The sequence below is a fragment of the Medicago truncatula genome, chromosome 8, assembly GCF_003473485.1.
Source record: "Medicago truncatula cultivar Jemalong A17 chromosome 8, MtrunA17r5.0-ANR, whole genome shotgun sequence".
Lineage (NCBI taxonomy): Eukaryota > Viridiplantae > Streptophyta > Magnoliopsida > Fabales > Fabaceae > Medicago > Medicago truncatula.
In genome coordinates this window covers 32,458,420-32,568,700 of record NC_053049.1, presented here as the reverse complement: position 1 = coordinate 32,568,700, position 110,281 = coordinate 32,458,420, and the positions used below count along the sequence as shown (strand labels likewise).

At 33.5% G+C, this 110,281-nt stretch overlaps 11 protein-coding genes across 16 annotated transcripts; 1 reads left to right on the top strand and 10 right to left on the bottom strand.

The window, feature by feature from the left end:
* Positions 1 to 4,604: 4,604 nt before the first annotated feature.
* On the top strand, positions 4,605 to 10,188 carry LOC25501546 (phosphatidylinositol/phosphatidylcholine transfer protein SFH13). Of its 2 annotated transcripts, none has more exons than XM_024772727.2 (14): positions 4,605 to 4,783; positions 4,880 to 5,150; positions 5,241 to 5,340; positions 6,523 to 6,789; positions 6,869 to 6,946; positions 7,028 to 7,132; positions 7,317 to 7,366; positions 7,452 to 7,551; positions 7,653 to 7,745; positions 7,985 to 8,101; positions 8,215 to 8,362; positions 8,949 to 9,325; positions 9,410 to 9,484; positions 9,786 to 10,188. In XM_024772727.2, the coding sequence occupies exons 1-14, from the start codon at positions 4,777 to 4,779 to the stop codon at positions 9,804 to 9,806; spliced, it is 1,809 nt and encodes a 602-aa protein (XP_024628495.1). In that variant the 5' UTR covers positions 4,605 to 4,776; the 3' UTR covers positions 9,807 to 10,188. The 2 variants fall into 2 exon arrangements, with proteins under 2 accessions (XP_024628495.1, XP_013446269.1); XM_013590815.3 differs by having other exon boundaries at positions 8,215 to 8,368.
* Positions 10,189 to 11,522: 1,334 nt separating this feature from the next.
* LOC25501545 (SUPPRESSOR OF ABI3-5) lies at positions 11,523 to 19,679 on the bottom strand. Its single transcript, XM_013590799.3, has 16 exons — positions 19,526 to 19,679; positions 19,098 to 19,200; positions 18,852 to 18,892; positions 17,816 to 18,644; positions 17,665 to 17,736; positions 17,485 to 17,577; positions 17,328 to 17,407; positions 17,067 to 17,205; positions 16,779 to 16,866; positions 16,616 to 16,707; positions 16,437 to 16,505; positions 15,815 to 15,994; positions 14,433 to 14,604; positions 12,930 to 13,862; positions 12,277 to 12,455; positions 11,523 to 11,942 (listed from the first exon to the last, which is right to left on the bottom strand). Exons 2-16 carry the CDS (start codon positions 19,143 to 19,145, stop codon positions 11,766 to 11,768), a joined length of 3,192 nt encoding a protein of 1,063 aa, XP_013446253.1. The 5' UTR covers positions 19,146 to 19,200; positions 19,526 to 19,679; the 3' UTR covers positions 11,523 to 11,765.
* An 8,619-nt stretch (positions 19,680 to 28,298) lies between these two features.
* Positions 28,299 to 33,210, bottom strand: LOC25501542 (F-box/FBD/LRR-repeat protein At5g56420). The gene is made up of 5 exons (XM_013590794.3): positions 32,690 to 33,210; positions 31,458 to 31,887; positions 31,221 to 31,370; positions 30,802 to 31,093; positions 28,299 to 28,793 (listed from the first exon to the last, which is right to left on the bottom strand). The coding sequence occupies exons 1-4, from the start codon at positions 33,139 to 33,141 to the stop codon at positions 30,803 to 30,805; spliced, it is 1,323 nt and encodes a 440-aa protein (XP_013446248.1). The 5' UTR covers positions 33,142 to 33,210; the 3' UTR covers positions 28,299 to 28,793; position 30,802.
* A 1,354-nt stretch (positions 33,211 to 34,564) lies between these two features.
* Positions 34,565 to 37,252, bottom strand: LOC25501541 (WPP domain-interacting protein 1). The gene is made up of 2 exons (XM_013590793.3): positions 36,836 to 37,252; positions 34,565 to 35,567 (listed from the first exon to the last, which is right to left on the bottom strand). Exons 1-2 carry the CDS (start codon positions 37,176 to 37,178, stop codon positions 34,861 to 34,863), a joined length of 1,050 nt encoding a protein of 349 aa, XP_013446247.1. The 5' UTR covers positions 37,179 to 37,252; the 3' UTR covers positions 34,565 to 34,860.
* Positions 37,253 to 39,021: 1,769 nt separating this feature from the next.
* LOC25501540 (dual specificity protein kinase YAK1 homolog) lies at positions 39,022 to 51,923 on the bottom strand. Its single transcript, XM_013590792.3, has 18 exons — positions 51,271 to 51,923; positions 49,348 to 49,547; positions 49,030 to 49,183; positions 48,814 to 48,923; positions 48,556 to 48,625; positions 48,380 to 48,462; positions 48,177 to 48,258; positions 48,037 to 48,077; positions 47,332 to 47,454; positions 46,453 to 46,600; positions 46,200 to 46,314; positions 45,977 to 46,059; positions 45,790 to 45,864; positions 45,206 to 45,280; positions 42,073 to 42,872; positions 41,395 to 41,502; positions 40,643 to 40,932; positions 39,022 to 39,746 (listed from the first exon to the last, which is right to left on the bottom strand). The coding sequence occupies exons 1-18, from the start codon at positions 51,481 to 51,483 to the stop codon at positions 39,652 to 39,654; spliced, it is 2,865 nt and encodes a 954-aa protein (XP_013446246.1). The 5' UTR covers positions 51,484 to 51,923; the 3' UTR covers positions 39,022 to 39,651.
* A 3,914-nt stretch (positions 51,924 to 55,837) lies between these two features.
* On the bottom strand, positions 55,838 to 69,917 carry LOC25501537 (leucine-rich repeat receptor protein kinase HPCA1). Its single transcript, XM_013590789.3, has 20 exons — positions 69,560 to 69,917; positions 68,963 to 69,086; positions 68,760 to 68,831; positions 67,252 to 67,326; positions 67,087 to 67,158; positions 66,648 to 66,809; positions 66,167 to 66,241; positions 65,820 to 65,891; positions 65,619 to 65,690; positions 65,464 to 65,532; positions 64,882 to 64,956; positions 64,750 to 64,788; positions 59,953 to 59,985; positions 59,733 to 59,867; positions 59,146 to 59,621; positions 58,710 to 58,862; positions 58,492 to 58,631; positions 57,768 to 57,987; positions 57,178 to 57,413; positions 55,838 to 56,650 (listed from the first exon to the last, which is right to left on the bottom strand). The coding sequence occupies exons 1-20, from the start codon at positions 69,642 to 69,644 to the stop codon at positions 56,132 to 56,134; spliced, it is 2,904 nt and encodes a 967-aa protein (XP_013446243.2). The 5' UTR covers positions 69,645 to 69,917; the 3' UTR covers positions 55,838 to 56,131.
* Positions 69,918 to 71,945: 2,028 nt separating this feature from the next.
* On the bottom strand, positions 71,946 to 80,131 carry LOC25501536 (leucine-rich repeat receptor protein kinase HPCA1). Its single transcript, XM_013590788.3, has 19 exons — positions 79,747 to 80,131; positions 79,428 to 79,551; positions 79,228 to 79,299; positions 78,614 to 78,688; positions 78,448 to 78,519; positions 77,871 to 78,032; positions 77,302 to 77,376; positions 77,128 to 77,199; positions 76,927 to 76,998; positions 76,772 to 76,840; positions 76,323 to 76,397; positions 76,158 to 76,229; positions 75,926 to 76,060; positions 75,153 to 75,625; positions 74,798 to 74,950; positions 74,577 to 74,716; positions 73,954 to 74,173; positions 73,280 to 73,515; positions 71,946 to 72,688 (listed from the first exon to the last, which is right to left on the bottom strand). Exons 1-19 carry the CDS (start codon positions 79,829 to 79,831, stop codon positions 72,170 to 72,172), a joined length of 2,901 nt encoding a protein of 966 aa, XP_013446242.1. The 5' UTR covers positions 79,832 to 80,131; the 3' UTR covers positions 71,946 to 72,169.
* Positions 80,132 to 85,259: 5,128 nt separating this feature from the next.
* LOC25501534 (UPF0664 stress-induced protein C29B12.11c) lies at positions 85,260 to 87,929 on the bottom strand. Of its 2 annotated transcripts, none has more exons than XM_013590785.3 (5): positions 87,693 to 87,929; positions 86,665 to 86,776; positions 85,997 to 86,068; positions 85,662 to 85,873; positions 85,260 to 85,545 (listed from the first exon to the last, which is right to left on the bottom strand). In XM_013590785.3, exons 1-5 carry the CDS (start codon positions 87,806 to 87,808, stop codon positions 85,437 to 85,439), a joined length of 621 nt encoding a protein of 206 aa, XP_013446239.1. In that variant the 5' UTR covers positions 87,809 to 87,929; the 3' UTR covers positions 85,260 to 85,436. The 2 variants fall into 2 exon arrangements, with proteins under 2 accessions (XP_013446239.1, XP_013446240.1); XM_013590786.3 differs by having other exon boundaries at positions 86,665 to 86,773.
* Positions 87,930 to 90,273: 2,344 nt separating this feature from the next.
* On the bottom strand, positions 90,274 to 94,489 carry LOC25501532 (protein WEAK CHLOROPLAST MOVEMENT UNDER BLUE LIGHT 1). Of its 2 annotated transcripts, none has more exons than XM_024772533.2 (4): positions 94,293 to 94,489; positions 92,612 to 92,870; positions 91,240 to 92,323; positions 90,274 to 91,075 (listed from the first exon to the last, which is right to left on the bottom strand). In XM_024772533.2, exons 2-4 carry the CDS (start codon positions 92,783 to 92,785, stop codon positions 90,426 to 90,428), a joined length of 1,908 nt encoding a protein of 635 aa, XP_024628301.1. In that variant the 5' UTR covers positions 92,786 to 92,870; positions 94,293 to 94,489; the 3' UTR covers positions 90,274 to 90,425. The 2 variants fall into 2 exon arrangements, with proteins under 2 accessions (XP_024628301.1, XP_013446237.1); XM_013590783.3 differs by lacking the exon at positions 94,293 to 94,489 and adding an exon at positions 93,093 to 93,280.
* A 461-nt stretch (positions 94,490 to 94,950) lies between these two features.
* Positions 94,951 to 101,197, bottom strand: LOC25501531 (plastidal glycolate/glycerate translocator 1, chloroplastic). 2 transcript variants are annotated; one of them, XM_013590782.3, is made up of 8 exons: positions 100,804 to 101,197; positions 99,108 to 99,423; positions 98,267 to 98,528; positions 97,769 to 97,884; positions 96,941 to 97,050; positions 96,118 to 96,295; positions 95,871 to 96,000; positions 94,951 to 95,300 (listed from the first exon to the last, which is right to left on the bottom strand). In XM_013590782.3, the coding sequence occupies exons 1-8, from the start codon at positions 101,077 to 101,079 to the stop codon at positions 95,150 to 95,152; spliced, it is 1,539 nt and encodes a 512-aa protein (XP_013446236.1). In that variant the 5' UTR covers positions 101,080 to 101,197; the 3' UTR covers positions 94,951 to 95,149. The 2 variants fall into 2 exon arrangements, with proteins under 2 accessions (XP_013446236.1, XP_013446235.1); XM_013590781.3 differs by lacking the exon at positions 100,804 to 101,197 and adding an exon at positions 99,787 to 100,042.
* A 607-nt stretch (positions 101,198 to 101,804) lies between these two features.
* Positions 101,805 to 108,654, bottom strand: LOC25501530 (bZIP transcription factor 16). Of its 2 annotated transcripts, none has more exons than XM_013590779.3 (13): positions 108,398 to 108,654; positions 107,403 to 107,522; positions 107,256 to 107,315; positions 107,095 to 107,169; positions 105,681 to 105,770; positions 105,511 to 105,570; positions 105,211 to 105,380; positions 104,863 to 104,917; positions 103,523 to 103,565; positions 103,133 to 103,416; positions 102,975 to 103,052; positions 102,763 to 102,888; positions 101,805 to 102,492 (listed from the first exon to the last, which is right to left on the bottom strand). In XM_013590779.3, the coding sequence occupies exons 2-13, from the start codon at positions 107,472 to 107,474 to the stop codon at positions 102,412 to 102,414; spliced, it is 1,194 nt and encodes a 397-aa protein (XP_013446233.1). In that variant the 5' UTR covers positions 107,475 to 107,522; positions 108,398 to 108,654; the 3' UTR covers positions 101,805 to 102,411. The 2 variants fall into 2 exon arrangements, with proteins under 2 accessions (XP_013446233.1, XP_013446234.1); XM_013590780.3 differs by having other exon boundaries at positions 103,211 to 103,416; positions 108,398 to 108,653.
* Between the last annotated feature and the right edge of the window lie 1,627 nt (positions 108,655 to 110,281).

Below are 110,281 nucleotides of genomic sequence, written 5' to 3'. Positions count from 1 at the left end.
CAACACAATTGCTGAAACAGAATGGACCTCCGACACTGGAGCCTCCAATCATATGACAGGTACATCGAGTATGTTGAGTAACATTCGAAAATATTCAGGTACAGATTATGTGCTCATTGGTGATGGTTCTCCTCTACCAATTCATGGTACTGGAGATTCCTTCATTAAGCAAAATAATTTTACACTACCCCTTCATAATGTCTTACTTGTTCCTAACTTAAAAAAGAATTTGCTTACTGTAAGCCAATTAACCGATCAATATCCTGTTAATTGTGAGTTTTCTAATTCTGATTTTTGTGTAAAGGAACGAGAAACGGGGGAAACAATGATTAGAGGGAGACGCAAGGGTGATCTATATGTCCTCTCCTCTATGCCTGAATCATATTTTTCATATCGCTTCAAATCTGGGTCGGCAGACATATGGCATCAGCGTCTAGGACATCCTCAAACTTTAGCTTTACAACTTCTAAAAAATAAAGGGTTAATTGATGTAGTTGGAACTTTGAAATCTAAACATCTTTGTGATAGTTGTCAATTGGGAAAACTTAGTAAATTACCTTTCTCTTCTTCTGAGCATTCAAGTTCTACTATCTTTGAAAAAATACATTGTGATTTATGGGGCCCTGCTCCTATTTTATCTATTGCTAAATTCAAATATTATGCTTGTTTGGTTGATGATTTCTCTAAGTACACATGGATTATTCCCCTACAACATAAATCTGATTTTGTTAATGCTTACTTATCATTTGAACAATATGTTAAAAAACAATTTAACAAAGCAATTAAGATATTTCACTCTGACGGAGGAGGTGAATTCATCAACTCCAAACTTTCAACTCATTTTCGTGTAACAGGTACTATCCATCAGGTATCATGCCCATATACCCCAAAACAAACAGGTATGGTTGAAAGGCGACATAGAATAATTCGCGAACTAGGTATGACCATGTTGTTTCATAGCGGTGTTCCTTTATTTCTATGGTTCGAAGCTTTTACTACTGCTGTTCATCTTATTAATAGACTTCCATCCTCTCCTCTTAATTTTGAAACTCCTTATTTTGCCTTACACGGGACACACCCAAACTATTCTTCACTGCGAGTCTTTGGCTCTAAATGCTTTCCTTACACATGGGACACACGGCGTCACAAATTTGATCCAAAAACTATTCTTTGTGTCTTTGTTGGATATAGTGATACACATAAAGGATATAAATGTTTTCATCCTCCTAGCAAGAAATTTATCATCTCACGACATGTTGTTTTTGATGAATTATTTTTTCCATATAAGGGTAATCACCATAACACAATTCCCTCCACTGTACCACATGTAGTTAGTATATTTGACTCATGGCTTCCTCATACTAACTTTGACTCTTCTGCAGATTTGATAGAAACAACTCCTTCTTCACCATGCTTAAGTCCGTTACCAACGAATTCAGTGCATTCTTCTTCCGTACAGCTTCCTACTACGCATGTAAATCAATTGGAACAATCCTCACAACCTGAACCGGAAAACCTTGAAAACTCTCCACATCAGTTACAAATCGAACAAGAGTTTGAGCCTGAGCCCGAACCCTTTATCCAGACCCAACCACCACAAGATTTACATACACATTCAATGGCTACTCGCTCACAACATGGAATTGTAAAGCCTAATCCTAAGTATGCATTAATCACCATACCTAGTGCCGACATCCCACGTAATCTGCATAATATTCGTTCAGCTTTAGCTCATCCCGGATGGAAGGCTGCCATGGGTGAAGAACTTGAGGCCCTACATAAGAATCAAACATGGAAACTTGTTCCTCGCACCTCTAACCTGCATGTTATTGGCTCTAAATGGGTGTTCAAATCAAAGCTTAAACCCGATGGATCTCTAGACCGCCTCAAAGCCCGCCTTGTAGCAAAAGGATATCATCAAATTGATGGAGTGGACTATACCGAAACCTTTTCTCCTGTAATAAAGCCAGGAACAATCCGATTAATCATCACAATAGCTCTTGTTCATAAATGGACCATTCGACAACTCGACGTTAAAAATGCCTTCCTACATGGTGTACTTTCTGAAAATATATACATGGAACAACCACCTGGCATGGTTGATCTTCAATACCCTAACCATGTTTGCAAACTCCAAAAGGCTCTTTATGGTCTTAAACAAGCGCCTCGGGCCTGGTTTGATCGCTTTAGTTCTTTTCTTATTAAATATGGTTTTTTTTGTAGCAAGGCTGATCCATCTTTATTTATTTTGCACTCCGCTGTAGGATCTTTAATTCTTCTCCTTTATGTAGATGATATACTTCTCACAGGTTCCACGTCTTCTCTAGTTTCAGATTTCATTCAACTCTTGCAATCTGAATTTGCCATGAAAGATTTGGGACCTCTTCATCACTTCCTTGGAATCGAGATACTCTCGACAACTGATGGCCTCCATCTATCTCAGACTCACTATGCCCTTACTATCCTTGAGCGAGCTAACATGGTTGATTGTAAGCCAATGAGCACACCACTTGAAGCCAAGATCAAGATCACGTCAGCTGACACTCCCCTTGATGATCCAAGTTACTTTCGTGGGCTGGTTGGAGCTTTACAATACCTCACTCTTACTCGTCCTGATCTCTCATATTGTGTTAACTATGTATCCCAATTCATGAATTCTCCTACAGTTATACATTTAAAAATGGTTCGGCGTATCTTACGATATGTCAAAGGAACTATAAATGCAGGTCTTCATTTCACTTCCAATGCTACGCTTGATCTCTTTGCCTTTTCTGATGCAGATTGGGCAGGTTGTCCTACCACTCGGCGCTCTACCACCGGCTTTTGTACTTTTCTTGGAGGAAATATCATTTCATGGTGTGCAAAGAAACAACACACAGTCTCTCGCTCCAGCACTGAAGCTGAATATAGGGCCATGGCGAACACTGCAGCTGAACTCACATGGCTGACATTCCTCTTAAAAGACCTTCATATTTCCCTTGCTTCCCCTCCAATACTTTATTGTGACAATATAAGTGCTCTTCACATGACCATCAATCCAGTTTTTCATGCTCGCAGCAAACACATTGAATTGGATTACCATTTTGTTCGCGAACGCGTTGCATTAGGCCTTCTTGTCACTCATTACGTTCCCACCAATGACCAAGTTGCTGACCTCTTCACTAAACCAATGTCGAAGACTGCTCTCCTGCATTTTCAGCGCAAACTCTGCCTTCAGCCCCGGCCTCGTTTGAGGGAGGGTATTAGCAGCATGCATTTGTCCTTGGACAATAATAATGATATATGTTGGACAGAAAAGGAAACACAAGACTGTAGCAAAAAGAAATCTCATATTAATGGCACAATACTTGGAGAGCCGTTGGAGGATTAAAGAGCTGTAATTGCAGCTCACATCAGTCAACTAACCAGAATGTTTAGCTCCACAAATAAAGGAAACTTCTCTATGTTTTAGGAATTATCATATGTGATTGTGCAGAACCGTTGCACACTGCTTTTATATAAATTCCCATGACCAACTCCTGTAATAGTAGTGTTCACAATTCTAATAAAATATAGTGTCCATTCCTTTCTCATTTTTTCTTCTGTTATGTCATGAGGCTTTTGTTCTTTTGTTTGGATTTTAAGGCTTTGGCTGATAGTGAGGCAGATCTATGCGTGTTAGCAGATTTTATTAGGTTGACTGCTTAAATAAAAAAATAACTCACGATACCAGATGCGGTTCTAGAAACAACGATAATTCTCACTATAATTGGAAACTACGACAGTTTAGAACGACAAAATTGAACAATCAAAATGGGAAGAAGAATGAAAAAGAAACAAGAATTGATCAATAAGGAAGAATAATGAAGAAGAAATTTGAATGAAGGATATGTTTTTGTTCTCACGTTCGGGGTTTTGGAATGAAAGAAATTTTATGAATGTAAGTGATGAATTTAAGGACATTCAGATTAAAGAAATTTGATGTAAAATTTTATTTGTTATAAGTCATGTAGTGTAAATTAATTAAGATTGAACACCTTAAAATAATTAAATAAAAATTAAAAGTATTAAAAGTTACTGAATGATTAAGATTAACTCTTTTATTTTTAAAAAAAATTGATTCATTTATTTGACATTTAATATTGTCTATGTATATTATATTTTGATTGGTAGATATCATGAGATGGTATCAAGATAGGGTAACGTAGATCTCACCATGTATTTAATATTTCACAACATTCTATAAAAGTATATTTGTAAAAATGTTTAAAAAATTACAACAATTAATAATAACATTAATTTTTGTGTTTTTTGGTTTTTTTTTTTCTATAATAAGATCCGTTAAAAAAAATAGCTAATAATTAAGTGAGAAATTATAGGGCTAACAAAGTGGGGTAAATAGAGGGAATTTAAGTAACTAGATAGATACATACACCCGTGGTTAAGGGGTGTCACCATTTCTACATGATACATAGATCTTGACCGTACTTGTAGAGTAAGACAGACATCACGTGCTATTACACATCTTCAATATGTCTGTCTCCACCATGCCAATGCCACATGCTTATTGTTAGGAGAACAAGTTATTTATATATATATAATAGATAGAAATATGCCAAACCATTATTCTCTCTCTCTCTCTCTCTTCTTTTTCCCTTCTCTCCACTCTCCACTACAGTATCTCAGTGAGATCCACACAACACAACATCTTTGTTCTCTTGTTGCTACAAAATTCATTGAACTCACATTACATTGCCGACATTTTCATTTTACAACATCATTTCATTAATCATTACTATGTCAGGTATAAATATATATATATACTCTTCAAATCAAATTAGTTATTATTATTATTATTAATTATTCTTATTCTTATTGTTGAAATATGAAATGAAAAAAGGGGTGGAAGAAGGTGTTGTTATTGTTGAAGAAGAGAACTCAGAAGATGAGAGATTAAGAAGGTCAAGAATAAGAAGGCTGAAAAAGAAAGCAATAAATGCTTCATGTAGATTCACTCATTCTCTCAAGAAAACAAGAGGGAAGAGTAAAATTGATTATAGGTTTCCAATTGAAGATGTTAGAGATGAACAGGAGGAATCAGCTGTGTTTCAACTTCGTCATTCTTTGCTTCATATGCCTCCTAATCATGATCATTATCACACACTCTTGAGGTATTTTCTTTACATTTTTCAATTCAATTCAATTAATTTACTATTTTGTTTCATTCAAGGAACATTTTGGTTTATTATTATTATTATTAGGTTTTTGAAAGCAAGGGATTTTAACATTGAGAAGACCATTCAGATGTGGGAAGATATGGTTCTTTGGAGGAAACAATTTGGAACTGATACCATCCTTAAGGTAAGGTTTCTCTTTCTATTTTCTTAAACTGTTTAATTCTACTTTTAGTCCTCTTAATTTCACCATTTTCCAAAATTGGTCCCATTTTTGGTCCTCCATCAAATATTTGGGCTACGATAGGGTGTATGTGACATGTTTTAAATGCAATTTTTAAGAAGAAAAAAAAAATTACAATTTTGATTAATGTTGGTATTTCTCCATCATCAGATAATATGTCAAGTCATTAAAAACATATTTGATTTATTTATTGACAAAATATCAATGTTATTGTGTTGATTGTTAATTTGGACCACTTCTCTCATTAACTCTCCCAAATTAGTCAACAAATCAACCTTATATTCATTTTCTAAGCATGAATTAAGAAAGTTAATTATAATATAATTTTTTTTAATAAATGCTGTTTTATTTTTCAAATTTATCCTCCATAAAATAGAATTAATTTATCTTTCTCAAAATTTGAACTCAAGTCTTGTTAGAAGGAACAAGAAAAATTTTAAGAGTGACTTTTATTCAGGGAAAGTGTTGGTACATTAGTACTGTTTTGTTTTTTTGCTTCTAGTACGGATTATGGTTGGATATTTATTGATTATAGTACTAGTTAGTTAGACTCTAGACATTTAGTGCAAGATTTAACGACCTCATAAATGTTACACAATTATTCAATGAATTAACGACCTATTAAATGTTCTACAATCAATCACTGGTAGTAGGATTGCACAGTAGCAGCAACCTGATCTAAAAAAACTAAGATAAATGTCTAGCGTCTACTATGGTCTTAATTTTATTAAATTTAAATCCCTACAATGTTTAGCACATTCTTAGAAAAGTATGGATACTGTTGGAGCATTAAATTAGAGTAATTGGATCTTCTCAATTTTCATCATTAACAGGTTGCATTGGAAAGTGTTCTCTAAATGTACAAAAGACTGAAAGAGGATCCAAATCAGTAACGAAACATGCTGTAATAAAAATAAAAAATTAGAAATAAATTGACTAGCAATGAAAAGTAGTGTTGTCTGTTTTCTTCAAAAGAAGTTTTGCAGTTAAAGGGAATATATACAAGTTTAACTCATTCAATAATCATACAATGATGTGTGATGATTGAATGTGTATTTTAGAATCAGCAGTGTTCTATGCTAGGATGAACTTTAGTTGACTAAATGTGTATAATGATATTTGAAGGATTTTGAATTTGAAGAGCTGGAAGAAGTATTGCAATATTACCCTCAAGGTTATCATGGAGTTGATAAGGAAGGCCGACCAGTTTACATCGAGAGGCTTGGAAAAGCTTACCCTAGCCGCTTGATGCGCATAACCACAATGGATCGATATTTAAAATACCATGTCCAGGAGTTCGAGAGAGCTCTACAGGAGAAATTTCCAGCATGCTCCATTGCATCAAAGCGATGGATTTCTTCAACCACGACAATATTAGATGTACATGGCTTGGTATGTAGGATATTCATTTACTAAACTTGTGTGACTAATCAATAAAAATGCTGTATTGATAATGTCATGTATAATACAGGGAATGAAGAACTTCTCGCCTACTGCTGCGAATCTCTTGGCTGCTATCACAAAAATAGATAACAGTTACTACCCCGAGGTTTTTACATTGTCCCTTCCCAAAATAACGTCAATTAGTCTTCTTACTATGTAAACTAACTCCGTCAACATGTATTTGCAGACATTACATCAAATGTATATCGTCAATGCTGGTCCTGGCTTTAGGAAGATGCTCTGGCCTGCTGCTCAGAAGTTTCTTGACGCCAAAACTATCGCAAAGATACAGGTGAAGAATATATATTATAACATTTTGCTGGCAGGATTTCAACTTCCTCTGTAACAAAATATAGGCAAAAAAGTATATGTATCTGGTCCAAATTTAAACCCGATACATGTTATTTGTTTGCTTATATTTACTGAGACTTTGCCTGAAGTCCTACTGATAATGCATTACTTTCATGAACTTTCAGGTTCTTGAACCAAAGTCTTTATTTAAATTACATGATATCATCGACTCTAGGTATGTATCTCTGCCTTCATCATACTACATTATATTTCTATTCAGATGGTTGCTTACTTTGTAGTTTGTAAATGCATCTATACAGTCAATTGCCGGATTTTTTGGGTGGCTCGTGTAAATGTCCTGGAGAAGGTGGATGTCTTAGGTCAAGTAAGGGTCCATGGAATGATCCTAATATAATGAAGGTAATAATGCTCTAGTATCTTTTAGAAATATCTACAACTTAGAATTTGTTACCATGTTGAACTAGAGTATTGTGACACTAATTTGGGTATTCTGATTTTAGTTTGTTCATAATGTGGAGGCAACATTTGTAAGACAAATCCTCAAAGTTTCCGATGAACAGAAAATTGACCATTTTCATACACACCTACAAAAGGTAAGTTCAACTCTTTTTGACAATAAATGGTTTGAATTTTAGAAGTGATTGATTTAGATGATATAATTTACTAATTTTGGACTTGAGACTTAAACGGAAATTCAAAAAAGTGACCATGATGTTTACGTCTTGAGACTTAAAGGACTAATATAGGATCGAACTTTAAGCACCAGAAGCGTGATTTTTCCTATATGCAAATATACAATAATGCTTTTTGACATCCTCTTCTCGTCTTGCAGGGACGAAGCAGCGATATGTCAACAGCAGAATCTTGGTTAGAAATTAATGATTCTTGCCCATCCATTAGACAAAGGAAACTTAGTAATCCTCGTTTAGCCTCAGTTGATCATGAAGAAGTGAGTTTTGGAACCTTTGAACCATTTTAGAAGCCTTGTTATTACATACTGCTTTTGTATCATGTTTGTGTCTTGAACCTTCAACCATTCAAAATACTGTTTTATCTGTGCAGGCTAGGGTCTCAAATAGCAACCATAGCTGTAAAGATAATGCTTCTGGCACTGAAAAAACGCTCAAAAGAGATCAATTTCAATTTACTCAGGAACAGCCATTGCAAAATGATGATACGGGGAACATAACTTGTACAGAGAATTCCAAAGGTACAGGTGTGTTTTACAGGGGGGTATTTTTAAGTTTTTCATGAATCTTAATTTGGGAAGTCCTAGATTGTCTTGTTTAGTTTAAATGTTCTTACAAAAATATTACTTTGAAATAACATCCCCAAAAATATTTGTCAACTGAGTTTCTTAGCATAACATTCCCACGAGTGGTTGAAAATCCAAGATTGCTATAAAGATGGAAACCTTCTGTATACGTGGTGAACATTTTCTTTTAAAAAGTTACACATCGTATGAACCGTGATTAAATGGATGTTGGCATTTTATAGGTGAAATTATTGTCCCCTAGTGTGAAGTTATTGATACAATTTTGTGTCCATTTTGCTTATGCTATTTGGAACCAAGTTTTACATATCCCTTATTTTGTAACATTTTATTGGCATTTTATTGGAATCCATGTTTGTTGGCACATACATTTCACTAATCTTTAGTAACATTTGAAAGTGGGAATTGAAACTCAACATATGTATTGTTCCTGTTGGGTGTGATTAGTATCACAGTATCACTAGCAAGTATTTCAGTATTTTCCTTACCTTCCATGTTGAACAAATTCTCATATATTTTACAGGCACTTCGATCAGAAATTGGTTCGGCTTTGTTAAGGAAAAAGTGAAGACAACCAATTTCTTATATGCGTCAAGTGTGCTGATATATCTTTTGGAACGACTAGATATATTCTTCCACAGTTTAGGATTAGAATTTTGGAGAACACAGAACAATATTGTGGTGGAACATAACATCAATAACCTTATAGAAGATATCAAAACACCTTCTGAAGAGGATCATATTCTTCCATCTATACAAGAACGTCTTCGGAAACTAGAAAAAGCATTTGTGGAACTTAGCCATAGACCTGCTGAAATACCTATGGAAAAGGAGAAAATGCTCATGAGCTCTTTGGATAGGATTAAATCTGTCGAGTTCGACCTTGAAAATACCAAGAGGGTTATTCTCTATACTTTCTTCAGTCATTTACAACTACTTGTTGTTTTGATGATATGATACTTAATTTTTTGTAATATGATGCAGGTGGTACATGATACAGTGATGAAACAAGTTGAGATTGCTGAGCTACTGGAGAATTTGAAGGCATCAAAACATCAAGTAAGTTTCTTATTGAGTAATAATATTTTATATTTATATGTTGTGCATTTAATCTTTATGAAAACTTGCTTATACTTAAGACTGCTGAATATAAGTACTATTTATTAAAAACATTACTGAAGTACATTTAGTCTTCTTCATGTCATAGAAAATGTGTATTCTCAAAAACACCAACCTATGTTAATTTAGGGGAATTTTAGTAATGACTTCATGGTAAAAGTAGTTAAATTTATTTATATTTACGGCTACTATATATCTATTTTAAAATTTTAATGCTGACTTCATAAGAATTATCTTGCAGCAAAGAAGACTGTTCTGTTGAGGATGAGTAGTTGTTATCACCACAGAAGACAACACTAAATGCAAACTCATTTATTGGACCCACAAAAGGCTGAGGCAAGGAATGACACAGTTCAATTATTATGAGTTGCTGTCCATAGAAAAACATAGAGATGGGACAGTCTTGTTTGTTTTATGATGCACAGTTTAGTGTTTTTTTTTTTCTCCCCTTCAAATCTCTTGACTCATTTACATAGAGAAACATAGGTACGAGATGGTCCTCTATTTAGATTTGGACAGTGTGGAGAGGAAGAATCTGTCAGTTTAATACAACAAACACTAAATTACAAAGGCTGGGCTTTGTAAAGAGACACAATAACCACATTATGACAAAATCAAGGAAGTTAGTTTTTTTTTTTACTCTAGCTAGTCCTCCCACCCCAAAGAAAATAAAAATATTTATGTTTCAAAAAATTCAAATTCGAGTTTTTCAAAATTATTATAATTTTCTATATTAAAGTTTTTGAACTGAGATTTTTGGAACAACAAATATGATCTGAAAAACTCAGATGAGTTTTCCAAAAAAATAAATTTGAAAAACTGTAATTTGAATTATGCTAAAAATATACAGTTATCAAAATAGATAAAAATGTAGCAAAGCAAAAAGATATCACTTTACATTTATCTAGTATTGAATGTCAAAATTTCACTTTTGTTGATTCAATTCAAAAAATATTAACTAAAATAGACCTGCTGTTATGTAATTTATCAAAGAGGTGTTAGCAACAAATGTAACATTCTCTTTAATTTGTTAAAGTCCACATGGTTTCCACAATCATATGTGGTTTCCATGTAAAACCGATCAAATAGTGTGTATTAAAGATTATGTTGTTAGTCTTATTTTTGTTAAATAAAGTTAATTTAGATATACATTTATAAAATATTTGAATTTTTAGTGTAAATTACCTATCTATTAGTTTGGTGGTGAGGACAACCTAGTGTTTGTTTGGTTATGCGGTGTTGTGAATTGATTGAGTGCATAAATTCTATAAAATTGATTCTGACCAAAAGTGAATAGAATGTAAAGTGATTTATGATCGGATATATTTATGTAAAAGTGAGTTAAACTATAAATTTTTGTAAAAATTAATTCTAGAATCGAAAGCTACAAATTCTAGCTTCAAATAAAATCAATTTTACTTGATCACAACCAAACACGACAGAATCAGTTCTACACTTCAGAATCAATTTTGACATCTCTAAAAATAAAAAATGAGACCAATTTATCGGTACTTGTTGAAAAGGCGGTTTTTTTGGGGTTTACATGAGAAGAAAAAGACAGAAGAGTAGGGTTTACATGAGATGAAAAAGACAAATAAGAGTACAAGGACACACCAAGGTGAAAAAAAGCGATTTGATTGAGAAAAAAACTTAAGAAAAAAGAGAAAAGGTGTGGTTACGTTAAGTAGCAACGTTTTATTAAAAAAAGTAACCGATGAAAAAGAATTAAATTCAGAAAAAAAGATATCAGAATTTTAGAATAATAATTTTATTAAAAAATTAGGAAAGTACAGCATGATAATTTGCAGGTTACATAAACTTTTGTATAAATTCTACAAGCAGAACCTCCAGATTATGATAATGTGTTCATAATATTTATGCTTGATAAAACTGATTTTGACTTATGTCACACTAGAGAATAGATTCAAGGGAAGGATATTAAAAAAATGAAAAAGAAATGTCTACAAGACCACTCATATTAACTCATTGCAAAACATGAATTAAATGGCAATCCGGTATGCCTTCAGTGTTCAAGCAAGGAAATGATCATGAGAAATTCGAGCATAAATAAAAATGTTCACTAAATTTCAAAAATGAAATTTGAAATTCAAGTCATGGCAAGCTAGTGTTTACATTTATAAATAAATATGTCAGAAGACACCTAAATCTATATATTCAAAAGCTAAAACCCTAGAATATGTGCTCAAACCTCGATTGAGTCCTACATTTCCCGAAACCTGGCAAGTGCTTTTTTATGAATAAGCATCTTGTAGCTATCGCCTGCCTGCACCTCAAGGCTAGGGTCCAACTTTTTCTGCTGACTTCCAAGTCCTGCTCTATTTTCCATGGCTTGTGTCTGGACAGGCTCTATCATTCCACTTCCATCCTTTCCTAGCCCCTGTGCATCAATTTATCCATAATACAAGAAACAAGAATAATGTGGAAATGTTAGAATCATTCAGGAGATACGTTGAAAGAACACCAAATGTCCGAGGTTATCCCATCCAAATTCTAAGGGTGCTTGTTTGAATAAAAAAGGAAATTCTAGTTCTAGGATTAAATCACCACTCTAGCACATCCCTCAAAAATAGAAAATTTTAAAGCTGAGCTGATTGCAAGTGTAAACAAAGGACTATATCAAGCTCTCCACTAAACAATAACACCTTCAATAAAAATAACTAATCGTAATAATAAATATAAAAACTTGTAGTACAGAGGGAATGAATTGATACCAAGCCTTCCTGCCAGCCCATGTTGCGAAGCATCCGATTACCAACATTCTTTTCATCAATCGCTTTGTCTGCTGTAATAACCTCAAAAGTATCGAGGTTGACATCACCAACCGCGTGTCCTCCACCAACCCCGGGAGGGAATGGCATTGTATCACTCCTCCTTGATGCAAAATCGCGAGCTTCAAGGACACAATTGGTAGAAACAAATGTTTTCTCAAAAGTCAATCTACATATCTGAGGTGAAAATTTACCAGCAAACCAATAGCTAACCTACTATTTGGATATTTAGAACTTCCATTCAACATGTAAAATTAGGGCATCAGCGAAAATAAATTACTTCTGTCATACTTTTTGAAAGTACATAAACCTACAACTATAGGAAAAGAGACAGGGAGATCGAACATCAATGACACACAGAAAATTGTTTGGTTTCCCAATCACGGAGATTTCTTCAATTTCTCATAAAATTAAATCTTAATCAACACCTTAAGCAAAAAAAAAAAGCTTTATCTATACTCCAAGCCTTTTCATCAGGCACCAAACAATTTTTTTAGTATGAATAACTATAACTGTATTTCATGTACACCCTCAGCAATTCTTCATAATACTTGAACTCAAAAGCAGTGAAACCTACACAAATTAAGCAATCTTACTTGAATCCCCAATTTCGAGGTCAGCCAAATCATTGCCAACTGAAGATGACGAGCCATACAAATTTCTTCTCTCAGCTGCCCGATCCCTATAGGTTGTTTGGGGCTGTTCCTTATGAGTTGAAGCAGAAATAGGCATTTCTGAAAACCTTCTTCGTCCACTTCCAACAGACGCAGATGGTGTATATGAACCCAGGGAAGAGACATCTGTTTTAAAGGGAGTAGAAAATGTTTGTGTATCAACATTTGCAGAAGATGAAGCGGACATAGATGGTGTGGCAGACGTAGAACCAGAATAAGAAGTATCTGATTTAACAACACCTCTTCCTGATCCCCTAATAACCCCCATCAGAGTGCCCCCAAGGCTATTACTGAAGGGTCGTGGCTGTGCCTGGGAGTCAGTAGCGACAACCTGTGCAGTTGTGTGACCTCCCGGTTTAGACGCATTAATTTCCCTTGCTACTGTCTCAGTTTTTAACTTGTTCTTTGCAGAATGTGCAGAAGAATATGACCTATCGTCAGCAGAACCAGATAACTGATTGTCCTCCAGTGCCACATGAGTACCTTGTCCCTCATGACTCCTCTGCTTCCACATTGACAGCACATTGTTCATTTTTTTCTTGTTTGCTAGAATACTGCTTTTTGAAGCAAGCTTTATCTCCTTTGATCTTTCTTTCTCTTTCTTCTCTGCAGCTAAAGCAGCAGCTGCAGCAGCCTGGACGGCATCTGCTAGTGAAGCTGGCTTCTCGTTTGAAGTAACAATAGTAGCTGGTGCAGAAATCACCACTTTTTTAGTGCTAGAACCATCAGATGCCTTAGAAGGTTCAGACTCGTTATTAGATGTTTTATTCTGATTTTGATCGGTGCATGGGATGTACTGCTGAGTATGGTGGTCATATGAATACCAAATCCCATTATTACCATCATAGTAAAGACCTACATGTCACAAAAAAGCAGAAAATTAAAAAATAACAATAAAAGAAGATTAAAATAACACTTTCACAAGTATATCAGTGTTCCAAGCATAAAAAAAAAATAGGCTCAATCAAGACACGCAACCTAAAATATGCAAAATTTTCCAGAGAATAGTACTAGCATGAATAGTGAGTGTATGCAGACACATACAGCACATGCAGAGTTCTGCAAAATTCTGCAGCTTCATGCCTTCTAACAGAGCCCAATTACATGAGAAAATAAAAAAGAAAAGCGGTGAATGCAGAAAAAGAAAAGAAAAAAAAAAACAGCATGAAAATTACTGGCACTCCTAGACCATAACTATAAGTGAAGAACCAACATGCATGTTTTGGGTACTCTATACACTTGCTTTTGAGCTTTGGCTCATTTAAAAAAGTCCAAATAAAATAACAAAAGTCTTGAGAAACTAAAAGTACATGGAATTACTTTGGAAGTACATGATAGTTGATACATATCCTAAAAGTGCTTTAGGAATATTTTAACAAGTTCCTAAATATAAGCTTTTTGGATAAACTCGACATAGAAACATACCAGTATTCCCATCATAATAAAACCCAGAAGTAGCATCATAGTAATAGCCAGATGCTTCGTCCCAAACAAAGCCTGATTGTGGTGCACCAACATCAGTACCAGGCTGCTCAGGACCATTAGATTGTTTGTCATCTGGATTGTATTCTTTGGGAGCCCATCCGACAGAATCATACTGAAGATTAGAGAAAAGCACAAGACACGTATCAAATGTATGGCAACTTAACGTTATATCAGAACTACAATAAGTACACCACCTCAATAAGAAATACATAATAGTGTGGCATATATAATAGATCAGAAACAACTCTAGTCAGAAATTTCCATCTACAAATGGAATCAATTGCGGAAAAACAACATGGAGAAACTCCCAGGATATGAGAAAAGTAAATAACCTAGAGGCTGTATGTCAAATTAGAAAGTCAGTTAAGAATTGTTTATGTTAAATATACTTCCATTAACTGCGATTGATAAAGCGAAAGGAAAAAAAAGGTAAAAACTATGCTAAGATTTCATAAACTATTTTTCAAACTAGTTTAATACCATGTTGTTTCACATATCTTTTTAATCCTCCCTCAAACGGAATAGCAAGAAAGGATAACATAAAACGTCTAATATTTCTTTTAAGTCTTTACAATGCCTTCCTCTGGTAAAACATCTAGGTAGAGTCTCAACTATTTTCCACCAGATTGCTCTAGTTATTAGAATTTTTGTTCATCAACCAAGTCAGGAAATTAGCACAAAATAACTGATCTACAAGAGTCACAAGGGACAACATGGCTAACTTGCATAATAACTGATCTACAAGAATCACAAGGGACAACAAGACTAACTTGCATGAAATGATTTCAAATGGACAGTATTTTACTGCAAGTTTGCAACGATACATATAATGTCTTTAACATTACAAAAAACAAATTCATCATACATACGTGTTAAGAATATTATTAAATAATTTTATCTTATTTTAAAGTATCTTTGGAGTATGTCATAGGATTAGATTTTATATTATTATTATTAGGGAAATGCTGACAAGTGCCCTGGTGCACTTGTTACAAAGTCCAAAAGGGAAATTTTATCTTGGGAATGGTGCATTCAACCACTTGAAACTTTAAAAATTGATTGTTTCTACATTAAATTCATCATTTATTTCCTTTTGACTTCTTAACAAGTACCCTCAGGGAACTTGTTAGCATGACCCTTATTATTATTGCTATGATTTGTTGATTTAGGATTGAGTTTGTGTATCCCTATAAATAGGGATTTGGTTTTTTGTATCAAGTTACTATCAAAATATTATCAACAATGTTCAAGCTTTTATGAGTTCTCTCATCTTTTTATCTAAAATCCCACAATTTCAACAATATGAAAAAAGAATAGAACACCTGTTGGGAAAATGTTGCAGCCTCAATAGCTGCAGCTGCAAGACTGCTTGATTGTGAAGTTCCTGACGCCCCTGATCCAGGCCCCAGTATGCTTTTTGCATATGCTACTCTTAGAATCTGCCCATTCTTCTCAAGGGCCGTTCCATTTGTTAAGTCAAGAGCTTTGGTAGCATCCTCTACCTAAAAATTAGTATATTAGCATGTTAATACCGATGAAAAAACCTTGGACAAAAAAGTGAAACAGACAGCGTCACTCCCAAAGGACTTCGTCTGGCAACAGCAAGGAGCAAACATAAATAGAAAGCTATTGGTAATTAGTTCAAATATAAATTTCAAAGCATTATCTAAACAGCAAAATTGCCAGAATTCATTCAAATATAGGTCATGTTAAATTTTCCATCTAATACATCAATAATATCCACCAAAACTGAAAGTAAGAATTCACACTCCAAACACTTTTACAATTACAAATACACTAGATAATTGTAGAAACAAGATATCACCAAATGATTTAACACATGCCCTTCCTTTAACTACACAATGACATGAAGCGGGAAAAACACACATGTCATGAACATCAAAAGAAAAAACTAAAGGATCATTAGGCATAAGGTGTACCTACCGAATAAAAATGTACAAATGCAAATCCTCTTGAGACGTGAGTGAACTTGTCTCTCACAAGACGTAGATCCTGTAATTGATAATACCGGCATTTGTAAGCACATAGCTAGCAATACAAACGAGAACAACCCCCACTCCGAGTAAAAGGATAAATTAGTTTGCACAGATATTTAATTAAACCTTGATTGGAGCATGCTTGGAAAACTCATAGCGGAGCATTTCTTCATCGGCATTTTCATCCAATCCACGGACAACCAATACATGAGTTGGACCTGATTACATGCAAACTTATTAATTGCAGAACATAAACAAACAATCTGTCAGATAAAGCAGTTATACTAACCCGCCTCTAAACCTTTCTTTCCTAAAGATGTTGAATTTGATAATGAAATATCTGCTGCAGGAGCATCATCAGTGCGTGGTTCATTACACTGCACCGATGAGAAAACAAAAATGGAACCATTCTTATCAATACGCATGTACATGGATACACTTACAACTCAATTAAAAAATGGGTTACTACCCCCAACTAATTTAGACATGCTAATTAATCCAAAGCAATAGGCATGAAGACTGACTGATTCAACAATCGCAACAGAAATGCAAAATTGATGCAAGAAATAATATGGACCTGGTAGCAGGAAGTCCGCCGTGCAAAATTAATGTAGCTACAAATAATGCACATCCAATCAGATGGTATTGTAATGCTCTTATGACCGTGACCTGGTTTCATAGCTCCATCTGAACCTGCACCTCCAGTTGGCTTACTACTGCAACAAAATACAGCAGAGTTGTAATCTATAAAGTACACTTGAAAGAACAGGACTTAAAAGCATCAAAATATAACACCAAAAAATATTTAGTAAACAAACCCTAAAAATAAAAATTATACCTATATTCAAAGAAAAGTTTTCTGCCATCAACAACAAGACCATCACCTCCGAGTTTGTCCATCATTCCTTGTGCAGCTCCCTAATCCCATAATAACAATCTTAGTATCATTCTTGAAACCAAAATGTAAAATATTGGAAAATCAAAAGGATTAATACCACGGAAGGAAAATCAATAAATGCAAATCCACGAGAGATGCCAGAACTTCTCTCTTTTATAACACGAACATGTCGAAGGGGACCCCATTCCGCCTACACGAATATAAATGATTATGTCAGAAGCACTGTCTAAATATAAAGAAGTAAATTAGAGGCTAAAACAAATTAAGTAGCACATACAAGGATTTGGTATAGATCTTCTTCAGTCGTCTTCTGTGAAAGACCTTTCACAACAACAGTTGCAGATGGAGCCTAGAAAAATAGCTTTCTCAAATTATTCAGAAGTGTTAAGATAATCACCGGAAAAGGAATAACGCCATTCAACACATACCACGGAATAATGCTCCCTCTGACGTTTATCATCATGGTCCCTGCGTCTTTCACTTCTATCATATCGATTGTCAGCATAGTTGTCTTCACGATAACTTCTACTACGGCTTCGACCTCGAGGAGACCTAGATTTTGGATGATCGTCATATCCACGAGATTGCGAACGGGAACGAGAGTGAGAATGGGAACGGGAGTGAGACCGAGATCGAGAATGGGATCGTGAACGCGATCGCGAACGCTCATGTTTCCTATGTGGACTTGGATCTTTTTCCCGACTAAAACATCTCTTGTCTCGTTCTCGATCATGTGATTCACGTCGCCTCGAATTACTATCTCTTCTGCCATCTCTTTCATAATCAGAATCATAACTATGCCGACCATGATCGTAATCCCTCTCGTGGCTATCCTCCCTCCGATGATGGGAAACACGGGACTTGTGGCCATAATCATCATATGCATAATCATCACGGTCATGCCCTGCAAACCTGGCAGGTTTGTCATAGCCTCGATCACCATAGTTTTCAATGTTGGTATAACCATCTCGAAACTTATCATACTCCGGGTACATGTCAATCTCCCGATCCCTAAAACCATCCATTTGGTTGTATGGTTCATGATAAGGTCTCTGTAAACGTCTAGATTCCCTTTCAAGTTGATAATCTTCATCATAACCCCTCCGTTTGGATTGACTCCATTGGCCAACAGCAGGTCCTGGTGGCAAATAGGCCTCCCTGTTCAGAGCATCGCGATGGAAATTATTTCTCTGGTATACAGCATCCCTTGGATATCTTTCATCTACAAACCGTCTTTCATCATAAGCGCCACCGACTCTGCCAAAAAAAGGGGTAAAGTGGGAGGAAGGAAAAAAAACAATTGCCAATGCACATCAAAATGAATATCCTACCCACATAATTCGAAAACAAACATCGTGCAAAAAGAAAGGTGCATCTTAATTGTCCAACCATATATTTTTACCCATGTGCTATTACCATAGGAATGTAGATGATAAGTAAGCAGCAAGGAACAGTTGTACTCACCGAAAATTTGGCTCATGGACCGCACCATAACCCTCAAGAGCCTGTGGATTCAAGAGAATAAGTTATGTCAGCAACAAATAATGAATGATGAGACGAGGTATAGGCAAATGGAGTCCTTATCCTGACTGCCCCCACGGCTAGCTAGCTTTCTTTCATTCATAATTTCTCTAAGGATGAGCCCTAATAGTTTGTTTCCCCCGCATCACATAGGTGAATTTTATTTACTAAAGAGGAAACCACAATTACGCTGTTATTATCCCAGCCTTGATGCAGTGCATAGCGACCAGGATCCATTTCTTCGCCCCGCAATAGCCCCCGGAAGCAAAATTGGTCTCAAAACTTTTCTCCCCTGTAATATATGCACAAACAGATAGAATTATCTACCATGATTCAATAACCAATAACTCCCATGAGTTTTGAACCTTGTTAGCCTCCCAATTCGAATGTAATCCTCAAATACAATCAAAATCCTCCCTTTACGCATAACCAATCCATCATCTCTAGAACTAATTTCGCAGATTAATGTAAAATTCATGAATTAATTCATTCATCTATGAAAAACCTAAATGATCTTAACCAGATAATTATGATCCTAATAAGCGAATAAAAATTTCAATTGGCATGTGAAAATCCGGTGAATTGAAAAGGAGATATACAAGAGTTAGGGTTTTTACCGATGATTGTGGAGATTGTGCTGTGTCTGAAATCGCGATTGAAGATCTAGGGTTTTGGTCTCTGGCAGAGAAAAAAGACGAAGAGCGCGTGTCGTGCGTGAAACTCAGCTTGAACGATAATAAGGATGAATGCAATGTTGCAAATTTAATTAGAAAAACTCTATTTTGATGACAAAAAGAAATATATTTAATCCTCTAAAAATAAAAAAGATAGAATGTTTCCAAAAAAAAAAAAAGAATATTCAGTTAATTTACTCTTTAAAAAAAATCTAGTTAATTTATAGACAACTCACACACAAGTAAATGTACTTGGGTTCGAACCCCGATCATGGCATTCGGGCTAACAATTTCGGCATTTTTGCAAGTTGAGCTATGACTTCTGAATAGTTAATTTATATTTTATTATTTTAAGAAGTTAAACTAATATGATTGAATTACAAAATCGAAATTGGGATCTTGATGAATTTATTTATTTTTTCTAATAATGGATTTTCATCGACTGTTTAAATTGATAGTTCAACTTATTTGAGTTAAAGATGAAGAATTGAAAATCATGAGTTAAAATCTGATAAAAAAAATAATCTAATAATTAATTGCTAATGTTTTGAAACATTGATCGAATTCACACAAGGATGATCTTACAAGAATGTATAATAAAAGGAAAAGAAAATTTCATCACAACTACTTTAAAATAAAAATAAAAAAGTAGAATGAGTTCGATGTGCAAAAAAGTTACATATTTATTGGTGTCATGTGCAATACGATTAGAGAATATATAGTTAACTGAGTTGAGTTGATTGATTAATTAATGAATATAATAAATACACGTGTAACAATTAATTTTACTTTTTAAAACTTTGTATATGGTCTAGTGATCGACTAATTTGAGGGGTCCAGTCTCACCGTCCACTTGTGGGGGGTCTATTTGAAGTTAGAACAAAGTTTTGTATAAACCAATTCACTGAAATTGGGACCCAAGGACTAAAAACTTGAGACCTTGAATGGAGCACTCTCTAAGGCCTCAAGCCAACATTGTAACAATTTGTTAACCATTTACTAATTAAAAAACTAGGAAAATTCTATGGTGAAGTCTTTCAATTGACTTTTTCAGTGAAGTTATCCTCCTACATCCAATAATAATGTGCCACATGTCATGTGTGCTGATTGTTGCATGATATGTACTGTGTACCTGCTCAATATGTTCCACCGTAGACTAATTTTTTTGAACCATCAGATTAAACACTTCACTAGTGTTATTTTGTTGTCTTTCACACTATATTTATTCCCTTTCTCCTTTTTGACCTTTTCTTCCTTCTATTTCAAAAAATATTTAAATGAAACTTTTTATAAAAGCCACATTGGATAATCCTTTTTATAAAAAATATTTCATTATTAAAAATAAGGCAAAATTATATTAGAGGTCGTTTATCTTATTTATTTGTAACACTTTGGTCCTTTATCTATTTTTTTTCTATTTAAGTCCTTTATCTCTCATAAAAGCACATATAAATCTTTTTTTCTCATTTTTTAAAAAAAATACATAATTTTATTTTTTAAAATATATTTTTATTAAAAATAAAAAAATTTAAAAATAAGATGAACATGTTCATCATCTTCATTCGGATCTTCATCATTTCCTTGAATCAAAAATATTTCTAAACAGGTATATGTCCAAATATCATAAATTTTTGTTATGTTCACCTCAAATCTTTTTCTAAACACAAAAATCAAAACTAAACTTCTAAATAATTAAATTAGGAAGAACTTCCTTTCCAGAAAAAAAAAAAAAAAAAAGGAACAACAACTTCAATAAATTGATAGTTGAGGTTTTGCAAACTACTTTCAATTTAATTCAAAGTTTCAATTGTCTCTTTATTCTTTGCATTTACGCTGCCATTGATTGCTCATTCACGTTTCTAATTTCAATTATTTTTTCTATTTCATTTACGCTGGCTATTGCATCATTTAGAACCTTGAGAACTTTAGTTTTATGATTATTTAATTCCAATTATCGTTAGTCTCCATTGCTGTGTCAATTGAATTCCAATCATATGAACCGCGGATTGGTTCGCGGTTCTTTTTTGAATTCTTCAAAATTCGTGTTGAATTCGCTCGCAGAAGGTAAGGTACCGGTCCATGAAAAATGTCCCGATTTCCCCCTTTTCCAGTTTCGAATTTCAAAATCATGAGTCCAGAAAGATGTGGAAGAAACAATTTCAGGTTGCATGAAAGATTTATGGAACAGACGAAAGGTTAGAGAGAGCTTTCTCTTTTTCTTCTTCTTTCTCGATAAAAAACAATAGGAGAATGAGTTTAGTGTATTATAATTATTACTCCCTCCGTCCCAAATTGTACGTCATTTTAGAAAAAATATTTGTCCCAAATTGTATGTCGCTTTACAATACCAATGAAAAATTAATGTTACTTTTCCTATTATATCCTTAACTATTTATTACTCTCTCTTCTTTCAATTCCTTCATTTATCTTTCCTATATCATTTATTGAGGACAATTTTGTAAAACAACTCATAATATCTCTTTCTCACACAATATTAATTACATTTCTTAATATGTGTGAAATGCCCAAAACGTCATACAATTTGGGACGGAGGGAGTAATTAATTATTGTACTGCCCAATGAGTCCTTATAGTGACCATCCTGAATGCTAGTTGATTAATCTATTTTGATTCCTTCAAAAACAATTACTCTCTTTGATAAAAACGATGCACGAGTAATGAAGTAAACAATAATGAAAAAGCAGTTAAGAAATACTTAGAGCATGTTTGGCCCTCCTGATTTTCTACTTATATTCCAATTTTAAGGAGAAGTAGGGCCAAACACAATTTTAGGAAAGTTCTTTTTAAAAAAAAATACCTTATTTGTAAAGAAGAAAACCACATAGAAACAACTTTCAAAATAAGTTGTAGAAATGAACTTTAAACCAACTTATACGGCACCTTTGATAATTTGTTCACCATTCGATTTCCACCTGGGACATATTTTCTTTTCTTTTATTATTTATTGTGTATCTCATTTCAAATATTGTTGGTACCCACCCAGCTCAAAGCATTACATATTTTTTATTTTTTTTTACAAGTAGCATTACATATTTTAGTTTTAATTTTTTTTTACATTAATTAAAAATGCTATCGAAATATGCATATCCAGTATCCAGGTTTTTATTTTCTAATAATTTCAGTAGCCACGCTTCTATGTAATGTTGGAGTAATTTTTTTTAGGAAAATATTACAGTAATATATGCATGTTAGGTTATCTAATTTTTTCACCAGATATTATCAAAATGGTTAAATATGTTACAAGGTAATTATTATTTAATAAAACTATACTTTATAATATTATTTTAATATAACACACACTATGATATGTCTTTATGCGAAATAAAATATTATAATAGATTATTATTGAATTCTCTTCAAATAATTACTCTTGTAAAATATTTTGTATGTGTTTAGTAAAATTATTTATGAAATTTTATTTATCAAATATACAAAATTCATATAATTTCCTTATCTATCAATTATGATCAAGACTTTCAATAAAAATTGTATAAAAAAAAGTTTGTCTAATATTTTCAGTTTTTTATTATTATAAAATTTATGCTTTACTATAATTTTTTTAAAACAACTATGAATTGTAAATGTCCATCTTGAGACTATTTTTGAGAGGTCTCTAGTAAAGAACCCTAAAAAGTTTTACTAATTAAGTTGGAAAAATAACATATGCCAAACGACTTTAACTTTAACTTAAAAGTTTTAATTCTCAACTTTATTATCAAAGTAGCTTTTAGACCTCAAAAAAGTAGGGCCAAACATGAGTTTGTACCTTCAAACGCATGTTGGTTTTTTTAGTGATGTTTGGATACAATCAAAAGCAATTTTGAAAAAGTAATTTTACGGTCAAAACGTGGGTTAACATGAAGCCGCAAATTGTAGCTTCTGCTGCAACTAAAAGCAATTTTGGAGTTTGTTTTTTTGTTAAGAAATATATTTTTCATAAATACCCATGATTCAACTCAAACTCCATTTTTTTCCTTTTCCTCGGGCTTCAACGTTAATTATATGGAACACTTTTTCTTTATTTTTTCAGATTTGGTGAAAAACAAAAATGGGGAGGAAGAATAAGGAAATACCCAACCTCCACGGAAGCTTCAATAGAGAATAGAATGAAAAATTCAAAAATTTGGAAAACTAAAAACAGAAAAAGGAAGAAAGGATGATGCCATCTATAAAATTGAACATCTTGAGAGAGGCGACATGAATGAAACGGGTAGTGTTACTGACATTGAAATGGGTAGTCCTAGTATTACAAAGACATTAATTACCCATCACTATATTTATTATTTATTAATTAAGAGAATTCTTATTTGTTTTTTGAAGATCATTTTTTGAAAATGATTTTAATTAATAAGAAAATAATAATAAGATGAACCAATAAATAAGTACCATTAATAATGATTAATGAAGCAATAAAAATCCAAATATGATAACTTGAAATAATTATATAAAATGAAATATTTAATTTTAAACACAATTAAAAGGGTAATTTGGTCACTACATATTTAAAATCAATATCAATTTTGATTTAAAATATCCAAACATCGTCAACTCAGAATCACTTTTACATTAGTGTATCCAAACATTCAAATTCACTTTTAACCAAAATCAATTCTCTTAAACTCAATTATATCAAAATCAATTCTCACCGCCGCTATACCAAACACACACGTAGTAATTATATAAGGCTCAAATTTTGAATAAGAGGAATGTTATGGACACTCTCTTTCTAACACTCTCTCTAACACTTACTCTCTTATTGAGTGAAATTCATGTGAGTGTCACATGTTGGAAATGGATCCCACATAAAGTGGTGAGATCCACATGAGTTTCACCCAATAAGATGGTGAGTATTAGAGAGAATGCTAGAAAAATAGTGTTCCTAGCATTTCTCTTTGAATGAATGTAAGGATATTAATATTTTTACACATGTAGTATTTCAATTAAATAATTTATTTTATTCAAAACAAACCGAATAATAATATATTAGAGCGTACCGCGAACCTAATTAACGTACCAACTATGTATACCCCCTATCGAACCCAATTCTTCGAGAGTGGCGTACCGCGTACCCGAATCCGTAATAAGGCGAATTACAAACCAGGTGACTATGATTCCAAATTCCAATCCCTATTAATTTTTATTGTTGCTGCGTACCCCATTGAATTGGTTTCTGCACTTAATGCTTCAATTCCCTTATTTCCTTATTACTGCACTTATGTATTCCATTAAATTTGATTTCCTACTGCTGTGCCACTTTTTTCGTTATGTTGATTATTTAACTGGGCCGTATCAATTCATTCGCAAATATTTTTTATTTAAGGAAGATGGTGAAGATTCAAATAAAAAAGATGAAGATTTAAAGGAAGAATATAAAGATGATGAACATGCTCATCTTATTTCTGAAAAATTTCATTCTTTTCGAAAAAATCCACATAATTGTTTACTTTAAAAGTATAATATTTTTTATTAGTAAATGAAATTAATACAAATAAAAGTATGAGACAAAGTAAGAGCCTCGATTAAGCATGCAGTTCTGACAGGTTCAATGGATTCATGCTATATGAAATATTTTTGCATTAATTGATTCTTTATGGCATATTAAACACTTTTAATGCTAGTTATGAGTATGTTTTCAATTCACACCGTTAGTCCGAATAACATTTTTCATATTCAACAATCCGAATAATTATATTTGATACCGTTAATCCTTTGAGTCCGTTTTATTCGTCGGAATAATGTCATTCCATAATTCACTTTATAAAACAATAGACAATTAATTTAAATTTAAACAATTGTACGATCAAATTTTTAAGAATACATATATATTAATTGATCCCATTAGTGCTTGATTAAATTAACTAGTTAATTTCTTAAAGCAACCCATCATAAAATTAATGATTTTTTTTTTTGACAAATCATAAAACTAATGATAATTATATAGTAATTTATTACTTTTTAAAATTTGCACAACGGTGAAGTTGAATTATAATGCTAAAATTTTGTGATTGTATTTGATGTTGTGTTGGTTAAGCTGGATTTTATGATTGTGGAGGTCGTGGGTTCGATTCCTTTGTTTGGCCATGATTATTTTCTTTTGCAACTTCCTTACCTTCAGTCAATTATTTTATGAAGTCAAAGTTTCTGCATTCGGATACTTCGATCTATTCTTACATTTTTTGTACCGTTTTTGCAATTGCAGTGGCCTTGCAATCACGGTCACATCTAGGGTGGATCTAAAAAGAAAAAATATTTAAAATAAATTAAAAAAAAATCGTAAAGCATTAAATACACTCACTGATATTAAAAATAAATAAACTAGAGTTGTAAAAAGTGTTATAATTAATATCTATAAATTAAAAAATTGTGACATTTTCTTATAAATAGTACTTAAAAGTTGTTTAGTTAGCGCATGGGATTTGTATTTTCAAAACTGAAATTTGCGAGAAATATTGGATTTTCTTTATGCAAGGTAGCACTGAACAGATAATTTTGGATCTTAGATTCTTAACATTATTATTTTTTAATTCGTTAATAACTTATTACATGAACTATAATTAATTATTTCAAAACAAAAATAAGTAACAAACTACATTTTCATATGTTTGCCTGCATTTCTTCTTTGCAGTAATTAAACTAGTGGGTTCAACCATGTTTTAGTTTTTCTACAAATGCATTTCATTTTCGAAGTTAAATTAGTGGAGAGAAAAGAAAGAAAATAGAGACCGATCTTTTTCCCACTCTTGTTAATGTTTTGTATAGTTTGAGTTTAAAAGTTTCCCTCAACTTATGTTATCGATTGCTTAATATTTTCTGCTTCAATGTATATTTTATGTTCAAAGTTTTTTCACGCTTAGAATGTCATTGTAATTTTCAATATGTTATGCAGTTCTCTAGTTGTTGTGTTCCATTTCAAAATTGTCTCATTCAGACTACGTTAGCTTTTTATTAGTGGTAGATACTTGAATTTTTTAACCATTTGATTCAAACTTTGATCCTTAACCGATGCGTAAGGAAAAATAGTCGCTGGAAGTTGTCAACCCTTATTTTATCCATTAAATCTTGTGTTAATTTTAAAGTAAACACTTGTACATTTTTTTTGTTAACCTTACATCACACTTGAACACATATTTTAGTAATGGAAATAGAAAATGTTATCACAAAATAAACGAGGTCTAATAAGCCTTTTATATTAAAACCAATTATTTTGGATAAACCAAATGTGTGTCATACACACACAACTATAAAGAATAATTTCTTTGCGGTAATTGAGATCCATTTAGAATTGATCCCATACACATCGGTCAAGGATTGAATCCTCAAACATCTACCATTTGTGTGTAGGTAAAAATCATAGGTATCAGAAGCTTGGCAGAATTTGAAACTTTAGGCTCCGTTTAGTGTCCCACCATTTTGCTAACATAACGCATGGAATAGCTCATAAATTAAACTTCATAACTCTTTCTTTTCAAATTCAATGTTTTTTAAAATTTTATTGAAAAAAGCTTCTTAAAAAAATATATATATATATATTGACAAAATTCAATATCTGGTCCTTTAAAAACTCAATTAAAATTATTTCCAGGATTGAGATGCTGCAAAGCTCCTCAGGCTAGTTTCACACCTCATATCTATATCTCGCATAAACTGATTTATCCTAAGAACCTTAAAAATTAATATTAAATCCAACATTAAGTGCCTGTTTGGATTCCCATTAGAAAACAGAAGATGTGCGTTTTGGGTAGTCAAACGCAGTTTGACGAAAAACTGTCATGTTTGACTTTCATCCATATGAATTGCTTCTTCCATACCCAAACTCACGGTTGACCAGAAGCTATGATTTGGAGCTTCTGCGTTTGCCAAAATCGATTCTCAATTTCAATTTTGTTTTTCAAACCATCTTCCCTTATTACCCTTTATTTATAACTGTCCTCCCTGGCAAAAAACAACAGAGTTGTTGTTCAAGAGGAAGAAGAGAACAAGCTGAGACGAGGGAAGGAATTAGAAATTGATTGTTTTCCTATCAGAAATTTCTAATCTTTTAGGGAAGAAATTGATTGCTTCCGTTGGCATCTCAATTCGATTTTCGGGGCGAGTAACACCGAGTTGCTATCTTCTTTTTTACAGTATAATTGTTTTATTACTTTTTTTTACAATATATAAGCTTATCCTTTTTTTTTTTTACAAGATATAAGCTTATTCTATATTATATTAAAAATAACTCTTGCAGAAAAAGAAAAACTAAATAATTCTTCTAAATCCATGTTATTCTTAAAAGAACTTGTGAACCACTAATATTTTTTTTTTTTACTAATTTTATGCAATTATACTAAATTTAATTATTCAGCATAAGTCTAATGGGTTAAAAAAAAAACATGTTTAAATAATGATCTAAAATGAGAATAGGCCTCTCTAATTTTAACTACAATTAAAAATCCTCTTAAAAAAACTACAATTAAAAGGATAATTTGGTCATTACACATCTAAAATCAATTTTGAAACAAACTATCCAAACAACATCAGCCCATAAGAATTGCTTTTGTGTCAGCTTATCCAAACATAAATCAATTCACTTTAACTCACTTTTAACTAAAATCAATTTTCACAAAATCAATTTTATCAAAATCAATTTTCGTCACCGCCGAACCACACTAAGATTCATGTCCGGAACTGGAATCACTACCATGAACAAGGCTATGTAAAGGAACTCAAATTCTTGTAATTAAAAGAGCAGCATATTCCCTATTTGACCTCAAAATCTTAAGGACAATAGTTTGGTACTCTTAAAAATCCAAAAGATATGAAATATAAACCACAAATAAATTGCAACACTGAACTAATTTATCTCAATGACCCCAGTTGATATTGGGTAATGGGTAGTGACATTATTGATTTGTAGTTACTCTAAGCAAGTTACTTCAAAGGCCATACTTAAAGGTGATAAATCAGGTTTTTCAATGACTTTTTTCTAGAAATAACCAATAACAATATTTAAGAGCATCACCAGGACAGCTAGCAGTATTGGACACAATTATGACCTTTTGTATACCATGTCTTGATATTAGCCAACCAAAAAGCATACTAACTGAATTGCAAAATGCATATTTATCCGTTTGCTCCCAATGTCTCTTGTTAATAAAGCCCACCAAAGATGACGCTGACAGCTTAAGAAATCACAACACTCCAAATGCGCCCTGTCAAACATTCGACAGAAAATGTGATTCAAAACCCATAAAGTTTACTACAACCAAATAATTGGTTAACATCCAAATTATCTCAAAGTATCAATGTTGACATCATAGTTTTTTGCCATTGACAACTGCACCACTTAAGGAAAATATGGTTACTCAAAATATCTCTGTTGGTGTCGATGACAAAAATTTATAATATAATTTCTAAATTCATTTAAAGAAACAATGAAATGCGGTTGAACATATGCAAATGCCACATAAGGTGGGCTGTTTTCTTCAATATTTGTAAAACATGATAACATTTTCACTTATTTTGGGTTTTCTAGAAGATCTATCAATTTCATCAACACAAAGACCATAACCATAACCATATTAGTGCATCATTGACAAAGGTGATGCAAATCCATCAAAGTGCACCTTCCTTTATTAAACAACAAAACCGAGGCCTTAACCCCGTATCTATGTCAGTCTAACACAAACAACTTTCAAATGAAACACAGCTTGCGTAAATTTTATACTCAAATTTTCCATGAATTTGTAAACACCAAAATTGATTGCTAATTTTTAACACAAAAAGTCAAACAGATGCATAATATAGGTGACATTATACTCTAATCAATCAAAAAACTTAAATAGCGGTATACATTTAAGAAGTACAATATTATTTTTTTTTTTTTTTTAAAAGGAGTACAACACTAGTCCCAATCAGGCACTATAGTGAGAAACTAACTAAATCAACTGAAAATTGGATACTTTGGGGTTATGGAATTATAGTTAAAAATGTAGTAACCACTAGTGACACATGTAAAAACAAGGTACGTCTAATTTTGTTTGTAAATTGCAAAGTCAGGATAGGAAAGTATGAAGCTTGATGGCTTGAAGTTTGAGAGAAATTCTCACAAGGAATGATGTTGAACAGATGATGAAATGAGTACAAGGCTCTATTATTTCTTTAGCTTATTAGACACTAGCCAACTAGCTCACTATCAATCATCTAATCTAACTAACTACCCAATGGAAAAGTTTTTTTTCCTTTTTTGCAAAGGCAAGACAGCATTTCATTATATAAAATAAAAAGATCGTAGGCACAAGAAGTGCATTATGGAAAGAACAATGCAACCAAGTTCTCAACAAAAAAGAGTATACCCACACAAGCTCCCAATAAAACCCAATAAACAAGAAAACCAATGCCCACACTTTGCTACATAAATTGAAGGACGTGAAATAAAGAAGCTTTCCAATTCCACAGTACACTAAGCATCCCCTCTAAAAGCAACAACTGCAAGAGCCTATAAAATTGGTGCCAAATAAAATTGATATCCAAGATAGCATGCCACTAGATGGCAAACTTGATTAGAAATTCAGCACAATTTCATTATCCACCACCCTCTCATGTACACTTGTTCAACACCATGCCTCGCACCAATGCACTCCAATACCTACCAATGCAAAACCAGCACTGCTCTTCCCCTTGACAGCCAAAAAAAGAAAAACACTCACTATGCAACTGGACACTGCGTCTAAAGAGCTTCCAAAAAAATACAAGTTCAATATCATGTTGTGTACCACTAGACAGCAACAACCTCTGCAGCTCCGATATCTCAGACGATCAAAAGACACCGGGCTGATATCAAAGCCAAGGCCAAAATCACTCTTGTGCTCCACATCTCTAAGGGTCAACTTTAAAACATATTTGAATAAAACAAACTACTACTACGACAACAAAGATCGCAATCATTTAGAAAAGGATGGCATAAAGCCAAAATCACCTTTCTACACCAACAGGTGCCCCTTAACAACTCCATGCCAACAGACCCTCCCATTACTAAAACCGACCCCCGCCAAACTCCACACTCCCACTAAAACCAACAAACAAAGCCAGCAAGAGGCCGTTCCAAAATAAGGAAACTAACTTATTATCCTAAAACACATCTAATTGTGCAGATTAACCCAGTCTTGATGATCATTAATTTATAAAGAAAAATAAAAAAGAGAATGCGAGAGTTTGCACCTTAATTTGGAGACAGAGCTGGGTCAAATTTAAGTTCACATGTAACAGAGCCCTTTGGTATGTCAGTTAATCTTTTGAGAGAACAATACTTGTTTGTTTTGTCCATTGAAATATCAACAAAAATAAGCATTGTCTTCAATACAAGTCCGTTCCGCAAAATATAGTCAGCAAATGCCAGCTCATCTTCCAATCCTTGATATCCTTCTATGTGAATATAAGTCAGGTGGGATTTGAGACATTCAAAAACTGTTGTTGACTCTGGCTCCCATGTTCTCAATGGTCGTGGTTCCTCCTAAAATCAACAAGGGACACCGTGCCTTGACTCAAAAATATATTTTTATGTACAGATAGATTCATACATGCATGTATATATAGACATACCAAAGATTGATTAAATTAAACTTGAGAAGTCAACGAACCTTGCTGCTCTTAATTATGAGAACTCGAAGCACGTGGCATTTTTCAAGAGCGTCGACCAGAAGATTCGAGTTGAAGCAGGGAAGAATGAACTTTAGATGAAATAAATTGCGAAATTCTGGATAATTTAGAACAGGGGCATGAAGTGGCAACTGCATGTACACGATAACAAGTGATGGCGCAGTATTAGTACCAACTACATATATAAAAACATACAAACGATAAAAACAAAACTTCACCTTTGATGTCAAATGACGCGAAAGTATATTTATTTCACTGTTTTTGTTATCTTGGAAGAGGCTGTTGAGAATAGGGTCGACAAATTCACTTTCACGTGAGGAAAAGACATCGAGAAATGCTTCCACCATACTATGAAAGTTGCCAACGATGCCCATGTCATGGGGATATATACCAAACTTAAAGTGAGTCCAAGTGAAATTGTGATTGGTGGATTTCAAGCTCTTGGAGCTGAAAGAAGGTGGAATGGGAACTTCGTTCAAAGATATGTCTTCAAGGAAAAAGTTAATATCTAGAGTTTCCAGCACCGGGCAGGCAGAGAGAAAAGCAACTACCGAATCCACAGTCTCTACACCAAGTTTCAGTCTCTTCAGTAATGGAAAATGAAGCGGAGAATGTTGATCTTTGATATGGATTTCTACACCATGCAGACTGCAGTACCAACAAAAGACAGGTTATATATAACATTATTTATTTGTTTCAATGATGGAAATAGAAAGAGAACAAGAGATGAAATTATGGAAGTGAGCATCGATATAATAATATGTAAAATCAATACCAAATATCATTTTTCCACCATTAAAACAAGAGTATTTTGACAGTTTCATAGGAATAAAAACAAATTTGAAACAAATGTGAGGCTAACTCTACCTTATTTATAGGTTTCTGAATGAAAATAGGGAAAACAAAATCTAAAAATGAGGAAACTACCAAATTAGGGCTTTGTCTAGCATGCACGAGCAAGCAAAATGGTCTTCCACCATGCACACATGTATTTTTCCTTATTTGATCAAAAAGTCAAATCATATTTCGGTCAATGCAATGGTGGAAAGGAAACTAGCTTGTACATGATAGAAGTCTTGTCTTACTTGTGCACTATAGAATTAGTCCCAAATTAGTCATTGACTTTGCGGCGTACTCTCTAAAATCCAATGAAGCACGGATACTGGACACGGACACGCCAACGCAGCTAATAATTTGAAAACATCACATAATTCAGTGTAATTACAAGTGTCCGTGTCGGATACGCCCGATCCGAGCAGTGTCTGTGCTTCATAGCTAATATCTAACATGTCATGAGTATTTCAAAAAGGTTTGTCCCTATATTTAACTACTTCCTAATAATTTGGCCCCTAAGTTTATACAGTTACTATCAATTTAGTCCTAGTCCTAGCATACACCATCTGAAGGAATATGAATAAAAAAAATAGAGATATTGAAATTGGGTTAGTACCGGAGGGAAACGAGGTTGTTGCAGTTGATGAAGAGGGAAGGAGGGAGTTTAACAAAATCATCGGCGTTTAGAACGGTGAGAGAGAGTTCTTGAAGGTGGGGACCAGTGGCGGCACGGAACCACAGCTCAAACATTTTGGGATCCGGGTAATCACAGTTGAGACGGAACTTCCGAATGTTGCGGGATCTACGGAGGGTGAGTACAGCATTGACGAAGGATGCAAATTTTTTGAAACTGTCGTCGTAAAAGTGAGGATCGTAGTCGTAGTCGTCGAAGTCGAAGACCTGGAGATGCTCCCAGAGGTGTCGCCACCTGTGAGAGACGAGAGTCATGGTTGCGACGGAGGTTCGAGTTGGGAGGAAGGATAGTATATGGCATAGAATGGAGTCCGGTAAACTACTCAGTCTGTCCTCTTCTTCTGCTTTCCGCCGTTTCAAGCTTGACTCCGCCATCGTCGATTCGGTGTAACTGACGAGATAGCACTCTTACCTATTATTTTCCATTGTATCGAATGTACATTTATGACATTAAACATTAATATTTACCTGCATTTTATTGTTTTTGTTTTTTTTATTTAAGTTTAATTTTATAGATAAATATTTCATGATATTATAAAGTAATTAATCAATTTTGTTTCAAATTAAAAATAAATATTTCACACGTGAACCTTAGTTTTTATAGCAATAACTTAATATTAAATATCAACATAAATATTTTTTAACATGATTTGATAAAAAAAAACATGATCATAACACATAATTTCTGACTAAAAAGATCAATTTTTAATAAAAAAAACTTAAAAACTAATTTGTTATAAACATTTAACTTAAATTATTGCGGATGATATTTGACATGTATTAAACAAGGTCTTGTTAACTAATGCATTTTAAGCATTGATTAAGGAATTATTAAAAAGAAATTTTGTTTTAAAAATATAAGATGTTACTTTTGATCAAATAATGATTTATGAAAATTTATTTGTTTTAGATGATTAATCAATGTCTTATGGAACTCTTTAGCATTCTTCGTTAAACAGTACATAAGAATAAATTAAATCAAATGAATGGACTCAAGTGGTTAATAAACTACATCAAAGGACGAACCTTTTAGGAAGAATGAGTTTGATTACTAGGTGGAACATTTCATTTCTTTGTCAGACTTTGCTTATATGATGAACTCCAAATTACTGCGTTCCTTTTCTCTAAGAGCAAGAGAGTTAACATGCAAAACGAAACAATACACCAATACTATATTTCTCGTTTATTTCTCTCTTCGAAACCAAACAAATTCACAAAAATGTTAGCATAAAATAATTTGTTGTTACGACGATTAATCAATATAATAACATACAAAATGTCTATTCATTAATTGATGTGACAATATTTTATTAAATGCATATGTAAAATAATTGTACACCTACGAAACATATTAATTGAACTTTTTTCTTTTTTAGAAACTTTGCATCGAAAATAATAATTTTCATACAAAAAAAATTGATTACAACATTTGAGACATTGAACACATGTCAACGTTTCATTTTTATACCAAAAAAGAAAGTTTAATTGATATAAAATTTAGAGGTTACACTTAGATCGACGGCAAAAATTAAACCAACAACCTTACGGCCAACCTTCATTGACACATTGTTTCGATCTCTAGAGTAAAATAAATCATATTATATTTTTTATGGTGCCTAAAGATCAATTGCCCTCAAGTTGTATATTTTCTAAAATGAGTTATTTTTTAATGGAGTTATACAACCAATGTATAAAAATACACCAATAAAAGTTAAAAACATAACTGTACCAAAAAAAAAAAAAAAGTTAAAAACATAATCAGCAAAATAACATAATTAGCATTAGTTGATCTGTACTAATTCATTAATGCTGGGTGTCAAATTTAAAATAATACCACACCTCATCTAATAATAGTAACTATGAAAACAAAAAGCAAGCCATCTACAAATTTCACTATATAGCTGTATTTATTGAGTCAACACTACAATGAATGAGTTATAGCAGTTCAAAAAATGGTATGAAACAATATAGCACATGGACGCTCTCTCCCAGCACACAAAAAGAAATGTCTTTGTGCGATGACAGTGAAACTTTACATCAAGCATGAGTGAATAAACTTCTGAGAATGCACAAAGGGAGCACAACTTTGCAGATTTACGTGGGCACAAACTCCCTGGAATTGGGCTCTAAATTAGACAAAATAAGCCAAAGGACCAAGATTAACAGCATGAACTGTAAGACAAAGCAGTATGTCAGGTTGCATAATCTCCTCTGAATCATAAAAGTCTCCTCAGCTCCTAAAACTTCACCACGGTATTTTCCTGATTCATCTGTTCTGTTCTTCATTATTGAATCCTCACTACCTGCCACTTCAAGCTTATTTGTATTTTGCACTTTATTGCCAGACATTGTTTCCTGTTTCTCTGTAAAAGTTGATGCAACCTTCAAGCTCTTCATCATATTTTTGATGGTAAGGTATTTGACCTCGGCTTCAACCTTTTGCAGAAAAAGGCTCTCAAGCTCAGACTCCAGCTCTTTACATTTTTCACCTATTGTGCTAGTAGATTCTTCCTTAGTATAAAGGTCGGATTCAAGTATCAGAATCCTGCCATCCCTTTGTTCAAGATCGCACTTCAATCGGTATAACTTATTTTCCAAAATGTCTATTTTTTCTGTCAGGCTTGCTATTTGAAGCTCCCTGGAACTTGATGAATTTTGTTCATCAGAATGGCCGGATGAGCATGAATCATGAAATTCTAGATCAACAGCACTTGGTCCAGCAGCTTCACTTCTACATTTGATTGAGCCATTATCATCATGTGAGGAACTTTCATTCCCAATCTCCTTGAATTTTTCAATTTCTGCAAGAGACGCATATTGGTTATGAAGAGTTCACAGAATGCAATGACACACACCACACTTCCAATAAAGACACTATTGCAGAGGCCAAAAACTTCTTTTAACTTTCATTTCATGAGTGTGTGAATCAATGACTCTCAACATTAAAAAAAAATCAAGCTTACAGGAAACGAAAACTCATCATAAAAACCATCTTAAGCTCATTTTGGTAAGCTATTTTAGTAGATAGTAGCATTTTCTTTGGATGAAATCCACTACTATCCTTCTAACAAAAGCAATCAAGTTCCGAGCCGACTGAGTAACAAGGACACATCCTCTCTCCAAAAAGACCTAATTTTTAAGAAAGAATCAAATCAGGAACCTCTCACTAAAGCATTCCAATATGCTATCAAACAGGATTTTTTTAGAAGGCATCCAAATTACAAACAGGGTTAAACAGCTAGATATTAACTTAAATCAATAATCAACTTCCATCACATTGTGTGTACTCTGGAAGCGTCATAATTTAAATTGTATATCAGTTACATAAGTTGAATCAATAATCAATATTCAATCAAAGTCAGCTATTAATTTACAGTGGCAAAAAACTATTGTTTACCTTTCTTTTCATAAGTGTGAGAATCAGTGACTTTCAACATTAATTAAAATCAAGTTTACATAAAAAATACAAACATAAAAACCATCTTTAACTCACTTTTTAGAGAAAAAAAAAGAACATTCTTTTTAGATGAAATTCACTAATATCATTCTAACAGAAGCAATCCTGTTCAAAACTGACAGAGTAACACAAACATGAATCTCTCTCAAAAGACCTAATTTTTCACAAAAAATCAAACCAAGAACCTCTCACTAAAGAGCATTCCAATATGCTATAACACTATTGTGCATCTAAACAAGGTTATGCATCTAAAGTGTCATAATTTAAATTGTATATCAATTATAACAAGGGTTTCATATAAAGATTCAAAATTGCAACCTGGGTCGCGACACAACAGTTCTTTATGTTGCCGAAACTGTGAAACCACAACGCGACCGCAGCAATATCAAGAATCACGACGCAGCTGTAACAGTTAACGCTACCACCATTTAAAACCCTAATTCAATTAACATAAGCTAAGCTACAAAATAACATTTAATTAACCAATTGCATAACATCTCCACATTATTATATCAATTATTAAAAGCCAAAGTTAAGAAAAGCAAAATGAAGAAAATGAAGAAACTTTGAACCAAAAAAAGAAAGAAAGAAAAAGAAAGAAAATGAAGAAACCTTGTTCAAGTGCATCCCGAGAAAGCTTAAGGTTATGAATAGACTTCAATAAAGGATCATCAACATCGAGCTTCAATTCTGAGTCACGTGCATCACTAAGTAAATCTTGATCACTATCTTGATCGTTTTTCTGACAATCATCTTTATTCAAAACCCTAGCATTTGGATTACAACTACCACTGATTCTCATTCCACACCCTACAGAATCCTCGCTACCAGAACCACCACCTTGTTTTGACACAGCGTCTTTTCTTCGTGAGGACTCGCCGGCGATGGAAGCAACGTCGTCATTCTCGGTGGCGTTTTGTTGACGGTTGCTGTGTTTGGATTCAGCGGAATCCATGACGAGAACGAAACGAGAATTGAAAAGCGGTTTTGTTAGTTATGTTGTTGAAAGTGGAAAGTGTGAGTTATTTAGAAGATAATATATAATCACTTTTTTTATAGTTTATTAATGGATTATGGAACACGTTGAAGCCTAGGATAAAGCGTGTATTGGCGCAATTTGGCGGTTTAATAAAATATAATCAGTAATTACTTTTTAAAATTAACTTAATTCTTCAACTAATTTCTCTAATATAATTTTTATTAAAAAATATTTTTTCATCTAATAAAAATGGTTTTTTATTAGGATGCATTATTGATTTATCGCTATTAAAAGAATTTTTTATATGCATTTAATCATACAAAAAATAATATTTTATTATCATAAAAACTTGACTATGTTTTTCTCATTATTAATTTGAGTAAGGTAGTTTTTTTTTTTTTTTTTTTTTTTAAATTTTAAAAATAGAAAATATTATTTATCTCACTTGAATCGGACTTTTAACTGCTTTAATATTTCAGCTCAACCAAATGAACTACTCATCTCCCAACTAAGATAAGTTGTGGCTTGTGTTTTGAACATTGATATTTGTAAATAAACATTGAACTTCAGTAAATCTATTGGTTCATCCAAGCTTATGCAAAATTTGATTCCTACATGTATTACTTAATGCACATTAATTTATTTATTTTTGGTTACAAGAGTGAAGAAACAGAAAAAAGAAACGAAAACAGGAAAGAAAAGAAAAGACATAAACTAAGCTCTCAGGTACAAAGTTTCGAAAACGTCATTCTTCAAGAAAGGGCGAAGATCATCGGGAGGCAGAGTTTGAATCAAAAGACCATCATCTGAGCTGGCTCCTAGTTTTGCAAAATAATCGGCGCACTGATTACCCTCACGGAGAGTGCACATTAATTGAAATAACCTAAGTTCATTTTGGTAAATAAAAAAGAAGATAAAGGATCAAAATAAGCTTTCAGTAAAAGATAAATGATCAAAATCATATTTTAACTTAATTTTTATATCTTATAAAAAAACATAATTTTTATATTATTATACATGTAAAGTTCTGTTAGATCTCCAATGACAATTCTTGTGAACTTAATTTATTTATTTTTGACAAGTCGTGAACTTAACTTAGTTGATAAGAACAATGCATAATATATACAAGGTTTGAGGTTCTAACCCCGACCACCACCGAAAGGAAGAAAAAAAAAAATGACACCAATGATGTATCGGCCACAAATTTGATTCTTTGAGCTGATTATGCAATCAATTCTCAATTTAGAATTGCCAAACTTGAAATCTCTCACTCCTCCTTGAACCTTCGATCTTGTTGTAAAAAATCTTATCAAAAAAGTCACCATGTATTGAAGATTTCACTAGACTAATCACTAATCAGATTGGGTTTATTTGGCCACATTATCAAAACCAAATCCAACCCTTGACTAAACAATAGAACTAATAATATTGAAATTTAGTTAAAATCATGTTTTAGTTAGCAAAATTTAGATTGACACAAAATACATGTAAAAATAACATAAAATGGTATGCAGTGTTCAAAAGAAAATTCATAGAACTAATATCATACATTAAAATCATCTACCACAAGTGTACCCCAAAAAAAAATCTTATCACAGAAGTTGTCTTTTTACTCAGTAATATCACGATAATACTACGAATGATACCACACTTCGAATGTAAAGCATGATTTTAAATTAATCAAAATATAAAATAAATCAAAAATCAAATATATATAAAAAATAAAGAGCTAAATATATGTATCAAAGGGGGGATCAAACTCTCTCCAGCGAAAAATTCTCAACTCCACGCACCCACAGTATGGTACCAGAACACAAACTAAAAGAAACCCCATTTTTCTTGACATGGTGACATTCACTTAGTTCAACATAAAAATGGTTCCAACTTAAATCAACATAAGCTTCAAATTATGGCCATGCCGCTGGAGATAGTATTCACACCCCATCACACACCCTATAGGCATATTTATGTTCAAGGCAGCTAGCTATCTAGCATACCAAATAAATCAAATATATAATAGTTCAGATGTGAAGGGCAACCACATATAGGTAGAAGAGATCATTTTAGAAACCTCCAAGGGCTCTAATAATACAATAAAAGGTAAAGAAAATGGCATTGAATATTAGAAAATTATGCACGTGACCAACTCCTAAGATTTCTTACGACATCTCAGCCCATATAGTGCCTTTGAATTACTTGATACCAGTACCTTAATAAATGATCAATGACATGCAAACTATAAATTATTTTCAAGCGCAAGCACAACAAATGATCAAAGATATAGAAGGGTTTGTAAGGAACCATTGCTTCCGGCTATTTTTTCACCTTTTCTCCATACAACTCCCTTCCGTTCTCCGCTCATACAAAGCACCCTTGTCATGAACCGAAACAATAAAAATAAAATAAAAAATAAAAAAAGCTATGATGGTTCACCCAATCAGGACTAGTGCTAATCTATCCTTGCATAGTCTTTTCTTGAACGAGATGTGGGTGGCATGTTTGAAATAGGAGGAATACTTGCCATGGGAGGATTCATTCTTCTCCCTGCAAAATATACCCACCCAAGTTAGATTGATAGGGTACATCATATATTATTATTTTACAAGCATATCATAAATTTTTACATCATTTAAACAGACAATATGATACACACAAGGAGAGTATCAAGTGAGAACTCTTGATTATTGTCAGAAATGATAATATTTCTTTACAATGTTAGATTAAACTTAACACTCCATATTACATCATTAATTACAAGTCTTTGCGTGATCTTTAAATAAAGGGAAATGTTAACTTGTGCCCTTAAGGCACATGTTAAGAATTCCACTAATAGTAATTGTGTATTGGAAATTGTGTTAATTTATTACTCAAGTTGTTTAATACTAACTTTTTTCCATTAAATTCTTATTATTAATGGAATGAAATAAATGCTTAACATGTGCCCTAAGAGCACAAGTTAACATGACCCTTAAATAAAATATGCGAGAATACTATGTAGTTTGTAATCAGTGATGTAATATAAACCGTCAATTTTAATCTCTAATGATAATTGTAATTAAATGTTCTCACTCTTCACCTAATCAATGGTCCTCACCAAATACGCTCCATATATATAGGTGCGTGTGTGTGTGTAGTGTGTACACACACACACAATCGGGGTACAGGCGAAGGGGAGCCTTCACACAACCGTTAGAGTTGCTTCCATGTTGGCTGAAGATCATGGGATCAAGTTGTGATATCAAACTCTTAAATCCATAATAGATCCAACCCTTCCAAGGACCCTGCTGAAGAAACAACTCTAAATAACCAGGTTGCCCAACTAGCCAGGGTCCAGGTATCAGGAAAAAAAATTAGGGGTGCTGGAGTGATAAAACCAAATAACAGATTTAAGAAAAAGGAAAACAGTGGATGCATGGAACCATGTGGCAAGTAATACATACCCCATGTCATATTGCCAGTGAATGAGGCATTCCTGGGAGAACGTGGGCCCACATTGCTGAAATTAGAAGGAGCCTGAATCTTAATTTGATTCCAGTCACTACCCTGAGGAGGTCTGCCATGTGTAAATCTTTGAACAGATTGGTGTCCAAAACGGCTTGGAGAATTTTGTGAAATATGAGGCGTGAGATGAAAAGGCTTTGACATAGAGGGTATGTATGCTGCTGGGAGATCATGTGTCGGGGGGCTACCCATCTCTACATTAGATAATGTTTGACCGGGTCCATTTAGTCTGTAGCACACAGTAAAAAACAGAATAAAGGATCAATTGAAGTAAAATAAGGATGATCAAGATTTGACGAAAGAACAAATATAAAGGAAAGGAAATATTGCATGAAATTTTATCCTCTCTAAGTTCATTAAAAAAAAGTTCGTAGATTGTAAAAATATTCATGTCCTCGTGATTCTATTAAGTCTGATTAAAATAAGGAAATACGTTCACAAGTTTTGGTATGCTGATAAAGGGAATCTCAATTTCCTTTTTCCCTATTTCTGAAAACTAATAATGTATTAAAGAGTCCAATTCACAGGAAAATCATCAGCATATTTAACAAATAAACCCAAGCTGCAACCAAGGGACGCACAAATCTGTATATCGGAAATCACAAGAACCAAGGATAAAGGAAAGCTCGGAAATCACAAGAATCAAGGATAAATGAAAGCTAAATGTAAAAGAGTGGAAACAAGGTCGAACCTTCCAAATCCAGACCACGGTTCAGTGGAACCAAGATTCACACTTCTGCCAAATTCAGTTGTCAAAGAGCTTTCATTTGAACCACCTTCTTGCAGAAGTAGTTCATCACTGGAATGAAATCAAAATCATTGTAAAGAAAACTAATATCAACATATGTTAATAATTAACTTCACAAAAATTTCAAAGGCAAAACAATGAGAACTAGAAGATTCATTTTGAGTCTGTTTTACAACTATCATGGACCAAAATAAGTTGAACACTTGAATTCCGCCACACATGGATTTTAGTCTCGTTCTAGGGAAACTATTTCTTATCAATTCTGCCTATTTCACTGTTGTTTCCATCTATGAAGCACGGACACATATAATGACACCGGACACTGGACACGGATAATAATTTGAGAAAATGACATAATTCAGTATAATCGTAGGTGCCGAGTCGGATACCGACGTGTGTCCGACACTGGGACACACCTAATCCGATGAGTGTCCGTGCTTCATAGGACTTTCCATTTTAACCTCTTCTTTCATTCATTCTGCTCGTACTTTGGTTTTATTGGAGCTTCTATCTCGTTCAAGCAATCTTATACTAATCACCTCCTCATTCCTTATTTCAATTAAAAATAACATCACCAGTATAATCAATTACAAAAGCACTGTTTGGGAGTCAATTGTGTACCTATAATTAGGATCCCAATCTCCAGGATCAGGCAATGAAAAACCTGTCTCCACATTGTCACGGACCAATTCCATCGATTGTGAGTTCATATTAGAACCAGGCATAACCATGGATGGAATGTTCTGATTAGCAGATACCCCTCCACTTCCACGCTGCTTCCAATTTCCAGGATTAATATTTGATTGTGAATATGATGGTGAACTTCCAGGAGCATGTGATGTCCCCTCAGCTTGGCTAAAGCTATCAGGATATTGACCATGCCAATGTGAAGAAAATGCTGTTTCTTGAGTTTGAGGACTTCCAGAATGTCCCCAATTTTTCATTCTATTAAACTGGCTGACTGCAGCAGTCTTGCCCAAAGGTGATCCATGAGAAGCTCCTCTTGCAGGAGATGTAGGCCCAAAATGTCCTGGCGAACCAACTGAAATCTGACTATATGAACTTGGTGGAGTAAATTGAGATGGGCTGGCACCAAGAGGCAAGGGAGCGAAATTTCCACCAGATGGACTTACACCCAGCCCATTCCCAGGTTGGTACTTAAATCTTCTCCGAGCATCAGGACTATTTCCAAGCATTGACATACCACCCTGACTGTGCATGTTCATCCCAGATGGAGCGATAGGTGAATAGTAAGCAAACATGTTACTGCTCTCTCCATAACTTCCATAGCTGCTTCCAAGCCCAATACCATCATTATAGCTCCCATGGCTTCCTACACTGCCATAGCTATTAGCAGGTGGATGTTGCGCCAGCTGAAAATGAGGACTGCTATAGAGGGAAGCTCTGTTTTTGCCTGCAACCTGCAGGAATAAAATATAGTCAACTAGGAAAAACTGGGTATCATTATTTCAAAACTGAATCATATATGATAGGAAATCAGAAGTAGCAACGCAAATTAAAGGAAGACAGATCAACTCATTAACCAAAGAAGTTTGTAAAACTCTGAAATGAAAAAATTACAGAGGAATTAGTATTCCTACAATCCTACTGCCACGAGCTAAGCTCCTTCAGAGAAACAAAATGCTTCTGCCTATAACCAACTCACTAATCTCCAAGACACCCGATATTATTCTATCCTCCACCCTATATAACAAACTCAACTTTCTCTCTCGTAACTAACTCTTATCCTTCTCTAGTTTCCCTCTTTGGGTGACTTTAGGCTCCAACTCCCATTTATTTCTATTCTTTCTTTTTGAAAGTTAAGATCAGAATGAAAGGTAGTTCACTGGGCCTGTATTTTGATCTAAGTGAGCCTTGGACAATCAGGTCTACAAGTACATATGAGGTACCTACCAATATACACATATTCTGAATTATGTAGCAGCAAGATAGAAAATTACAGAGAGCTTTCCTTGGAATGGGAGGATAGTTAAGTATCAATTACCAAAATCGTCATTCAGCAAAATGATATTGTATAATAAAAAATATTGAGGTTATTAAAGGCATAATTCTATGTGTCGAATGATTCATTGTCAGGCAAATATCTATAGTGATATGCAATGAAATATAGTTGGCAGATATTCAGTATAATGTTTCTTAAAGTTAAAGATGAAATGAGTTTGTTAGACGTCTCTCTATTTTCTAATCAGATCTCAGGGTGAAATTTCAGCTAAGGAATCTAACATCCTTCCTGAGACAAGTCACTCTCAAGTAATACTAACACGAGACTAACAAGGTTGCCTTGTGATAAGTATTGTTGAAATTTGGGGCCTAACTCATCCTTACAAAACCAGTTCATAAGGTGAGGAGTGTCTCCACCCTTATCAAGAGTCTTATCTATCTGATGTGGGACTTGAGTTTTTCCCAATACACCCCCGTCACGCCCAACACTCTTTTTGGGCTCGGCGTGTGGATAGGTAGGTGGCCTTCAATTCGACAAGCTCAGATACCATGTTGAAATTTGGGGCCTAACCCATCCTTACAAAACCTTAGAGCCTCTAGTAGTGTTGGTGTTAAACAACTGCACATTTGGTTCTAAATTACCCTAGCCAACAGTATATTTTTGGAAGCATTTGGTAATTATTGAGCATATCCTCAAAACATGCGGAGCTTTGAGTGATAAGGGAAACCCCTTTACTAAGACAAAAGGTGGGCAAAAAACAACCCATCCCCTACAAGCACGTGCCAGCAGTCCATACCTTTCTGGGAATCAAACTTGTGATTGGCTTTGATAACAGATTACCTATACCTAAAGCTAATACTGAATATTTAGGGCACGACTTTTTCAGGTTAAGGAAGCAATGTAGTTTGATCTAAAGTTCATTAGATTTTGGATTGTCTTCATCACAACTCTAATTATATTTAATGGTTCATGGCTAAGTGTATCTACGAAGCTGCTCCTGTTTTATGGCATTAACTGTGTACTTAGTGGTGAGAGCATAAAATTTATAAACCAAAAATAGATTCTCTAGGCCATCAAAAGGTTAAATCACTATAGCTTTTACCCAACAGGACTTTGTTACTCTTCACTCCTTTTAAATCCGATTTAGGTTAGGCTTTGTGCCTGTTAGGACAGAACCAGAAAAGATAGGATATAACCCAAATAATGTGAACTTAAGGAAGAAGACCGATAAATTGCTTAAGTCCGAAACAACAATCAGTACAATACATCAAAATACAATGGATGGAGCTTAACTCCTTGGAATAAGTAAATGGAAATACTAACGAAAACAAAATAGAGAAGATCTCCTAACCAACCCTGAGACCAAGAGAAATACCCCTCAGCTCAACCTAACACCACCAATCACACCAGCGAATTCTTGCCTGTCTCATTTTGTTATTTTCCTTCCTCATTTTTTCTCCCATTACCTGCATCTCCTCTCCAATCTTAGTTCGCCACCGGTACATTCTGCAACAACTTCCACAATTTTGTTCTCTCATTCAACAACAGCCTCAATTGTTTTCATCAAGACAACATTGTCATTGGACCTTCCTTCTCCATTACCCCTCACATTCCCTTTTCTGTCTCATCTCTTATACACTTGCAATATGGGCCTAGCAGTGCCCAACTTGTGTACAAAGGTTATTTTATTTATGAAATCTCTCAAATATGCTTTCTTGTCTTCTGTAAGCTAAAAAGTAATCCCTATACTTGAGATAAAGGCAGTAAAAGTTACAGTCGTCGAAGACTCACATTTGGTGATAGGCCAGCAGCAAACCAGTGTCCTCCACCTGGATGATTATCAACCTTGACGTTTTGAACTACCGGCTAAAAAGTCAGAAAAATTAGATGAACATTAGTTCATGAAGAGAATAGAATCCATTGATTGATCAAATAACTAAATGAATGGGCAGAAAAACAGCATCCAAATAAAATAGACTGATTAAATTATGGGAATATAAAAAATAGAAAATAAAAACAAGAAGAGAACAAAAGAAGCAGGTGCTGATGGATTCGGTATTTACAAATATAATATATACAGAGATGCAATTGTCCTAATTATCATATTTACACAATAAATCAAACCTAAACATTCCCACCGATCCTAGACTACACATATACATGTTTCTTACACAACAGAGATACAGAAAATTATTCAAAAGCAGATTGGCAGGAACAATAACAAATCATATACATCTGAAACATGCAACCTAAATACTACTTTTGCAAGAGCAGTGAAGCATTTCCCATAACAATTCAAAGGACATGAAGAACTGAATAAATAGTTTAAGTAACTTAAAAAAAGTCAATATGTTTTAGAATTGAGATTTACTTACAATGTGAGGGGTCTCAGGGGAAGGTCTGTAAGGGTGAGTAAAAGGTTCCCCGGTTATAAAAGGGTGTTTTGAAGCCTGCAGGAAACAAATAACAATTGGGCACTTATACCTTAAACTTTGCATGAACACAAGCCAAAATTTAATTTGAAAGATGGGTCAATGCAGACAAGAAGGCAAAGCCAACTACCTGGAAGGGTGACCAGCGTTTTGCAGGGTCAAATTCAACAAGCCCTCTCAAAAAGTCAATAAGAGCCAATCGTATTTGACTTTCTACAACACAAGTTCAATTCAAACAGCATTTATCAGTGGCACTTGAATTGAATATGGAAACCAAACATGCAGTCATGCAAACAAAACATAATAGCAAAACCATGTTGAGTAAAAATTTCCCGCCTTCTCAGGAAGCTGACCTTTGGCAATATCTTCCTTTGGTAGGTTTTTCCTGTAGGGGTAGTTTGTCACAATTGCTTCAAGATTCATATGTTTAAAATACTCTTTTCCAATTGACGGCTTCTTCAAATCTCTCTGAACAGGAACCAGAAATATGATACTATTTATGTAATATTTAAAAAGAAACCAAAAGGACAAAAATAATATGAAGAGATGCAACAATGTTCATATTGGAGGAAGATCCTAGAGCAACATCAGTAACATAAAACTTACAGCTTCATATTCTTCTGCTGTCAATGCTTGATAAACACGTCCATTTTTGGAACCCTCGCTGATTTCTATGTTTTGGAGATTCCCTATACACTTAAAGAATTTACTAGTGTTTTTGGCGTCCCGCAGTACATAATCAGGTGGCTGTCCTCTACAATATATTCACAACATATTTAGCGTCATTCAAAATAGTAAAAGATATACAAAGCAAACTAATTTGCAGATGAGAACTAGATCAAATATTTTTGTTTCCTATTCAAAATCTAATAACTATCCATGATTACAAGGAAAGAACTGCTTCACAATTTACATAAATCACTTTATTGAGGAAAAGATAATTTGACTCAACAATATGATATCTGACAAGCGTTATTTTAGTCAGCTTAAAAAGAAAGAACAGGACTCAATTTTATACTTCATTTAATTGTCCTCGACTAATGAAACTATCTTCTTCCCATCGCTATAGATGTTGAGGCTATAAATGCTTAACAACAGCAAATGATCCATTAATGGCCTGTTATCGGGACCACCTAAATCAAGCTTTAATGTTCACTCACTATTGGGGTGGAGGGCGGGTTGAGAGCCCCACGTTCTAAGATGCGGCCATCTCACACCTTACAAGTCAATTTTGTGGGGTTCAGTTAGTCCTAACCCAAAACCTAAGACAGGGAGTGTAACCCTCGGTTTGCAAGAAAAACTTCGTTAAATAAAAATGAAGCTTGAACTTATGCTTCATTTGAGCATTTTTCCTCTGGCTGACATATAAAGTATAATTTAGATAGGCAGCGGTAAAATATCTTCAAAGTGATGTCATACTTTTGGTATATAAAATGGATAGTCACATGATAAAATAACGGTTCTCCTTGAGAGATATTAGCTTACCCAATTATTTCAATCATCCTTTTCAAAAGATCAAATTCTGAAGCCCCGGGGAATAATGGTAATCCAAGAAACAATTCTGCCACTATGCACCCAAACGACCACATGTCAATAGCTGTTGTGTATCTAATAATGGGTTAAGGGCCAGTAGAAGAAAAGAGTGCACGAAAATAACCTGAAAAACAGTTACAAAAAAAAGAGATAACGCGTCTTCCAAAGAATATATATAAAAAATGCTATGTGTGCCATCAATTTAGACAAGGACGTGCTGCTACGTAAATCTAGCATCTTTATGCATGCTAGAGTTATTTCTTTATATCATACTAATTCATTCCCCACATAGCATCTCTACATATTAGGGCTCTGGCAAGTCAACTAATTCATTCGCCACCCCCGAAAAAAAGGAAGGAAAACAGAGCACGGATGATGGATAGTACTACTAGCTCTAATTGAACAAAAACTGTTCTTTAATGATGTTGTATAACTAAGTCATAGAAATAAAATAGCAAGCAAAGATTAAATGTCGAAGCTTTTATTGTCATTATTAGACGATGAGAAAACTGTGACAACTGCATGCAGCTTGTAACGTGGAAAGATGATGAGGCGGCGAGAAAATAAAGCAATGAAAAGGAACAAGAAAAATAAAAATAAAAAGCCTGCAAACAGAGGTATCAGGCTATCAGCTACTAATTTCATGGGTTAGGATACTGATATCCAAGAAGAACCTCAGGAGATCTATAGTATCGACTCTGCACAAAAAACAGGTAAGATGTGTAATGTAAGTACCAGATAATTATAATTACAACAGGAATGATCATAAAAGCCCGCTGTAGACAGAGATTGTATACCTGAATATATGAATAAACAGTACGGTTTTCCATGCATGCCGATCCAAAGTCAATAATCTTAATTTCTGCTGACTTCACGGAACTGTGCACAAAATAAGGTTACATAAAATCTCAAGATGAAATAGCTGCAGCGTACATGGAAAGTTAACGAAAATAGCTGCAGCATACAGTTCTTTTTGAGCACCTTTATGTAAGAAACCAACCTCGTACATAAAAGAATGTTTTCTGGCTTCAGATCACAATGAATAATGCCAGCATCTTTTAATAGAGCCAGTCCACATAAAATCTTAAAACATAAATTTAAGAAAACATATTATGGTAAGATATCAAAACCAACAAAAAGGACTAAACAGAAAGGCCACACAAAGAATTGACATACCTGCTTAGAGAACAACTGAACAATACCAAGAGACAATCCCCTAAAATGATTCATTTTGATAAGCTCATACCTGTATACTATTTAATGTCAATACCAAAATATGCAAGAGGGAGGCAAACAACAAATCTAGGATAGCACCATTGTATAGTTCGTTCAAGAATTTTAGTTATGTTGAACTTGAACATCATCCAAGTTTTGATACATTCTCAATGATGAAAGCCAGACAAATATCAAACGGCAAAGAAGTTGGCAACTTACAGGTTTGTGTCCAGAAGTTCAAAGCATATGCACAAATGCCGTTGATATACAAAATAATCATATATACGAACAATGTGATGCTTATCCTCAGGATCGTACTTCTTATTTAACTGCAGGAAAAAAAGTAAAAAAAAAAGTGCCTTAGAAGCTTCTCATGGATGTTGCTTCCAAGAAAATGACTAGCATCTTAAAATAAAAATAACAACAACTGGTTACCGTTGTTAAAATAGTTACTTCAACCAGTGCCTGTTGATAGTATGCAGGTTGATTTTTAATGATCTTCACAGCAACAAAACTGTTGGTATCTGAATTCCAGCATTTGGCCACTTGTCCAAATGTCCCATGGCCAAGGAGATCTTTGACAATATATCTGCAGCATATCATAATGCAAATTATATGAAGACGTAGTGATTTTGCCAGATGGTTAGTGTGACACATTTGGTATCCCCAGAAAATTAACAAGTATTGCTTTTGGTATTCATAAAGGAACATATATAATTATTGTATTGAAGGAACAAAATATGTATGACAAACCTTCTACTTTTCTCTAAATGGATCAAGACCAAATTCACTGTCAGAATAAGATCCGAGTTTGCATTATCAAAGCCATCATTAAGCACTCCAGTAGATGGGCTGGTCAAAAATCTTTTGGGATTTAGATCATCAGAATATTTAAACTTTGGATTGCATATTTGGTATGTTTCAACTATTCCCTTGGTCAATCTTGCCACCAACTGCAAATTCACAATTGAGCATCAGTTGAAACTTTTAGGTACTCTAAGCTCCAAACAGTCACATCAATGAGAACATTAAAACTTGCAATCCTATATCAAAATTCTGCTGGTTACATGTAATTACAAACAAAAATTTGAAAGCAGTGATCTCTCTCTCTCTCTCTCTCTGTGTGTGTGTATGCATCCATATTAGCATTGACCCTACTTCCTACAAAAACTATAATAAGTATATCTTCTAACTGAACCCCAGTTTGAACATGCTTTAGTTACCAACAAAGCTTTAAAGCAAACCACATCATCAGTACACCAACACACAAAGAAAGTAGATCCTGCAAATGACTTCCCAAGTGTATGCATCTCATCTACCATATCAATGCACCAACCAAGGTGATACCCCCAATTCGATCAAATACTAGAGACATGCCATCAGCTGCCATCATATGCGCCGCGTGGTTTGCCTAAAAGTCAGACTTGCGTGCCTTCTTTTGGTATCATGTGAGGCATGTCCTTCCTATGTTCACCGCAATGGCATTCCCGACTTGCTCATCTGCATCGCCTACGCGGCCGTTTCCCAAAGTTAAGGTTGACTCTCCTAACAAAGCTTCTTTGATCTCACTATCACTGGATTAGTACTACATGTCTGACAATGAAACTACCAAGTCTTCGAGGAAAAACCAGCTCAGGTTCAACCATTTCCACAACATTCAATACTTAGATCAATCAGATTGCCTTAAACTCTGATCCCATAGTGAAGTCGCATGCAAATAAGGATGTACCAACCCTTGATAACTGAGTTGGAGCACCTGCAGGACCTCATTGTTTCTCTCAATAAACCTTCATACACTTGCTTTCTAGCCACAACTAGTAATAACTTCAATTTCCTATGCTTGAACGGTCCTAGTATAATATCTGAGGTATCATGGGTTATTGACTCAGGTACAACTACTAACAACAATATGAACTTTCATTCCCCGTGTCTTTTTGTCATATTACCCCACCTTAAGTAAACGTCACTTAACCAACGGTACCTTACATGATGATTCAGATACCTCCAATGCAAGGAACGGTCAGATTAAACCACAAATTGGCCATTAGCATCTAACCCAACCCAACTAGATAAGACAACGACGTCAGATAAACCGGAACATCACGAAAGAGAAACCAAATAGTTAATTAAGGAGTTTATTGATAACCACATCTAATGCTCCTTCAAGACATTAATTGAAAAATGCATTGACTAAGGGCATACCGACAAAGCGTTTTATGGATCTTACTATCAACCTATGAATGATAGATATCCATAGATAGGAGTTTTGACACATTATTCGGATTATTAATTACCATAGATAAAGGTTTTTACTTTAAAATTTTAGGCCATCCAACATTGAAAATATTGGTCCGACTAACTCCTGGGTAGAATTTTTTTTTTTTTTTTTTACGGGACATCACTTATCACCCGACAACCACACCAAAAAAAAAAAATTATCTCCAATAAAACTATATTCACCCACACAAAAAAAAAAAAAAAAAAAAAAAACAACTTTCTCACTTAAAAAAAAACCACCTTTCAAGTCAAAAACTGTCAAAGCAACAATCTTGTCACAATACACACAACCATTTCCAAAAACACAAACTAATTCAAAACCACACACCAATGCAAGTAACAATTAACAACAATAGCAAACATAAATAACCAAAATCACAAAAAGAAATATAAACTTACAGGTTTTCTCACAAAAGCACGCAACTTTAAGGACTTTCCAGCAGCATTAACTCGTTGTTCATCGCCCCGCGGCACAAATGGAGCAAAAGCAAGCTCCCTAGGACGCCATCCTGAATCAGAGGAAGACGCCGTTTCGACAACAGTATCTCTAGACTGAGACTGCTCTACTTCACTACTACAACTACTACCAACAGGTCTAACCACCTCATCCATCACCCGAAAACAGACACAACCCACACCCTAATTTTCAATTTCAACTCACAAAATTTTCCCTTTTCCCAATTTCTTCAATTCCAATTCCACTCTCATCACTCATAACATCATAAATTAAACAAAAAAAGGGAGTAAATTTAGTGAGAAAAAAAAAAGTAACCCTCAAAATCCCCAATTTTTTTGACAATACTACTATACGAATTTGAGGAATTTACCAACGGATTTCAATCCCATCGTAAAATTGAACCTTCAGAATCATTGTACGGTCAGGAATAACCTGAGATCCTGATGATTGAAGATTGAAATTGTTGATGATGGTGAAATTTGATTTTCTTTCCTCTGAGAATGAATCGGAGAAAGGAAAACGGAAGGAAAAGAAAAATGGGTGGAAAGCGATTGGGATATTTGGTTTTGTTATATATATTTTATATAAAATATAAAATAATATGAAATGTGAAATGATAAAATGTTTATTTTACTATACTATATGGTTATTTGATTTATTCAAAAATATAAGTATATGGTTTTTTGATTTGAAAGAAGAGAGAGTGTGGCAAATTGAAATGGGGATGGGCAATGCACGAGCACAACACACCGTCTGGGTTAAGAGTATATGGTCGTCTAAGGTGACATGGGATTGTGATTTCACAATGTTGGTGAGTATTTATAGCACAAAATTTAGGACTTTTATTTCATACGTATTTGGTTCAATATTTCAACCAAATACATTTCAGTAAATACATGTATTTCTTTTCATTGATGAACTATTTTTTGCATGTAGTCAAAAAACAATGTATTTATTTTCATTAAATATAGGACACATTTTTCATTAAAAAAAAATGCATGTATTTTTTTTTCTTTTAGATTCTTTATTAGAAAAGGTGTGTGAATTTAATTGGTTATATGTGGTCAAATCTCATTTTATTTTGCTATGTTTCTTTTGAAACTTTCATGACAATCTTTATGCACCTTCCTGATATATTAAATATTTTATATTTATGTAAATATTTATAAATATGATTAATATTTTTTTTATAAGCAATATAGATGATCTATATAATATACACACACATTCAATCTAATCGTTAAAATTTTATAAAAATATGCATTGGAAAAAATGATATTGAGTGTTTTGACATTAATATAACATTATATTGATATAATTTAATTTTTAGTATATACATTTGATTTTATATATAAGATAAAATTGAGTCAACTACCACATATGATCTTATATATAAAATAAAATTGAGTCAACTAAAATGAATGTGTATCAAAATTTGGATCAAATACATTAACTTTTATTGATTCAACTTTCTTTTATATATAGGAACAGAGAAAGAGAAACTATTTATATACACCAAACAAAATATGCATTTAAAAACATTTCTTCAATATCTTTTGTTGTTATTTTTTTTAGGGGAATAACCTTTAATTATCAAGAATAACCTTTAATTAATTATTATTAACTTTATTTTCTCAGAATAAACAATAGTTTTATACCTCAAAATGTTGATTTCACATTGGTTTTTATTGAATGCTAATTAGTAATATTAATTTATTCGTTTTGTAATTATATGCAAGTTGATTTAAAATTCATTCAACAAGAAAAAGTTTATATTAAAAACATATGAAGAATAATTTGTAAAGTGAATGACTAAATTGGTAGTATTTCCTTTTTATTGATTCTTTTTATTGATGGGTTAAATTGATGTTAGCTTTTTAAAAGATAAAAGTGTTAATATTAGTCAGCACTTGACTAAATTAATATTATTTATATTTATTAGGCTAAGATATAGAGTGAGATAAAGATAAGTTGTGACATAGTAATGTTTCTATCGAATAAACTATTTATTAGGCTAGATTTTTACAATGGTGATTCAAAATTAGTATATATTATAAAAATATTTATTTATGTTAAAATAGATTAAAGTGCAGTGCATGTTTAATTATTAAGGGAATGAATTGTAATTTAACAAATTATAAAGAATGGGAGTATAAATTTTACTTTTCAAGGGAGGAGTGTGTATATTTTAACATAAGAGCTTAGAGGAGTGTAATTCAAATTTCTTTTAAGGGAGGGGAGGGTAATTTACTCTTATATTTATTTACGGGAAATACCATTGATTATCTTAGTAGAACTCCTTAAAGAATTTTAAAGATAATTTTTATGAAAATTTGAATATTCAATTCATTAAAAGCTGAAGTATTTGATTCAAGTAATAATATTTTAGATGAGATGGAACATGTCTCTTCTAGCTTAACGAAGGTCATGGGTTCAAATCCAGCCTTAGGCATGCAGCAGCATTAAAACTCTTAGGGAGAGCCTGCCGTCCATTTGGGTTCCACAATGCTCGAGGGATTAGTCTCTTTAGTTGCGTGCGGGGGATATTCGATTGACACCCAAAAAAGAGATACTCGTTAACAACAAAATTTTATCTATAACAATATATAAAGCGAATGCATGATTTTTTGAGTTGAATTTTTCATTATAATTATACTCGTGAACAAATTTGTTTGTAAGAATGATATATTAGTTGGTAAAAGATTCTCTGAAAAAACATCATTTTTTTTGTTGGTTACATTAAAAAATATGGAAAATGCTAGATATTAAGAATGATTTTATAAGAAAGATTCAAGAATGACATGACACAATAATCACCCTTAGATTTTAGTCTCATTTATTAACCTTTCATAAAAAAAAAATACATAACATCCACCACCCCATGATTTCCGGCCAGCTGAGATTTTATTGGCTAACATTAATAAAATTTAAGGGTGATTATTCTGCCATTTGAAATTTTTTTGATAAAATCTTCCTTGGTATATAGCATTGCTCAAAAAACATACATGGTGTCAATTTCGACCAAAAAACAAGAAAGGAAACACATATACATCCTGTTGTTCCGGTCTTAGAACCGGTTTAAGTGCAGAGAAACCGGATTATTAGTTCCAAGAACAGTGACCTTATCATTCATTCTGCTACTCTCGATCGATTTTACTCTGTAGCAATGATTCTTGTTCCACACAAACCCAAAAGGAAGAAGAAGAGAACTGAAAAGAAGACAGACTCAGCAATTTACCAGATTCCATTATCCATGACATTCTCTCATTCTTGAACACTAAAGAAGCTTTTCAAACTTGCATACTCTCAACAAGATGGAACTATCTCACAAAGCATCTTCCAACCCTTAGATTAACTTCCAAACCCTTCAACTCCATCCACACTTTCACCGAATCACTCTCTCGAATCCTGTCTCTTCGCGATGATTCCACTCCACTCCACACTCTCGAGTTTCTTGACAAAGAGGTTTTCGTGGAACCCCGAATACTGAATAGTATCGTAGAATACGCTGTCAAATTCACCAACTTCCATCTTGCTTATTTTCATCTCAAACTTTAACTTCTCTTGACCTTTCTATTCACGTTCGTATTGTAGTATTTAACAAAGTATACTTCCCCAACTCTCTTAATTTGCCTGCTTTAACCACCTTGGCTGTAAGGTTCTTCCACTTTCGCGCTGGCGATGATGGTTGAATACTTTGGTCATTGAAAGTTTTAGACTTGTGGAGGATGTAGAAACTCTTTGTATATCAAGTGACACACTTGTCAATTTGACTATATATGGGTATGGATTTGATACCAATGCTAGTTTGATTGGCAACATATCTGCTCATTTGCTTTCCAACTTTTCTTTTATTGGATCTCTCAACCAAAAACCATGCCATATCCATCTTTGTTCTGTTAAACATGTTTACATGGATGCAGACATCGGATTCATTAATCGCCCCTTGGAAGACGAATCTGCAGTCCTACTCAACTGGCTACTACAGTTTTCTAATATCAAATCATTGACTGTCTCTTCTGATACTCTTCAGGTTTTGCTCTTCACTTTCTTTCTTTTTATTTTTGTCAAAAATAAAATGTATCACTGTCCTCATCCTTCATTGCATTTCATATATAGGTTCTCTCTTTCTTCCTGATTTATTCAAGGTTAAACTCTCTTCCTTGTGTTGTAACTTGGAGTCACTACAAGTTGAAATGAAACCGCTTTTACCTAAACTACACATGAAACCAGCACCAAGAGCTCACAAGAATAGAGGCTTTGTTATTAGGTGGACCATCTTTATAAGTGATTTTCTATGAACCATATCTGTTTAGTAAATTATTATTTTCATTATTATTATTGGTATCATCTTTGTTATTCTATTCTCTACTCTCTTTGAATTTGTAGAAGTCGCCCCATACCCTTTCCTTTTGAGATCTAGATTCCCTATAAAACCATCATATAAAGATGAACTTATAGATTTCAAGCTCCACAATACACATTAAAAATAAAATTGAAATATGCAAGTTTTGCGAATAGTTCGATTGAATTCAGATGACACGGATACACGCCTTTAACAAGAACGAATAAGGAAATCTACTACTGGAGCTCTCTTACTATACAATGTTGCTATGAGAGAGACAGATTTACTACATTTCCTCCTAAACAATCCATACATGAAAACTATAGGTCACAAAGAATATACAGCATTGTACGTCTTCATTTGAGAATGACAAGACAAAAACTAAATGGCATGTCTAACAAAAGAATGACAAGACAAAAACTAAATGGCATGTCTAACAAAAAATGTATAGCATCTATCTATTTGGGTTCCACTTCAGATGAAAATGTGTACCCTCCACTGTAATCAAAAGCATCACTCTCAATACCATCATCCTTCTTTGTAAAAAGAGTATCAATGTAAGGATGTCTTGCTGCAGCACCTTTAGAAACTTCAAAATTAGCGGCAGATGAAGAAGCTGAAGTAGAATTTGTAATCATCCCATCGTTATGTAATATGGTTTCTAAGGCTTTCACAACTTCACTCATTGTTGGTCGGTCTGAAGCCAATCCCTCAACGCATTGCATTGCCAACTCTAAGAACCTTCCAAATCCTATCAGGTTGGCTGTGTTTCTCACCACTGGATCCATTAGTTCCCTTAAACCATAATACTCTTCATCTTTGTTGTTCATTAAGGTTCGAACTTCGCGAACGACGTACTTACCCTTTTCAATTGGCTGTTTGGATGTTATCAGTTCAAGCATAACTACCCCGAAACTGTATACGTCACTCTTTTCGGTTAGTTGTTGAGTCATGAAATATTCAGGATCTAGATAGCCCTGCAGATGTTGAGCATTTTAGTTATAAAGTTGTTTTTTCCAAAAGGAAAAGTAGAAAGCAAATTAAAGACACAATTGTGGAGATTTCGCAGCTAATAGTTCCACATAAGATATTAGCAAGTAACATTTTTCTAGTGTTTTGAAATATGCCAATGAAATCAACTAACAGTATCAGCTTCAGAAAAAGACAACAATCTATTTATTTATTGATTGAAGAGCACTATGTATAAGAGGATTCTCTCTTGTCACCGAATCACACAATTGCTGCATTAACGCCATCTTGATCATCTGATCAAATAAAAATCAAGCAATCTATGCTCTGACTTTGACCATGAGTTCAGAATTCAAATTCGGAGTGTGGGCTGTCCAATCTTTGATTTGACAGTCCAGATAGGTAACTACATGATAACGTGAACGCAGAGAATCAAAATTCATAGATCAGAATTTAAGTTTGTAGCAAAGTCGAACAATTAAAATCAAAATATAATTTGGTTATTGTTATTCTATTGTTAGTATTTGTTACTCACCAATGTCCCTTTGACCTGAGTTGAGACATGGCCTTTCTCACTGTCTGATACAAGCTTAGACAGACCAAAATCTGCAACCTTTGCATTCAAATTGTCATCCAGCAAGATATTGGTTGACTTCACATCTCTATGTATTATGGGAGGGTTGGCCAGTTCATGTAAGTATGCAAGTCCTCTTGCTGAGCTAAGAGCAATACGAAGTCTCCTCTTCCAATCAAGTTGTATACCAGATTTTCCTGCAACTCACATTCATTGATGGAAAGGATTCTATTAGGTTCTTAAGCAGTATTGTGGATCTTTTTTTCTTTTGTTCTATAATATAAACAAAACGTAATTTTATTTCAACTGTATTAAACATTTATACTGTCACAAGAGTTGTCAAATTTTAGTTCTTGAAATAACAAAACTGAAAAAGTAAGCTGCAAAGAAACATGTGTACAATACACTTAAGTCTTTTAATAATTTTCTGTATGAAATGAATTTTACCAAACAGTGTAGTCAACAAAAGTTCATCTGTGAATTTTATTTATTTTTTTCTTCAGAGAATAAGCTTAACTTTCAGCTTGAGTGTTCCTTCACTATGAACTTACCTGACAAACTCTCCCTTAGTGTTCCATTGGGGATAAATTCATAAACTAACATCTGTTCTCCTTTTTCAAAGCAGAATCCAACAAGGCTAACAAGATTCTTGTGATGAACTCTTGAAAGCAGCTCAATTTCATTCTTGAACTCTAGGCCTCCTTGCATTGATCCTTCCTGAGCTCTTTTGATTGCAACTATTTTTCTATCAGGGAACACCCCTCTGTACACCTAGAGCCAATAGTAGACAGTTACAAAACTCATGGTTAGCAAATTGAGATTCAAATAGTGAATCATAAGATATTATTTTTTTTGAATCTGGAATTGAATCTTATTATGAATCGTTAGAATACAAGTGACACAACAAAATTATTAGTTGATATATCATATATGAATCTCAAAATAATTCAAGATTCAAGTTATATATCAAATGATAAAAGAAAAATGGCCTGTAAAAAAAAGTGATTGGTTATACAAAATTGACAAAAAAGGTAGTGTTTACACTAAGTTTAGATAGTGATTCTTTTGAAAGAATCAAGATTCGTCATAGTAAATCAGAATTATAGTTGAGATTATTCATGTCCAAATAGATAGACACTAGATATTCGTATCGACTGGATTGGATTCAATTTGGTATCAATTTGAGATACTTCTCCATGTATCCATGAACCGGAAGATACTGATAACCATGACAAAAAGATCTTCCTGAACTAGATGTTAACACAAATGAAATACCTTGCCATAGCCACCAAAGCCCAGTTCATTTCTTCCTGAGAAATTGTTGGTGCACTTTTTTAGTTCATCATAAGAGAACCATCTTGCTCCCTTCAATTGTGGTGCACCTCCACTATCCTTTCCACTTGATGCCCAGGATGCTGGAAGAAAAATGTGTCGTATAAACAAAGTTGATAAAAGTTAACAAGAAAATCAAAGTGCGAATGTTGTTTCATTACCAAATGGTCTACTTATTCCAATGGCTCTCTCTGCACGCTTCTTTTGCCGGATTGCATATACCATTAACCCTACGAGGCACAAAATCAAAGTTGTGCTTCCAGCTGTTATCCCAATAATAGTACCTATGCTAAGAGAAGCTCCTTTGTAGGAATCTGAAATAATTTAAATTTACATTTTGTTATATATATAAATATCACTTTACCAGCTGCATAGAAGTTGCAATTGTAATTGTATTAGTATTAATACACACACATAATTAGTTACAATTTACACCTTGTGTGTTCAGTTATTATACAACAACAGCGATCAATAAATCACAATATAGCATTAGGCATACATCAATGTTGTGTATCGACTGTTAAGTACATCTTTCATAAAGCTAAATATATAACATCAAAGCACATCAATAATGTTTGTATTGTATTTTTAAGTTACCTGGAAAAGCATAAGGAGATGCAATGAAGTAGTAGGGTCCAAATTCATGTGGAGGCTTGTATGTTTGATTACTCAATGAAAATCCAAATCTTTGAACTTCTGACCTATTAAAATATTGTCCTGTTGGTGGAAAGAGTGCTAGTTGCATTTGAAGATAATCATCACCATTGAAAAAAGGGTTTTGTAAAGAAACTGAACCAGGTGTTAAACCCAATTTCTCCCATAAGCTCTTTTCAAGTGAATGGAAAATAGTTATATTAGACAATTCTCTAAACAAAGGTCCTCTAACGTACAACATTCCTTGATATGGATAGGCACATGCACAACTTTGTGGACTGAGCTTTTGATCCAGGGGACATGATAATATTCCTCCACAATTAGCCAAGCTAATGGAATAGGGCTGTTTAAGCTGTTGCCGAAGGTTGCAGTAATTTGCATTTGAGAGACCAGTACTGCACACTGGATTTCCAATGAGACTGAAAGGCATGAATAGATAGAAATCACTACATCAGTAAAAGAGAAGTAAAAAATAATGGAAGTCAAATGGAGCCAAAGTATGCCTGATTAGAACGCAAAAAAGGTCTCACATCAATGTATTTTTGTAATGTTCCCCGATTATGACTGTTGAAATCCTATTCTCTTGTAAATCCACAAGCTTCAACCGGGGATAAATGCTGTCATCCATGTTTAGTGTTTTGTTCAGTGCATTGCTTCTTAGTTTCCTGAATTTAAAAGATGAAAATTATGGTTACTGCTTCCAATGTTTGTAGTTTATACTTATCTTTTACATTGAAGTTTGTGACTTACACTTGCTGTATTTGAGGACTGCTGAATAGTTTTTGTTAGCTTTTGTAATGGCAGCAGAAGCAATAAGCTCAAAAACAGAAAACAGAAATTAGAGAAGAAAAAAAAATGGAAGAGAAAGGGACAATAACAATGTTTACTATGCTGCAAATTTGATACATACCATCCATACATCCTTCTTACATACTTATAGCCAAATACTAAGTAATGACTCAGCCTATGCTTAGCTGATGTCATATATATGACATAAACCTACTTAACTTGTGCAGATAATCTTACTTGTGCAGCATAGTTTTACTAACAAAACAAGTTAAAATAATTACACACATAAGCAATAAAGTAACATAAACAATAAAGTATTCAGAAAAGTTTTATAGGTCAATTAGTCAACACTCCTCCTTAAAACTTTTTTGAAATACTCCTAGCTTGCTTCTTAGCTCCATGAACTTGGCACTAGGAAGTGCTTTTGTTAAAATGTCTGCCAATTGTTCTTCAGAACTGCAGTGCTGCAGTTTTACATCTCCATTTTGTTCAGCTTCTCTTATAGCATGAAATTTGACATTGATATGCTTTGTTCTTCCATGTTGAATTGGATTTTTGGCAATTGCTATAGCTGATTTGTTGTCACACCATAGCACAATTGGTTCCTCTTGTACATGATTCAGATCACTCAATACCTTTTTGATCCAAATAGCTTGATTTGATGCAGCTGCAGCAGCAATATACTCAGCTTCAGCTGAGGATTGAGCAACCACATCTTGTTTTTTGGAATTCCATGAAAATACACCACTACCAAGTGAAAAAACATAACCACTTGTGCTTTTAGAATCATCAATAGATCCAGCCCAATCACTATCAACAAAGCCTTCAATCTTACCATCACCTTTGTTGTACCAAATACCAAAATCAGTAGTACCTCTTATGTACCTCAACACTCTTTTGCCCACACCTAAGTGTGTTACACTTGGTGAATGCATGAACCTAGAAAGCAAACTAGCAGAGAACATCAAATCTGGTCTAGTTGCAGTCAAGTAAAGAAGACAACCAATCAAACTCCTATATTGAGTAACATCTGCCTTAGCATCTCCATCAGATTTTGAGAGTTTTTCATTTACAGCAAGAGGTGTTGAAACAGATTTACAACTCTCCAATTTGAATTTTTTCAGCACATCATTAGCATATTTCTTTTGTGAAAGAAATATTCCATCATCAAGCTGATGCAATTCCATTCCCAAAAAATACTTCATCAATCCCAGGTCCGTCATTTCAAAGACCTCCAACATGCTCTTCTTAAACTTGTTAATCTCATCAATGTCATTACCGGTAATCAACAAGTCATCAACATAAAGAGAAACTATAATCCTCTTCCCATTGCCACATTCTTTAACATAAAGTGTAGGCTCATTTTGACTCCTCCTGAAATCATTTTGCAGAAAATGTGAGTCAATTCTACTGTACCAGGCTCTAGGCGCCTGTTTCAGCCCATACAAGGCTTTATGAAGCCTATACACACTGTCTTCATAACCTGCAACAATAAAACCAGCAGGTTGTTCAACATAAATTTCCTCCTCCAGGATTCCATTTAAGAATGCCGATTTGACATCCAAATGAAAGATCTTCCATCCACATTGTGCTGATAGAGCAACAATCAACCGAATTGTTTCATGCCTAGCAACCGGTGCAAATGTATCACCATAATCAATTCCAGCCATTTGAGAATATCCTTTCACAACAAGCCTTGCTTTGTGTTTGTGAATGGAGCCATCAGGATTTAACTTGGTTCTGTAAACCCATTTAACTCCTATCACATTTTTATCTTTAGGTCTTTGAGTGAGTTCCCATGTACCATTTTTATTAATGGCCAGCAGCTCCTCCTTCATTGCATCTTTCCATTCTGTTATCAATGAAGCTTCTTCAAAACTAGAAGGTTCATTCTCAACAAAATTGCAATTTTCATAAACTTCAGACAGAGATTTGCTCTTTAGAATTGGGGAATCAGATTCAGCTATCTGATTTTCATCTTCATTTGTTGTGTGCTCTTGTTTGTCATGAGCACTTTCAGCAGATTTTGTACTTCTTTGAACCTCATCATTTTCCCAATCCCAATATGCATTTTCATCAACATCAATGTCTCTGCTGATCACAATTTGTTTTGTCTTCAAGTTGTACACTCTATAACCTTTGGAGCTTGCTGCATAACCCAAAAAAATCCCCATTTCAGCTTTATCATCCAATTTGGATCTTTTTGCTGCTACAACATGAACATAACATATTGATCCAAAGACCTTCAAATGTTTGGCTGAAGGCTTCACACCTATCCATGCCTCAATTGGTGTTTTCCCTTGAACAGCCCTTGTTGGCAGCCTATTCAAGAGATACACTGCTGTATAAACAGCTTCAGCCCAAAAGCTTTTTGGTAATTGCTTTTCAGCAATCAAACATCTTGCCATCTCCATAACTGTTCTGTTTTTCCTCTCAGAAACTCCATTTTGCTGAGGTGTGTAGCTCACTGTCAGCTGATGTACAATGCCCATATCTTCACAAAACAAATTAAATTCATTGGAAGTATACTCCTTTCCGTTGTCAGATCTCAAAGCTTTGATTTTGCAGCCACTTTGAGATTCCACCATAGCTCTAAACTTTTTGAAGACATTAAAAGTTTGAGCTTTACTTGTCAGAAAATACACCCATGTCATCCTAGTCAGATCATCAATAAACAATAGAAAGTACTTGTTGTGGCTAAGAGAGGGCACACTCATAGGACCACACAAGTCGGTATGAACAAGCTCCAATTTTTCCTTTGCTCGTGTAACATTTGTTGACTGAAAGGACTTTCTATGCATTTTTCCAAGTTGACAAGCATCACATAAATCATTAATACAATTAATTTCTGGCATGTCTCTCACCATATCATGAGATTGCAGATATTTTAATGCATTAAAATTAAAATGACCATATCTTTTGTGCCATAGTGCAGAATCATCATGTTTGGAAACAAGTGCTGTTTGATTCACTTGATTCAAACTTAATGGAAAACTATTTCCACACATTTCAACCTTCACAACTTCAGAATCAGTTGAATCCATTATGACACAAACATTATTTTTAAAGGAAATTGAATATCCTTTCTTCAATAACTGAGCAACACTTAGCAAATTTTGACTCAGATCTGGAATCAACAAAACATCATGGATATATTTTGGACCTTTGCTAGTGTGAACAGAAACAATACCTTTTCCTTTGGCCTGCACATATTTTCCATTTCCAATCTTCACTTTGGTTTGTACAGCTTTGTCCAAAGAGGTGAAGAGACTTGGTTCATTTGCCATGTGGATTGTGCACCCACTATCAACATACCATACATCTTTAGAAGAAGAGCTACTTGTATGAGTGGCCATAAACAAGTGATCTTCATGGGCTTGTTCATCAGTGAAGTTAACCTGATGTGCATGTTGTGGTTGAGATTGGTTTTGTTTTAATCGACAAAACTTCTCTCTATGACCCCATCGATTACAGTGATTGCATTTAATTTGGGGCTTTCCCTTATAAAAGCAATCTTTTGTCAAGTGATTTGTTCTTTTACAAGTTAGACAAGGAGGGAACTTGTCCTTTGCTGCAGATTCACTTGAACTACCATCATCTTTGTTCTTTCCTTTTTGATCACCACCATGTTTGTAGTTCTTTTTCTTCTGTCCAACTCCAAACTGCTTGTGTTTGGCCTGAAAAGCACCATCAGAAACATCATCCATTCTCATAGAGAATCTTTGTTCATGAGCTGTCAATTTGCTGACCATCTCAGAAACAGTTAGTTTCTTGAGATCACATGACTCTTCAATAGCAGCAACTTTGGCTTCAAATTTGTCGGGTAAGCTGATCAGCATCTTTTCCACTACTTTGCTGTCATCTACAACCTCACCATGAAGTCTCATTTGATTCACCAAGTGAGATAGTTTTGAGGTGTATTCTTTGACAGATTCATGTTCCTTCATTTTCAGCATTTCAAACTCCCTTTTAAGAGTCAATAACTTTATGGATCTTACCCTTTCATCACCAGCATACCTTTCGTCCAGCTCATCCCATATTTGCTTGGCTGTTTCGAGATGCATGATTCCCGTAAACACATCATCTGCCAAGGCTGAATGCAGAACTGAAACCGCTTTCTCCTTCTTCAATTTTTCCTCCTCATGGTGTTTCATTTGAGCTACTGTGGGATTAGCTTGCAGTGGTGGAACCTGCTTGTCTTCATCTACATAATCCCATAAGCCAAAAGACTTCAAACATGATTTCATTTTGACAACCCATATGTGATAACTTTCCCCAGAAAATTGAGGAACAGTAATTACAGCATTACTACCAGAAGCCATTTGATTTCTAACAAGTTTTCTGGGTGTGTGTTTTTCTTTTTCTCACAGCCTCTAAGAACACTGCTCTGATACCACTGTTAGCTTTTGTAATGGCAGCAGAAGCAATAAGCTCAAAAACAGAAAACAGAAATTAGAGAAGAAAAAAAAATGGAAGAGAAAGGGACAATAACAATGTTTACTATGCTGCAAATTTGATACATACCATCCATACATCCTTCTTACATACTTATAGCCAAATACTAAGTAATGACTCAGCCTATGCTTAGCTGATGTCATATATATGACATAAACCTACTTAACTTGTGCAGATAATCTTACTTGTGCAGCATAGTTTTACTAACAAAACAAGTTAAAATAATTACACACATAAGCAATAAAGTAACATAAACAATAAAGTATTCAGAAAAGTTTTATAGGTCAATTAGTCAACAGTTTTGATGGAAGAGGACCTTCAAGTGCTCCAAACTCCATAACACTAAGCATAGATCATGGAGAAAAAAGGATTCCTTGTTAGATTTGATAACTTGACAAGGGAGAAACTTTTTTGTTCTTCTTGTAAATTACTTACAGAGTGGTGAGTGATGATAAAGTTGAAAACCAAATTGGAGCTTTTGATGGATCAAAGGAATTGTTACTAAGATCCCTACATAACACTATCTATTGATTAGCATTATATCAATGATAACATCATATCATATCATATTAAAGGAACAATTGTGTTATTTGCACAACAAAAATTGGACAACTTTTGCGACAACAATATAAGTGGTTAACACAGTTCACTAAGCATTAGGTTCAATGATTAATGGATATAACATGTGTTAAAACTTATTAACCATTTACATAACTTCATTAACCAAAAATATGGACTTAATTAACCTCAATTTTGAGGTGTTCAAATCTACATGTAGTTGAACATCTAAAATTATAGTTAACCCCTTCCTAATTCATGGTTAATGAAGCAATCGTGGTGGTTAATGAGTTTGACACATGATACATCTATTAACTATCTACTAAATGTAATTAACCACCAATTGAAATGTGCTAACCACTCAAATGTTGTCGTGAATATTGTCGAAATTTGGTCATATGAAAATCATTTCTCTTATAGGAAAGAAAGTAGAAATGCCAACTCATGCCAATTACTTACACATAATTGAGGTTATCCATTGATGTTAAGTCTGGCAAAGGACCTGACAAACTGTTGTGTGCTAAATTCCTGGAATGAAGTAACACTGTATAATTATCCATTGATGTTATTATAAAATCCTTTTATATATCCGCGTCTCAAATCTAAGTACTCACAATTCGGTGATGTTGCTAAGGTTACTGAGATTTGAAGGGACCTCTCCTGTCAAGAAATTTCTGTCGAACCGACTGTCATAAATTTGAAACAATTAACAAAAAGGTAATCAAAGAAGAATATTCAGTATAGTGAAAATAAATGGAAGAAGGAATTAAATGAATGTAAAGAACATTTGAAACATAAGGAAAGAATTGACTTACAGAACCTCAACTGTTTGAACTAGTCCTATTGTAGAAGGTATACTTCCACTTAAATCATTTCCATCAAATAATCTGTCAGTAAGAACATCACAAAAATTGAGAGTTGGGACCATAAGCTTATAAAAACCTAAAATGGCCCTATTTGGTTAAACAGATTAACTAAGTGCATATAGCATAAGCGTTTATCTTATAAGTTCTTATGTATAAGTTAAATTGCTTTCATATATGCTATAAGCTGTTTTCATAAGCTATACTGAAGAGCGTATTAAAGTAAGCTGACTCACAAGTGCTTGTGCTAGTCGAAAAAATAAAACAAGTTAATCCAAACATCACAAATGTCAACTTACATGTGTATGAGTACCATGTGAGAGCTGAAAAGTTTCGGAGGAATGGTACCAGAAAGCTTGTTTTTATTGAAATGGCTGCATAAAATAGTAATTGAAAAACTGTTGATTTAATACTCGTTATAACATTAGAAACTACTAATAGAGGAAAAGAGGAAAGGGAGCATTGTTCTCTCAAATAGGCCTATTTCAACTAATAAAAATAAGATAATACAAATCTAATATTTCCCAAACAAGTCTAACATTTTCAGAAATTTTGAAATGTCAGGACATTGTTTAAAATGAAATGCAATCTTCCTTGCTTGTCTTCCATGTTTTTTTATCACAATTGTTTATTACACATGTCTTTTATCCCTTTCTTGACAATTTAATTCGAACACAAATTTTAGAAAATGATAAACTGCAATGTTTTTAGACAATAAGGAGCCATAAAAAGTACTCACAAAAGTCAACAAAGAAACACCAAAAAAAGCAACAAACTTACAAGTGCTTAGCCTTTAAAAGGAGGTCTAAGCCAGGGGTAATGGAGGTTGAAACTGGGAGTGGTCCTGTAAGCTGATTGTCTGCCAAGTCCAACCAATAAAGTTTGGAGAGTTTCCCCAATGAAGGAGGTATTTTTCCAGTGAAGTTGTTTGAATTTAAAGCCCTAAATAATTCAATAAGACGTGTATAGTATTAAATTACTAATCACTTATTTGTTATGCAAGTAAAAATGAACGAATGTTTAAAAAACCGAATTGGAGATCGAATCAGTGAAACCGCCGGATCATTGTTCAATCAGTTCAACCGGTTCAATCCCGATTCAACCATCCTACAATATAACAGGATCAAACCAATCGGCGAATTGGCCAACTTATTGAACCGGCTAGTTCATCCAATTTTTAAAACATCGGTAACAATGCTTCTTCTAAAAAAATTCATACAAGAAAGATAGCTCTGAAAGATCCCCCAATCTATCTGGAATATTGCCACTGAAGCTGCAACCAGCCAAAATCCTGAAACAGTGAAGTTTAAATCCGTATGAAAATTACTAAAAGTTTCACTTGAAATGGATTGGGAAATTAACAGGTATTGTGAACCTAACTTACAGAATATTTAGCTTGCTTAAGTCTCCCAATTGTGGAGAGATAGGACCCATTAAACCTTTATTAAAGGACAAGTCCCTGCAGTTAAATGAATTGACACAAGTTAATATGCAAATACATTGTATGGAAGTTTTTTATTCCTTCTTTTTTATGACTAAAGATAAGTTAGTATTATGGAAACAATTTTCTTTAAAAGTATTGTAATTGTGATTATGGCTTGTTAAATTCTTATACAATAAACAATCAATTTAGTCTATAAAGTATCACTCTCTTTCCAATTTAGTCGTTTTTTCAGTATAGAGTAAAATAGCACATGGCGTGAAAAAGCCGCTCCAAACCAGAATACAACTTTAAGGAATAACAAAACACGCTACCATTAATCCAAAACAAATTGCACATGAGCGGCTAAACTATATTGGAAACCACTACATGGCTCCCCCTCTATTTAAAACAAAATCTGCTAAGCCAATGCATCCCCCCTGCTACTAAAAACCAGAAAAACGAAAAAGACTCCTACATTCTGCAGCAAACAATTCCAAAGAAACACCTTCTAGATACTGTCAAAAGCAACAAACCACGAAGCCAACACAAGTTCCAAAGCAACAGCCATCAAATGTTCATCGAAAGGCAAACTTTAAACAGTTATTCCATCCCATCCTGCTAAATAATCAAGACCAAGATAGTTGTTTGATGAGATCTACAACTTCTCACACATTGATATTTTTCCGTTAAAAATTTTATGGTTATGTTGCAACCAAATACACCTAGCCTCGTTAGCCAAATTAAATGTGACCCCTCCCGACCCTTCTTTCCTTGCAAACCAAATTGACCAATAACAAATTATCTACTATCTCATAACTCCAATTATCTGGTTTCCAATTCAGAGAATTGAGAATTAGCTCCCAATCTTGAGTTTTCGCGCAATTTACAAATAAATGACTTGCTGATTCTATGCCTTCAAAGCAAAATACACAGCTTTGTTGATGAATATCCCGAATGACTACTCTTCTCCGTAATTTGCCCCGGGTTGGGAGCCTTTCTTGCAATAATTTCCATCCAAAGCAATTTTTGACGACATGGAGGTAACCCATAGTTGCCTAACTGCAGAAATAAATTCTGCATCTGCTGCTGCAGAATTCTGCAGGCTGTGCAACAATTCACAACAGCTCCTGACCAAAAATTCCGTGCATTTGTCCAGCAGCCAGTCCTTAAAGTATATGGAATTTGTCGTTTTAGTTCCTAAAGTATATGAAGTTTCTTACTTTAGTCCATGCTATTATGATGTTAGAGACTAACATATGACGAATTTTCATATATTTCTACATCGACGAATTTCATATACTTAAGAAACTACTTATCATTTTTATATACTTGGATCTAAATTGGACAGAAAATAATAATACTTTAGATACTACATTGATGATTTATTTAATGATTATATCAGTCATATGGTGAAACCTTAATGCTAGCCTTTGGTTTCATTTTAATAATACACATAAAACAATACTTACAAGGATCTTAATTCTGTGAGTCCACCAATATCTCCACTTAATTCACCCTTCAGGCCCATGGTTGACAATCTCCTATATTTTTTATGTAAATGACAAAGTAGAATTTTTTAAATTAGTAGGTTGGAAAAGTGTGAGTAAAAGGGTGATAAAATTAATATACCAAAGTTAACAAGGAATAATAATGTTCAATTTATATATATTACAATGAAGTAACCCTTGATTTATTGCAGATTACTCCTTCCCAAGGTGCTCCACAAGGGTCATCTGATTTGTCCCAGCTGGGTGGTGTATCTTGCCATGCATCTTTTAGAGACATAAGTACGGTAACTGCAACAGTATATAAACATTATAAAAAATGCATTAACCGGTAGTAACTTACGTCATATTTGGATAAACAACTTAATGAAGTGCTTATCATACAAGTTTTTATGTGCAATAAGTTATTTCTATAACAAAGAATAGAATAAAGTCAATCTGTTTTCTATAAACTATAAGTTGTTTTCATAAGTTACTTTGAACATTCTCACTAGTGTTTAGGCCAGTAGATAAGTTCAATAGACAAATCCAAACATGTCCTTGCTATGATATTGTGTTTTGGCATGAAACTAACATTCTCACTTATTTATTTATGTACAATTATTGTATTACATAACAAAATCAACATTTAACAAAACTATTTTACTACTTTAGTACTCTTGATGAGCACACACATGGACTAATGGAAATAAAGTAGATGGAATAAGCCATTTACAACATAACCGACACTTTTGATCAATAAAAAGGATGTTATGAAACATTACCATCTTGAGGATCAGTAATTGAAAAGATGAGATGAATTTGAGCCCATAAGAATAACAAAAAGAGAAACACACTTTGTATTTTCATGTTAGAAATAGTTCTCAATCAACTTCTTGACAATTTGCTGATTATATGGCACTCAGACAAAAATACTTGCCTCAAGCAAAGAAAGGATATTATGCATTGCATGTAACATGTAACATGCTAGCTACCAACTAGCAAGAAACAAAGTCAAGTGTAGAAAGTCTAGGATGAAGAGGAAGTAGTGAAGGACAAAAATGCAATGAGGTTTCATAAAGACAAAACAAAGGAAGACACTTGTGGTTCCTGCTCAATTTTTGTTGATTATTTTTCCTGTCTTAATTAGAAGCTAATCCAATTCAATACTGTTGCATATGCCACGTATCAATATATTCACAATCATAGACTCATAGTCTTCTTCTGACTTTCAAACTCTTTAACTTAGCCACAAACGAATTGCTATGTTACCCTTTCTTCACTTCATAGCTTGCAAGTCGCTTTTAACTGTCTTGTCATCATTAATTAATTTTGCTTGCTTAGTGACCAATAGAAAAGAAATCTTGCAACTTGTTCATCGTTCCTTTCCATTGATGTTGCTAAGTCATGTGTAAATTATACCCAATAATAAATGATAGGGTAGCATTTATATACCTATTGCATGCACATTTAATAGAGAAATGATAGGTGTACATGGGATCCATGCATGTGTAAAATTTTTTAAGTTTTTTTTTTTTAAAGAAGCTAACCTCTCTTCTCTCCTTTTCAAACCCCAACCGTCATTCCTTTCTTTTTCTTGTCTAATGAAGATGAGTGATTTATGGTCAATTTTGACCCAAAATCACTCATCCGAATTGTTTTTCCTTCTTTTCTAATTGAATATGTGATTTCCACATATTTTTCTTTCGTTTGTTTTTGTGATTTCGTCGTCTCTGCACGACTCTGTTTGTTGGCATAAGTACCTTGACTTTTTATGTGTGTTTATTCATTTATATTGTATCGATGCACTCTATCAATTCAAATGAATATTGTTATATTTTTGCCAAAAAAGGGATTCTCTCCATTTCCTTTAGTTTTTAGTTAAATAAATGTTGTATGTACACATTTTTAAAATCGAAAACATTAATTGAATATTTATACATCAAAACTTTGATAATGGAACAAATGGAGGGGATAAAAAAGGGACCTTGACTCCTTCCAGATGGCTTAAATTAAGGCGCTAATCTTGTTTGTATCTCATCTTCCAATGCAAGTAGTGAAGCCTCAAATGAATTTAATGCATCTTTGGACCTCAATTTAACTTAAGGATTAAATATATTCATATTTAAACAATAACTTATAATTCAAATTGCATAATTATAGCCCATATTCATGTTGTGCGTGCGTGCATGAAAAAATTGAATAGGGAAGATAGGTCTGAAAATAAATTCATTCATTACACAGAAACCAAATTTTAGAAGTAACGATAAAACATTGATGTTGCATGAATTGTTTCAGCATGTTTTTTTTTTCTTTTCTTCTTACTTTTTTTTAATTGAAATCTTTTTGTTGCTTTTATGGTTGAAGAGAATTCGGCTTTGACATTTAAGAGTTAATAGCAAGGAAACATTTTGAGTAATGATAGTGACTTCATTGTATTGTTTATTGAGTAATGCCATATCTCGCAAAAGCTTTCTTCTCCCAAAGATTCACAAATCAGAATTTAACTTATCAAATCTCATCCTTGGCCGGAAATCAAGGCATGTTACTGGCTGTAATTTATGAATGGCTTTCAAATACTTGGCTGAACGTGTGTCGTGATTTTATCAGGATTTTTCTCTCGCGATGTAAACCATTTTCCTTGCCATTTTTCTATTTCTTTTCCTCCAAATTTTATGGTATTTTTATAATTTTGTTTAATAAAACAAGAGAGCCTACCAAGTTTGATATATTCCTTGTTCACTAGATCCTCAACTAGGAGCCTGGAAGTATAGTTCCGGACAAAAACACTAATTTTTCTGTCTTGTGTGGTTTTGTTAGAAACCTAAGATGGAAAAAGAAGCTCACATAACTTGTAAGACTTAGTTAGACGTTGTCCGGTTCCCTTTGCGTTGTAGCTATTTTTGTTTTTTTAAAGCCATTGTTATTTTGTTACTCCTTTGGTTATGACTTGCACATACATAACATTAGTATGTCAGACAGATTTTAAGGTGAATCATCCTGCAGACAGCATATGCTGGAGTCAAAAGTCAATACGTCGGTCTGAAATGGTAACATCAAGATTGAATGGTGTAAATTTCAAGATTGATAATTCACATTAAAAAGAAAATTTAAATACGCAAGTTTTGTGAACCGTCCTATCATATTCAGACTGCCTGGATCGCATGCCTATAACCAGAATGAATGAATTACTATACACTGGAGCTGTGAGATAAACAAACTTGCTACATTTCCTCCTAAACAATACATACAAGAAAACTATTGGCCACAGAAAGAATAGTCGCCATTATATTTTGTATACAGCAACAAAATGATGAAAAGAGACTAGTAAATGTTTTAATATATGAGAATGAAAAAAAAAAAAAAATGACATGTCTAACAAAAATTTATATCATCTATTTGGGTTCCACTTTTGTTGAAAGTGTGTACCCTCCACTGTAATCAAAAGCATCACTCTCAATAACATTATCCTTCTTAGTAAAAGTATTATCAATATAAGGATGTCTCATTGCAGCACCCTTAGAAGCATTAAAGTCAGTGGCAGATGATGAAGCTGAAGTGGAATTTGTATTAATTCCATCATTTTGTAATATGGTTTCTAACGCTTTCACAACTTCACTCATTGTTGGTCGGTCTGAAGCCAATTCCTCAACACATTGCATTGCCAACTCTAAGAACCTTCCAAATCCTATCAGGTTGGCTGTGTTTCTCACCACTGGATCCATTAGTTCCCTTAAACCATAATACTCTTCATCGTTGTCGTTCATTAAGGTTCGAACTTCGCGAACGACGTACTTACCCTTTTCGATTGGCTGTTTGGATGTTATCAGTTCAAGCATAACTACCCCGAAACTGTATACGTCACTCTTTTCGGTTAGTTGTTGAGTCATGTAATATTCAGGATCTAGATAGCCCTGTAGAATGTAGATGTTAAGCATTTTAGTTATAAAGTTGTTTTTTCCAAAAGGAAAAGTACAAAGCAAATGAAAGAAACCATTATGGAGATTTTGCACATAATTCCACATGTGATACATGAAGTATCATTTTTCTTGTAGTGTGAAATATGTTAATGAAAATCACTATGAAGCATAGAAAAAGACAACAATTTATTTATTTATTGAGGTGAGCTATATATAAGAAGATTCTCTCTTGTCATAGAATCACACATTTGATGCCGTAATGCCATCAATATCATCGGATAAAAATAAGACAACCTACGTTCTGACTTTGATTAATGGAGTTCATGATAAAAGTCGGAACGCCGACCATCAAAGCTTGATTCAAAGGTCTAGATCGCTAACTATGTGATCACATAATGCAAAGAATTCAAATCCATCGATTAGAATTTAAAGTTTGTAGCGAAGTCGAAAAAATAAATTTCAAATAAATTTTTTGAATAGTGTTATTCTATTTAACTAGTTATTTGATTGTATTAGTTATTCGGCTTTAAACAAAAATAAGATAGAACGTCTCATCAACATAAAATATGGTGTAATGTTACTCACCATTGTCCCCTTAACTTGAGTTGAAACATGACCTTTCTCACTGTCTGATACAAGCTTAGAGAGGCCAAAATCTGCAACCTTTGCTGTCAAACTTTCGTCCAGCAAGATATTGGTTGACTTCACATCTCTATGTATTATGGGAGGGTTGGCCAGTTCATGTAAGTATGCAAGTCCTCTAGCTGAGCCAAGAGCAATACGGAGTCTCCTTTTCCAATCAAGTTGATATCCAGATTTCCCTGCAACTCGCATTGATTGATGCAGAAGATTTTGTTAATTTCTTAGCAGTATTGTGGAACTTCTTCTCTTGTTCTATAATAGGAAAATGATTTTGTAGACAACTTTCGCAACAACTTTTTAAGTGGTTAATGAAACTAAGTTGATGGTTAGTGAGTTTTGACACCTGATGTATCTATTAATAATCTACTCAACCTTTATAATCATCTACATTAACCACTTAGATTGTTGTCGCAAAAGTTGTTAAAATAACACAATTGAAAAAATAAGCTGCAAACAAACATGTGTACAGTACAACTAAATCTAATAATTTTTCTCTATGCAATGATTCTCTACTAAATAGTTCAATCACCAAAAGTTCATTTTTGAATTTAAAATTGGTTTTCCTTCAGAGAATAAGCTTAGCTTTCAGCTTGACTGTTCCGTCACTATGTACTGACCTGACAAACCCTCTCTAAGTGTTCCATTCGAGATAAATTCATAAACCAACATCTGTTCTCCTTGTTCAAAGCAGAATCCAACAAGGCCAACAAGATTCTTGTGGTGAACTCTTGAAAGCAATTCAATTTCATTCTTGAACTCTAGGCCTCCTTGCATCGATCCTTGCTGAGCTCTTTTGATTGCAACTATTTTTCCATCAGGGAACACCCCTTTGTACACCTAGAGAGAATTATGAAACTCATGGTTATCAAATCGATATTACAAACAGTGAATCGTAAGATCCATTGCCAATAAAAAAGCCAATGACATAACAAAATTATAAGCTGATATATATTATATTAACCTTAAAATAATTAAAGATTCAAGTCATATATCAAATGACAAAAGAAAAATGGTTGGCTACCCTAAATTTAGGTAGTGATTCATTTGATTGAGCCAAGCTTCATCATAGTGAGTCAGGATTCAAGAGAGATTCATGTCCAAATAGATATACACTTGAGATTTGTATCGATTGAATTCAATTAAGTATTGAATTGAGATACGACTCACATGTATCATAAGATACTGATAACCATGATGAAAACATCTTCCTGAACTAGAGGCATGTTAACACAGAAAATACCTTGCCATAGCCACCGAAACCTAGTTCATTGCTTCCAGAGAAATTGTTGGTGCACTTTTTGAGTTCATCATAGGAAAACCATCTCGCTCCTTTCAATTGTGGTGCACCTCCACTGTCCTTTCCACTTGGTGCCCAGGATGCTGGGAAAAATAGATGTTTGTGACAACAAGAAAATCAAAATAAGAACTTCATTTTGGAATAAAAATGAGAACTTTAATTACCAAATGGTCTACTTATTCCAATGGCTCTCTCTGCGCGCTTCTTTTGCAGGATAGCATATACAGCTAACCCTATGAGGCAAAGGACCACAAATGTGCTCACAGCTGCTATCCCAATAATAACACCTCTGCTAAGAGAAGATCCTCCGTGGGAATCTGAAACACATAATATGAAAATATCACTGTTACCAGTTGCATAGAAGTTGCAATGATAATTGTACTAGTATTGAGAACCCGTGCATTTTTTACTAGACATTGATGCATAGAAGTTAAATATCAATGTTGTATATCAACTGTTAAGTACTTTTATAAAGCTAAATATAACATCAATAAAGTTTGCATAGTATTTTTATCTTACCTGGAAAAGCATAAGGAAATGCAATGAAGTAATAGGGTCCAAATTCGTGTGGAGGCTTATATGTTTGATTACTCAATGAAAATCCAATTCTTTGAACTTCTGTCCTGTTAAAATATTGTCCTGTTGGTGGAAAGAGTGCTAGTTGCATTTGAAGATAATCGTCACCGTTGAAAAAAGGGTTTTGTAAAGAAACTGAGCCAGGTGTTAAACCTAACTTCACCCATAAACTCATTTCAAGCGAATGGAAAATAGTTATATTCGACAATTCTCTGAACAAAGGTCCTCTGAAGTAGAACATTCCTTGATATGGATAGGCACATTCACAGCTTTGTGGACTGAGTTTTTTATCAGGGGGGCATGATATTCCTCCACAATTTGCCAAGCTAGTTGAATAGGGTTGTTTAGGCTGTTGCTGAAGGTTGCAGTAATTTGTATTTGAGAGACCAGTGCTGCACACTGGATTTCCTATGAGACTGAAAAGCATGAATAGGTAGAAATCATTACATCAGATAAAATGATAAACTTTGCGTTAGATAATAAAAAAATAGATAAAACTATCAAAGGTTTCATACTTGATTTGAAAAACTCAACTACTTTTTCAAAAGTTTTTTATATCTAATTTTTATATGTAAAAGATAAACTTCTTTTTTAATTAATCTATTTTTACTTTACTGGTTGGCTTGACTTCTTCTTTTATGGAGAAAAATAATAAGAAATGAGTCAGGTCAAACGGAACCGGAATATATCAGATTAGAAAACAATAAATGTCTCACATCAATGTATTTTTGTATTCTGAACTGAGTGTTACTGTTGAAATCTGGTTGTCTTGTAAATCCACAAGCTGCAATTGGGGACAAATGCTGTCACCCATGTCTAGTGTATTGTTCAATGCATTGTGTCTTAGTTTCCTGAGAAGAATGAAAGTTATGGTAAATCATTCAATTTTTTGTAGTATACTCTAACCTCAAGCTCTACTTATGTTCAACAAAGAAGTTTACGACTTACACTTGCTGTATTTGAGGACTGCTGAAGAGTTTTGATGGGAGAGGACCTTCAAGAGATCCAAACTCCATAATACTAAGCATAGTATAGGTTTGGAGGGAAAAAAATCCTTGTTAGATTTCATAACTTGATAAGGGGAAAAAATGTTCCTCTAATTAATAGACTTACAGAGTGGTGAGTGATGGTAGAGTTGTGAACCAAATTGGAGCTTCTGATGGATCAAAATAATTGTTGCTAAGATCCCTACATAACATTATCAATTGATTGCCATTATGTGATTGATAGCATCGTATTAAAGGAGATATTCTGTTATTTGAACAACAAGAATTGGACAACTTTTGCGACAACGATCGAAGTGGTAAATGCAGTTCAATAGGTGGTTACCTCTCGTGTAATTGAACGCCTAAAAATTACAGTTAATTATGTCCAAATTCATGGTTAATGAATTTTGACACCTGGTATATCCACTAATCATCTATTGAACGTAACTAATCACCTATTTAAAATGTGTTAACCACATAAAAAGTTGTCGCAAAAATTGTCTAAACTTAGTTGTACAAATATCATTTCTATTAAAGGAAAGAAAGTAGAAACTCCAATGTATTCCAATTACTTACACATAATTGAGGGAAGTCATTTTAGTTAAGTCTGGCAAAGAACCTGACAAATTGTTGTGTGCTAAATTCCTGGAAGAAAACAGTATTGCATAAATATCCATTGATGTTATTATGAAATTCTTTTATATGTGTATATATCAAATCTAAGTACTCACAATTCGTTGATGTTACCAAGCTTGTTGAGATTTGAAGGGACCTCCCCTGTCAAGAAATTTCTGTCGAGCCGACTGTCATAAATTCAAAGAAAAATAAAGAAAAAGGTAATCAAAGAACAACATTAGTATCATGGACATAAATGGAAGAAGGAATTAAGTGAATGAAAAAACATTGAAAATATTAAGGAAGGAATTACTTACAGAACCTCAACTGTCTGAACGAGTCCTATTGTAGAAGGTATACTTCCGCTTAAATCATTCCTATCAAATAATCTGTCAAGAAGAAAGCAACAGTTTTCAAAACACCACAAAAATTGAGAGTTGAGACTATAAGCTTATACAAGCCTATAAGTAAATGCCAAAATGTCAACTTACATGTGTATGAGTACCATATCAGAGCTGAAAAGTTGTGGAGGAATGGAACCAGAAAGCTGATTCTTATTGAAATGGCTGCATCAAATAGCAACAAAAAAATTAGTAAAAAAAATAGCGATAAAAATGTACTGATATGGATTATAATACTCAATATAGCATTAGCAACCAATAATACTAATAGAGGAAAAGATGAAAGGGAGGACTATTCTCTACACTACGACGTGTTTACTTTTCATTTTTTCTGTTTTCATTTTTCATTTCAACTAATAAACATAAGAGAATCTAGATTCAATATTTCCATTGTCATTTTCTTCTGTAATATTTGAAAACAAATTTTGAAAATGTCATGACGTTGTTTTCATTGTTTCTAGAAATGTTTTTCCCTGTCCTAGCTTGTCATCCATCTGTCACAATTATTTATTAGGCGGATCTTCCATCTCTATGTTCACAATTTAAATAAACAAAAATTTTAGAAAATGAAAACTGATATGTTTTTTAGAAAATAAAGAAACCCTAAAAAGTACTCACAAAAATCGACAAAGAAACACTAAAAAATGCAAGAAACTTACAAGTGCTTAGCCTTTAAAAGGAGGTCTAAGCCAGGGGTTGTGGAGGTTGAAACTGGGAGAGGTCCAGTAAGCTGATTGTCTGCCAAGTCCAACCAATAAAGTTTGGAGAGTTTTCCCAATGAAGGAGGTATTTTTCCAGTGAAGTTGTTTGAGTTTAAAGCCCTGGATAATTCATGTGTATAATATTAAATTGCTACTCAGTTACTTGTTATGCAAGTAAAATGAATGTTTTAAACCAATAGGCAAAACCTCAAGATCATGGTTCAATCGGTTGAACCGGTTCGATCTTGATTCAACCACCCTACAATATAACAGGATTAGACCAATCTACGAATTGGCTAGTTCCTGGTCAGTTCAGTCCAATTTTTAAAACATCAGTAAAAATGACTGAATGTTTTAAAAGCTGAATTGGAGATCGAATCAGTGAAACTGCCGGATCATGGTTCAATCCCGATTCAACCATCCTACAATATAACAGGATCAAACCAATTGGCGAATTGGCCAACTTATTGAACCGGCTAGTTCGTCCATTTTTTAAAACATCCGTAAAAATGCTTCTGCTAAGATAATTTCTTACAAGAAAGATAGCTCTGAAAGGTCCCCCAATTTATCTGGAATATTACCACTGAAGCTGCAACCAGCCAAAATCCTGAAACAATGAAGTTTAAAGGCTTATGCAAATTACTAAAAGTTTCACTTGAAATGACAATGGGAAATTAACTGGTTTTGTGAATCTCACTTACAGAATATTTAGCTTGCTTAAGTCTCCCAATTCTGGAGAGATAGGACCCATTAAATCTTTGTTAAAGGACAAGTCCCTGCAGTTACATGAATTTGACACAAGTTAACATGCAAATACATACTATGGAAGATTTTTGTTCCTATTATTTTATGACTAAAGATAAGTCAACATTCCATAAAAAGAAAAAAAAAAAAACTAAGTCAATATTTTGGAGACTCTTTTCTTTAGAAATATTGTAAATGTGGCTTGTTAAATGGTTGTACAATAAACAAACAAGATAGTCCTTAATGTACCACTCTCTTTCTAATTTAATCTTTGAAGTATATAAAAATAATAAGTAGTTGATTAAATATATGTAATTGGTCATTTTAGTCTTCAATATATATGAAATATGTCACTTTAGTCCTCCTATTATGATGTTAGGGATTAACATGACATATTTTCATATACTTTAAAGACTAAAATGATGAATTTTATTTACTTTAGTGATTACTTATTATTTGTATATGCTTTAGAAATAAATTGATAGTTTATTCTATAATATTTACTAACATGGTGCAACCATAATGCTAGTCTTTGGTTTCATTTAAATAAGAACCAGAAAACAATACTTACAAGGATCTTAATTCTGTGAGTCCACCAATATCTCCACTTAATTTACCCTTCAGGCCCATGGTTGATAGTCCCCTATATTTTTCATGCACATGACAAAATATTTTTCTTAAATTAGTAGTTGGAAAAGTGAATAAAAAGATGATGAAATTAATATACCAAAGTTCAAAAGGATCAATAATGTTGAATTGAATATTTATTACAATGAAGTAACCCTAGATTTGTTGCAGGTCACTCCTTCCCATGGTGCTCCACAAGGGTCATCTGATTTATCCCAGCTAGGTGGTGTATTTTCCCATATATCTTTTAGAGATCTAAGGGCAGCAACTGCAACAGTGTATAATCATCACAACAAATGTATTAGACAATAGAAAATTAGATCATGTTTGGATAAACAACTTAATGAAGCGCTTATTCTTGATGAGCACACACATGGACTAATGGAAATAAAGTAGATGGAATAAGCCATTTACAACATAACCGACACTTTTGATCAATAAAAAGGATGTTATGAAACATTACCATCTTGAGGATCAGTAATAGAAAAGATGAGATGAATTTGAGCCCATAAGAATAACAAAAAGAGAAACACACTTTGTATTTCCATGTTAGAAATAGTTCTCAATCAACTTCTTGACAATTTGCTGATTATATGGCACTCAGGCAAAAATACTTGTCTCAAGCAAAGAAAGGATATTATGCATTGCATGTAACATGATAACTAGCAAGAAGCAAAGTGAAGTGTAGAAAGTTTAGGATGAAGAGGAAGTAATGAAGGAAAAAAATAGAATGAAGTCTGATAAAGAGAAATACAAAGAAAAAGCTTGACTTGGTTGTTTCCTACTCCATATTTATTGATTTTTCTTATCTTAGAAGCTAATCCAATTCAATATAATGTCGCATGCCACTTACTATATATAACACAATCATAACCTTTTTCTGACTTTTTCAAACACTAACTTAGTCACAAACGAATTGCTATGTTGTCCTTTTATTCACTTCTCAGCAAGTTGCTCTTAAGTGTTCTGTCATCATTAATTTTACTTTGTTAGTGACCAATAGAAAAATATCTTGTCTTGCAACTTAGGCAAGGCATCATTTCATTGATGTTATTATTATCACAAGCCATTGACAGCAGTTGGGTAGGTGTGACATGGTCCCACCTTACTAAATCCGCATGTTATCTATTTCCATGAGTTGTGGACAAAGTTTATACACATACTTTCTGTTCTTGCTGGTGCCTAATACTAATAGTAATAACATTAGTTACGGACACTAAAAGAAAACATTGTTAATTGGATGGAATAATTTTTAAAAGGTTGTATATACATGCATTTTTCAAAAAAAATATTACTACATATAAGACACTTTAGCATTTTGCATAATTTTATAATACTATATATAATAAGAAGAAGAACAAACAAAATTGTTCAGATCAAATACAATCATTTAATGTTATAAGTTTGAGAAGTCTATAGCTGTGTTACTGGAAAACAAATTTTGAACAACGGATATAAAAATACATTATTTATAACTATTGACGTGACTATATGCGAGAGAAATAACTAATTAAAAAATAAAATAGTATTTATACAGTATAAATATACGTTGTTGGATAATAAAAAGTAAAATATGGGTATAAAAGTAAAATAAGCAACTAGTATCTTAAATGTTTTTACTTTTTCTTGTAGTTAGGAGAGAAAAAACTCCAAATATTTTCATGACTAGAACAAAACGGTAAAAATGATATATTTCTAGGAACCAAAGAAAAACATATTTACAAGGGGCAAAGAATAAAAAGAAGGAAAATACCCTACCTAGTAGACTTTTAACCATTACATACACAAACATGTCATCACTAACTAGGTAGGGCATTTCTTGCGTGGATACATACATCAAATCATTTTCTCCTTTGCTCTTATAAAATTTTATCTCGTGGATACTTATTTTCTTTTGGTTCCTTTTTTTGTGAATTTTTTGATAGGTCATTGATAACAAATATTAGGATATTATAGTCAATGATGGAGTCAATCATAAAGGCTTGATAGACCATCTGAGAGTCTGGTAAAGTTAGACAACCAAAAACGCTATCATCGTCAGAGAAGTTTAACTAAGGGATGTTAGACAATTTTCAATGGACAAGCTTAGCTTCGTAAGCTATAGTATTTGATAGGTACTCTTATTAGGGAGAAAACAATGAAGGAGAATGAGAGTTTTAATAAGAAGCAACCCTTCCTAAAAAAAAAAAAAATCTTTCTCTGCGGCTCTCACACTATTTTAATGTTAAAATCTGATAATAAAAAATTATTGATATATTCCTTTCGATTTTGTTTAAAGAGAAAAATGGATCAATAAAAATGTTATTGATTTGATCTATATTATGAACTAAATAAATCAACTTTTGTTGACCTATTTATCTTTTATAAAAAATATAAGAGGGACTCTTAGAGAGTTAATTAGAGTTATTAGTGAAATATATTTAGTAGAAATGTTTGAGTTACTATATTCGAGGGGTAGTGTTTATTAAATACTGTCACTAAAAAATTATAAATGATTAATGTATACATGTATAATCCATTGAAGTACACAAAAATAAGATTCTCCAATTAGAAGCTCGACTCCAATGAGAGAAGCATGACATGTTAAACAATGGTTGCACATAAGTACCTCCATTTATGAGAATAGTGGAAGATGCTTACTGAGTTTGAGTAGCTCAATTGACCACCAATTCTTTCTGTGGGGTCTAAATAACAGGTTAAATGTTTTTAATCCTCTAAAAAATTTCTTTTATTTTTGGTCTCTTTAAATATTGAAATTTTTGTTTTAGTCTTTATTTTTTTTTTACAGAAGTTCGTGTTTCATGTTTCGAACAAATTTTGTGTATGCCAAATAATTAATAAAACCTTAAAATATCACTAGTTTAATAATTAAATATTCAATCTTAAGTTTAACAATTTAATATCTAATTTCAAGTTATAGATAAATTAATAGAGAATAAAAATTAAATAGTTAAATTATCACACTAATGACATTTTATGATTTATCAATTATATATCGTAAAAAAAAGTTATTTGAATCATAAACTTTGACTAAAAAACAAGTAGAGACTAAAACGAAAATTTGAATATTCAGAAGAACCAAAAAGCAAAGAAAAATATAGAGGGGCTACTAAAAACATATTTAATTTTAAAATAATTATTGTTGTTTTTTTTAAGCAAGAAATGAGTGTTGAAATATAATGATTTTTTTTTTGTGTTGAAATATAATGATAAATGGTTATTGGTAGGACTCATAAAGAACTTTTTTAGATGTGCTATATTGAAGAGATCGAGTATATTAAATACAATTATTAAAAAAATTATAATAAATAATGTGTATATGTGAAACGGAAACCCATTTAAGTATCAAGTGTGTATCTTTATTATTTGATTTTGACTATTAGCTAGCAAATGACTGAAAAATTAATGCAATAGACAAGCCCCTACTACACACCCTAGCCGTCCACCAACATCTCTCTTCTCTCATTCTCAAACTCTAGCCGTCACCCATTTATTCTTCTTCTTCTTCTTCTTGTCAGAGGGGTGATTTAGGGTCATTTTTGTTCTTGTCAGAGGGGTGATTTAGGGTCATTTTTGACCCAAAAATCACCCATCCGAGTTGTTTTTTCTTCTATCATAATTGAATAAGTGATTTCACATATTTTCTGTTTTCTTTCGTTTGTTTTTGTGATTTCGTCGTCTCTGAACGACTCTGTTTGTTTTGATTTCCCGTCTTTCTGCGGTGTGTTTGATTTCCCGTCTTAGTGCGGTGTTTATTTGATTCATGTTGAAAGATTAGCTTTGAGCAAGTGCAGGTCTGATCAATGACAATGACTTTGGCATCTTCAACGTTGCAGATCCGGAGACATGAATATTCCGGAGACTTGAATATAGTCATATTAGTCATATTTGTAGGCATATATACTTTGTTGTTTTATGCTATTAACATGGATACTGTGAGTTTGTTCACAGATTCATCCTTTTTATTTTTAGCGAATTTGAATTTGTATTGTATCAATATACTCTATCAATTTGAATGAATAAATATCGTTTATTTTTGTCAAAAAAAGACAAACCCCTACTACACAACTTGCAAGTACATTCATTCATATGATTATAGTCGTACTAGTCCCTTTATCTGTTCTGAAAAATAGTTGTATTTAAATGGAATGGAATACAACTTTAGTACTTATTGCTTTATCCACCATGTACACCGCTCCAAATCAAAAATATTGAAGAATTGTTGTTGACACATATACATTGGCTGAGAAACAAATAATTTATCCAAATGCCCCTCGGCAGTTAACTGCCGAATTATGGAACCGGCTGCAGTTAACTACCGAGGAAAACTGAAAACTTCGGTAGTTAACTGCCGAGGAAACCTCAAACCTGTTTTTTTTTTTTTTACAAAAACCATAAATTGTCATTAATAATATTTATTGATTTTGAATGTTTCAATCATTATTTTGGTACGTTTCAAACAATTGCAGTATTATACTTATGCGTATGTATCTTAATAAGAATAGCATTTAAATCAATGTAAAAATTAAGCATTTGAATATTGTTTTGCACATTACTTAAATAAAAATAATAATAAAAAAATCGTTAAAATAATTGTGCACAACGATTTTTTTTAAGGTATAATATGTTATATTTTCTATATTAAAATAAGGGTTAAATATGTTTTTGGTCCCTATAAATAGACCAACTTTTCGTTTTAGTCCCTCTAAAATTTTCCTTCAACTTTTAGTCCCTTAAAAATTTTCCATCTTCACTTTGGTCCCTCTTTTAAAGTAAACTCATATGTAGAATTCTTATTTTTGAATCAAATTTTCCAAAAAAATTCATAATATTACAAGAAACTCTAGCAAAAATAATTAGAATTTTTTAACAAAACATGAATTTAATATGAATTTTTATATTTTTTATGGTTAAAAATTCATATTTAATTTATGTTTACTTAAAAAATTCTAAATTTTTTTGGGAAATGCTTTTACCATATTCTACACATTTCTGTACAATTTCATTAAAAAATACTAAAATTTACTTTAAAATAAGGACCAAAAGTAGTGATTCAAAATTTTATAGAGACTAAAAGTTGAAGGAAAATTTTAGAGGGACTAAAACGAAAAGTTGGTATATTTATAGGGACCAAAAACATATTTAACCCTTAAAATAATTCTGCACAAAGATTTTTTTTTATTTAAGTAATTTGCAAAACAATATTCAAATACTTAATTTTTACACTTATTGAAATGTTTTTTGAGTACTTAAATGATATTCTTATTAATATATATATATATATATATATATATATATATATATATATATATATATATATATATATATATATATATAAGTATAATATTGCAGTTGTTTGAAACGTACAAAATAATGATTGAAACATACAAAATCAATAATATTATTAATGATAATTTATGATTTTTATCAAAAAAAAAAAAAAACAGGTTTGAGGTTTCCTCGACAGTTAACTGCCAAAGTTTTCAGTTTTCTTCGGTAGTTTACTGCCGAAGTTTTCCTCGGTAGTTAACTACAGCCGGTTCCATAATTTGACAGTTAACTGCCGAGGGACATTTGAAAAAATTACTCGTGTTTCTGAACCAATGCATGTGTCAAACATCAATTCTCAAAATATTGAGCTCATACATAAAATAAAAAAATATAAAAAGAAAAATTAGATGAGGCCTTTTGGCGAAGTCAAGTCAATTTCAGGCCAGTGAAAGAGTAGTTCACTTAGACCCGCTCACGATAATGCGAATGAAACGGCAGATAAGCCTATTACTGGTTAAAAATGATTAAATTTTTCCTGCTTGTATGTGTATTCAAACAATTTTAATTTGGAATTGTACCATGGAAGACTTGCGCGGTACAAATACACATTAACTTTAATTTTCACAAAATTGTCATTTACATATTTGTTGACTGATTACTGATTAATCCCTCCTCTCCTCTCGATGCTTTCACAGGAGACGGTTGTCACGATATAAAAAGATATCCAATTTTTTCTGATAAAATACAATTGATAATATATTTAGTTCCTGGTCATACATGAGAAACAGTTCCCTCTTATGGTTTTATTTATTTTCATATTAAAATGCACAATATCCATATAAACACATCTTGCATGAAGGTGAAGAAAATGCAATCTCCTTCTCAAACGTGGCCTCCATCTGTCTGTGGCTGATAGGTTCGACGCCTAAGCTGAGAATCAGCATTTGGTTGCTGCAGAAATATTCTTGTTGGATCATTAGGATCAACGTACCTGCATAATGTTTTCAAATATAAATCCTCGGTTCCTGGATTATAAACAATACAATCCATACCCTAACAGACTTAACCAAAAAAAAATAAAAAAATACAAGTTTAACTTCCACTTACGCATGTCTCATCATCTCATCGACAGGAGTCTGAGATGCCTGTAAAGGATCCACACGAGACTCGGTCGGCACATTAGCATGTTGATTATACTGTCTCACTGAAGCAATCAAATTGAAGAAAAGAGGAATGAAGGTTCCACATCCTCCCTCTTTGAATATGATTTTAAATGAGTGTGTGGAGTAAAGAGCCCTGTGTTGATCAGCTGGGACCACCTACGTTGCAATTTTATAAAGTTAGAAAAAGTTTTAGGACAAAAGATTTTGAATACAACAAGAAATAATTACATAATATATAGGAACGAAAACAGGGTAGCAAATAATGGGAAATTAACTTACAGGCTCAACAAATCCAGAAATATTGTTGCAGTGAAATATTGGTTGGTTAAATTTTTCACCATTGATGTACAGCTGCAAAAGGATAGGCATAGAGTAAATGTCAAAGACAGACATGCATGTCAACTGAATATACGTTGGCAATTGAAAAATAAAAATAAAATGGTGAACTACATTTTACCCACTTAAAGTATACCGCTCATTCTCAACCTAACTACCCTTAAAAACAAAATGGAAAAACCAAATACTAATATCAACTATCAAGTATTTGGATGTCTCGGCTAATAATCTGTCACATTAACATAATAAAAACCTACACTCTCAGTAATCAGCAAATGACAATTTGCCACAAACATTTAACAGGCCTAAAACTGTACTGTCATATTCATAGCATTCATGATTTCACATGGGTAATAACAGAAGATATAGGAGAAGGTAACACGAAAAATATTCATAAACCCAATAATTTATTATGGATAACAAAGTTGTACAAGTTAAGCATTGGTTCTGCTACTCGTAGATTAATATATAGATTAATCATTAATCAACACATCCAGCATAGAGAAGGGTACATTAAATTGTCTTGGCAGAATAAGAAGAGTGTAAAATTTAGCTAAAAGCAAACTTAGTCTTTAAACAATTTAAAGCGATGAAAGAATAGTATCACATACCAAAGGCATGTCAAAAGCATAAAGTCCATCAACAGGACTTTTAGCAACAAAAACCATCCGTATATTTGACAAATAGATGATCCCCTTTGCTTTGAGACGACCCCCGTGACTTCTGACCATTTAAAACAAAGTCAATAACAAAATAATGCATATATTAACTTGTATAAGATTAAGATAGACTGAAACAAAAAGTGGAATTATATATTTACACAAGACAAGAAAATATTTAATAACTATTTATTTTCTTGTATACTTGCACCTCAAACAAAGCTTAGAAATGCTCCAAGTTGCAGACTTGTGTAGTTTACAATGTTTTCATGATTATGAACAGAACTCACATATTCTTCATTGATATGTCAAGCAAACGATACGAAAGTGTTGAGTATGTATTTTGTATGATTGTATCAATCATATAACCCACATCAGTAACTACATTACTCACACGCTCTATATTTCTTCTTTTCCCCTCGTAATTTCCCTATGGTTTCAACAGGATATCAATGCAGTAAATTGGTGAACCATATCCTAACTAGGATTTTCTTTGTTTAGAAACTTGCTGACATACTTTTCCAGTTTTCTTAAGGCTCGGTTTGATAGTTTGGAGGCGAGGGAATAAGAGGCTTTGGAGGAGGGAAAAAATGGAAAAGATAGAAATCTTCCATCTTCTTAGAGAGAGTGATTTAGAATTGAATAATAAGAGCATACTTATGATTAATATATTCTAAATTTTGAGAGTATCATAACAACATGCGAAAGATCAGTGATACTTGAAAGCTGGGCCTAGCCTTGTAAAATGGCCATTAGTGTAACTCGAATTAATTTCGACTAATAATCAACCAACCACAATTATGATTTAGAATTATGCAACCAACAAATCCTATAGAAGCTACTGAAACACAAAATTTCCAATTACTGCCACAACCTATGCTAAATATAAATTCTAAATTTCTCAAAAAGGAACAATAAATAAATATAATTTTCCTAAATTGAAGCAATACAATAAAGAGAAAAAGAAGAAGAATACCGACCCAGCACCAGGAATCTTGTCAACTTCAAATTCGACGCCATCTCTAGCCAACACAAACATCTCGTTCACGAATGCAACTGGCATTCCATTTGGGAACAATTGTGGATTCAAAGCCATTGAGATTTCAAAATCGATCGAATTAGGTTTTCTGCGTTATGTTTAAGAATCAAGAAGAAACGTGAAATCGCACGCGTTGCAGGTTTCTAGAACACCCCAGACACATAAACCCAATTTTAAATAAGATCCAGGTCGGTTCTCCAAATTATTATTATAATAATATTTTATGGTAAATATTTTTTTTTATTTTTTTAGGGAATATGAGATTAAGTTTTGCTAAGTAGCGTTCTAAAGATATTCGATAAAAATTCAAAAGAGAAAATTATTTGTAAATTTTACTTAGAAAATAATCTTTCTTTTTTAAAATTTCAATGCATTCAATACTCAATTTCCAAGAAAAAGTTTATTCTCTAAGGTCTGTTTGATTCGAGAATTATGAGAGGAGGGGAGGGGAGCGATTTCAACGGAGGAGACGGAAGATATTTTAATTAAAAATGTGTTTGGTTCAAAGGGGAGGGGAAAATTATTTTACTGTTTTACCCTTAAACTTAATTAAATAAGGATAATAAAGTAACGAAACAATAACAATGTAATCGATAACAATACGATATAAACAATGGAACATTGAATTAATAATAAGGGTGTTGCAAGTAATAATAAAAGTCTTTTTTTTTTTAGAAAAGTAATAATAAAAGTTGTTACAATGAAAAGTTGTTAATAGTATGAAATAAAATTGTTACAAAAATAATATAACCTAATAATAATAAAATTTGTTATAAAATAATATAACATATAATCTAATAATAATAATAATAATAATAATAAAATAAAAGTTGTTATAAGGATAATACTATAACCTAATAATAATAAATGTTGCTATGAAAATAATATTGAGATTTTAAATTAATTTAAAGATAATTTTGGCAATGCAATACAATTTGCTCCCTCCCTCCCCTTCTAAATTAATTTAAGCATGATTTTGGCAATGCAATAATATAACATATAACCTATTGTGTGTTAGTTTTTACCTTCTATTTAAAATAAGCTTGATGCGAGTGTTCTTATTTGATCTAGCTTATTTGATCCAAGTTTATGTACTGTTTATAGCTATCCACTGTCTGGATGTTTGGGAGCCTACTCTTATGTATTTTAATTTTGAAATATTTAGAAATGTTTACCACATCTTTTTTGAGTAAGCTATACTGGTGTTATTATCTGTTAAGCTGGTTGTTACATTTATTTTGTTTCAGTTTAACAAATAGATTGGAATTGGAATTCATGAAAAAGTGCTACTTAATTGACTTTAATAGATTTTTTTTAAGTGAACTTACTTATAGATTTGTTGTAAATCACTAGAATCCTTATCAGTTTATCACCATAATTTATTTTTTCCTGTCTCAATTGGTATCACGGGCCTTCGATCCAGCGCACACCATGGCAGCTAAACACAATCCCATGAAAATTTTGAGTGCTATGGAAATTGAAGACGAGATGAAAAAGGGTTTATGCTTTGTATGTGATGAGCCTTTTATTCTAGATCATGCAAAGAGCATTAGTTTCGTAGTGGTAGAGATGGATGAGGAAAACGATACGCATTTTTCTAAGAAATTCCAACCCGAAGCTTCCTCAGAGGTCAATAAAGAATATTCCACACATAATCTTGAAATTGATTTCCAAGAAGAAAGTGTTGCTCTTTGCTCCTGATGATAACATAGCAATAGTGAATGGCGCTGAACATACATAAATTGCTCCACCAACCATTCAGGAAGGACAAATTGTGTACTACAAGTATTCTATGATCTTCCCTATACAAGTTTGATACCTATATGTGTTTCTGCTAAATGTATGCTCACAGGAAGGTTTAAAACACTTCACTTCATTGCTTAAGACACATTACAAGACAAATGTCTATTCCCTTAGCCTTGTTTTGAGCATTTGTTTTAACACTTTAGCTATGACTCATGGAAAACAGGTTCATGGTATTATAGTGCCATATGGCTTCGTTGGAAATAAAAACTGGGGTAATACCAAAATATAGTTAATTTAGAACTAATTTACAACTTACCAAGGGTCTGGTTGGTAACACGCATATGCTAGCTTATATAACTTATAAGCTCGCATGTCTAAAAATAAGTGGAAAAATTTCTTCATGATGTTTATATTTACCATCTATGACAAGATTGGATCTATCAAAATAAATTTACAAGAAATAGAAGTGCAATCTCATCATGTTCTTTGTGATTTCTAAAACTTTGCAGCAATGAGCTACAAGGCAGTTGTTGATAATGACTCAAGAATTAATGGGTGAAGTTATGGAAATCATATAAATGTAACCCAACGAACACATTTCTATTTGAGAATGAGTCGATAAAATCCCTGGAAATTACTAATAAGCATTGGCAAATATCATGTGTCCTAAAGTAGAGACTCTTGTATGCCTTTTTCATTCTAGAGAAATGGTAATTTGGTGATAAAGGCTGAAGTATTATTGAAACAATGGAACAGCTATAATATTAATAGGGCTATATATACAATAAATGATCTTATTCCATCTTGCAACAAAAGTATTTAATTTAATACAAACTCTCACATATTTGGCAGACAATAATTAACCTCATCAGAAATAAGACTAGTTCAACACTTATATTGTACTTCTTTTCAGTTGAAGAATTACATTTCACTTGCTTGGATGTGTTTTTCTCTTTGCAAAGAACATGACAACCTTTGAAGGAAACAATGATTTCTTCTTCTTCTTTTTCTTTCCATCTGAAGCTGGTCCAGCTTCAACATTATTATTATTATCAATAGTAGGAGAAGTAGTAGTAGTAGTTGCAGCAGTAGTGGTAGTAGTAGTAGTATCTACAGGAGATTTTCCCTTTGAGGAGTTTGGTGAATCATTTACATTCACAGTTGCAGCAGCAGCTGCAGCAGCATTAGCTTTTCTTTGTTCTTGTTCAGCTCTCCATGTCCTCAACTCTTGTTCTACAGCTGATTTTCCTTCTGCAGCTTTCTCAGCATTCTCATTTGCAATCTTAAGTGATTCCCTTCTTACACACAGCTCTTCGTTCAGTTCTTCCAACTTCTCCAAGCTTCTCAATTCAGATTCCTTTGCCATCTCAATCTGTGAATTTGCAGCTGCAATTCTTAGATTAGCTTGTTCCTCAGCCTTTTGAGTTCTCTTACTTAGCTCATGATATTCATCTAATGTGAGTGTCACAAGAGATGAAGAATCAACTTCATTTTTGTTGCTTCCTCCTCTAGCTGATTCACTTCTCTCCAATGCTTTGATTGAATCTTTAGCCAATTTTTCAGAAACTTTAGCAGCTCCTGTTATTAGAGATAAAGTTAGTCAAGAATTAGAGCCCATTTGTGAAAAAAAAAATACCTATTTCTTTTCTTTTTAAAAGTTCTGTAAAAATTAATCGCTAAATTAATGAATATCAAAATCACTTTTTTACCAGTTTTCAATAGGTGAGATATTTCAGTAATACCTATTTCATTTTGTGTTGCTTGTAATCTACTTTCCAATGTAGCTAAGTTTGCTTTGGCTTTTTCAGCTTCTTCTTGTGCTTCAAGAAGTTGAGCTTTAGCAGTTTGAGCTAGTGATTTAGCTTCATCAGCTTCTTGTGCTGCTGCTTGAAGTTTCTTAGGTAACTCAGCCATAATCTCTTTTGCTTCATTCTCTTTCATTTGAAGAAAAGCTATTGCTGATTTTGATTTCTCCAGTTCAACTTGAAGACTTGTGACTTTAGCAGAAGCTTTTTCTTCACTTTCTTTAAGGTTGTTGAGAATCAACTTTTCTTCTTTTAGTTCTGATTGAAGCAATATTGAAGCTTCTCTTAAGCTGTTAACCTCATTAGTTGCTTTTTCAATGTTCATCTTTACTTCCTCTAGTTCCTTCTTTCTTTCTTCATTGGTTTCATCTTCTAGTTTTGATTCCATATATGCTGCTAACTCGGTTTTCAAATCAAGCAACAAAGAGGAAGATGCTTCCAATTTGGATTTGAGAACTCTTGCTGATAAAACTTGTTCATTTAGTGTCTCTAGCTCCTTTTCTGATTGTTCAAGTTCAAGCTTATAGTTTTGAGTTTCTTCATCGATGACGCCCGATGCTTGTTCCTCGGCTGCCAAGTGCGCCGTTTGAGTCGAAATCAATGACTCCTTTGTTGCAATTAACTCAGCTGTTAAATCTTCCACTGCTTTTTCAATCTCCTTGGATGCTGCAACAGCCTCCTCAGCATTGTTGATAGCTGCATCCCTTCCACTCACTATAAAATCATACTCTTTCCTTAAAGAGTCCAATTCTTTTTTCAAATGTTCCAATTCCGAAACTGCGGCACTATGCATTGATTTTTCAACCTCAAGTTGTGCTTTGGCTTCAAAACTGGCTTCATCTGCAAGGTCTTGCTCCAGCTCCTCAATTTTTCGAATCACAAGTTCCACTTCTTCTTTCACCTGAAGCTCATCTCTTTCTACACTTTCTAAGTTGAGTTTGAGTTCTTCTGTAAGTTTCTTAGTGTTTTCCAATTCTTCAGCTGTATTTGGTTTTCCAAATTCATGTCCAATCTTGCTTCTCTGTTCACCCAAAAAGAACAAAAGAGAAAGAGAGAAAAAAATCATCTGGTTTAGGGAATTCAGACTTCAAATTGTGCATGCCTCAAAGAATGAGAAACTACTAAAAAGTAATGTATAGAGAAAATATCATTCATCCACTTTGCATGAGCACAATATGTTTTTACACAATAGCGATTTGTTCAAATTCAGCCATGCTATAACCGCTATTTAACAACACTAGTCCATTATAAGATTTTATAAAACTAAGAAGAAAAATGTCTAAAGCAAGAATATAATTCGATGACATACCTCCAGACTTTGGGTTCTACGGGTTTTCCAATCCACTATTCCTCCAAACTTGGACACAGCATCTTTGACAGATTTCAAAGGTGCTGCTGTATCAATTACATTCTTAAGACCAGAATCACAATTTGGTGAAGTTTCATCACCAGTCTGACTGGGGGATTCTGGTTGTGGCTCCATAGTTTTTTTTTCTTTTTCTTTTTTCAAAGTGGCACCTCTTCTTAAATACTATTTCTCACAGAAATTGGGAGTGCCACCAAAATGTCTGCAATTCAAGTTACCATTGTTAAGAAAAAGAAAACAAATATGTAATGAAATATAACTATATAATAGTATGTGATGAAAATTTTCACAATGCAGGATGGTGCCCCAAAATATTATTGTATAACATGTGGATAAAAGTAGTGCTTACAAAACCATATTATATGCATGTAAGAAGCACAAGAATGTAAGAAGGAAGATATAAACAAAAAGGGATTAATCCAACCTGAATTAGAATTGAAGAACAGGAGAAAAAAGATGATGCAGAAGAAGAAGAAAGAGGGAAAGATGATCCTATTAGAATAAATAATATGTATTATAATTTATATGGTGCATGTCATAGGGTACGTTACTGTTGAGGAGATGAAGGAGGATAATTAACTATTTGCATTTTTTAATTATGTGTGTGTTCCAAACTCATGCAACGTCCTCACAAACTACCACCTCTACTAGGGAAAACAAAACCACATTTAAGCACGTGTGGTGTGGGATCACCACACCTCATCATTTTCCACCACTATTTTTAGCATTGGCTACCACCATTAAAATAAATATGATATTATCTATATCTCTACAAATATAACCTCTATTTTTTTACTCAGATTAGGTTTATTAATTTGTCTTATTTCATTGTTACTATTTTACTCTTAATTTGTTACAAAGTTTCCCTACATCTTATAGTAAATTGTTTTCGGTTTTATTAGTTAAATTATAATCAATTAAAATTCATAGATAAGATATATATTGATTGGATAATCTTTTATACTATTGGACAAATATCATGCAATTGGTTTTGTGGGAAAGTAGGAATTTTCATCGTTACTTTGGTAATTTTATAGTGATTAATTTTTCTCCTATATAAATGTTAGCAAGAGATACATGTGTTTGAGTTTGAATGTCCCCTTTTTCAAACTTGAATACTTTCTTCCTTGAACAAAAAATTTAATCGATGGGAATGAAATTGAGGATCTAATGTCGTTGTGTTATGTCGTGTGTTTTCTACATCTGAGCCTCAATTTCATTCCCATTGATCTCACATTTATAAGTTGGAGCTTTGACATTAGCTTTTGTGACTTCATGGTAGAAACATCGCATTTATAAGAAGAAGCTATGTTTCCCATTCCATGGGAGAGACTTCTCTACATAATATTTATCGCATATATTTCCGCAAATACAAGGACACAAAAACTTCCATCACAAGTAACCAAAAGAAAAAGAGAAAAGATAGATTATGTCATCCTCGTCCTTGATCAGAAATAAAATTATAAAAAATGCTATATTTCATCACAAACCATAACAATCAAACAATGCAAAAGAAACAATGAATATAGTTACCATTAGAAAGAGCTAATTATTATTAAGAAGGCATGCAATGCAACAACAAAATCATGAAATGAAAGGGAAATTAATAAGGAAATGAATGAACCTGGAATAATAGAAATGTAGAATATGGAAAGAGAAGAGATGTGATGATAAATTAAGGAGGAAGAGCAGAGAGGAAAGGAGAAGCTATAATACGGTGGAAGAAAGAATTGTTGTTATTGTTGAGGCGATGGAGAAGGAAGGAACAGCTCATTACTTTCTCAAATTTTCTTCCTTCCAACTCATCAACCAATGCAAAATATGCTATGCAATACAAACGTTAACATATCTTTCCACCAATAACATTAATTCATATTCAAACACGTGTTGGGACACAGCATGTTACACCCTTTTCCACCACCATTTTACTTTTCATCTAATCTTAATAAACACAGATATAGTTTTGTTCATTTTCTTACTACCACATCCTAAAATCCTCTTCATTATTTCAACAATATTCGCATTATGAAATCATTTTATTCTATTCTTATTATAGTAATATATATCTTATTTAGTTTGTCTTATGATAGTATGTATGAAGATAAAATGAAATTGAAAATACATGAGCATATAAAAGGGCGAATAGGAAAACTAGTCATCAAAATTTTACCATCTTTAAAATTGTACATGTTAGTCAAAATAATCTTTTCGTCAACTTTTGTCATTAAAGACTCTAACCTTACACGTAATATGACATGTGAATTCCACATATCTCACATCAATTGACATCATAGAATATGATAAATAAATCATAAATGAATATATTATTGTATCCTATACAATTTACAAAATGGCGCTACTTACTGTATGGTTCACAATATTTCTCTATACATTTGCATTCTACCATATAAACAATGGAAGTTATAGCATACAAAGGGAATGAAAATAATAGTAGCAGGTTGTGATATTAATATGATAATTTCAGCCAATAACTGCAAGCAAGCTTTGTCTCACAATTGGAATTGAACATAGTATAGATCCAAATATGCCATTCAAAGCATAAGCAATGGCACAGAATGGGAGAGCCTCGGGTTCCTTGGCAGACAATGCTGCTGTTCCAAGCCCATGAGCACTGTACAAAATTTATTCAAGAGCAAACAATCACATATGCATGAAGAAGAAAATAGTTTTCTATACTTGTATGCTACCCGAATCAACACAAATTCTTCTTATCCATACCATTTTAGTTATGTTACGAGTTTCACAATGGATGAGATATGACTTGAAAATGAGTTTATAAGAGTGAAGCATCCCTCACCTTACAACCTGGTTTCGTAAGGTTGAGTTAGCTCAACCCAAATTTTAAGATGGTAATATGCTAAAATCCACTGGGCCACCCCCTATCAGGTCCACTTAAGTCACACTCCAGATGTCTAGTCGTGGACGTGAGAGAGCGTGCTACGAGTCTTACATTGACATCTCTCATCTTACAAGTCGGTTTTGTAGGGTTGAGTTAGACCCAACCTAAATTTTAAGACTACTCGACAAACTACGTATAGACTAAATTAAAACGGTGATATGGGAATTGTAAGACTCCACATCTCTCCACCAAAGTGCAAAATCCAAATGCAATTTTAGTGCCGGATGCAGAGGTAAAGGCTTTTTGGTAAGCAAACAAAATATTAGTTACTGAAAAAAATACCTAGAAGCAGTTGCTATTCCTCGAGCAATCGGATCACTGAATCTGAGTTTATCAAGAGTTGCCTGCACAAAATTTGCCCCAACCAGACCAGTTACTACAACCACTGCTGCTGTGAGAGATGGATTGGCACCTGTACACAGAAAATAGAAATTTTCAATGATGGAACTAAAGTACAATCAAATACAAATCAAAATTTAGAGCATCCATTTAATGATTATTGGGATGAATGGATGCGGTGCATACTTACCATCAAACAGAGACACAATGCTGAGGGCCAATGCCACAGTTATACATCTGGGTAGAATGGACACTGTTAAGGATGGTTCTAATTGAACAAGACGTCCAACAAGGGCGGTTGAGTACAGTGAGAATACTGTTGAGATGATGACAGAAGTGAAAATCTCAGCCGCATGCCTTTTCACAAGCTGAATATAGAAAACAAACCAATGGTTAATGAGTAACAGTTTAGCCGTTATTTAACTACAGTATGAGAGAGAGAGAGAGAGAGAGAGAGAATGTTGGAAAACAAGTTTTCTATTTGGCTAATGATTGGAAGGAGAATTAAGTGTGTACAAGGATATGTACACTATCCTATGCTATTCGAGTTTGAATTCATATCCTGTTTGGATTTGACATTTTTGAGTTTATTTACTGGCATAAGCATTTGTGAGACTGTTTTTGAAAGCTTATGGAAACATCTTATCAAGTGTCCCTAAACTATTTTCAGCTTATTTCCATTAGTTCTACAGGATAGCTTATGAAAACAGCTTATAGCTTATATGGAAACAGTTTGACTTAATTTGACCTTTTGTTATAAAATAGCTTAAACATAAGCACTTATATAATAAGTGTGTTTATGCTATAGTATAAGCGCTTAATTCAGTTGTTTCCAAACAGGACCATTCAACCGAAATCAAACTTTAAATAGCCTAATGATTTACCAAGAACAAAAAGAAAAAGCGAATAAAAGGTATGCTGTGAAAACAAACAAGACATTATTGTATTTGTCTGCGTTAGTTTTTTGCAGAAGTATAAAATTTATTAACCGAGGAAACCTATAGAAGGTTTACCTTTCTTTGCTTGAACATAGAGAAGGAAAAGGAGAGAATAACAGATCCCAAAAATCCCATTAAAATGTCACCAGCTCCAGGATTGGCGGATGCGTTGGTAAGGTAATATCCTATGAATGTTGAGAGAAGAGTCAACAAAAACTAAAGATATATCATGCCGAAATGGCTTTGACTATAAAATTTCCCGGGCATACGGGTCGAGAAAGAGGAACCATGATGTGAAAGCAAAGCTAAAGAAAAAATGACTTGAAATTTGTTTCATATATTTATCAGTAATGAGAGGATTTCTCACTTGATTTATGGTGAGATGCTTTCTGAAATACAATCACAATACAGCACCATAAAATGAAAAACTCTTTACTGACACAACTTTACAATAGGACTAATTATGTTTTAATCCCTCAGCTTAAGAAAGTGCTCGATTTTGGTCTCTGAAGTTTAAAAAGTATCTTTTTTCTCCTCAATGCCTTTTTTGTTTTAGTCTCTGCAATATCTTTATTTCTCATTATAGTGTCAGTACTATTTTTTTTAGTCCCTATATAGTACATGGACTAATTGAACATAAATCAAAAAATATACATTATAGGGACTAAAATAAATCAACGAGTTGCATATTTCAAGACATTGGGGACAAAGAAAAACTGGTTTCCTTAGGTAACTTGCCAGAAGATTTGAAATGCTTGACTGTTTGTCATTCGGTGTTTGCAATCAGAAGGAAGTTTCAAACTTGTTGTTTCTGAACTTGAGTTTCTTTTCCTAGTTAATTAGCAACCAAAGTTGGCACCAACTTTCATGATAGAGTAATTACATAGTTAACTTCAAACATACCTAGAACAGGATCAAGCCCTAACTTTGAAAAATACCCGAAAGCAAATGCTGTCAAAACTGCGGATAGTGCACAGCAAATTATAGGATGGAAGACCTTCTTCACATTTGATGGCAACCTGAAAGAAAATAACAGCAACAATGAATCAACCTCAAATAAAAAATTGAATTACATACACAGTTGGTAATAAAATTCCGATAGCATAAGCATGTGATAAAGAATGACTTAATTCATATACACTGTCAGTTTAAACATTTTTTACACTGTCAATCAATCATACTTGTCATAACATTAAAAATGTTTGACTTCAATCATAACTACTTCTAAAATCACACATATGATTGATTTTGATTTGTTGACAGTGTAAAATGTTTTACACTGGCATTATATAAAAGCTAAACTCATAAAGGAATACTTGTTTTTCAATTTTAAACCTTGTGTGAATAGGGAAAAAGCAATTGTCAATTTGAATATCAGTAGTAAAAACGAATATATTTTACCCAGAACCAACCATGTAGCCTAACACCGTGGCTGCAAGCAAAAACGGAAGGCATGTTCTAGCACTTGTCCCTAGTAATGTTGGATAAAATAATGCACTAACAAATGATGTTAGGAGAATCCCAGTCCATGTCCACACTTCTACTTGAGAAAAAGGTGACGGCTTTCCCATAGGCTCGGCATCTATCAATTCTGTTTTCACAGCTTTTCGTACTGCTATAGCTGTGTAACCAGCAACACAAAGTGTAGCTAGCCATCCTCCAACTGAACAACATTATTAACATCAGTATCCAAACATCAAACATGCACCAAAATATGCACATTATACAGGAGATGCAGATTTTGAAAAGAAAACTTGGAGAAGAGAAGAATTGTCACTCAAGTCAATAAAACACTGAGGCTATCTAATTATTTAAGCATCTATAAGCCATTGATCAGCATACCCAAATTTAAATAAATTGTTGATCGAGGGTTCTGAATCAATCTATGTAATACTGACACTTCAGGTTGAAGGTGTGCACGACACGTTCGGTATCCAAAACTTGTATGACACTGACAGGTGTGGTTACATTCAACCACTTCCGTTTTCTCCAATTACTAAGGGTGTATCCGTGTCAGTGTCTGTCCGGTGTTTATGTATGTGTCAGTGCTTCTTAGTTCTCAATATCAGGGATCATTTTGGAATTTCATTAGTTTCAGAGACCAAATTGCTCAATCCCTCCCTACCCTACCATTTCGAGGACTAAAATGGTGATTCACTCAAGATGGTCACTCGCAATGCACACTCAGAGCAACTTAGCCAATCGAACAATAAATAAATAACCAAGAAATACATGCACCAACCTACAATAAGACCAATTTTGATGCCAGAAGCAGCAGGTATATCTTTAACAGAAAGAGGCAAGACAACCAAAGAAGGAACATAGAACAAAGGGAGCCATCTCTGAATGAACATGAACGCAGGCTCAAAGAAGTTCATCACTGATGTAGCTGCAGATGGCACGGTAGAATCAAGAATAATCAAAACTGAAAATATACAAAACATCCCAAACAATGCACTAGGAAATTTGATAGCAGCTGCTACAAATGCTTTCTTCAAAAACTTATCCGTAGCAAGAAAAAGCCCCAGAGACACAATCAAATGTAACACCCCAAACACCTGAAATTTAGAAGCAAAAAAATTCCAAAAAAAGTCAAATTTATTACAGATTAGATGTAGTGGTATATATGGTTCTAAGCGGCGAAAATTGATTATGACTGAATTAAATTTTTAAAATTCATTTTTAGTTAAAATCAATTTAGGGTATAATGATTTATGTTTGGATTGATTCACATGAAACTGAGTTGAATAATAAATTTGAGCAATAAAATCTACTAATCCTATATAATCAATTTCTATAGTCAAAATCAATTCTAATCGAAAACTCTCGAACATACTTAATAATTCTTTTGTCCCTCATGTCCAACTGCAGTGGTTAACCCTACTGAATTCAAACATTTACATAGAAACATATAGACTCACATTATGAGTGAGTGAAGAAGTGTTCCCAGAATCAGTTTCAGCTGATTTAGGTAAAAGCTGTTTGCTTTTTGAATTTTCTTGAGAACCCTTGTGCAAGAAACTGGAATTGAGCATAGTAGGAGTTGTTAGGTTACACAAAATGGAACGTTTTTGGATACAAGGGAGAGAAAGAGGGGTTGATTGTGTATAAAGGGTGAGGGTGGTTTTATGGTGAGAAGTGAAAAGGGAGTTGTGGTGAAATAGGTTGCCATGGAAGTGGTAAAGTTTCTACGGCTTCAAGAGAAAGGTATCATTGTATTCATACTATCTTGTGGGACCTCAAAGACAAAATTTTGTTTTTTTCTTTGTTTTTTGAGGTGACCTGATAGAGAACTATTATGGACTAGAATTGTATGGACTAGAAATTATGATATTAGATAGTATTTTGTTTGAATTTGGTTATATTTCTACATGGCAATGACATTAATTTAAGAGGTTGGCCTTACGCATTGGTTAGGGTTCGAATATTCGATATGTTGATGTTTCATACAAATTTACTATTTAAGGTCCTTAAAGAGTGTTACACGGACATTCTTTAGCATTTTCCTTGTTGATATTTCATACAAACTTACTAATGATGCCAAAAAGATTAAATCTCATGGGATTATGATTATGATTGTGAATTTGTGATAGGTGGGTGAATTTGAGTAAATAATCTAATGGCTTAATTATTTTATAATTACCTTAACCCAAAATTACACATTAGACATAGTGAATGTTTAGATTATCTTTGGGAGATATTAGTAAAAAAAAAACAAAAAAATTATCTATGGGAGAAGTCAAAAATGATTCTAAAGATTGATTATGGCATTTATAGTTTTTGCCTCCAAACTGATTTGTAAACTAAAGTTTATTAACTAATTAACTTTCATGTGAATATATTTAAAACATAAATCACTTTTCTTTAGACTGGCTTTTAACTAAAATCAAAATCAATTTTCGCGGTAGAATCAAACTCACTTAGAAACATAGACTCACATTTTGGGTCAGTGAAGAAGTGCTCCCAGAATCAGTTCCAGTTGATTTAATTGAAAGTTGTCTGCTTTTGGAATTTCCATGAGCACCCTTTTGCAAGAAACTGGAATTGAGCCTTGTAAGAGTTGTTGGGCTACACATAATGGAGCTTTTTCTAATGCAAGGGAGAGAAAGAGGGGTTGACTTTGCAGAAAGGGTGGCATGAAAGAGTGATGGTGGTTTTAGAGAGTGGTTGGTGAGAACTGAAGAAAATGGAGTTGTGAGGAAATGGGTCGCCATTGAAGGTGCCAAAAGGGTAAGTTTCAAAGGTTTCAAGAGAAGGCATTCATACAAGTAATGTGGGACCTGAAAGAGAAATTTGTATGGACAAGAAGAACAAGTGATGATGATGAGATGAGACCAAACTTTACATCCATAGACTTCTCTTTGAATGTTTTTTACTTACCTTGAGTGGGAAATTTTAATGTTTTTTTGGTTGTTACTTTCAAAAACTTTTCAATGGTGCCAAAAATATTTTATCCCATAAGGATTATGATTTGAATTTATTTTTTTATAATGTTTTGATAATTGAATTTACTTTTTCTTTTAACGGGATGATAAGTAAACATTTGAATGAGAAAATATTGCAAATTTTGTATCAATAAACAATAATTTAACTATATATCATTCATCCATGATCATAATATTGTAATGCCATTAAAGCTAATGAAGATGTCGATTTAGGCGACATAATCGGTCGAAATAGAGAATTGAACATAAGGACCCTTCAATACTTGTCTTCCAATGCCAGTCAACTAGGAAGTCTAAAACACGAGTAATTTTCTGATATAGACTTGATTCACCAACACTAGCAAGTCGGAATCTTTTAGATTCAATTGGAGTTATATCATCAAAACTGAAATTACCAAGCATGGAGTTAAATGTGAACTATAATCCGTTTAGAGTTCAAAACTACAATTAAGTAATGGAAATAGTAAAAAAAAAAAATTAAAAAAAAAACATCATTAAAATTAATAATTATTTATTGATTTAAATAATCCCAAATTAACATAACACACCTACATACAACTGTTGTTTCATATAGTTTTTACCTAAAACAAAATGTAAAAATTGCATGATGTAGAAGTTTGCAATCTCCTACATATCGCACACATTCTAATCAATCCCGAGCTTTAAGAAGTCCAAAATCTCATAAAGTAAAAAGTGATAAATATATCGTGAGCTATATTTATTCCCCGTAGAATTGTCAAAAGCCCAGAAGCACGACAATCCATATAATGGACATTGCTCAGGTTCACTAGCCGCATTTCTTAGTTCAACCAACCACTAACATTTGATGCAGCAGATAGGGCATGAACCAGTGTTCACACTCTACCTACAATCCAGGTCGTTTTTTGTCGTCAAAAGCAAGATAAATTACGAATGAGGGATCATATAGGATAAACCGATCCTAATATTACATATGACCAATCGACTTTGATATGATTTTAACTAAAAGCTACCCAAAAACAATAACTTGTTGCTATTTGGTTATGTTATCTTCCTGAAAAGCAACATCAAGAAGGAAGCTAGATCCTAGTGAACACCCTGCACAGCCTCTGTCTAACCACTCTATTGAGTGCCTTCACCCACATGCTGATCATTCTGGCCCTCCCCAAGATCCTCGTTCCTTGGTATCTCCCCGAGTCTCTCCTGTAGAACCAATATATCTTTGTATCAGATAGCAGATTCAATATTTGTACTAATATTTTCAGTTATTAAGAATGCAATTTGAAAGTTATAATGGCCACATAGTTCCACTAGATTCTTCCTCTATCTGAACCAGGGTTGAAACGTCTGTTAAATCAATCCATGCAGACATATTTTAGGTAGCACATGGTATGGGTGACAGTGACGGTGCTTGTCAAACAAGCAGAATAGTCAAAATCCAGATACCAAAACACATCAAGATTTCAAAATCACCTTGAGGGAAGCATTCTCAGAACGTATCTTCTCGTATTCACTCTTGATCCGGCTCAGTTCAGCACGGAGAGAGGCATTTTCTTGATTCAAAACCTCAGCACGCTGAGCTAGTTCATCACATTCGGCCTGAGAACCACCAACAAAAACATTAATTTCAAATATGCCAATTATAATCATCCAGTCAGAAGTAGGAAAAGGCTAAACTCTATCACCTGCTTTCGCAACCTGGATCTACGTGCAGATTCCCTATTAGACTGCTTCCGCCTTTGTCGTTTAAGCTCCCTTTCATCCTGATAGTTAACCAGAAAAGACGAGAGGTTTAGCAAAGTAATAATGCAACAAGATAATATATCCTGTTGACAAAGTTAACCTGTAGCCAAAGTTGTGAATGAACACCATCTCGTGGCCCAGCATTAACCATTCCTCCAGCAACTGCAGTAGAAGGTACCTTTCCGTGCATTGCAGGAATGGTGGATGAAGTTGGTGTTCCCCAATAATCCATTCCTATATTTAAGTTAGTTGTGGGACCAGGAACTGTTGTGAGAGGACCAGCAACAGACATAGGTACGACAGACATAGTTTGGTTAACAACTGTATGAGGTGTATTAAGTGCGCCATTTTGAGGCACTGAACTGCCATTTTGAGATGGGTCATCTGTAATACAGCAAAACATTTCAGCTTTAACAAGCATAATTTATTGATATACGATTATACTCAAATCAACACAAAATATTTACAAATGTAACAATATATATTAGACCTTCAAAAGAATCCTGCCTCTCCCCGAATTTCAATTGAGAGCCCTGAAAAAACCAATTGAAATAAATACCATGCATGCATATAGACAGTGAAAAATCAGCAGGAAAAAATAATTAATTTTAGGCATCACTTGGAAGATATACATGCCAATATGTTATGTAGAAAGCCCCCTTTATAGTAAGATATGATAGATGTCATTTCTGAAGATCAATTTAAACCTTCTTAAGATTCTATACAGGGTGGATCATGAACATACTGTATTTTGCATGGGAGGAAACCCTGATGATTTTAATTATAATGACATACCACAAAATGAACATGTATGCATTTAGAATAAACATTTAACGCTTTAGTAAATATATCAATTCATATATTAACTTTGTCAGACCAATGGTACTGGCAATCAATTTGAAAACCTTAATTAGTATATCAAGCAAATTCAACAGACAATGTAAAGCTTTGTTAGTCCAAAGGATCAATTGGAAGATGTTTTAACCAAGTCTTTGGAAGGTCCTTGGATAAGTTTTTTTTTAATGGTAAATGTTACTTTGTTAATTGTTATGTTAGTTTTTTCTCCTTGCCAGGACTTGGACGCTGGACCCCAACTACTTAACCCTTGGCTCAAACCAATTAAGCTACCCAACCCTCCCTGGTCCTTAGATAAGTCATTGTTGGAAATCCCGCCTTCATTGCAGTCTGCCCGTCTAGTTGCGGCCTTTTGGTTGCCTTCATTGCAGCCTCCAACACTTCCATTGTGTTGGGTGTATATTTATCACTTCATGCCTAAATAAACATAGCTACAGTGTGTGGTTTACACCTAGATTCCAAAATACACATCAACATAAAAGGGTATTACATGTGTCAACGGTATATGGGCAAAAAACTACTAAACCAACTAAAACACTTGATTTTTGTTTGAAAGATAAATTAGGATCAATGTTAATAACGACGAAAGCCTACACTTCTAGATGCATGTATCGTTTTCCTGAAAATGCTACATTTTAAGATTTGACTTACAATTGTGCTAAATCTATAATTCCTCAACAGACTATAAAATGATAAGCAGTAGCTATGCACCCTACATTTTCTTTTCCAATTCTTTATTCAGACACATAAGACATTTAAAAAAATTAACATGTTAGGAAATGACTTTAGGCGATAACATGTCAACATCCATTGGTTCTTTTGTTGTTTTACAACAAAATTTTATCCTCATATTGCTCAGAAGATATTTTCATAAATAAGCATGCAATAGAAAAAAAGGATGAAAGGTTGTGTCACTTCTGGTTTGGACAAACATTGACCATGCAGTCGCCAACTAACAAGTGGCACAGAACTTACATTCTGGGAGTTTTCATCGCTTCCTTCACTAGTGCCTTCACTTGCACTCTCCCCACTGCAAATTCAAGTTTTATATCAGAATAGTAGTAGGCAGCATAAAATTGTAAATAGCAAGCTACAGCACTCAAGAAACTTAAATGAAGTGATTAACTATCAATTATTGACCCTACCAATAAATTTCCTGCACTAGACAAGGCAATGAAGCAAAAATACTGATAAATTATTCATTATTACATATCTACAAACAATTAATTGACAGGAATTCAAGCAAGGATTACTGGATTACTTTCATTCAATTAGAAGAGGGCATTATTCAACAAATCGATCAATCAATACATTGCATCTTACCTTTTGGAATGAATTCCATTAGCAGATGCCCCTGGTGTTTTACCAAGCTCATTATTTTTTCTTGTAACCATATTTGAACTACCCAAACTTCCTTTTGATCTTTTGATTGGTAATTTTTCCTTCACCTCATGAGGTTTACCATCAGCTTCACTGCTGCCTGGAGTATTCCCCTGCATGTCAATGCATAAGTTACTTTCTGTTCTGCATACTTGGATGATGAAAAGTCCAGAGTAGGAGAGGAGAATAAGAACAAAGGCAAAAGAGGAAGTGCAAAAAAAAGTGAAGGACAAAGAAACTCACTGAAGCATCCACCATACCATTTGGAGAAGGCATGGCATAAGGACTAAAAGGATAAGATCCCTAAATAAATTCACAGAAATGTGTAAATATTTGTTAATGAAGTATAGATTATACTGATCAATCGATTACAATACAATAACCTCAAGAAAGCATGGTCTACGAAAGTATACCGGAGGCATGGATGGATGAGCATATATGCCACCATGGGGATACATTGCGACATAAGGATGTGGTGGGGTGCCATAGGGAGGCATCATATGCTGCATGTAAGCATTTCATCAATAGGAAGGATGAAGGAAAATTCAAATTAGACATTTTTTTAGTATTGGTGTAGCAAGCTATACACAAGTAGGTTTGGAAAACAATCAAGGAAATACACACGTGCACGCATGCATAAAAATTATCGTAGATGAAAATAACCTCTAAATTACAACATTAAACTAAGTTCATACCCATTAAAAATAAGATATATCATCAAAATAATCCATATATAATAATATTAAAATAAACTTAGATTAAAATTAACAAAAAGAGATATTAAACTTCAACACACACACACACACACGACACACACACACACATCAATTAATTATGTTAGAAGCAATAAAAATAAAGGACATCAAAGACTCACTAAACAAATATGCCCCAAAAAAAGACTCAGAAAACAATTAAACATAGTGGTACTGTTAAAAGAAAATATAGTTTAACTATGGGTGATAACAAATCTAAAAAAAAAAAGTGAAAAAGGAGAGGAATTGGGCCTACTTGGCCCAGTTAGAAAACCCTGACTGTACTGTTTGTTGACTGGAGAGGAAGCAGTGAACAGTTCAGCTGTCACCATCACATAAACAGAGTTCTGGGTTTTCCTCCAAAACCCGACACAGATCCCTTTCAATTAAAAATTTAAGATTTTTGCAAAAATTTCGAGTCAGATTTCTGGAAATACTGCTGCGAATTGACTAGCAATTTTGTTGCAATTTTCAAAATCATGGAAGGACCCTGCCACTCCCAATCCCATGTGCATCGCCACACAGAAGGAGCTTCAAAGATCACGGGATAGTGCGATGTTACGAGGTGACTCGTGATTCTGCAAGCACTGATTATATCCTTTTTTCCTGTAGCTGCGTACTTGATCTACTTTATTTTATTTTATTTTATTAATGATTAGGAAAATCATGGAAATTGTAATTATCAAACAATTTAATTTCAATATGTTAATGTTTTTATATTTTATATGTGATAAATTCTTCTTTACTCAAATTTTTAAAAAGTTTGTCACACACTGATATTTATACCACTACTCATACCCATGTCATGCAACTTAAATGCTTAAACACAAATGGACAGGCTACTTCCAATTTCAATTTAACAATGATATTATATTGTCAAGTTAGTAAAAGCAATAAATATGTCTATTGACCTTTGGTTTACACAGCCGAAGGAATATGGATCCCATTAGGTTTTATAGGAAAAACTATTGATGGTAACGGCAGTGATGACATCAGTGACAACATTAAATGTTCGCCAAATCCCTTAAGAATTCAGAAACTGAGATTGACCAATAATTATGTACGTGGCAATTACCTGGACACCCCACATATATGGGTGAGCTTGGGGACTTGATGCCATGAATCCAGGTGGAGGTATAGAAGGATATGCCTGTAGAATGAAAGACTCGTGGATCAAAATCCAAGCTTGACATTAATTAAAACATATACGATTACAAAGACTTTTTCACCAAAAACCTGATAGTTAGCCCATTCGGGATTAACTGCCGGAGTGCCAGTTGTCGTTGAAGACTGCTCCTGGAAAAGTCAACAAAATGTTTTTGGCATCACATATATAAAGTACAATCATCAAAACAAGAAAAGACAAAAAGAACCCACAAAGACCTGTGACGTAGCAGCTGGAGGCGTCTTAGGCTCCTTTTCTTTTATCGTTTTATCGACGTCGTTGCTGCTCATGATTTTGTACGGATAGGTTCCTTACAAAAATTTATACACTAAACCATTCTGCACCAATTACATATCTTACATCACAAGGCAGCTAAAAGGATAACATTCTCCATTGAAATTGGCAAATAAACGCCACCCATGATAAGCTAACCCTTTTACACACAATTTTCTTTAAAAAAACACATCATGATTCTGCTTCTATGTTGAGCTATTCCACAAAATTTGAAGATAAAATGCATATATTACTGCATGAATTAATTGTAGTGAAATTTAGGCTCTGTTATTGTGAAAAATAGCGCATGAGTCTTTAGATGATAGTGGATTAAATTTGTATTGTTTGGTTAAATTAACAGTCGAACTAGCCGATAAATATGAAATGCCACAAAAACTATTTTTAAACAATATTTAACATTTTTCAATTAGGATCCCTAGGGTAAAATTGAGAGTAAAAAAACAATAAGTTACAAGCTCAAATGCTACTTGAAGTGGCTTATCAAAAAACGCTATAAGCCAGCAAAATAAAGGTCAATTTTGATCATATGAGCTTATAAGCTATCAGCTAGAAGCTCAAAATTCCATCTTGCCAAACAAATCCTTAAACAACTAATGCATTCCTTCCTTCCCCCTCAATTAAACCATAAAAAAATTACCCAAAATATAATTCTTTTAATTCGATTCCCTACGATATTTCCTCAAAATCAGCAATTTGGCATAGTAATCATTGGTTCTCTTCATCTCTATACTACATAAATTTAGTCCCATCAAAATTGAGCTGACAACAATAGAAAATTACCAAACACTAAGATAAATTTGAAACAGAAAATAAAAAATAACGGTGACAAAGTGAAACTAGCACATCTCTAAGATTGCAATGTGAATAATTGAAATTAGGAAAATAAAAGTAGGTAGCAGTGAGTATGAGATGAAATTACCGTTGGAGAATCGTCAAAAGTGAAGCATGGTGTTGAAATCTGATCTAATTGAATAAAATATGCGATAATTTAAAATAAAATTAAAAAATTATAAGAATTTAGGGTATGTAATTGGGAAGAGATGAAGAATTAGGGTTAGGGATTGTTGGTGAGTCACGGCGAGGAATGAATGAGTTGTCCGGCGTCGATGTACACTTGGCAGTGCTACTCAGATTATGATTTGATTTGATTTTGCAAACCCTTTTTTTGTTGCTACGTGTACATGGGTACGTGTTATACCCAATCCAACATCAAATTTACCATACCCGTTTAAGTTTGGATCAAACTCAAACCAACCCGTTTAGATTCGATGATGATTGGTTGAAAATTGCTCTACACGCCCCTCCAATTGCTCGCATGTCTCTTAAGTTGTCTAAAATACTCTTGGCTGGTTCTCTCATGAGTCGTCAAAATTACATTTTAAGTTTAGTTAAAGAAGTCTTGAAAGGAATTCAACTCATCAAAATCACATTTAAAATGTTAGAAAATGAGATCTCATATGGAAAATCCAGAAATCAAAATTTGCCACCAAGAAGACAAGAAGAAAAGCCTGGAAACTCCACTTCAATATGCACTCTGTCATCAAAATGGGACAGAGTCGAGGGTCAAAATGATTTGAGACATCGGTGTCTCGACCACACATCAACCATAGTTATATGCCAAACACCATGAACGAGATAAAGGCTAATAACTGAAGTCTTAAAAAAAAGTAGTTGTAATTCATAAAGACAAGAAGCGGCAGCGTCCTTACTTCAAAATCAGGAGGTGGTACTTCATCTTGAGGTCCACCTCGCATAAAGAGGTTAAGTCACATAATTCGAAATAGCTCAACATGCTTACTTAGTTTCAAACATGAACAAGACAATTTTATCAGCTCGTTCATGGATCATTTCAATGACAAAACATCTCAAAGTAAAATTTTGAACTCAATTGCGGCCTAACAAGAATTGGTAATAGGTCGAAAAACACGACCTCTTCCCACAATTTTGCAAGGACGTTTTCTGGTACGCTTGATGAATTGTGAACAACAACACTAATATACATAGTTATGGAAGAAGTAATGATTGCTAAAAGAGGAATTACAAAAGATTCCCTAACAAATAGCTACAATGAAGGCAAAGACAGAAGGAGGGATCTTTTCGGATGCATGAATCTTCAATTTAATCAATATATCTCACCAAAGAAAGTCAAAACCATATGCATGTATAAGAATATACTATAAATACCATGCAATACATGTTCACTCCAATGACAACCGTCAAGGATAGAATATCCATAAATTGATATAAGGAGGCCACATGTAAAAGTATGTAGACAAAATAACCATCACTAAGATGCAAACATGTATAAACCATGGAGTAGGAATCCGAGATCGCCAAAACCTGAAAAGAAATATAAAAGTCCTGAGAGGGGAGTAACAAAGATGATAGAAGAGGTAGGATATCAGCACATCAACCTCGTGGGATTCGCTGGATGGGTACCTTCGAGTGGTGTTAGAAATAGACATCTAAAATGACCATAGACAAACATATAGGTCAAATCAGCCAACAAAATCATTCATCGTGGATTATGAAAGAGACTGGACCAATCAGGGGGAGAATGGGTTGAGGAACTCGTAATAATATTATGCATTTACTATACAACGCCCTAATTGTCGACACATGAAACACCTTTCAAACTTGTATCGTGGATCTAATGCAACAATACCGATAAAACTTACACCAACATCATTTCAGTTATGCCTTATAGATAACTCCATTTTAGACCAAAGCAATATAATATTTCTCGACTTACTCGACGAAGTAAGAGAACCAGATCACATAACCAAGTGTGGTGGAAAAATTA

Bases quoted from the DNA above. Each gene is read 5' to 3' on its own strand.
- LOC25501545 (XM_013590799.3), bottom strand. From the start codon at position 19,145: ATGGATCCTGGTCGCTATGCACTGCATCAAGGCTGGGATAATAACAGC. The intron at 16,708-16,778 runs GTTAGTATAACT...GCATGTAATCAG, and splicing joins AAAGAAAGGTTTAGAGGCGG to GTCCAACTCATGTATTGGTT. The intron at 12,456-12,929 runs GTAAGATTGCTT...GTGTCCTTGAAG, and splicing joins CCTCGAAATTGGGGATTCAA to CTCGCGATTTTGCATCAAGG.
- LOC25501541 (XM_013590793.3), bottom strand. From the start codon at position 37,178: ATGGATTCCGCTGAATCCAAACACAGCAACCGTCAACAAAACGCCACC. The intron at 35,568-36,835 runs GTTTCTTCATTT...CGTCTCTTGCAG, and splicing joins TCGGGATGCACTTGAACAAG to AAATTGAAAAATTCAAGGAG.
- LOC25501532 (XM_024772533.2), bottom strand. From the start codon at position 92,785: ATGGAGCCACAACCAGAATCCCCCAGTCAGACTGGTGATGAAACTTCA. The intron at 92,324-92,611 runs GTATGTCATCGA...TTGGGTGAACAG, and splicing joins GTAGAACCCAAAGTCTGGAG to AGAAGCAAGATTGGACATGA. The intron at 91,076-91,239 runs GTATTACTGAAA...CTCTAATAACAG, and splicing joins AGCAACACAAAATGAAATAG to GAGCTGCTAAAGTTTCTGAA.
- LOC25501542 (XM_013590794.3), bottom strand. From the start codon at position 33,141: ATGGCGGAGTCAAGCTTGAAACGGCGGAAAGCAGAAGAAGAGGACAGA. The intron at 31,371-31,457 runs GTGAAGTTTTGT...GTGTACATGCAG, and splicing joins CGCGTCATTTGACATCAAAG to TTGCCACTTCATGCCCCTGT. The intron at 31,094-31,220 runs GTTCGTTGACTT...TGTTGATTTTAG, and splicing joins TCATAATTAAGAGCAGCAAG to GAGGAACCACGACCATTGAG.
- LOC25501530 (XM_013590779.3), bottom strand. From the start codon at position 107,474: ATGAGCAGCAACGACGTCGATAAAACGATAAAAGAAAAGGAGCCTAAG. The intron at 104,918-105,210 runs GTAAGATGCAAT...TTGAATTTGCAG, and splicing joins AATGGAATTCATTCCAAAAG to TGGGGAGAGTGCAAGTGAAG. The intron at 102,493-102,762 runs GTGATTTTGAAA...TTGGTTCTACAG, and splicing joins CTGAGAATGCTTCCCTCAAG to GAGAGACTCGGGGAGATACC.
- LOC25501534 (XM_013590785.3), bottom strand. From the start codon at position 87,808: ATGGCTTTGAATCCACAATTGTTCCCAAATGGAATGCCAGTTGCATTC. The intron at 86,069-86,664 runs GTATGTGATACT...ATCCTTTTGCAG, and splicing joins ATGCTTTTGACATGCCTTTG to CTGTACATCAATGGTGAAAA. The intron at 85,874-85,996 runs GTAAGTTAATTT...ATTGCAACGTAG, and splicing joins TTTCTGGATTTGTTGAGCCT to GTGGTCCCAGCTGATCAACA.
- LOC25501537 (XM_013590789.3), bottom strand. From the start codon at position 69,644: ATGAAAATACAAAGTGTGTTTCTCTTTTTGTTATTCTTATGGGCTCAA. The intron at 65,892-66,166 runs GTAAGTTGACAT...TCTTACTGACAG, and splicing joins CACATGGTACTCATACACAT to ATTATTTGATGGAAATGATT. The intron at 65,691-65,819 runs GTAAGTCAATTC...AATTTATGACAG, and splicing joins GTTCAAACAGTTGAGGTTCT to TCGGTTCGACAGAAATTTCT.
- LOC25501546 (XM_013590815.3), top strand. The intron at 6,790-6,868 runs GTATGTAGGATA...TGTATAATACAG, and splicing joins TATTAGATGTACATGGCTTG to GGAATGAAGAACTTCTCGCC. The intron at 6,947-7,027 runs GTTTTTACATTG...ATGTATTTGCAG, and splicing joins ATAACAGTTACTACCCCGAG to ACATTACATCAAATGTATAT.
- LOC25501531 (XM_013590782.3), bottom strand. From the start codon at position 101,079: ATGGCGACCCATTTCCTCACAACTCCATTTTCTTCAGTTCTCACCAAC. The intron at 97,051-97,768 runs GTATGTTTGAAG...CAACATTCATAG, and splicing joins AGGGCTTGATCCTGTTCTAG to GATATTACCTTACCAACGCA. The intron at 96,296-96,940 runs GTAAACCTTCTA...TTCTATATTCAG, and splicing joins CTATGTTCAAGCAAAGAAAG to CTTGTGAAAAGGCATGCGGC.
- LOC25501540 (XM_013590792.3), bottom strand. From the start codon at position 51,483: ATGGATGAGGTGGTTAGACCTGTTGGTAGTAGTTGTAGTAGTGAAGTA. The intron at 48,463-48,555 runs GTATGTCAATTC...TTATGTTTTAAG, and splicing joins TTCAGTTGTTCTCTAAGCAG to ATTTTATGTGGACTGGCTCT. The intron at 46,060-46,199 runs GTCAGCTTCCTG...CTTGTGTTGTAG, and splicing joins AAAGGAAGATATTGCCAAAG to AAAGTCAAATACGATTGGCT.
- LOC25501536 (XM_013590788.3), bottom strand. From the start codon at position 79,831: ATGGAAATACAAAGTGTGTTTCTCTTTTTGTTATTCTTATGGGCTCAA. The intron at 74,717-74,797 runs GTAATTAAAGTT...TATTTTTCCCAG, and splicing joins TGGAATAAGTAGACCATTTG to CATCCTGGGCACCAAGTGGA. The intron at 74,174-74,576 runs GTATTTTCTGTG...AATTCTCTCTAG, and splicing joins GTTTCGGTGGCTATGGCAAG to GTGTACAAAGGGGTGTTCCC.